The 144,179-nt window shown below is 42.6% G+C and overlaps 1 protein-coding gene and 1 long non-coding RNA gene across 6 annotated transcripts; one reads left to right on the top strand and one right to left on the bottom strand.

Moving 5' to 3' along the window:
• Positions 1 to 9,316: 9,316 nt before the first annotated feature.
• Positions 9,317 to 46,096, top strand: LOC125630981 (uncharacterized). Its single transcript, XR_007354846.2, has 5 exons — positions 9,317 to 9,536; positions 12,448 to 12,596; positions 12,695 to 12,806; positions 26,010 to 26,082; positions 45,143 to 46,096. It is a non-coding gene; the product is annotated as an uncharacterized LOC125630981 (long non-coding RNA).
• Positions 46,097 to 64,365: 18,269 nt separating this feature from the next.
• Positions 64,366 to 134,251, bottom strand: LOC125632406 (opsin-5-like). Of its 5 annotated transcripts, none has more exons than XM_075125252.1 (6): positions 133,931 to 134,251; positions 104,437 to 104,524; positions 100,641 to 100,803; positions 98,103 to 98,230; positions 95,458 to 95,792; positions 64,366 to 67,825 (listed from the first exon to the last, which is right to left on the bottom strand). In XM_075125252.1, exons 2-6 carry the CDS (start codon positions 104,522 to 104,524, stop codon positions 67,208 to 67,210), a joined length of 1,332 nt encoding a protein of 443 aa, XP_074981353.1. In that variant the 5' UTR covers positions 133,931 to 134,251; the 3' UTR covers positions 64,366 to 67,207. The 5 variants fall into 5 exon arrangements, with proteins under 5 accessions (XP_074981353.1, XP_048696487.1, XP_074981354.1 ...); XM_048840530.2 differs by lacking the exon at positions 133,931 to 134,251 and adding an exon at positions 133,567 to 133,894; XM_075125253.1 differs by lacking the exon at positions 133,931 to 134,251 and adding an exon at positions 102,737 to 102,876 and having other exon boundaries at positions 104,437 to 104,525.
• Between the last annotated feature and the right edge of the window lie 9,928 nt (positions 134,252 to 144,179).

The raw sequence follows: 144,179 nt of genomic DNA, 5'->3' as shown, positions 1-144,179 counted from the left end.
CCACAGTACTCCCTGCCTCTGAGGGTCAAGAACTCCAGTTATATTTAATAGATTTTAAGATCCCAGAGGTCTCGAACGCTCACCTCATCTGACCATCTTAACTGTCAAGGCTGATTCCCCACTCTGGCCCTTTGAGTGCAGGAGGTGGGAGCCCACAAGGATTCTAAAAATTAATACTGACTACTCCAGGCTTGTATTAAACTCCCAAGGTTACAGCTTCTCTCTGACCTTGGATGGGTAGATGCTTCCACCACCCAAGTGCAAAAACCCCTTTTGGAACCCAGGAAGGCGCACTTGGGAATTCCTTCCTGTGGGGTAACCTCAAGCTCTTTCACACACACCCACCCCTGGGGTAAGAGCAGAGAAAGAAAACAAAGGAAGTCAGCTGTTGCCACCAGCTCATTAAACAACATATGCACAAACCTCTTAGGACACAAAAATCCAATCCTGTTCTTTAAAAAAAAGGTACATTAAAAACAAAAAAGAAAGAAAGAATACATTTGGAACTTAGGCTTTTTGCTAGATTTAAAAAAAAAACACACACACAATTACAAGGATTAAGCATCAAGATAGCTTCTTGAGGTCCAGCTTAAAGCAAAACAAAAGCACCTGAGGTTAGGACAGAGGAGTCCACAAGCCATAAAGAAATAAAAGAGATAAACCTAATCGCGCCTTCCTAGACATTTCCTGATCTACTTACATATCTGGGGTTTCAAATTAGTAGTTTCGAGGTATGATCTGGTGATTCAGACCTGGCCCACAACTTTTTACAGCATAGCTCCAGTCCTGTCTCTGCTCTGTCCCCTCTCTCCAGAGAACAGAGACAAAGGGGAAACCTCCCCCCATTTTAAGAAATTCTAGCCTTCCCGTTGGCTCTTCTGGTCAGGTGACCACTCCGTTCCTTTTACCTGTGGACTTTAACCATTTACAGGTAAAGCAAGTAGAGAACAGCTACTAACAGGGATTTTATAGCTAACTGGCTGGCTGGGTGTCCATAAAAGAGAGACACCCCCCCCTTCGCCCACCACACACACACCTCATTTATCACAATAACACAGACCAAATAATTTCACTTGGTGACTCCTGCATCAAACCCAACAACTTGGGCTTGAACTAGAGCATCTTTTTCAGAAAAGCAGCCAATCTTTACTTAGGGTAGGTCTACACTTTTGCCATTGTGTAGGGTACATAGGCTGGAAGCCCAGCTAGCACAGGCATAAACAGCAGTGTAGATGGTGAGGCGCTGCTTAGGTGAGTAGAGTGCCCTGCATGGCTGAACACTAGGAACACAGCTCTCTATGCGTCCCAGCAGTACCTCCAACATCTACACTGTTATTTTTAGCAGCCTAGTGTCCCATTACCTCCCCGTTGCTGGATCCTTTCCCCACTGCACATGGCAGAGATCGGGTCTGGCAGCTAAACACCATAACAAGCGTAGACGCATTTGCTTTTCCGCTATGGCATGTAGCTACACATACCCTATACGCTGACGCAAGTGTAGACAAGGTCACAGACTCCAGGCCCTGGAGAATGTACCGCATTCCTTCATTATCATTCCAATAGTTAATTGCCCTTACTGTTAAAAACTGCATCTTATTTTCAGCTTGAACTTGGCTGACAAATTTCTAGCCACTGGACATTGTTTGCCTTTGTACTGGCCTAAGAACGTTCTGATAGAGGGTCCTTAAATCTAGCACACAAAGGCAGTCAGCAAGCTCCAGATCCTGAAAGGATGTTAGGCACCTAACTCCCATTGATTTCAATAGGCAGTAGGCACCTAAATACCTTTGAGAATTTGGGCCCAAGTGACCAGCATGATCCTGGTGTTATTAGCACCACACTAACCAACAGAGGAGTTCTTTGGCCCACTATTTGCCACCAGGATTTTCTAAAACAAAATCATGTAATTTTATCACATCTTTGGGGTATGGAGTTGTCACAGTTCTCAGGTTACTGACGGTTGCCTCCGCTGTCTAGGTGCTGTGAAACCCATAAGGCACCTTTATCACTATACTAAATTGAGTGGAATAGTCTGACTGTGTTTGAAGGCGATGGATCTCCTGGCTCCCCAAATCCTTTTAATATAGTCCCAGGTTCCCTCATTCCAGAAGGGATTGTAGACCACAGTACTGACTGCTTGAGGCTTGTTTGGGGGCATGCTGAATCTATTCTGCCCAGCTGGTATATCCAACTCTGCTGACTCCTTGTTGGATCAGCATAGGACCTTCCTGAGGGCAGTTTCCCTAAAACTTTCCAGGAGTCCCACCTGGGAGCTGTTGTCTGTTCTCTCCCAGAACTGCCCAGAAACTGGTCAGAACTTCCTGCTTTTAAACCCTTACCCCATCCCTGACATGACGGACAGGGCCGGGGGCGTGCCAGCCCTGCCCACAGCAGCTCTTTAACCCCTTGGTTACCGGTATGGGTTTATACACTCCATCAGAGGGGGAAATAAAAACAAAATAAAAAGTTAATCCCACCTTATACAGAGAGTAACTGCAAGTAAGCCAGTTGGCTCTTCTGAAGCACTGATTTGTCAGGGAGGAGACTCCCCTGAAAGGAAGAACATGCCTTAAATGACAATAAAAGCTGCAAGAGATCGAAACCCATGAAAATGGACACAAATTGAGTTGGATAGCAAATTAAAACATGCCGGGGCAACAAAAACGGTGTCATATTGTATGAAAGTGTCATGTTCTCTAATGTTTATGGACACTCCCCTCCCCCCCCCCACACACACACCTCCTATTGGTTGGGTGCATTGCCAGTGCAGAATGGGAAGAAATGTTGCCATTATTTCAGCTTCTGCTCCTTGTTCTTTCCCATTTACAAAGGAAGCCCTGAGTGTTGATGGGATACTGTTTCTTCTTCATCTTCTCCACCTTCCCATGTTTGTTAGTCTCCATGGACCTTCTGTTCTCAGACAAGTTTTTGTGTTTTGTTGAAAGTGGAATTCCAGTCTCTCTTCAAAGTCCACATGAAAGGGTTTTGTGCAGGGAGCCAATATGAGGGCAGAAGGGATGGAATCTTTCCTCAAAACGTGGAGGCAGTGGAGGGGGGCAATAGTAACAGCCATGATGTGGCTGTTACTACACATTGTAACAGCAGCAGCATGGCCTAATACAATGCTCTGTATAGGTGATTTATTCAGAAGACCTGCTCAAGTCATGGACCCACTTGCCACTTTGCCACCATTCCCCTGGCGTTCCCACAGCCTTGTTTGAGGAACACAAATATGATGATAAACCATCATCTCCATGCTGATGACTCAAAGATTTCTCTCTCCACTCCTGATCGGTCCCCCTTCCGTCCAAACTAAAATGTCAGCCTGTCTCTGATATCTCCTTATGGACTTCCAGCTGTCAGCTTAAGCTCAATATGGCTAAAAACAGACCTCTCAATCTACTTTTCCTTCTTTTCACAGTCACAGTTCAGTGTGAACAAAACCTCCATCCTCCCCATCACTCAAGCCCATAACTTGTGGGTGGTCTTTGACTTGGCCCTCTCTCCAAGTCCTTATGTTAAAGTAGGTATTTGACTAAAGAGAAGGTGTCTGTTTGGTATACAAGAAAAGGGAGACTGCTCCAAGCATATTGTTCTGGATCTGGTGGTGTTTAACATCTTTATTAGTTACCTGGGTGTAGGAATAGAGAGCACACTGATCAAATTTGCAGATGACACAAACCTAGGGGGAGTTGTGAACACTTTGGAGGATAGAGCTAAAATTCAGAGAGATCTTGATAAATTGGACAACTGGGCTACAGAAAACAAAATGAAATTCAATGAAGACAAATGTAAGGTGCTACACTTAGGGAAGAAAAACCAAATGCACAAATACAGAATGGGGGATAACTGGCTTGGCAGCCACACTGCTGAGAAGGATCTGGGAGTTGTGGTGAATCACAACCTCAACATGAGACAGCGATGCGATGCTGTTGGAAAAAAAAAAGAAAAAAAGCAAATACAATTTTGGGTTGCATTAACAGAGGCACAGCATGCAAGACACGGGAGGTTATAATACCACTCTACTTGGCACTGGTTAGGCCTCAGCTGGAGTACTGTGCCAGTTTTGGTCACCAATGTATAGAAAGGATGTAGAGAAACTGGAGAGGATCCAGAGGTGAGCGACAAAGATGATCAAAGGGATGAAATGCAAGCCACATGAGCAAAGGGTGAAGGAATCGGGTAGGTTTAGTTTGGAAAAGAGGAGATTAAGGGGGACCATGATAGCAGTCTTCAAATACTTCAAAGGCTGCCTTAAAAAATAAAAAGATGCAGAAAAGTTGTTCTCTCTTGCAACAGAGAGCAGGACAAGCAGCAGTGGGTTCAAACTACAGCATAGCAGATTTTGATTAAATCAAGAAAAATTTCCTGACTGTAAGAACAATAGGACAATGGAACAGACTGCCTAGGGAGGTTGTGGAAGCTCCTTCACTGGAGGTTTTCGAAAGGAGGCTGTATAGCCACCTGTCTTGGATGGTTTAGACACAACAAATCCTGCATCTTGGCAGAAGGTTGATTAGATGACCCTTGCGGGCCCTTCTAACCCTATGATTCTATTGGACAACATGGAAGAAAGCATAAAGCTAAATAACTGAGCAATAGATGGAAAGCAGTTAGTCAGAGCAAAGGGAATGAGATAAAAAGGGATGAGCAAATGAGTGCAATGATACAAAATAAGATTTTTTAAAAATGAAGATACCAGGAGCTATCTAGGCAATAATAATGTTTATCTTGACAGTGACTGTATCTCAATACACTGCTATTAAGTACCATGATCACTGTTGTAAAGAACTGGAAGTTGGGCAATATCTATAGATTCATATTCACAGATTTTAAAACCAGCTGGGATTATTAGATAATCTGTATATCATTGGGCCCTATATCATAAGCCCTTAAAATTCACCAGGTTACCCCGGTATTGAGGCCAATAACTTGTGCCTGACTAAAGCATCACTTGTGATCGCTAAAACATATCTTTCAGAAAGCCATCCAGTCTTGATTTGACTATATCAACAGATGGAAAATCCACCCTTTTCCCCTGATTCTCTACTCCAATGAGTACTCTAACTTCACTATTAAAGTGTGCCTTATTTTCTAATTTGAATTTGTCTGGCTTATACATCCAAGGCTCACATTAGCTCTTTTTGCCTCAGCATCACACTGGGAGCTGGTGTTGAATTGCTCGTCTCTTATAACCCATACAGTAGAACCTCAGAGTTATGAACACCTCAAGAATGGAGATTGTTCATAACTCTGAAATGTTCGTAACTCTCAAAACATTATGGTTTTTCTTTCAAAAATTTACAGCTGAACATTAACTTAATACAGCTTTGAAGCTTTACTATGCAGAAGAAAAATGCCGCTTTCCCTTCATTTTTTTTAGTAGTTCACATTTAACACAGTACAATATTTGCTCCCCCCCTTGCAATCTCTGCTGCTGCCTGATTGTGTACTTCCTGTTCCAAATGAGGTGTGTGGTTGACAGGTCATTTCATAACTCTGAGGTTCTACTGTACATCCTTTTCAGAATCACTGCTTTCCAGGATATAGGCCCTCATTCTGTAGGTATGGTAATGTATTCCTAGGTGTATAACGTCTCATTTATCTGTATTTTTTGAGTGGCCCAGCTTACCAAGCAATCCAGATCACTCTGTATGACTGCCCTGACCTCATCATTATTTACCATTCCACAAACAGTAAGTCATCCACAATTTTTATCACCAATTTTATATTTATTTTCAGATCAGTGATGAAAGTGTTGAATAGTATCAGGCCTACTATCATTCCCTGGGGAACACCCCCATTCAGTGAAGGTTTCCAACTTACAACGACTTTGTTATCTGTTTCTTAATCCATTTAACATGTGCTGTATTGATATTGTATAGTGCTATATTTTTTAAATCAGAATGTCATGCACTACTAAACCAAACCTCTTACAAAAGTCTAAGTATGTTACATCTATGCAGTTACTTTATCAACCAAATTTGTAATCTCAAAGAATGAAAATTAGGTTTGACAAGATTTATATTCCATAAACCATGCTGACTGGCATTATATTCCTATCCTTTATCAAGTAAATCCTGTATCAGCTTCTCAATTATTTCCCCTGGGGTTGTCAGGGTAACTTGTCTATAATTACTTGGGTCATCCCACTTGCCAATTTGAATATTGGCAGATTAGCAATCTTCCAGTCCTCTGGAATTTCCTTAATATTCCAAAAATTATTAAAAATTAGTATCAGTGGGCCAGGGATCTCCTCAGCCAACTCTTTTAGGACCTTTGGGTGCAAGTTATCCAGACCTACTCATTTAAAAAATGTTTATCCATAGCAGACATTGTCTAACATCCTTCTCAGTTACTAACATACTGGAAAAATATTTCATCCTCATAAGATACGAGTGCATTATCCTACTTCTTTCCAATACAAAGCCAGAAATACATACTGAACACTTCTGCCCTTTCTGCATCATTAACCATTTTACCTTCTCCATGTTGTAATGTGCCTATACCATTGCTAGGTTCTCTTTTCTTCCCAATGTACTTTAAAAAGCTCCTCATTGTCTGTAGCCCTGCCAGCCACAGATTTTTCCTCTTTCCTTTTATATTGATTGCTATCTAGCTCCCCTTTTTCCATTTCATAGATATTGCTTTTTGTTTCTAATTGATGCCTTCACTTTGCCACTGAACGAGGATGGGCTTTTAGCCAAAATTGTCCTTTCTTGATAGCGTAATAATGGCGTTTTGGCCATCTAATAATCCTTAAAGAACTCCCAAATTACATTTTTCTGTCTAAATGTTTCCTCCTAATCAATATGACTCAAAACTTTCTTCAGCTTTAGAAAGTTAACCCTTTTGAAGCACCAAATATATACACATGTTGCTGGCTGGGATTGTCCTCCGTTTGCCCATAGTGAATGTTATCAGGCCAGGATCACAGGTCCTTAGGCAACCACCAGCTTCCAGTCCATTGATTAATCACTTTTATATATCATAATGAGATTAAAAATAGAGTTACCTCATGTTGGGTGCTTATTACCTTTTGTGTTAGAAAAGAGGAGCATATCTCAAAACATATGGAAAAGCTGTACAAGGTAGATATGTTTGTCTGAGCTCATCCATCCACTTGCAGTGTCCTATGGGAAACCAGTTAGTGCGTTTTATGGAACAAGTTGTTTTCTACTGAATGATGCAATATGTTTTCTACCTTTGTAATAGATCCAGGTCTGAAGTGGGAACTGCAAGTAACAAGACATTTGCTAGCTGGCCTAATTCTTACCATAGGCTTGCATAGCTGGAGCTAGGGACAACTTAAGGAAATCCTCATCCGGTTCAGAGCCAGTTCTACACCACCTGGTTCTGGCCACAAATACCCTGACACAGGAGATGTCAGGGCAGGAAGGGGGGCATTACCAGCAGTGAGGCTGCTCTAAGTTCTCCAGGAGCTGAAGTGGCCCCAGTTCCCCAAGTGTACATCAGCCAGACCTAATTATCTTACCCTCTAAATCCATTTAAACACCTGTGATTGAATGGATGGCGGCAGGATGAAGGAGTAAATGTATGAGGGCCTGCTATAGCAAATGTAAAGGGCCCTTAATATAATCGGGCCTGGGTGTTTGGAATTCAGCAGGCTGCAGGAAGGGGTTCCCAGGAAGATACTAAGTGACTTTCAAAAACTGGATAAAGCCCTTGTTGGTAGGGTCAAGTGTATTTTGCGAACTGCTTGAAAAACATAGGGCCAAAGTCTCTCAGTTACACTGGTGTAAATCCAGAGTAACTATTCAAATCAGTGAAGTTTTTCTAGATTTATACCACTGTAAATAAGGAAAGAATTTGGCCCCTTGCCCAGGATACTAATGCCTTCCATTCCCACGCTACTTATGTCGTAACAGGCTAGTCTACTAACCAACAGGCTATTAATGTCTACACCTCAAAGAAAGCAGCAGGACAGAAATCTATTCTAAGTATCTCTCTCAAGAAATGTTTTTATTCTGAACATCCCTCTCCCCTTTCAGCAGCACACGAGCTCTGCATTTGGATTGCAACAGTCAGTCCCTAGTTGATTCTTTTTTTGGCAACCAAAACAAAGAAGAGGAACTAGTCCTAAAGCACTCCAAGTCGTCTAATTTTCTCCATGAGCTGACACATCTCTGAACGCTCACAACAGCAGCAGTAATTGCCTGCACGTGAGATGGAACTGGGGTAAAAATAACTTCTCTCCTAGGAACACTTGTTAATTATCTGTGGCAGAGAAAGCAGGTCAAGTATGCAACTCGATATTATGACGTTCATTCAGCTACCACTGTCTGAAGCAAGTGACAAGTGGCTGCACATGCCTTCCTCAAATGCTCCTCCAGTACAGTACAAGTTGTGAATGAATAATGTCCATGTAAAAGGCTTCCTGAAGTTTCATGGGGGGGGGGGAGGAGGGGAAGGGGGAGAAAAACTTTCCCTAGCTAGACAGAGAGAGGTGAGGCTCTCTCTCTGCTGCATTTCAGACTATTTGTATTACAATACTGTTTGTCTTAATAGGAAACACACACAAAAAAGAAAAACCCACCACCACTTTAAGAAATTAACTGCTATAAGTGAAGGGATCTTTCCAATGCAGAAGCAGGCAGCACCCTTTTGAATAACAAGAGCACTTTAGTTTTGGCAGCTAATGGCCCAGACCCTCAGCTATGAACAAGGATTTCAAAATGCAGCTTGGCATGGGCATGTGCAAAGGCTTCTTTAACACACTTTTGCACTCCCCTGAGCCTGGACTGGCTGTGCCCACAGCATTAGCTAGAGTGCTGGAAGGTTATTCTAACTTGCCCTGGCTGCCACCAACCCCAAGGAGTCAGTAAAGCAGCGAGGGATCCATAGAGCACATAGACTACCATTTACATCAGCTATGCCCTCTCTGCCAGATCGAGCAAGGGGATGTGGTGTAGGAGCTGCTATGTTCTGTGCCCCTGGAGGCATTCCCTACACTGGGGTGAGCCTCCTGTGACCAGTTATGGTGGCTTTCAGGCTCATCTGAGTCTGTAGCCTGAAGAAGCTACACCATAGCCCAAAATCTCTAGCATTAGGTCACAATATTGAGAGGAAGGATATAGGTTGAGTACCCATGTATTTTTTCGATCTGGACATATTTAACCTTCATCCATTTCTGTACAGAACTGCAAAAAGTGGGGGCGGGGGGAGAGAGAAGGTCATACAGGAACATGTAACCCCAACCCCTCCCACTCACATTTACTTTCACTGCTGAAAATCTCAGGTTTCCCCTTCACCCTCATCATTATTCTAATATCTTGTTGCTGAGAGACTGGTGGCACAAGCAGAGATGCTAAATGAAAATGTGAGTCAGCCACAAGATTTTGCAAAGATGTGGGTTTCTAAAATCAGAGCGGAAGAAACAAACACTTTCCAAGGAAAGGGGGTGACAGCAGAACGTTATGGCAGGGCAGTTGCAGTGCTAACGGTGGAAACCTCACTCCATGGCCAAGCAATAGCAGCAGAGTTTTTAAGGCTCTATTCGGTGTCGGTGGTGGAAGGTAAGAACGCTATTTCCTTGCACTATGTAGTAAATTCAAAATCCAGAGTGGAGCAATATCCTGCAGGCTTCGACACTGTGCTGAATCTGTTCTGCCTCTGCTCCGAGACAGAGTTAAATATTTCTCTTTAGAAGAAGGGTTCTAGCTACCAGTATTTCGTAGACAAGTCTGATCACATCCAAGTCAGGTTGATAACTTACATGATGGCAGATGTCCCTGGAAAGGACAAATGAAACCTCTCCTCTGGTTGAGTTTCAGTCGGCTTCACTCACTGAGGCTTTTAAAGTACTGAGGGAGCTTGGATCTGCTCACTGGAAGCTGGATCCATGCCCACCTTATAGTTCGTAAACTTAGTGGAGTGAATGTTGGGTCAATTGGGCAGATCAGGATGCCAAAGTAGTAATGTTTATGACCATGGTTATCAACTCTTCTGCCCCTCTACCTTATCTAGATTTATACTGCTCTCATACCATTGCGCTTGGACACTATGATTATCTCTTGATGCCAGTGACCCTGTTGATGAAAGTTATTGAAAAATTAATGGTGACAGTAACACCAGCATCACCTGACATCCTCAGATTTCTTTGATCCTGGTCATTCTGGCTTTTTGGGGTTGCAGAAGGCTGGGAAGTTTGGCTAGTTTAGTGTGGTAAAGATATTTCCGGCAAAGGAGAGAGGATAGGTATTGTCACTGATTCTCTTAGATACTTCCACCTTTAATGCCTTTGACTTCAAGGTTTTGTTGCCTGGTCTGAATATTGCTTGGAAGAGAAGGATTTCATTATTTTCATCTCCGGTCTTGGCTACAGAAGGGACTTTCAGTGGAAAAATTCCTATCATTGATAACACCAGTTCAGTTGAACCAGTGCTAGCCTCAGTAGGACCCCTATTGTAGACAAAAGTCTATCAAATTCTAGCATTTTTGCCAGTCAATTGAAACTCCTCTTCAGCTGAGCCAAGGAAAGCAACAGTGGGATTTAAGTGTAAAATTCCATAGCATAGGCACAGCCTTTGAGAGATACTGGAGGATGGTGAGCAATTTCTGATGTGCTCTGAGGGCATGTATGTTGCCGTCTGTTGGTTTCTCTTCTACCACTGCTTTTATTCAAGGTTTTTATGCAAGGTTCTTGAGCAACACAGCAAGATGTGTGGGCTGTGAGGCTATCACTATGTGGATTATTTGCAGCTTTATGGCAGTGTTTTAAAATTGAACTTGGACAATGCTTTGCTCTCTCAGTGTCTGGCTAAAAGAAGAAGATTTGGCCAACATTGAATTGGTTGGTGTTCAATCCATAAAACAGAGGTGGAGCTAGAAGGTTGGGAAAAGTCATTTAGGGAAAATGAAGAGGAAGGTGTCCACTTATTATTGAGGGAGCCTGTCCAATTTTGTCTGACAGATCTAGAAATTGGGAGTGCTGTCAGTTCTCTGGATTCCAAGGTATCAAGAGATCTTTTTTCACATGCAAATATCACAGTAGTCGACTCCAGTGATTACAAAGAAGAGAACTACCGTAATGTACTCTGCATAGGGCACCTTTGGAAGGCCACTCAGAAATAGTACAGAATGCAGCTGCTGCAGCATGGTGCAATCTGCCTTCTTGATAAGATTAGCTGCAGGAAAATTATACATACAAATCATTCAAAGACTGCCCGGGCTTCTTATTTCCTTCTAAGTGCTTTTCAATGTTTTGACATTAATCTTAGAAACTAACTAGCTAGCTCTCCATGTGCCATGGCAGCTGTGTCTAGCTGAGGAACTGTGGCTATCAGTCTCTCTAGTCTTGAATATCTTTGTCCTGGGACCATAGCCCCACGGGCATTGGTTGAGGACCCTCAACCATGGAATTCAGTGCTCATGGTGGTCCTCCACAGGCCAAGGTTGTTGACCTTCTGGAGCGTTGCTGTGCTCTCAGAATCTGTAGCTGGAATAACAGTCCCTTAGGGGTACATACCAGTCAGGATTACTTTAAGAAGTCTTGAGTCCGCATTGATTTTGCTGGGAACCTAACTGGTCCATGGATCAGAGATGTGCAAATGGTAAGAAAGCAACCTGTACCTCTCCCTCTCGGGTCCTGCACAAAGCCAAATTCAGCCACACTGAGGAGGCTGAGCGCTGAATTGAACCTCAAAGATTTTTATAATTTTCATTTCTTGTGAATTGATGACAATGCTTCAAAAATATGTTAAGTCATCTGCAAGAGATGGCAGAATTTTTCCTGAAAGGATCTCGAGTTTCCTTACTGCTATTATATTGCTTCTATGCCCCCTGCACAAACTTCATGTTCAGAACGAAAGGATTTTCAACTCAAATTAGCTGCTTTCCAGCTTTGTGAAATGATAACATGTGCCAAACAACTCCAGAGGGCAATAGCTAGTAAGAGCTCAGAATAGCTTTCCTCCCTTTTGAAAAAAAAAATACAAGAACGTTAAGCTTCCAAAATAGCCATCCAGGAAAGGATTTCAGAGCAGGTTGCACAGAGGCATGTGGCTGTCTTACTCTGTCATAGTCTAATGCATGAGAGCAGGCAAACTCTATTTATAAAAACTATAGATGTCAGTGGAGTGCAAAGACTGAGGCAGAAAAACAAATGGAGAGGAGAAACAATTCTGCACTACAGCAAAAGTTGCCCTTTGTATTTCCCTGCAGAAAATATCAACCTAGATCATGAATTGTGCTGTGTTTAAATTACAGATAACTAGCACATTTTTAAATGAACTAGCTGTAGGATTATGCAGTGAATATCCCCAATCACATAGGTATAAGAGAGGCATTTTGCATCTGCTGTCAATTATGTTAAGCATTCATCTTTTTCTTCATTTAAGTTACAGTAAATGCTGAAACCTCCTCATACCCGGGATTTTGGGTGTTTAGTGCATAGACTTAATACTATGTCATTACAAATACATGCAGATCACCTTCCAGGCAAGATACCAACAGATTTGACCGATTTGAGCTCAAGAGGCAAGAGTATTGTATGACTTCAGAAGAACACAGGAGTTGCTATGCGAGATGAAACCAGTGGTCCATCTTGTTCAGAAGGGCTGGTCTACACTACTGCAGTAAGTGGACCTAAGTTACGCTACTTCAGTTACATGAATAATGTAGCTCGAGTTGACGTAGCTTAGGTCGACTTACCGCAGTGTGTTACTCTTCTCAGCAGCTGGAGTGCAGGAGTCGACGGGGGAGCAATCTGCCATTGATGTAGCAGGTCTTCACCAGATCCACTAAACTGACACCACTGCATCAATTGCAGCAATGCTGATCTACCGGTAAGTGTAGACATGGCCACTGGTCTTGGAAGCAGCTAGTATTGACCACTGTTGGAGGAAGGTACAGGAAAACTTGTGGTAGACAGCTATGTGATAATCTGCCCAAAGGAAAAATTTCCTCCTAAAACCCCTGAAAAAGCCCTGGAGTATGAGGATTTGTAGCCCTACCACAAACTCTTGGTGTTTTACAGTTTGCTGTTGTAATTCTGGATCTTTTTGTTTTCCATATTAGTGTCCAATTTTTTTGAGTCCAGCTAAACTCTTGGCCTCACTGATATCTTGTTGGGCAGGGGAAGTGCAGTCCACAAGTGGAATAAGTATTTTACTTACTATTCATGCTACCACCTGCCTTCTATGCTTTTGTAGTCACTGTTAGAAGTTATTGTTGTATGAATTTCCTTGGTTGACATTAATTGTAGCTAATTATCACATGTAATTATGGTACATCTTGTTAAGTACCAATAAGGCAAACAATTGTAATGAGCAATTATGTAATTACACAATTATTTAAATGGAGTGATTATGCAAAAGTTCTTATTAAGCTTTCAAGAAAGAAAGAAAGCAGTGGGATTGGCTGCTACAGAGTCAATTTCACAGCATATATGTTGTGTGGAAGTCTGACATTGGAGGAGTGTTTAATAATGTTACAAATTTTAAAAAGCTTCCTTTTTTTCTTGCTGATTCTTATGAATGAAGTTATTGCCATTTCAGATTAGATCAGTGACCCTTATATAGGTTCAACTCAACTGTATCTAGTACCTTGAAGCATTGGGAAGGTGCAAGAATTCCCATAGTGGACAGATTATGAAATAATCTGCACAGAAAGTTTTATACTAACCCTTTCCATTAGTGGTTGGTTTAGCCCTAACTTTTCAAATCTTATCTGATGTTACTGCTTCTCAGTGAGATCTTGTGACAATGGGATTTCCACAGGTTAACTGTGTGCTGTGTAAAAATAGTACTTCCTCCTTTTGTCAGTTTAAAAGTTAGCTTTCCATTCCATTTACAGTCACCTTCCTATATTGACAGAGCAAATAGAAGCATCTTATTTACCTTCTGTACACCATTTGTTATTGCACATACATCAAGCATGCTGCTTACTATTAATCTCCTCTTTAAACTGCATGTTCCCAGTCTTTTGCTATCTTGATTCCAGCTTTTGAACGCCATTAAAAAAAACTACTAAATCTCTAGTATTATTAATGTGTGTCTTGGCCTCATTCTGGTAGGATTATATACTCTCTCTGCTGAGATTGTGGTCCATCAATTGTCCCTGCCTGGGAGATATCTGTGGTGGGAATGGGTATAAAATAAATTCACACCCACTTATCAGAACACTAGAAGTATCTAAGTCAGTCTAAGAGAGAGTGAAGACTGAGTCAAAATTGGTGCCACTTACATATTTGCAGGTAGGCAAAAGAAGATTTGAGTAGCAAATTGTTTTGCCTCCCCCAAATATATTTAAATTCCACCAGCTTAGACTCCCCTTTGAACTTGGTCTTTTGTCTCAATACACGATTGTATTTAGCAAAGTACATGTTATATAATTTTTTTAACATTCGCTTTAATAAAATTATCAAATACACAGGTTAAGAAAAGAGTGTCTGTACATCTGGGTATAGTGCTTAGATTATCCAAAAATACAAAAAAGTTTTAAAAGTCATAACCTACATAATCAGCAGTAACCCAAACTGAGATGAATAAATTTAACAATACAGTTTAGATATTAGTACTACATTAACAACCCTCCCTTAAGAAAATGTTTACTTTGAATTCCTCCTGTGGTTAGATTGGCTGCATGTGTGTGTTCTCCCTGTGTGCTGCCCCAGCTCTGTGCAGACAGCTGGCACAGCAGACCTCGAGTGAACCACCCAATGACCAAAAGATCAATAAGGTCTGAAGGCGCCAGGCCAGGTTTATTGTCGACAAAGCACGGTAATAGCACCTAACTAACACACGTATGCCCGGGACAATGGATGCAGCTCAGTGAATGGCGGGACTTTCCATTCCCCCCTTGGCTGGGCAAAGATACTCCCTCTGAGATACATCTTTATACCCTGATACAAACAAGTTACATATTGCCTCCGATATAGTTAGTTACCACCACCTGACATGGCTACTTATCACCTTGTACTTGTTGGTTTGATCAAAATATCTCTATTACATACTGTCTTCCTAACCTTACCTTTTAGGAGAGGTCAGTGTGTTCCTGCTGTTCTTGGGGGAATGTTTTTATACCATCCTTGATATCAGGATGTTCTGGTGACACTTGATATCAGGATGTATTTGCATAAGTACTCTGTGCTTAGCACTTCTTAGGAATGTGTATTTCTGGAACATAAGCCCTGTTCTTGCCAGATTCTGTGAGCAGGTCCAGCCTCATACCAGGCCTCTGATACAAAGGCTTAAGTCTCAGGCTCTCCTCCTGCTACACCTCCATCTCAAATCCACATACAAATCCAGACTGCTGAACGATGAACAAGTCATGTTAAAACACCATAGAAACTTAGACAAAAGCAAATTGTTTAAAAAGGTGCTACCGTTTGCCTCATTATACAGTGATGCATCAAAGCCATATGCGTAGAGACAAGAGCCTCTCAGAAATATGAATGCCAGATCCTTAGCTGACCTAAAGCAACCCAGAACCAAGAATTTACCCAGAAACCCGGCTAAGGAGGTACAATCTATACATGACAGATTTAACAGGTCACTTATAAGAAACATGATTCTTGGAATTTGAGAATGTTAATTCTATTTCTTTGGCACATTTCTGGGAACACAGGGTACATCTAGACTGCAATCATAGGACGGGAATGCAGCTTGTGTATACATATCTGAGCTAGCTTTAATCTGGCTAGTTCAGGTCCTGGAGTAGTGAAGCTGTGGCAGTGTGTGCTTCACTGTGGTCTGTACAAGCCTGCCCCGAACACTGGGAAATTACTCTCGAGGCTAACCTGAGTTGAAGTTCATGCTGCTGTGGCCGTACTGCTCGAGGACCGGAGTTTGCTAGATTAATGCTAGTTTGCTCGGGTGTGTGTCTACATGAGCTGCAGGCACACCCTGTGATTGCAGTATAGACAGTCTTTGTCACAGTGAATGACTCCCAAATTGTTGAAGAACATGAGCTAATGCTTTGTAGTGCCAAGCTTTCATAACCAGCTAGCACTCTGGCATACTCTCGTGCTCTCTCTCTCGCTCGCTCGCCTCCTTATGACAAATAAGCAAGCTTTTTTGGAACCTTTTCTCACTAGACCATCCAGTTGTCTTTAATACAAAAGTTCCAATCCAGGCTTATTGAGGTAACATTTTGTAACAAAGACACTCCCTCAAAGATGATGAAGAGAAAGATAAAATGAGAGAGAGAGAGAGAGGTTGGAAATTATGTATCCATGCACCACTTGAACGTATTTTGCCTGATCTATCTTGTCCTTTACTGAAAGCAAACAATTAGGCCGACCTGAGGAAAAAAAAAAAAAGCTTCCATAAGAATAAAGGAGGCTCATAAGACTTTTCGGATTGAAAGCCTATGAGAAATGTTTTTTGTTCATTATGGACTTGGTTCAAAGCCCATTGAAATCAATGGCCGGGGGGGGGGGAAGACAGTCATTGACCTCTATGGGCTTCCGACTAGGTCCTATTTGAAAACTTTACATGGCTTTGTTCATTTTTAAATAGATGTGACCAGGTAGCCAAAGTATTGGAGGCAATGATCCCAAGCTTTGGTGAAATTCTGATCCTCAATTTAGCTTCACAGTGGGCCAGTCTCCATAGCTGTCTGAACCCTGACTGTAAAAGTTTGGATCCAAATCCTAATTTTAAAAGTGTGTGGTTTAGACCCATTTCCAATTTATGTATTTGTTGTTCAATAGTGAACAAGAATAAGTGGTTTAATTAATTATCATTATTGACTCTTATGTAGGTGTGACATGGTTTGCTTTTCGTCTTTGAAGAGTGTGTAACAAGCTGGTTTGTTCCCCCTGCCTCCCCAGTGCACAGATACAAATTTATCTAAGGGGTTGAGTATAAAAAGCCAGATCCTCCTCACCTTACTCTAGTGAATAGTTCTGTTATCTTCAATTCTCTCATTCATCTTTCACCAGGAACTCCAAATCCACTTTTGGTGATTTTGATTTAAGCCCCAATCCTGCCTCATAGAAATCTATGGGAATTTTGCCATTGATTTTAACTGGAGGACAACTCAGGACTGATAATATAATAGCAGGACCTTATGGGGAGCCACTGAAATCTATCCCTCATCTTACTAATAAATACAAAAACAACCACCACAAAACACATGCACACACAGGAGCGTACAGTCCCTTCCCTAGATAACATCTATACAGGCCTTTGAAAAATGAAATTCAGAGTTGAAGTTAGAATTTTGGATAGCTTCATTTCAGTGGCCCTCTGTCTGGAAGCCTCAGAACCTTACTATTTTGCACATAGAAATAGAAAATGAGACAAGGACAAAGTTTGAGCCTTAATGAATTGCCTGGTGTCGATTTGCATACAAGGTGTCCTGAATCCTCTTGTGTAAATTGAGCCATCAATGAAGTAGTGCTTAATTTAACTTGACTTAACCTAATGTGGCATATCACATTATAGTGCAACAGATGAAACTTTGTGAGGGAAAAGTTTCCAGTGTTAGAACAAGCAGCTCACTACCTACCCACAGATACCAATAAAACACAGTTCTGGGGTTCACACTAGCAAAATCCTGCATTTTGCTCTGGGTCCCTGGTGCAGCACACAGATACACAGGGCACCGATTTGGTAATTTTTAGCTGAAACCTGAGAGAAACCATGAAAGCGCTCAAGGTTTTCCCATACAGGTGTCAAATACACTTACAGTTAGAAGTAATGGGGAGAGAAGTAATGGGGAGAAAAGAACACATACACAAGAATTACATGGTTGGGAAAATGGCAAATGCTGGAATTAAGAAATATGCAGTGACAAATTCAACTAGGAGAAAGACCAGTATGTTTCAAAGATTAATTATTGTCATTGTAACAGAAGAAGTGAAGCAAGTATTGTGAAAGATTCAGTAGTAGCAACCAAATGTGAACAATAGATGTTAAGACAAATTCTAGTATTACTGTGAATTCAGCAAATGCTCTAGACGGAACATAAATTGGGAAGAAGTCATTTAATACCAAGTAGTAGTTGGTAAAACTAATTCAGCCAGGGACCACTGAAAGATATTTTTAAGTTCTAAAATCTCTTTTGTACAGGAAGCACTCATCTTAGAATACAGATTTCCTTACTGTTCCTGAAGAATTTCCCCAAAAATCACTTTTGTGCAGGCTTTTCAGCAGAAAAAAAAATAGAGGGATAAGAAACCTACCTGAAAGAAGACAGAACCCTGTTTTGGTCCTTTACGCAATATATAAATAGAAGCAGAAGTACTGTGTAGTCGAAGAGACTACATAGTTATTAGGTGCAAGTTTACGTATTAATGAATGGTTAACTATTTATTTAACATAAACAGCACAGTAGTAAGGATTGAACCCAGAAGGACTTATGGAGCTAAGGGAATGAGCCTCTGAGTGCCTAAGCTCAAAGACACAGTTCAGTTAACTCAACTTCTAACTGGTCCACAGACAAGTGTGAGTTATATACAGCACTGGCTTCCAATATTCAGATGTCACTATGCCTCCTAGAAACGGTTTTACCCCAGTCTCAATAGTCCATCAGCAGCCCTCTCCCAGACTCAATAGTACTTCTAGTAGTGCCAGGGTACCCTCCCCACCTCTCGGAGGGGGAGCCCACCCTGGGACCCAATCTACCTTAAATCCAAGGTTTCCCTTCTCCACTATTTTCTTGCACCACTTCATACAGTTTCTATTGCTGGTCAGACTTTATCTGGCTTCCCCCTCCACCACATACCACAGTAGACAAACCCTTCCTTCAGAGTCCATCACTAGGCCTCCTCTCTGGCCCTTACCTAGTTTCTTCTACACATCCTTTCTGGACTACTTCAGTATACAGCCATTGCTAATCCTTCCCCCAGTTCCTGGAGAACTTCATAATACCAAAGCTCCCACCAACTTCCTCTCTCCTACTGAAAGCAAAGCTTCCTTTTATAGTTCCCAGCAGGCCTAGCGCTCATTCACCAGATCTGTCACATGACTTGGTGGGGTTGAGAAAAACTAGGTGCAGATTTTTGTTAGGACCTGAATCCCTTAAAAGCTCAGCTCATCCTGTGACAAATACTGTAGCTGTTGACAATGCTTTCCAAGCAAAAAAGGCCCATGGATCTTACAGCCTACATACATACACACACACACACAAAAATACTAAGATAAAAAACATTAAGGTTGCAAAGTCTGTATCCTCCTCCTCCTCCATCATAAGCTCTATCAGATGCCTTGAGTAGGTCTGAAAAGGCTACAAAAATTCCATCAGTGTCTCACAGGAGCTCTGCCTTGTTCCTGACACAGGAGTGAAAGTGCAAGCAAGAGAAGCTCTTTAAAAGGTACCTCCATCCATGTTGCTGGCTCTGGTCGCTGGGAGCACACAGACCAGAATGGCTGCTCCGTAGGAAGTATTGGTGGCTTCTGGCCATTCTGTGTCTGCTGCAAATTCTGTAGTGGGCTGTTCCTCAGGGAGGACATCAAACAGCTCCTCTGAGTACACCTCCCAAGATCTGCTCCTGCTACTGCGTCAAAGTCTTTAGTGGGACCAATTTCAGCAATAGAGTCACTTAGCTGTCCACACTTGGCCCCTGCTCCTGGCTTCCATCAGTCTCCATACTGGATTCTGGGGCCATCCCGGCTGACCAGATCATCATGCACCCCTGTTGACTGTGTGCTTGTCCCAGTGCTCAGCACCCAGTCAAATGCCTCATAAAATGGGCACAATGTCAGCAAGTTGCCCGGGGTGTGGTGCTGGTCCCCGGATTTCCTATACTCAATCTTGAGCTGCTTAACCAGTCTGATAAATTTGCAGCATTGCCAGCTTCTTCACTATGTTGGTATGCATGGTCATTCCTGGTCCTCTTACTGAAGTCCACAGTTTTGCTGGACTTGCATCAGAGATTTACCAAAATCTGGCTGCGTTCCTGTGACCATGAAGCAACACTTTGCCAAAGGCTTGTTCTGTTCAGTCTCACTGCAAACACAGAAGGCTCTCTGACGGTATGTTTGCAATTCGGTAGTCAGAAGACAGTGAAAGGGTTAAACGCTGACTCACTAAGCTGCTGCACTACACCAAGGAGCATGGTAGGCGGGCATTGCTTCAGTTTTCACTGGAGTTGATTGGAAATTCTTGGGACAAAGAAAGTTGGCCCATGGGATACTTTTGGCAGATTCCCAGAATCCAAGTTGAGGGGCTGCATCTACACTTCAAAAGCAAAAGGGCTTGAACCCTAGACCCTGGGTTGACTCAGGACTTGGACCCTCCACCCCTGTAGGATCCTAGGACCCTAAGTGAGCCATTTGTGTGTAAACAGAAAGGGGGGTTGGGCTAAAACTTGAGTATGAGCCAGGGCTTACATTGCAGTGTAGACATACCCAGTGCTGTCTCTGGGTAGTAAAATAAAATCAATCAATCTCAGAGCATATTTTATGCACAACAGAAACAGCAGAGAGAAAACGTTACCCACTGGCATATCAGTCCAAAAAATCATCAACAAAATCCCAGTGAAATTCAGAGTTCTAAACCCACAGTTATAAAAATCCCTTAATTTTAACATAGCAACCCATCAACAGTAGAGCTGGTGAATGGCTTGTAATGAATAATTCATTTGATGAATCTTTGCCAATTTTTATATTCTGCAATTGTCTGCTGTCAGACTGGGATGACGTCAAAAACGTTCAAATAATTTCTGCAATTAATGTTTAGGCTGTAGCTTATTTGGGATAGTCTGTATTTTCAATTTGAAAGTGATGCTCTTTTGACTGGACACACAAATCAGATGGTATATTTCCTGCTCCCCAATTGTGTGAGTGTGACTCTTAGCTTCAGGTTTTCTGTGAAAGTATATATGATCAGAAATTCAAAGTTTACTGTTACCTCTTCTGTAACATCCACTTACAACTTGTTTAAAGAAGCTTCCTGCCACTAAATTCATTCATTAGACTAGTCTTCAAGACCTAAATGGTCTTGAACAAAGCCACATTTAAAAATTTGAAAAAGTATTTGTGGAAAAATGTTTGTGGTATTCACCCAGCTCTACTCCACACTCACATCTCACTCAGATCAGCTGAATATTTTCAGCAGGCAGGTAGCAATGAGACAAAACTTCACCATTCCTGTGAGATTTGCCACATCCTTTGCAATTTCTTGCTGTGTCCTTACCACTTCAAACTATTCCCTCTCTGACCTCCTGTATCTGGCATGGAAGAATACTGCAAAATTTAAAATCTAGATTCCCAGCTAGCTCCATGAACAGCAGCTCAAAAAGTCGTCTTGTGATGCTAAAGCTGTATTTTCCACAGTAAGCAAGCAGGATTTAGGTCTTAGATTAAAACATTTCATCAATACAAAGTTTTAAACTGTGCAGTTGAATCTGTATTCTCAACTAAGTGAATGTTTTTCCACACAAAAAACCCACAAGAAGTCAGCAGTGGAAATGGCAGCCTAATTATGGTAGAACAGAATTGCTCCATTCAGATTCGTGTTCTATTTTATCTCTTCTGAACATCTTATAAAAATACATGCTAGTATGACATGTACAGCACATATTTATATGGTCTGTCATCTCTAGAACCATTTCTGAGCAAAATCAAGCCCAGATCCGGAAAAGCATTTAAGCACCTAACATAACTAAGTAGGTGAGGGACTTCATTGAAACTATTCCTGTGCATAAAGAATGCTCATATATCTTAAGTGCTTTGCGGAATCAGGGTTTTAAATAAAATGCACATACATTTGCAACAGCGATGTTGGATCATCTTTATGATTGCAGAACTACAATAATGCATGTTTTATTAAATCTACACACTTTGGAGATGGCAGATTCAGCTAGGGTTTCACGCACTTTGTCAGGACAGAACTTCCAAAGAGATCTAATTTAGTTTGCTATTAGCATTTGACACTGAGTTTTGCTGACAATCTAATCTTCTATTTATTTTAAATTGACAGAAAACTTGAGTTTTGCAGCAGCACAATTGTGATTTCAAAAATGTTAGGCTCCGAGGTATTGGACTAATTCTGACATTATTTAATATCAAGATTTGAGACAAACATTTTGCATTTTTGTTCAGGTGTCTTAAAAATAATAATCAGATATTCTATTGTCTAGATTCCTATGTATTGGAGGTGCATTCCCACAAAATAACTGCAGTCACTCTGTATTAGGGTTGATGCTATGGCATAATGCAAAATACCAAATACTAAATTTCTACATTGTATCAATATAAACAGATTTTACAACATTCATAATAAATTTGGCACACTTGTGAGTTGTTTGTTCTTATTAGCAATGGCAGATTTGATTACAAAAGACATTGTCTGTGTGATTTGAACTGAAGGAGACAGGGCAATATACATTTCTTCTTACTGATTTCTGATCATTCTTGTGCTGTTGGAGGAACAGATTATTAAAAAGTATGAAGAATATAACAAAATTTAGATGATCAAAACAATCTGAAGGAGTTAATATTGTCAAAAATGTCATTAATATAAAGTCTCAAACTTTACATACACACACCATAACAATACATAGAGATGTAGTTATAGAAATATATTGAGAAAATACATAATGGTGTGTTGTGGTATAAAGATTCTATTGGCATGCATTTGGTGTGGAGGAATATTGCAAATCATTCCAGACAAATCAACCAAAGATAGGATTTCTGTTCCTATTCCTTCCAAGTTTACACCAGTCCAAGGTCAGGTACAGGCAAAGTTCAGATCTGAACTAGTGACAAATTTAAGATCTAAAGTCTGTGGGGATAGAAATGGGGAGTAAAGGTTTTCAAAAATGGGACCCTAAAGTTAGACCTACTCATTCTTCCACCCCTCCTCCTTCCATTTATGTTTATTATTAATTGTCATCTAGTCTTATGTTGTCTGTAAGGTCTTTGGGGGAGGACTGTCTTACTACATTTGCAAAGCGTGTGGCATCGCACAGCTTTGATCCTGCCTGGGGGCTTGTGAGTGTTACTGTAGTACAAATGACAATCATAACAACAAGTCAAATATCTAAGAACAAAGTGACATATGCAAAAAGACTCCAGTGAAGGGTACAATAAAAGGAATATATATATTTAAAAGCCCATCTATGGAAAATTTCAGGAAGGGAGGACAGCAAAAACAAAAAACAACCAACCAACACACCAAGTCTAGAGCATTTGGGCCAAAACAAAAAAGTCTAGACAAGGAATCCAGCTCTCTTTATTGTGAAGATTTTATTTCTGCACTGATAAAGTGATAGTGCTCAGTTTTAGGATTTTTTTCTTTTTTACTTGTTCTGAAAGCGTGATGGATGTCAAAGAGCATTCTCAAAGAGGAATAAGTGCAACAAGAGAGAAAATCCAACACCATGGCATTGCAATAATTACTGCTAGATAAGTCATTTCCTGAAGATGAAAAGGAAAGTCTCTTTTTAACGTTAATGGCTTCCAAAACAATATCATTTCTTAGCGTTTTTGCCTTCAGCCCTTAAAGCTGTTTAATTACATGTTAAAAACAAGACACAAAGCAAATTATGAGTGTGAAAAACACGTTTGTCCATTACCCATTAAATAAAGCACATTTGTGTCACTGGATCTTTGGGGAATTGAAATGTTTATTTGTATCAATTCATCTGATTGAAATGAGGCAGAGGTTTGTGTAGTGTAAATAAACTCAGAATTAAGGAGTTAGGCTCCTAACTACAATTTAAACTTTTAGGAGTTTGGAGCTAAAGGTACCAAGACTTGATGTACAATCCCTTAGTAGAACTATACACGTGATACTAAGTGGATCATGAGACTGATCCAAAGCCCAGTGAAATCCACTGCAGTCTTTTCTATTGATTTCAGTGGCTTTGGATCACATCCAGGTCTTTTGACAAAATTAGCTGTGATGCCTAAACAAAATGAGTTTGGCAAGGAACAAAGGTGCCCATGATTGCACTTAAAGCAGGGTGGAGAATTAATTGCATTTTAGAGCAGTTTGGGCTTTGGTTTGTTGGTTTTTTTATATAAAACTTGGACACTACAGATTTAAACACATTAGCGTGTCCATAGATTAGAAAGAGCAAGAAAGGCAGAATGCCAAAATAAATAAATAAAAAGATCAATCACTTGAGGAGTTATGTATGGATCTTACTGATCCCAATCATCTATTGAAATGTTAGTAAAAAGACTACTTACCATCTGGAAGATGAATTTCATAATCAGTTTTAAATATTGGAGGCCAAGGAGAAATGGAACATGATTCAGAGACATGGTGATTCAGGGCCTTTCACCTCTGCTTCAGAGCCACTCCAGAGTCAACAGTGACTGGAAGTTACCATCTGATGGCTATTTGGATCACATGCAATACTTTGTTGCTTGCAGTGTCATTCCCAGTGTACAGGTTAAAAAACAAAAAACACGACCCACCCACTCCTTTTTGCAGTCTCAGTGGAGAGCGTAAAGACTGAATAGTAAAAATGGGGAAGCTCATATTGCCTAAATTTGAATCCACTCAAATGTCATGAGTTCACGATTAAGCAGTGGATGAGCTTACTAGCGTTGACGTTCCATCCCAGGCTGAACCAGTTGCTTAAGAATGTATCTGCATAGAGACAGTGTTGTCTAGTGGCCAGAGCAGGGTAGTGGGAGTCAGGAAAATTCGTTTCGGTTTGCACTGTTCCCACTGCTTGCTGTGTGACTTCAAATCGCTTCCCTTCTTATTCCCTCATTCCCTCCCCTCTCCACCACCCCCCTGCAAAAGACAGATAACATTTGCCCACCTTCTTGGATGAAAAGCACTAGAAGAGTCCAAAATAATATCATTGGGGGGGGTCACCAGGCAGGGACTCCAATCCTCAGGGAAACATATAACTTGGAGAGGAAGAAGGTTCTGCTGTCCCCCAGGCCCCAGAATCTGGACCTTGATAGCTAGGCTAAAGCTCAGGTCCTGAGAGAATCAGGCCCCAATGGGTGGGATTTCTCAGTACTTAGGGGAAGCCCTGCAATATGGACTTTGGGAAAAGGAGCATATCATTTGATGTGGGAATCATCCTTTTTCACCATACGCAGGAAGGGGCTCACTTGACAGGAGATTTCTCTGCTCTCCACTCCGATCCCTGCCAAGATATTAAGCTCTCCAGTTGGAGTCTCTCTTCTCCCATTAGCAATCCCTTTTTTCCTGCCTGGGGAAATTTTCTACCCCTTTATCCCAACACCCACCCACCTCCAGTCCCCAATGGAAGGCAAGAGTCAGTGATTGTCACATGCCTCCTTCCCAGGCAGGTCACCAAGCTATTTCTCTTTCTTTCCCTCCCTCCCCCCAAACATTTTGAAATATTTTGCATAGGTCTACAAAACCTTCAACTTTATAAGGTTCATCCACTCCTACTGCACAGAAGACTCATCTGCCAGTTCATCCCATAAAGATGATCCCTCCATGATGTAGGCATATCAGTGGGACAACATGGTCAAGGTTCTGCTCCTGCTTCCTTGTTCTGTAGACATATAAAATACTTCAATTTGCAGAGTAGTCAGTCCTGCTCTGAAAGTTTGCTAGCACTAAACTCACATGGGGGGAGGGGGGAAGAACTGAAATGGAGCAAGAAATTGTCACAGTCCTTATAGACTTGAAAGAGGCTTGTTGTGAAAGCACAAGAACCATCAAATGGTGTACAGTTTTACTGGAGATATTTTTAGTGACTGATGACTGTGGTAAACAATGTCTAATTATTCCATCATCACAGATAAGACTAGTTTTAAATTAAGAGTAAAGACATGCAAAGCTGGATTTTAGAAATTTTATGTTGTACGCTGCATGTTCTTCAGAAACTTGTTAATCCATGGACATAAGAACCTCAGGAAGGCAATAAGCATATTTTAATCAACTTACCCCTTCCACATTAGTATTTGAAAGGCATTATATCGTATGGTAAGAATAATCTTAGTGGGGTAGATCTGTTTTTAATCATGACTTTAAAATTGTAAATGAAAATTGTGAGGTATTTCTATTATGCTCATGTAGACTTAAATCATGTAACTACTGTAAAAAGCTAATGAAACAAAATTGATCTATATTACATATTTTCTCTATTGTATTAGGAAGTAGGACTGAAATAAGGATGGGGGGCAGGAAGATAGTAGCTGAGGACTGTTTAAAGATTCATACAACGTGGTAAGACTATATATAATCAATGCCTATTCACTCTGGGCTGGAACCTAACACCCCACATTGTCTTGTATCTTACACCATAAGATATTCTACTGACTTCAGTTGAACTTCTTGTGGAATAAGTGACTAGGTGAGTAAGGGTATCAGAATTTTATCCTCTATATTGCAAGATTGACTTCTTTGCTATAAAAAAGTGTTTGTGTGTGGTGGATCATTCTTCCCTAAATGCAATATCAGGGGCCAATCCTGCAAACCCTCTCTCACACAAGTCCCTGGGACTTCTCACATGTGCAAGAATTCTCAAGATCAGCTCCTTAATTTGCATATGCTTATGGTATTACTCAGATTTTTGGAGCTTTTCAAAGAGCTTTCAGGGTTCTTGTCTTTCGTGAATTCTCTTGTGTAACCTCTTTCATGACTTCAGAAATTTCTCTAAAACCTGGCTTAAGGACCTTTTGCTTCTTTAAAAGACCTCCTATCTCACAGTGAGAATGCAGAAAGCTCAGCAAAATGGATCACTTTTGGATCAGACATAAAAGCTATCTCAGATGTGTAGTCCTTAGACAAGTATGTGATGTCACACCCCATATTCTTTATGGAAATATACTTATGATATGGATATGGCATAACATTTTATGCAAGCTGGGTCTTGTACAGTATCATCAGAAAGGTTATAATTTACTGAAAGTGATTATCCAGTTTGTATGCATGATCATTTCTATATCTAAAGTTAGGAATATTGACCATGTAACAATTACAACTGAGTGTATTTGGAAAGACACCCACCAGACAACAGGCCATCAGCCTTGGTGGGTCATTAGGAAGAAACAATAAGACTTTGAAGATACTAATCTCTCCCCTTCCTGAGGCATGTCCTGGGATGTAGCTGTGACACTACTAGGTTAGGTGGTCCTGTCATCTGGTACTAAACACCATCAGGGACTTCTAGTAATTTTCCACTAAAAGGAGTGGGAGGTCAAGACTGGGAAACAAAAGATTCTCACCTTATGGAAATCTTATTTAAGGTTGGAGAGTAAGGCGAACAGGACTCTTCTCCATTGCCTTTCTGCCCAAAAAGAAAAAGACTGCTGAAAGTACCTGAAGAGAGAAAGGAACTGAGCTGAGGGAAAGGCAAGGGCCAAGTCCAGACTGAGACAGAGGAGTCTAGTCTGTAAAGAGAAATACCTAGAACTCTAAGCTACAGAAACTCTGCAACTTGCCTAAAAACAAAAAAATTTAGGGTGTGAAATTACTTCTTGAAACCAGTCTCTTTAAGATCTTAAGCTTAGTATGCATGTTTTGTTTTATTTGCTTGGTAATCTGCTTTGTTCTGTTTGCTGTCCCTTATACTCTACCTTTTATAGTTAATAAAGTTGTTTTTGTTTATTATTAAACCCAGTTTGTGCAATTTATAATTAGAGGGGACAAAAAGTTGTGCATATCTTTCTCCACATTGAGGGAGGGAGCAAATTTATGAGCTTAAGTTGTATAGATTTCTCTACAACGCAAGACAACATTATTTTTGGTGTACTTTCCAGAGGGCATTTGCACTTGAGTGATGGTCAATTTCCTAACGGAGTCTTCTCAGAGAGCTGTTTGCAGACTCCGTGTGTTTCTACAGCTGGTGTGTCCCTACCTGTGTGTTGTGTGCTGCCCGAGGCTGGAGAGCCTAATTCAGCAAAACAGAGAGAGGGAGCCCAGACTAGTGGAGCAGGCAGGCTCAGTGAAATCCCAATACATCAGGTGGCATCTCAGAAGGGGGATCCAACCCATCACAAAGTCACTCCAGTGAAATCAGTTGATGGGATTGTCTGTATGAGGACTACTCACATAAGGAAGGGTTTGGAGATTCAGAGTACATGTTTGGATTTTATTGATAGCTCCCCCTCACTAGCAACATACATTACTGAGCCTGTGTAATGCACAGTGGCCAAGGCAAGCTAGGGGAGAGTCCAGAGCAGTAACCAAGTGGGTGTGGGTGGTCAGATAGTGCCAGGGAGGTCGATTGGTAGCAGAGGAAGCTCAAAACAATGAGCAGAGTTCTTGCAGGGGTCAGTAACCAGAAGATTCAATCCCAAGAGCCAGACCAGTGGGCTAGGGAGGCCAGGGAAGGCAACAGGTCAACAAGGAAGCCTCAGGCAGGCAGGGTCAGGGCAAGAGCAAGGTGGTCTAGGCAGCAACCAGCAGGCAATGGTCTGTTCTCAGACAACTTCCTCATCCTGTACCCAATGAGAGTGCTGCCTCTCCATCCAATCAGGGGCTTGAGATGTGGCTGCTGTGGGTCTTCAGCACTAAGGCTGTTGGTCAGGAGCAGTGGTTCAGAGCACCACTGTGGTGCATTGGCTAAGGATTCCACCACAGGACTTGGTAGAGCTGGGTTCCATACCAGGGTCCTGACAGCAGTTACTCACAAGAGTACTTCAGTCAGCCCATTGGAACCCAGGACATGCTGCCTCCCTTGGACAGGGCAGTGGAGCTGGAATCAGAACTAGAGACCTTGGATGATTTATTTTCACAAAATGACACTCCATTCACAGCTATCCAGAAGCAGACTGAGATGTAGCAAGTCCTTGGTATTTTACCACAAGGTAAAAAATGTTTCTGTGTCCACCAAACCACCATCTGTGCTTCTCAGGATCCCCAGACTAGCCAGTTATTCAAGTAAGCTATAAATTGTTACAGTCAACTTCCATAGCTGGACTGCTACTGTCACCATCAGCTTGCTTGGAAACTCAGGAAGTTGATTTTAAGGTGAATATGAGAGCACGAGACTTTGGGTGTAAGTCTCACATCAGAATCTCAGATATAGTTCTGGTGTTGAACTGCAATTTCTCTGGGGTAGATTATATTGGAGTCCCAGATAGTTGCCAAGGTTTACCATTTGACCTGTCCAGGGCAACGTTTTATCGTTCCAATTTCAGGATGCACAGTCACTCTCTTTTACAACTGACTTTTCAGGAGCTATAGGACACCTTTGATTCTCTGACATTTCACCTGAAACACTTCCACAATAAAAAGGGAACCAGGAGTCATTTAAATAAAGATTTTAGAAAATGCTTGTTCTAAAAATGGTCTCCTATTTTTCTCTCAAACTGCAATCTCTTTTGGTTCTGTCTCTATCAGATGTATAGCAAATTCAAAGAAACCCACTTCAGTGCAAACATTTTAAAAATGAATTGTATGTATTTTGCCAGAAGGGCTAAGTTGTCATAACAACAATATTTCTCATTAAACAAGAGCACACATTGCATGTCTATAGGAAGACCTTCAAAGCATCCAGTAAGACAAAACATGCCGATGAACTGAAAAAACTAAAGCCACAAAAGTACCAATTTTGCATGGACCAATTTTGTGCATTTCACACATGGCAACATAATGCAATTTTCTTAGGCAAGTCCAATTAGAATTTCACATTCAGTTGAAAGATAGGGGACAGTCTCCCTGCTCCACTGAAAACAGTAATATAGCTGGGGAAGCACAGGCAGCAGCTTGGCCTAGCCACCCCAATATGTAGCCAGCACAGATCTCCCGACAGTCCCTGATTTTGCAGGACTGTCCTGCTTTGACCCCCAAAACCTGATGTGCTGATTGAAGGGCAGCTTGACTGGGTGACCCATTTGAGAGGGCCCCCAGACCAAGTGGTGTTGCAACCTGGCATAGTGTCACTCAAGTTTGGCCCATACACCCCTCTATGGATAGAGATGGAGGAGTGGACCAGCCAAATTTGATCGGTGTTGTGACCGAGTGCACAGGGTTGCAAAGCCACTCAGGTTTGGCCCATCTGCCTTCCCTCTCCATCTGCAAACCTGAGTGACCCTGTCTCATGCTTGAGCCACCCAAAATCTTGGGAGATATGACCCAGGGGGTCCAGGTGGGTACAACCTTGGGGTGGCTAGCCCTGACCAACCGCCCATGCTACCCTGATGCTTTTAGCTCCACACAAGCTAACTTTGGTATGTCCATGTGAGCTTGGAATCACACCCCTAGCTCCAAATGTAGGCATAGCACAAGGGTGAAAAGACTGACCGGGGGGGAGGAGGGGGGACTAGCTGGCAGGGAATGCTGAAATTTGGACTCCGAGAACTTTGTTTCAATTGATAATAAACTAGGGTATTACTGGAAGATAAAAGCCTGTGTAGGGTTTATTTAAAAAAAAAAGTCCAAGAAGGGAAACTGAGGCAGGGTGCTGTTGAGCCACACTTCACCAATTCAGCAATGGGAATAGGCAAGACGAACATAGTGGCACCACCACCAAAAGCATGAGATGGATTCCTGGTATTCCTCATGAGTAAGTGCCAGGTCAGGTGGGACATATGCATCTAGATGCTGGGTGATCAGTCGATTAACAGACTCTAAGGATATTTGTGCTCTTGCAGACTCCCTTACAGAACAGTCACTGGACAGGAAGCAGTGTGCCCTGCCTGGCACTTCCTGCAGGAGCAGGTTAACCTGGTGCTGCAGATGTAGTTCTGAACAGGAAGAGATTCTTGGTAGAAGTCTCTATGCTTATGAATGCTATGGGCAGATGTTGGGGTCACCTGAAGAGGACAGTAGCCTGGTCTCATTTCCCACCCTCACAGTCAGGATGGGGACTGGCTCCAGCAGAAGGCTTTCAGATATTCCATCCCTCATTCCAAAGTCATCTCCCATTGATTCCTCCACAAGGGCTAGGGATGGTGCAGCTGCTGATTAACTTGTCAAATTGTGATGTTGGTTAGGTCACAATTTAACCAATAAGCAATCTGCTCCCACAAGGCAAAACTCAAAGGACAGAGTTGGAGAGAAACAAGTGAACTGCAGGAGAGCCAGAGGGCTGGAGGTAGGGACTTAAAGCTGCTTAACTTGATCCAGTGATGACTTTATTGGACTTATCCTCACTAAAATGGTCTTGTGGCTACTGGTAGTCAGAAGGTGTATACGTGCTGCTAAATGGAGAGGGGAAGAACCCCCAAGTTTAGAATAACAGGTATGAAGAATGTGAGAGGCAATGCTGATGGCGCATTCTTCTGGAAGCTATTAAGCTGAGAGGGTGTCATTTTATTTGTATAAGGGGAAAGCCTTAGTTATAAAAACTGTTAAAGTTGACATTTTCCTGAATCAGCATAATGGGCCTTATTATCTGTTCTAGACAAACCACTCTCTGTTTCTTAATCAACACGGTTAAGGACCAGACTGCAAAATAATAAAGAAATATTGATTTCCATTGAGGTGAACTTCAAGATATATTAGGCTGTGAAGTAAAATATTGACTAAGGGTCTTCATGTAAATAAAGGTTGCTTTTGGAGCATATTTCCTGCTAGAAAGTGTTTATTTGGTTGTAGAGCTCAATTGGGTCTGGCTGTGCACAAAGGTAGGAATAGAGGGAATTACAAGCCTCCCCCCACCCAATTCACTCACAATTCCCAAGCTGTCAGGGGGCAAGCCCAAAACCAGCCCATTTATTCTTCTGCAGTGCCTGCACTAGAGGTTGTAACCCATAGATCCCTGCATTCCAGGAAGAAGCATGCCTACCTGAAGTATGAGTCTCCCAGGGGGCTCTTGTACATGGTGCTGGTGCTAGTCATCATAACCTCTTTCCACAGTGCTATAACATAGCACGTGTGTGTATATGTATATACACATTTCGTGTCCTGTTTCTTGGGAAACCTTCATTAGAACAGAGTTTAAGAACAATAATGTCAGCTAAGACAGAATAGGTACACAGAGCCAAATTCTCAGCTGGTGGAAATTGGTGCATCAATTTACACAGACCAACTGCTACTTGATAGTGAAAAATAATTATTATTAATTTGTACTGTAGAAGCACCTAGGAACCCCAGTCATGAACCAAGATCCCACTGTGCTAGGTTCAATAAAAACTGAGAATAGGAGGTCCTTGCCCCCCGAGGAATTTACAAATACTGCTTGTTTAAGAAAACTTTTATAATGAAAAATAAGTTAAATATTTTCTCATTTATCTTCCCTAGAAAAATAGAGTTTAACTTAAATTATAAAATATTGAGAACTATGCTCCAAGGGTACTTCAAGAAAGGTATAAAGCAAGCTGCTGACTGTCAAAGATGCTCATGAATTTTTAGTATTGCTTTATAAAGGGAACATATTGTGGGACCATGAAAACAAACATCACACTTAACGGATACAGTTGAGACAATGAATAAAATTGGTTATACAACTTGTATCCTTTGACTTGCTTCACTTAACAAAGGATTCATTAGTTCCCATCATTCTAAAACTATTTCCTGAGTAGCAACAAACCATCACTTGAATTTCTTGGAGCTTATTTAGTCACTTCATGACAGTGGGAGTTTCTTCAGGTTGTTATTGGATGATTATGTATATTAAAGCTTCTGTTAGTATTCTAGTGATATATTTTGCTTTCAGGTCATTCAGTTCAATCGCAATACCTTCCACTATGTAATACAGAAGCTTTTAAAATTCAGTTATACATGATATACATTTTGTATTTTTTATACAGATGGTTCCAGTATAAAACTAATAACTCCCATAAACTTGCGTAAGGAGATTTGATAGTTGGCTATACCTGGCAAATTTAGGACTCGATTCTTTAGACCTTATTCAGTTTTCACTAAAGCAAATTCCCTTTGTCTTGTACTTATTTATCTTACACTGATGTGACTACATACAATTGTACAGTAACAATGATAATACATAGAAGAGCTATCACGGAGCCAGCAGAAGACATTTTTGTTTTGCAATAAAATTCAGATGAGCAGGGCTGGTTCTGCTGAATTGGAGTCAGTATGAACATGGCCTTTGACTTCCATGGGATCAGAAATGGGTTCCATTCTAGATTATGAGGGCTAGCAATCAAATATTAGGGATTGTATTATTCATTCAGAAAACAGTCACTCTGACATGAGACTTAGAATCTGACAGCATGTTTAACAAGGTTACCACAACTTCAATTACCCTCATATTTGCCTCCGTTTCATAAAGTTCACTTAATGTCTTTTCAGCAAGTTCCACCATCTTTGCTCTTTGGTAAGTTTATTTGGGAACCAAAGGGACATTTCAGATCACTACTTTGCCCATAGCTATAACATTAAACTGACAAGCAGATGTTTGGGGGTTAGGGAAAGAGAAGTAAAAACTATGTTTGTACGCAACTTCCTGTGACCTATACTAGCATGAATTTAGTCTTTTCTAAGAACTGTTTCTCACTGCAGGGCGTATGACATCACAAATGGGAATTGTCAAATAAAAATGTCTCAGTAAGGAGAGCATCAGCACCAATAACAGACATCTAAATATAACAATAAAATGAATGGTTTCGTGAGTAACATCCGATGTAGCTCACGAAAGCTTATGCTCAAATAAATTGGTTAGTCTCTAAGGTGCCACAAGTACTCCTTTTCTTTTTGCTAATAAAATGAATCTACAACTTAAGTAATGTCCACAAACAAAAAGCAATTGGTTAGCAGATTGTTTAGCTACATGCTCTTGCTGTTATGGTCAGAGGAAGCTACCGGGGTCTCCATTCAAAAGTGACTTATCCCACTGTAATATCTGATGTACTGCAGTACCTCTATCTGTAAGTGTCACAGGGTGTACCGGCCCTTGCCAAGCGCTGTAGATGCTCCCTGCCTCAGTGTCCCCTAATGTCAGTGATAAGTTCACCAAGGCTAGGAAACAGTGCTCCTTCTGTGGGGTCTCATTTGTTAAGCAAAGGCCCAATAAAAATACAAGCAAATCTTCATACTGGCATCTTAGCTTGGAGACAGAGTCAGTCAATGTTTCTGTTCCCACCTGGATCTACCACTCCGTTCCAGCAGGGTTCACTCACCTCCCCTGGAGCCAGGAGTCTGCAGAAATCTGTCCATTGAAGCTCTCCTCTTGGACTACATGCAGTTCCTACCAGACTGGGCTTTCTGCCACTCTCTTGGGAGCTCCTCTCCTCAGGAGCTTCCCATTGCTGGGAAAATCCCTCAGCTGAGCCCTGGTAACCCTTTGTAAAGCGAATTAGCTGTCAACTACCCCTAGGAATTTAATTACTTCCAGGTTTTCTGAGTTGTCTCCTTCTCCCTTACAGCAGCCTGTCACAGGTAGGCTGGTCCCTTCAAGGGCCAGCCTGTGTGACAGGAAGGAATACATATGGTTCTCCAAGTACCATGCTGTAGTAACTTAGGTAAGTTTTGACTTTTTCAGAGTGACCAGCTCATTTCTTCTCAATATGTTGGGGGGGAGTTAGTAAAAGACTATTCAAAATAAAATATGAATGAATGTAATTGATTCTAGAAAACGGTGGAATATTTTCTCCCAAATTGAATGGGGGGAAAAACCTCACCCACTATCTTAAATAATAAAGACAACAGCTGAAGTCCCTGGACTTGCACATCTGGCAGATGACAACTATATATATTTCATAATCACACAAACAAAAAACCAAGTGATAACCTGTCATTCTTTAAGTTTCATTTATATGCAAGTACATGCAGAATGTGTTTAAAACAAAGGCATCAGTGGAACCCCATCCTGCAGCCCTTACTCATGTGAGTAGAATCTGCAAGATCAAGCCTTATGGCAATATTATTAGTGTATTTTAAAAAAAGAAATCTTGACCCTAGCAAAATCAAGCAATATGGATTGTTTTTTAAAAAATGGAAAATAAAGATGAGTAGTTAATCACTTAATCTGATAGTGTTTTGTGTGAATTCAGATATCAACAAGACAAGCCAGATGACAAAAATTACCTTTGACGTGGCTGGGCAAAGTCTCAGCAGCATTAACGGCCACATATTTAGTCAGTCATCAAATGATGCCATTCCTATTGAATGATTCTGGTATTAATTGCCTAAATATTTTACCAACTTGGGCTTTGATCCAGCTACCATTCACTTAGGTGGGATTCTCAGTGTATAAAGTTGAGCATGTACGTACAACTGCAGGATTGGGGGCTTATACTTTAGACTGAGGATTTTAAATGGTGCAGAAGTTTTGTGTTGGCCTAGTGAGCTATCTATTGGTTAACTTCCACCTTGGAGTCAATGGGCAGGGAGAAGCTGAGCTTTGATGTACTCCTCCACGCACTCAGGTGGTACAGAATGCTATAGGACAGCAGTAAATTACTACCCCCATACAAGCAAGGAGGAAAGGCAACAAGACTCAGATGTGCATCTCTGAGCCACAATGCCTCCAGGAGCTACCTCTGGGTTTGGTTCAGCCTACATACCACCCCCTGCTCGGGTTTGTGCTTAAGGTTAAAGTCTAGTCCTAACTGGATGTTCAAGTTTATATTCGTGGGAAATTGTTTGGTACATGTAGTAATCATACTTTTAGATAGGATTATTAGTTGAGATATTGATTGAGATATTTTAGTTTCGTTATTTAGTTTTATTTTAATTATATTTTAGTTGAGATATTCATATTAGTTCCAATATATTATTTGAGATATTCATAAGACTGGGACTTTTCAGCTTGGAAAAGACGTGACTAAGGAGGGATATGAATGAGGTCTATAGAATCATGACTGGTGTGGAGAAAGTAAGTAAGGAAGTGTTATTTACTCCTTCTCATAACACAAGAACTAGGGCCACCAAATGAAGTTGTTAGGCAGCAGGTTTAAAACAAAAGGAAGTATTTCTTCACATAACGCACAGTCAACCTGTGGAATTCTTGGCCCTCACAACATCCTCTGGCAGAGTCTATAACAGGGTTCAAAAAAGAACTAGATAAATTCATGGAGGATAGGTCCATCAGTGGCTATGAGCCAGGATGGACAGGAATGGTGTTCCTAGCCTCCGTTTGCCAGAAGCTGGGAATAAGCGACAGGGGATGGATCACCTGATGGTTACCTGTTCAGTTCAGTTAATTCCCTCTGGGGCACCTGGCATTGGCCACTGTTGGAAGAGAGGATACTGGGCTAAATGGACCTTTGGTATGACTCACTATGTCCATTCTTATGTTATGTTCTCTTTCTGTTTATGTACTCAGAGGCAACATAGGAGAGGGTCAGAATTGGGATATGCATCCTATATATTGCCCCCACCACAGTTAGGGAAGTTCACTAGTCAGCTTCATTCACTCTTATCTTCCATTCATCCTCCCTAGGTGTCCGACGCTGTGGTTCTACAAATACAAAAGAATCCTATGTCCTGTTCTTAAATGGCCAAGATGGTGCCACTAACCAGTAGAGTATCCAAGTTTCTGCCAATGAGAAGGAAAAATGGTGCACGCACCCCAAAGAGGAGATTGTTCCATCCTAAAAAGGGATTTGTGGAAATTTGATCTCAAACTCCCCCAGTTCTCTGGGAGAAGTGATGGTATTTCTCAGTACACAGAGACAGCCCCATAATACACTTGGAAAGTTCCCCACAATATGGTATACCAGATGATGGCATAAGGGATGCCTATCCACAGTCCCACGCAGCTTTTGCTGTAAGGACAAGCTGCACTGACAGAAGCCTATATTAGTAAACAATTGATATGAATATCTCAACTAAAATTGATTGAGATATTTGCTACATTGTCTGAATGTCCCATTGTGATTAACCCTTTGTAAAGGTTATTTTAAATGCACTAGGTACAATATCCCAGAGATTTTTTTATAGGTGATAATCCTTTTTAATTTTCAAAATGTATAGTTCTCATTGGCCATTAATTATCTTCCAGACTGTGGGCTTCCAGCTGAGCCTTATTTTGTCAGTCTCTACTGTTCCACACCTAAACATGAACACAGGTGTCAGATAAGTCAAATTAGTGAGTCATAATCACTCATCCAGTGCTGGACCCTGGCAATACCATACTTTTCTCTCCAGGCCAGAGTAGTGAACAGTCAGAGTTTGTCAATCAAAAATAAATAAGTTGGGATGAGAAAGCATCCCTAGAATAGACTTCTCAATAAAAATATCAGCTAACACATCTGGTTTCTTTGCTTTTGTTTGGTCTTTTTCCTGTTGGGATAATGAGGGATGGGATAGGGAAATGGGGTACCAAAGAGAGAGGCTATTTAATAATTGGTCCATGAATGTGTCTCTGGGGGTGTTAAACTAAAGATTCTTGTGCTTACAGAGGGACACACCAAGATTTTTTTCACAAGCAAATATTATTGACAAATGGAGGTAGGGAGCTCTTTGTGTCAGTGGTTGGATCAGTTGGTTTGTTCTACTTAAGGAGCAGGAAAAAGTGATGAAACTGAGTTTGTTGTTTGCTAATGCTTAATGAGATTTTTATTCACCTCAGCAAAATGTCTTAGCCGAAAGATAAGCAGGACACCATGTTTTCTGTCACTGAGTCACTGCACAGACATAATGGTCAGCACTAGCACGTCTGTTGGAAGAGTTGGAGCCTGGTGTTTAAGAGCAATCACTGTATCCTTCTCATTCTTGTGGTGTTCCTTTGCTGGCTAATAAGTATGCAACGCCACTTGTTTACAGAGGACAACTCTAGTAAACCATTAAGACAACTCCACATTCAGTAACCCCCCATCAATCCAAAAGTTGTCTATGTTACCTTTAAAACATCAGCAGTACAATTGGAAAAAAAATCATATTGCTCCAAAATATGCTGATACTAGCAACATTAGAGTTATTTCCAGTCAATGCCATCATAGGACTGGAAGGGACCACGAGAGGTCATCTAGTCCTGTCCCCTGCACTCATGGCAGGACTAAGTATTATCTAGAGCATTCCTGACAGGTGTTTGTCTAACCTGCCCTTAAAAATCTCCAGTGATGGAGATTCCACAACCCACCTAGGCAATTTATTCCAGTGCTTAACTACACTGAGAGTTAGGAAGTTTTTCCCCAAGGTCCAACCTAAACCACCCTTGCTGCAATTTAAGCCCACTGCTTCTAGTCCTATCCTCAGAGGTTAAGAACAACAATTTTTTCTCCCTCCTCCTTGTAACAACCTTTTATGTACTTAAAAGCTGCTATGTCCCCCTCAGTCTTCTCTTTTCCAGACTAAGCAAACCCAGTTTTTTCAATCTTCCCTCATAGGTCATGTTTTCTAGACCTTTAATCATTTTTGTTACTCTTCTCTGGACTTTCTCCAATTTGTCCACATCTTTTCTGAAATGTGGCGCTCAGAACTGGACACGCTACTCCAGTTGAGGTCTCATCAGTGCAGAGTACAGTAGAGAATTACTTCTCGTGTCTTGCTTACAACACGCCCGCTAATACATCCCAGACTGATGTTTGCTTTTTTTTGCAACCACGTTACACTGTTGACTCACTTAGCTTATGGTCCACTATGACCCCATATCCCTTTCCTCAGTACTTCTTTCTAGGCAGACATTTCCCCTTTTGTACGTGTACAACTGATCATAACTTCTATAACCCATTCAATGTACTGCAGATAAAATAGACTTAGCTTGAATTTATAATAATAAATATGTTATTGTGAAGGGCAAGCCTGTCAATATATTTTTATAGCTCTGCCTCAGGTATGTGTATGAGTATTAGAGCTGTTTTGAAAAGTTTCCAACGTGTTTTTCCACTGGAAAATGCTGACTTATCACAATTGAAGTGTTCTACAGGAGCATGTTTTAGATGTTGGATTTTCCTGCAAAACAGAAATTGTGAGTTATGGCGAGCACTAGTGAGGATGTGTTCAGCAAGACACTTATGTGCTTAAGTCATTTGCTGAAGCAGGTCCTTTAAGATACATATATACCCTCAGTGTTTAGAAGGCTTGTGCTGTTGTGTAAATTGTATGTATATATTACCAGGTTGCTACTTGAATGGAGACAACGAGGTTAATTACATATTGCATCATTTTTTAAAGTGTACAAATCCTCTTTACAATTCTGAAAGCTGTTCAAACAAATCTAGGAAAACCTGTGAATATTATTGACAGATGGATCCAGTTTACAAGAGCTGCAGAAGAAAACCATGAGTGAAGGAGACAATTTTTTTTGGCTGGAACAATTAAAGATCCATTGATTGCTGAGCATAATTGCTGAGCGGCCTTTAGTGTTCTGGGAGGTACTGCAGTGATTCTGTGGCTCCATAGACTTTATGGAAAAATTCACATAGGCCCAGATCCTCAAAGATATTTAGGTGGCTAACTTCCATTGAACTCAATGGCAGTTAGATGCCTAAATATCTTTGATGATCTGGGCTATAAACTTCACAGTTACCAGAACAAACAACTCAGGACTTTCTGCTCCAGAAACTGCTTACAGCTAGAATTGTTCATTTAGCTCCAATACTTGTATTAGGGCTTACATCCTGTGCGCAGGTTTCAGAGTAGCAGCCGTGTTAGTCTGTATCCGCAAAAAAAAAAGGAGTACTTGTGGCACCTTAGAGACGAGCAAATTTATTTGAGCATAAGCTTTCCTGAGCTACAGCTCACTTCATTGGATGCATGCAGTAGAAAATACAGTGGGGAGATTTTATATTCACAGAGAACATGAAACAGTGGGTGTTACCATACACACTGTAAGGAGAGTGATCAGGTAAAGTGAGCTATTACCAGCAGGAACAAACAAACAAACAAAAAAAACCTTTTGTAGTGATAATCAAGGTGTGCCATTTCCAGCAGTTGACAAGAACGTGTGAGGAACGAGGGGAGGGGGGGGGCAGGAAATAAACATGGGGAAATAGTTTTACTTTGTGTAATGACACATCCACTCCCAGTCTTTAGTCAAGCCTAAATTAATTGAGTCCTATTTGCAAATTAATTCCAATTCAGCAGTCTCTTGCTGGAGTCTGTTTTTGAAGTTTTTTTGTTGAAGAATTGCCACTTTTAGGTCTGTAATCGAGTGACCAAAGAGATTGAAGTGTTCTCCAACTGGTTTTTGAATGTTATAATTCTTGACGTCTGATTTGTGTCCATTTATTCTTTTATGTAGTGACTGTCCAGTTTACCAATGTGCATGGCAGAGGGGCATTGCTGGCACATGATGGCATATATCACATTGGTAGATGTGCAGGTGAACGAGCCTCTGATAGTGTGGCTGATGTGATTAGGCCCTAAGATGGTGTCCCCTGAATAGATCTGTGGACACAGTTGGCAACGGGCTTTGTTGCAAGGATAGGTTCCTGGGTTAGTGGTTCTGTTGTGTGGTGTGTGGTTGCTGGTGAGTATTTGCTTCAGGTTCGGGGGTCCTGGACTCTATCTTGCAATACCAGTGTTTTTCCACTGTTTGCATTGGAACCAAGCTTTGAAACAAAGAGTTCCTGCATATGCAAAAGCTATTTAAGGCAGGGAAGTGACATCATCGTGGTTATTAACTAACTCCCTGCCCCAAAGAGTCTTCTAAGGAGTCCAGGATCCTGCCTCTCCCGCACATGGCTTCTCCTTTAGAACATGAAGTCTCTCTGACCTACAGTCAGCATTCTTCACCTTTGGCTAGTCTGGCAGTCAACAAGCCTCCATAAATTTGTCTTTTTGTTCCTCTCTGAGTCCCTCTCTGAGTCTTCCCTCCCTCTCTTTCCCCTCTTCTCCCCCCGCAATTTCTCAGCCTTTGTGTTTTTAAAGGGCTGCATCAACCTTTGGGTTCTTTGTTCTGCTTCAAAACCCCATCCCCACAGATCACCTGGAATATAACTGGATTCTTCCAGCTCAGGCACCCTGTTTAACAAACCCATTGTCCTGATAGAGCAGGGTCATTACAATTTTAATGGTTCCTTTTGTTTGTTCTGTAGCTTTTTCCAGGTAGGGTGTATGATACATGACAGGGGACTTGTCTGACTATGATTGATTTACTATGCATTGGAAGTGGAGTTATACAAAGAGTTCATAAAATAACCAATTCATAAATTGTACATAGGCAGGTCTTCCAGATGGTCACATCTGGCTTTTGTACTACTTGGAACACTGCTAAAATCAAGCCTTGGCTCTTTATTTTTATGCCTACACAGATAGTGCTGTATAAAAACACTCAAACAGTGTGTTGAATAGTTGGGATTAAGTGGCCAAATCCAGCAGCCAATGAAATTAATCAAATGAGTGATATATGTAAAATCCACCCCGAGGTTTTGATCATTAGTTTATTTATAATTTCTATATTTAACAGTTATTAAGGAAAGCATGCTTGGGGCAAGGAATTGATATCTCTGTTTCTCATGTGTGAACTGGGGATATTTGCCATCTCTTTACAGAGGGAGAGAAGCTCCTTGTGCCCATTCTCCACTCCACCACCACAATGCACAGGAGTCAATCACAATTTTATTCAAATTCCCTAAACTAAACATGATATAATACAATACTGTACATTGTATTTCACTTTGCAGCTTGTCTGTTATAAATGTGTAAGCCACATGCTCCATTTGCAATGCTTGAAGAAAGCAACATTTCCAAAAGTTTATGTATTATACATTTTATTTGTATAGCTGAACATCTGTTGAATCAAACATTTTCCTGAAAGATTAACATGGACAGATTTTTTTAAGGTTCGTTCAGGAATAAGAACTGTTTATGGTTAGATAAGCTCTGGAAATGATTGTACTTGCAACTGAATAAGAATCTGTGGTTTATAATTCAGGAGACTCAACTTCTTTACATGAGTATAAAGAATTATAGAAATATACATCATCTCCTGACTTCAAGAACATCATCGTACACCGTATAGCCAGTTGCAAGCTTTTTTGCTGATTAAAAGAAGACTGGCATTTTCTACCCTATTTTTAATCCTCCACAATGGATACTTCTAAATTCTCACTCTCCAAAGTTCTATGAGTGGAGTTTAACTACAATTCCTACAGTAAAAAAATTAATTGGACCAAAGTCTTTTGCTTATTCAACTCCATGGCTCTAGAATTCTCTTCTGGATAATCAGACGTAAAGAACATGGCCTAAGTCATTCAAAGTGAGCATATTTTGTTATTAGAGTGCACCACATACAGTAGGTAGATTAGATTTGTGTGACAACAGTGCATTATTGTTGTAAGGGAGGGATATAAGAGTCCTGTTAAGATTGTCTTTCTTCCATCACCTTCTCCTTCCCCACAATTCGATTCACACAGACTCACACACTCAGTACATCTGCTCTGTGATCTATCCTACCCTTACATCCTTCAGCCAAAGATCCTTTTGAATAGAAAGTGATTGGTTTTATATGCCTTTGTTTCTTGATACACAAATGTTCCCATATTCTGCACCCACATCACCGCAAATTATGATCACAATATTTCATCATAGTCAGATGCTCAATAGTTTACACACACACACCAATGCAAACAAAATGTAATCAAGCTATTTCTCCTTCACACTGGGAAGAGAGAGTGAAACAGATTGGGTTTTTTCCCCCTATTTTTTTAAATACTTGGGAGATTCAGATACTATGGCAATGAGGGCCATATAAATAGGAAGGATGGATAACTACTAAGGAAAAACAAGGTGCTGTAGAAAGTGGGAATAGCTAAGCACTTTTTCTTCTGAGTCAGTACTGAACCAAAGCTCCAGCATAGTGATAGGGGGCACCAAGCTGTTGGAGTTGACACCTTCTCTACTGAGGATGTTAAACCAAACTCATGACTATAGCTGGACAAAAAAATGTTGACAGAAGAATATTCTATCATTTTCACTGAAATGAAAACATTTTATTAGAATGTGCCAATTTTAATGAAAACTTTGACACAAAAATATTGAAACAATAAAAAATTGAAATGGACTGTTTTCTTTCAGCTTTTGTTTACACGACAAAATTGTTGACCTAAGTTATATCAGTTACAAGGCACCACAGTAATTAAATGGTTTTTGCGTGTCCACATTACACTTCTTGTGTCAGTAGTGCACATCCTTACGACTAGTACTTGCATCAATGCAGAGAGCAGTGCACTTGTGGGTAGCTATCCCACTGAGCAACTCACCACCATCTAGTGCAGGATGTTCTGGGAAGGTTTTGCAATGTCTCATGGGGCCAAATGAGTTGTGCGGGGGTGACGGGTAGAATGATTTCAACATCCCCTAATGCAGCGTTCCACGTTCTGTAATTTCATCTGCATGCCATCATATTTCATGCCTGTTTTCAAAATCCCCACAAACCCGCACATCTCTTCTCACTGTCCACCATCTGTGTCAGAAGCTTAAATCCTGCACAGCTCTGCACTATTGTGATGACCACTGTGAGAATGGCGTGCCTGATCCTGCAGTAGTTGCAGAGCTGCCAGAGGAGAACATGGTGATTCCTTGGAGGCTAGACTGCTGTGGGATATAGAAGCAAAAGTTGTTGGTGCATTCATGGAGATGATGGCGCACCAGTTCTGGGCCTGAGAAACAAGCATTGATTGCATCATAATGCAGCTTTGCGATAATGAGCCGTGGGTGCAGAACTTCCAGATATGCAAGGCTACATTTCTGGATCCTCACGCAGAACTTGCCCCAGCCCTCCAGTGCAGCGACACCAAAATGAGATCTGCACTGACAGTCGTGAAGTGAGTGATCACTCTGTGGAAACTTGCAATTCCCAATTGCTACCACTCAGTCAGGAATCCATTTGGAGTTGGGAAACCCACCATGGGGGTGGTTGTGCTGAAAGTGTGCAGGGCCATTAATCGCATCCTGGTCTGAAGGACTGTGACCCTGGGCAACGTGCAGGACATAGAGGATGGTTTTGCAGCAATGGGGTTGCCAAACTGCAGTGGGCCAGTAGATGGCATGCATATCCCTATTTTGGCACCAAACCACCTTTCCAGAAAGGGCTACTTTTCTATGGTATTGCAAGCACTGGTGGATCACCGGGCCACTTTACTGACATCAGTGTGGGCTGGTCAGGGAAGGTGCATGACACACACATCTTTAAAAACACAGGACTGTTCAGAAAGCAAGCAGGAACTTTCTTTCCAGACTGATGGATTACCACTGGGAATATTGAAATGCCAATAGCGATCCTGGGAGACCCAGCCTACCCTTCGCTCCATGGCTTATGAAGCTGTACACTGGATACCTCGACAGCATCTAAGAGTGCTTCTACTACAGGCTGGGCAGATACAGAATGACAGTTTAATGTGCCTTTGGTGGTTTGAAAGGTCGCTGGTGCTGCCTTCTCTCAAAATTGAAAAAAATATCTCAATGGTTATAGCTTCCTGCTGTGTTCTGCATAATATCTATGAAGCAAAAGTTTCCACTGGGGTGGAAGTGGGATGGCTGTCTGCTGATTTTGAGCAGCCAGATATCAGGACTATAAGAAGAGCTCAGTGTGGAGCTATTAGGCTCCGGGAAGCTTTGGAAGACCATTTCAATAGTGAACCACAGTAATGTGTGTTGCTGCACTGTGCTGTACCTGGCACTTCCCTTTTGCATCCCAATATGAACCTTATAATGAGTGCTGTGTTTGAAGTAATATAACATTGCAAAGGCACTTATTACTGTTATCTGTGAATGATGTCAGCCCCAGCCAGCATATGTTGTGAATTAATAAAGATGAATTAAGTTTCCGTAAATACTTTTACTCCATAGTCATGCAGACAGACACATTTGTAATGGATTGGACTTAATCAAAAAGGGAAAAGAACTTTTGAAGGGGACATAACACTCATTTCCATTTCACAAACACATACACTGACTGGTGGAAGACACAGTTGGTGTATGTGCAGCTGTGATTGCCAGTATTCTCCCCTGGGGTGGAGTAGGGGTAATGCAGCAGCAGTGGACTGTGGGAGAGGGGGTGGAGGGAGGGCCTGGAATGCAGTTCTCTATGGGCTTCAGATGAAGGCAAGCACGGGACAGTGGAAGCTAAAGGTCAACAAGGGTCCACAGCATGTCTGTTAGCGAGTAGCACTAATATCTCCTGCTGCATGTCCCTCTCCTTTTCCTGCACCAATCTCCTCTCCATTCTATCCCTGGCCATTGTGTCCAGGAGGGTGATCCTCCAAGCTCTGTGCTCGGTATTCAAAGCAGCAGAGGCTTGCAGGATCTCTTGGAACATGTCATCCAATGTCCTCTTCAATCTCCTTTGCAAATCACCCTTTGTCCCTTCTTGCCCTTTTCTCCTTGTCTACCCTTCCCTTCTCCGCAAAACTCACCATAACTGGGACTCACCCTGACCTGTGTGCCAGCCCAGGGACAGTGAGAAAGAGGTGTGTGTAACTTTTGTGATTCATGCCTGTGAGTGCACTCATAATACCATCTCTGTTCTTTCTTTCTTTCCCTTTTGTAGATGTGCCCTTGAGAACACACTCCTCCACATGGACAGAGTGTTACCTAGCAGCTCTGTGTTCTTGGGGAACCAGGGCACAGTACCCAGCCTGTCTGACTCAGAAAAGACCTCGCCAATCCCAGCCTCTGCTTGAACCAAATCTGCATCAGAAGAAAGATTTACAAAAAGCAATGAAAAGGCAGTGGGAGACACACCTAAATCCCTGGGATAAGGATGACAGGATTAAGGAAACTCCCCTAGCCTCATTTGCATCAAAGATGGGACAAAGAGGCATCTCCATTAGCATACAGAATGGAGAACAGAGATTCCAATGCAAGAACCACATGGAACTCTGGGACCAGAAAAGCAGGGAAGCACTGCATGATGGGGATCTCTGCTTCAGATGTCAATGAACCCATGCCCGCACACACCCAGCTCAGTAGTTATCAGACCAATTCTAGTAATAAATCCTTTATTGGTAACCAAAATAGTGAAGCTCCCTAATTGCATTGTGAGCTCCCTCCAAGAAACACCGCCCATAGCCAGAAATGATCAGCTCCCATTGTCTAGCCTGAACAAAACAACTTTGGTATACTCCCATGAGCCATCAATTTACACATAAACAAATCTAGTGTTCTCCCTTGAACCATTGTTGTTTCTCTACAAAAACCCCTATCCATGCTCAAGTAAGTGTTCAAGCCTGGATCCAAAATCTGCATCAGTTCCATTGGGACTTAATCTTCTCCTGACTGATTATGCTGGGGGCTCTGCCTATCTCCAGCACTCTGGACCCTCAGCTTCCACCACCTGGGAACCCCAATTGACTCAAGAGCTCTCTCTCTCTTGCTCCAGGTATAGCCTTCTGACCCTGACTTGTGTGATCAGTTATAGTTTTCTAAACCTGACTTTTATAATCAAATTTAAGTTAGATTTAATATTATAACTGTTTTGTTTGTTTGGCTCCCCTATGGTTATTACCTGGCAATAAAGAACTTTCATGATTAAGCTGGTTGCTTCTCTCTCTCATGGGTGTTTTTTGGTTTCCTCATTCGCTCTGCAGCAACACTCCTCGTACCTGAGCTAAAAGATCCCTGCAGCACCAAAAAATCCTGTGGGGTTTGCTCAGCAAGTGGGTTACTACCAGCACAATTGTAACATGAAAGTAGGGATAGGGACGTGCTGAACCTGGGGCATATGAGGGAGGCAGCTTGGAAGTGCTTCTCGACCCAGTCTGCTCAGGCATATTCTATTCTGGTGCAGTGCCCATGGCATACGAGGGTGACAGCTTTGAGGTGCTGTTCGACTCAGCCTGGTGAATCCAAGGGCCTATGAGGGTGACAGCTTGGAAGTGCTGCTAGAACCAGCCTACTGAGTCCAGGGACATATAAGGGGTCAATTTGGGAGTGCTGATTAACCCGGTCCCCTCAGACGCGCTCTGTTAATGTGTGTGTGTGTGCTCATCTGATTCTGGGGCTGGAAGAACCCAGCCCTGGGGAACCTAGGTCCCGCAGAATAGCTGCAAGGGAACTTGCAGCAGGGAGAAGTAGAGCTCCATATGAGAACACAAGTGACACAAGCAGTTCATTGATAGAAGTACAAACCTCCTCACCCCCCCGAAGAGTAACCCTAATAAGTGAGCATATCCCAAACTAACAGGCAAAGCTGGTAACAGGAGTGCCTCCATCAGATAAGGCGGTGACCCAAGAGAAGTAAGGAGGATATGTTTCATGAGGTGCCGCCGTCAACAGAAGCAAAACAAGACCGTGGAGGGAGACAGTTAATGAAAGACTGAGGCTGGATAGCCAGGAAAGGACACAGAGGCAGAAGCAGATGGTAAAGCTCCTCAAGGACCAGACAGAGATATTGAAGTCCTTCATTAGCCTGCAATCACAACAACTCTGTGTCCGACTCCCTCTCCAACCACTACAGAACTCCAGTCCATGCCCTCCCCGCACTCCTCCACCACGTTCATCGCGTGTTCTCAGTCCCTCACAGTATCCTGTGCACTCCATTCCTGGGGACTTGTTTCCCAATGAAAGCTGGAGTTACACTCAGCTGTGAGAGCCCTAACCGAAAGACTGGTCTTCTTGGTCATGTCCCCTGTTTGACCAAAAGTTTATGTTTGACCCTGGTTATTAAACTTGAGTCTTTGAAATGAGATGAGTCTTTATTTGTGAAATACATACATTGCTCAGTGCTAACACTGAAACACATTGGCTATGGGTAGGAACATTTGCTCTTTGCAATTAACACTCAAGAAGCATGCACTACAGGGGTAATTCATGGTGGCAAGTAAACATTGCCTGGCCGAATGCATCACATACAGACACATTAGTGTGAATCACTGTCAAAATGCTCCTTCAAAGCCTCCCTGATTCAAATAGCCTCCTGCTGCACCCCTCTAACTGCCCTTGTATCTGGATGCTCAAAATCAGCAGCCAGTTGATCAGCCTCAGTGCCCACCCTTGGGGAAAACTTTTCCCCCTTCGATTCATAAATATTATGGAGAGTACAGAGGCTGCAATGACCACTGACTAACCAGCCAAAAAGACAGCACCAATGACCTTTAAACAGCCAAGGCACATTCAACGGTCATTTGTAGGGCCCTACCAAATTCATGACCATGAAAAATGCATCACAGACAGTGAAATCTAGTCTCCTCCTGTGAAATCTGGCCTTGTGTGTGCTTTTACCCTATACTGTACAGATTTCAAGGGAGAAACCAGTAATTCTCAAATTGGAGGTCCAGACCCAAAAAGGAGTTGCGGGGGGGGGGGGGAGCGGGGGACCACAAGGTTATTTTAGGGGGCTTGTGGTATTGCCAATCTTACTTCCTTGCTGACTTCAGAGCTGGACGGCCGGACAGTGACAGCTGCTGACTGGGGGCCCAGCTCTGCAGGCAGCAGCGCAGAAGTAAAGGTGGCAATACCATACCATGCCACCCTTACTTCTGCACTGCTGGTGGTGGTGTGGGTAGATACTGAGATTGTAACAGCAACTTTTGTACATGGTTTCTGGAATGGAGGGATCATAAAACAAATTGCCCCGGTGTTTTTATTATTTTTTCCTATCTGAGATCTTATACCTCTGTTACATCATTGATTTATACTGGTTTTATGAAGGCACTGACAAACTGCAGCAGTACACACACAGAAAGCCTTCTTAATTTTCCCACCGAGAATTCAAAAACAGCAAGACTATCCTTGATGAAAATTCCCAGCCCATTAACTGAAATTCCATTAGCCAAATCAGGATGCATTTTACAAGACAGCTCCCTTCTAATATGGGTAAGCTATTCTTGGCATGCTGCTTTTCATTTAATTTAGGGATTAATGCAAAGATATGTCATTTTATAAGTCTGAGTCTTTATTAGGGTCATAAGTAGTTCAGGATGCATTAGCAGCTGGACACTAATGGTGCATAAAATGAAAGCCAGGATAAAATTAAGTTGTTTTGTTAAAATTAGTGAGAAGTAGAAGTATAATGGAAAGTGACAGTTAGTGCTGTAGGTGGAACTAATATATTACATATGGCTTGAACGCACCAGTAATCATTTACTGAAAATAAACCACTCTCCAAAGGTGACAGAGCCTAAACAATCTTTGCCCAAGACAGAATTCTACGGCCAGGGCCCCATCTTGTGAAAAGCTTTGTGATTTATTTATTTGTTAATTATTACTATTATTGTTTGTGTTTTTCGGGATTTATTTTGGGGTATTCAATAGGCTGCATTTAATCTTTAGTGCCATTTTAAAAACTCCTGCTCATGAATTTAATCAAGTTTTACAGTGCATTACATTTTTTAGGACCAAATCCTGCCTTCGCATGCTTGTTTGCAGCCCCTATTAACCACAATAGAAACCCTGCATGTGTCCCCTCAGTGGCAACTTTAGCCTTGGTAGGCAAAACTCAAACCGGTTTAATAGCTTTATGTGTCCTCGGTATGCAAGTGCTAGTGAATATGTAGAGTTAGTAAAAAGACCCCCATGTCTCCAAGCCAAGTGAGATTCCTAAAGCCTTTTCCTGCCCTCTGGTTCTCAGTGTCATGTCCCGTCCCCCCCTCCCCAAGGGATCAGTACTGCTGGGTGGTTGTCTTTAGAGTTAGCTTTCCCTTTTCTTTTCTGGGCAACATTGGCCAACGAGTAGAACTAGGTTTAAGCGGTAAAATTTGATTCTGGATCCAGATCTCAAAAACACCTCATCCCCTGAACCTGCTCTAATTTGCACCATTGGCTGAAACAGTCTTCCCAGTCAGCTCCAGAATTTGAGGGAGGGGAAAAGAAATGTATAAGTAGCACAAAGCTTTCCCCCTCAGGCCCTGAACTGAGTGCAAATCACTGGACCCAAGGATTAGCCCTGCATTGTGTTCATATGTGTGTGTGTGTGTACATACATATACACAGCCATCCACCTACCTATATATTTATACACACAAGTCATAATTCTGCTCTAAGTAGAGAAGAGTCGCTGTAGATCAGTGGTTCTCAAAGCCGGTCCACAGCTTGTTCAGGGAAAGCCCCAGGCGGGCCGGACTGGTTTGTTTACCTGCCACGTCCACAGATTCAGCTGATCGTGGCTCCCACTGGCCGCCGCTCCAGGCCAATGGGGGCTGCAGGAAGCGGCGCGGGCCAAGGGATGTGCTGGCCGCCCTTCCTGCAGCCCCCATTGGCCTGGAGCGGCGACCCGCGGCCAGTGGGAGCCACGATCAGCTGAACCTGTGGACGTGGCAGGTAAACAAACCAGTCCGGCCCGCCTGCGGCTTTCCCTGAACAAGCAGCGGACCGGCTTTGAGAACCACTGATGTAGATGGTTTAAATACGATTAACAAAGTTGTTATTGAAACCATAACTTTCACAATTCATGACATTTTTAAAAACAATTGTGTAACCTTCAGTGCTCCATTAATGTGGGTTTTGCATTTAATATTTAAGTAAGGGGTATATGGAAGTAGGAGGGAATGCGATAACATTGTGCTAGGTAAGAGGAAAATCATGTCATTCTGCAAGAAAACCACCAGAACTGAAACTAATCCGAGCTGAACTAGTCAAGTACAATTTGTCTCAAAATCTGATGTAGGCCTCAAATGAACCAAGATGATGCCCTCATCTGGTGTATGACATACAACTGTGAAGTTAAATAGAACAAGAGGGGAAATAAGTCCCTATTCTGGAGATGCTGACAGTTTTGAGGAGACTTATATGTTGCTGATTTATGAACTGACTGAACAGCTTCAAACAGTTTAGTTTTGTAAGATGAGAAGCCATCTGGTATGCAACTAAACAACTGAGTGTTACCAAAGCAAACAGATTTGATGTGTATATTTCACCAGGGGCTAGCAAAGATCACTGTAGAGATTCATGGACTCCAAGGCCATTGTGATCTTCTAGCCTGATCTCCTCTATGGAAGAAGACATAGAACTTCCCCAAAATAATTCCTAAAGTGTATCTTTTAGAAAAACATCCTATCTTGATGAAAAAATTGGCAGTGATTTAGAGTCCACCACAACCCTTTGAAAATTGTTCCAATGGTTAATTACTTTCACCATCAAAAAATGTGCAACTTATTTCCAGTCTGAAAAGCATCAACTTTTAGCCATTGGATCCTGCTCTACCTTTCTCGCTAGACTGAAGAGCCCATTATTAAATATTTGTTCCCCATGTAGATATTTAGAGACTGTAATCAAGTCACCCCTTAACCTTCTCTTTGTTAAGCTGAATACACTGAGCTATCTGAGTCTATCACTGTAAGGCCTGTTTTCGAATCATTCTCCTGGCTCTTCTCTGAACATGCTCCAATCTAGCAACATTCTTTTTGAACTGTGGACACTAGAGCTGGACACAGTATTCCAGCAGCAGTCGCATCACTGCCAAACACAGAGGTAAAATAACCTCTCTACTTCTGAAGTGTAGGCTTTTGAGGGGGAGGGGTCAACTAGAACAATGGCCAGATATATATTTGACTCTCTTTAGTACAAAAGTATTCCCAAGGTTGTAGCTGGAGTGTATTACCAATGTTTATCCAAGTCGACTCCTACAGAAATTAATTCCAGGCCCATAGTTAAAAGCTGCCTGTCTCCATCACATCATAGCTCTAACTGAGGTTTCAAACTTTCTCCTCACCCATCCAAATCAGTGGAACTGAATACCACAGTTGTCTAAATGTTATATCAAGAACATGGTCGAGGCTGGTATACTGTGGGAAGTGGGACACCTCTGCATGAGGCCTGGGAGAAGCCAATGTGGTGCCAATTAAAAAACAAAGATTTGCAAAACATCTGTACATTTTTCTACTAGGGAAATCCTATTACTGTCCCTGCAAACTAGAAAAGGGAATAAGTTGTTGGGAATGACCTGATGTGTCAGCTGGAGGTGGAATTTTTAGGCATTCCTGAGCATTAGTGCCTAAGAGAACTGAGCAGTTTTTTGGAAGTGTGATAATAAATGAGGGTGAAGGCAGGACAGTGATTATGATTTTCCTGCAGGCCTCTGATTAGGACTGATGACACCAGCGATTGGTGAACAAGTAATAGAGAAATCTGTTTGCAAAGCAGCAGACAATGATCTTTTCAAACTGCACTATTACAGGGATGGAATTAAAGATTACTAGCCATAACAAATGCTAGGAAATGCTGTGGTGTTTTTATGATATAGACCAATGGCCAATAGGGCTTAATTGAGACTCAGTTCACTTGTAACTTTAATGGGAACCTGCATCTTTAGAGAGGAAAAGGTGGAAATCAAAGCAGAAGAGGATAAGTAGGGATGAAAAGGGAAAAATATAAAAGAGAACTGTTGAGATCTGGTAAACAACTGACGGTAAGTGAAGAAGCACGAAGAGAACAGTGCTCGAAAGACAAAGGAAGATAAAAAGAAAAGATGGAAAAAGAAGAAGGAAAAGGTAAAAAAAAATAGAAGGCGCAAGAGACTGAGAAATAAATTAAATGAACAGAGCGTGGTCCTGCAAACATAATTCAGGTGACTAAATGAGACTGACACAGGTAAAGGTACTCCTGTATGTACAGAGGGCACTTCCATGCACAAAGCTACACTCAGGCTTGAGGCCATACAGACTGGATAGGAAAAGTGAAAGGGAGAGGAAATGAAAAGAGGAGTTATGAATTTTCTGGGAAAAAAAAAAAGAAGGAAGTTTAGCTTGAGCATCGGAAACCTTAAGGTTCTGCCATTCCTGGCTATAATGAAAGCATTGGAAGGCAATACCCATGCTCTGCAAGTCTCCAGCTGTTCTTTCTGGGCAGCCAAGAGCTATGCCAGGAGTTTCCATGTTGGTGAGTACTAAACTTCAATAATCCTATTCCTGTTATTAGCTACTCCTGGATCCATTATGCATCTCCTGCTTCCAGAAATTATTGCTCATGACTAAGGTAACCATTTCTGAAAATGCAATGCTGGAACAGATCACCAGTTTCTCCCTCACTCCCTGCTCTGGGCACATTTACCCTGTTCTATATCCGCCCCTCACTCCTCTCTCATTGTTCTCTGGTTTTATTTTCTCCAACTTCTTTTTCTCACTTCCCCTCACCTTCTCTTTCTCTTCAACCTAAGCATTGAGTTGAAAGGGGCTGGAAAGTTTCTTCCAGTTCTCATTACCTTTCTCATTCCCTAACCAATTTTCTTTGCCCCCCGTTTTCTGCATTACAGTTCTCCTCAACCTACCCCTCTTTAATTCTCTTTACTTCGCTCTTTTTCCAGGCTCTTTTCCTTTTCCCCAATTCTCCTTGCCATTCCCTGGTTCTCCTTTATGGCACAAGATGTAGTCAATACCGATTATTTATAATTTGTATTGTGGTAGAACCTAGGGGACCCACTGTTCTAGGGCCTGAACAAACCCACAACAAAAGTCAGTCCCTCGAGTTTACTATCTGAGTAATACCATCCTAAATAACTCTCCCTTCAGCTTAACTACAGAACTATTCAACCAGAAACTGTAGCCTCCATCTACGCTAGGAATTTGAATGATTGCTCAATAGTTTTCAGCAGTGATCCCTCTGGCTGCTTACATAAACAGGAGAAAACTAGTTGCGGTACAATTTCAGAATAAATACTGCGGCTTGGTGATGTCTTAGTGAAGTTGTCAGTATTGGCTCTGCTGGTCCCTCTGCTGAGTAACCTTGACAGCAGCAGTTCAATTTCTTAATGCAGACAGGGATTATAACTGCCAATTAACTGCCTTGAGTGCTTCTTTTTGCTTGAGACTGAGCCACTCCTCTGAGATGCATGTAGCTGTTTTACTCAGAACTGGAAATGATGGCTACTGTGCAAACTATTTCTACAAAATAGGAATCCTTTCAATCACTTCCAACAGGATATTTCATTATATTAGTTTGCAGAGAATAAGAATAAGCGCTCATCAGATGCTTTTCCTGAAGCATCTGTTGAGAAGAAAGGGAAATCCAACTGCTGATGTTGAATAACTTGTGATCCATTTGAGAAATCACATAAGAATATGCTGTTTTTTCTTCCTCACCTCTCCTTTACCTGTGTTTGTGGCATGCAGGAGAGATTACAATCAATCAGTTTAGCTACACCTGTAAGCAGTATACAAGCACAAAATGCAGGGCCAATTCTCTATCGTACTTGATGCAGGAATGGAGAGTAGAAATGACGGGGCTGTAAATCAGTTTTTCATTCCCATATTTGTCTGGCTGTCCAAGAGCCTACTCGGCCCTGGGCACAAGTTAGCGCAACCTTGGAGATTATGTTCTGGCTGCAATAGCCCCTATTGGTTTCATACAGATCAGAATAGCTGGAGCACAGAGTAATTTGCTCACATGCCCTTCCTTGCCATCCACATCACCTAGCCTTGAGCAGGAGACCTCGGCTGGTGCAGTCAGAGCTTCCCTGCCTCAAGCTGCTTTCACCAGTGGCCAGGAGGCTGGGTGTGTGGGGGCAGGGAAGGGATCTTGTAGCAGCACCACACCATGTACTAGGATTACACTCTGGAGATCATGTCTGCCTTTACACTGCCAGAGAGGCATGAATGGGCCAGGGCAAAAGTGGAAAATTGCCTCTGCTACGAGGTCCTGACCATAAACTCACACTAATTTCAGTCCAGTGAAACTCTACTGACTTCACTGGCATTTCCCCACTATAAAGCTGACAGGTATCAGGCCCAATGGCTATTTTAGACCATGGTGGCCAGGTAGCCAAAATAAGCACTGCCGCTGGGGCTTGTAATCAGATACTATTTCTTCCTCTCCTTGGCCCCCTCCGAAAAATTACTTCTGCCCTCACCTTCCCTCCACACACTCCCATAATCATTCCTGATCTCCCCAAATAAGCTCAACCAGCTAAACACTCTTCCCTCTCCCCCAATAAACACATTCTCCCCTCCCACCTAATAGCTTCCCAGCTCCTCCTGCAATAAATAGGCAGGTCCACTCTGCTCTGCTCCCTTTTATTCCCCCACCCTGCAGGCTACAGGTTCCTTTGCTCCCCTCTTTCAACCTCCAGCCACACTGCTGGATCACAGGCCTGCCTGCTTCCTTTTCATCCCTCGTCCAGGATTGCCAACCCCAAGCATTCAAAATAATTAGTCAGGCCTCCAAAAATCAAGAGATTCTACTATTAATACAGTGTAGGTTCTTTTTAGGCATGTTCTTATTTTAGATCCTAGAGGGGTCACATTTCCAAGATTTTCTCCTCTGCCATGAGGGCTAGAAACTTGCTTTATTTTTAAAAAGCTGAGATTCTTGCAATCACCTGACTCCAGGAGAAAGAGCTTTAGGGGAAAAAACACCCCAGAAATTCTGAGATTTAGCAATACTGTGGGTCACAGGCCCACTATTCCCTTTCACCCGCTCCCTGGTGGCAGGCTCTCCCTTTCACCCCTTCTCCCCAATCACAGGCCCCCTATCTGCTGCCTTCTTGAAATCACTGACTGTCCAGCTCCTCATTCCTTCAGCCTCTGCTTTCTCCAACTTGGGCTCTTCCAGTTGCTCCAGAGATGAGGGTGTAGTTCTGCACTGAGGCTACCTTGATTGATTCTGCCCAAAGAGCAGGGCTCTGGTCTGAGCTCTGTTCCATAGTTTCAGTGATGGGAGGAACTCTCTTAGGGGCTAGACCCTCCCTCCAGCTCCATCTGCTAGTCCCTTTCCTGGCTGCACTCTATGGTGCTGAACTGAAGAGGCTAAATATCTGTTAGTCCCTCCCACGCAACCCCTGCTGCACAGGGTTGCTGGAGAGAAGGCAGAAGAGGAAGGCATGGAATCATAGAATCATAGAATATCAGGGTTGGAAGGGACCTCAGGAGGTCATCTAGTCCAACCCCCTGTTCAAAGCAGGACCAATCCCCAATTAAATCATCCCAGCCAGGGCTTTGTCAAGCCTGACCTTAAAAACTTCTAAGGAAGGAGATTCTACCACCTCCCTAGGTAACGCATTCCAGTGTTTCACCACCCTCCTAGTGAAAAAGTTTTTCCTAATATCCAACCTAAACCTCCCCCACTGCAACTTGAGACCATTACTCCTTGTCCTGTCCTCTTCTACCACTGAGAATAGTCTAGAACCATCCTCTCTGGAACCACCTCTCAGGTAGTTGAAAGCAGCTATCAAATCCCCCCTCATTCTTCTCTTCTGCAGGCTAAACAATCCCAGCTCCCTCAGCCTCTCCTCATAACTCATGTGTTCCAGACCCCTAATCATTTTTGTTGCCCTTCGCTGGACTCTCTCCAATTTATCCACATCCTTCTTGAAGTGTGGGGCCCAAAACTGGACACAGTACTCCAGATGAGGCCTCACCAATGTCGAATAGAGGGGGACGATCACGTCCCTCGATCTGCTCACTATGCCCCTACTTATACATCCCAAAATGCCATTGGCCTTCTTGGCAACAAGGGCACACTGCTGACTCATATCCAGCTTCTCGTCCACTGTCACCCCTAGGTCCTTTTCCACAGAACTGCTGCCTAGACATTCGGTCCCTAGTCTGTAGCTGTGCATTGGGTTCTTCCGTCCTAAGTGCAGGACCCTGCACTTATCCTTATTGAACCTCATCAGATTTCTTTTGGCCCAATCCTCCAATTTGTCTAGGTCCTTCTGTATCCTACCCCTCCCCTCCAGCGTATCTACCACTCCTCCCAGTTTAGTATCATCCGCAAATTTGCTGAGAGTGCAATCCACACCATCCTCCAGATCATTTATGAAGATATTGAACAAAACCGGCCCCAGGACCGACCCCTGGGGCACTCCACTTGACACCGGCTGCCAACTAGACATGGAGCCATTGATCACTACCCGTTGAGCCCGACAATCTAGCCAACTTTCTACCCACCTTATAGTGCATTCATCCAGCCCATACTTCTTTAACTTGCTGACAAGAATACTGTGGGAGACCATGTCAAAAGCTTTGCTAAAGTCAAGAAACAATACATCCACTGCTTTCCCTTCATCCAGAGAACCAGTAATCTCATCATAGAAGGCGATTAGATTAGTCAGGCATGACCTTCCCTTGGTGAATCCATGCTTACTGTTCCTGATCACTTTCCTCTCATGTAAGTGCTTCAGGATTGATTCTTTGAGGACCTGCTCCATGATTTTTCCGGGGACTGAGGTGACTGAGGTGAGGCTGACTGGCCTGTAGTTCCCAGGATCCTCCTTCTTCCCTTTTTTAAAGATTGGCACTACATTAGCCTTTTTCCGGTCATCCGGGACTTCCCCCGTTCGCCACGAGTTTTCAAAGATAATGGCCAATGGCTCTGCAATCACAGCCGCCAATTCCTTTAGCACTCTCGGATGCATGGGTCCCATTGAGTGTTTGTGTATTTAAAGAAATAAAGGAGAAGGGATTTAATTGCTGGTCTCTTACCAGCCATTGTGGTTTTGGGGATTTGAATGGCATATTTAAGGCTCATTGTGGATTTGAGGATTTGTATGGCATATTTAAGGCTCAGGCCCTTCAATTCTTTACTTTTAAAAAGATGAAGGGACAAAATGGAAGGACTTTTTTTTGTAAACATATACAAAAAATTAGTTAAGCTGAGTCCTTAAAAAAACCACACACATGCTGAGCTGTCTGGCTCTCCTGTCCCTGAGCTGGCTACTTTGTGCTGCCCTTCGTCATTCTAAGGACATGGGCTTCTGAGCACAAGAGTGACATCGAATATATGGAAATAGCGGAAGTACGCTTAGAACATCATGGGGTTCCTATGGTACAAGGTTAGGGCCAGTCCTATAGTCATTCCACATGCAAAGCTCTCCCAGATAGCATGATCAGGCCCTTAGTGACCAGTGCAGGTAGATTTTGCCATGCAGCTTCCAATGATTGCAAGGGCTTTAATCACCAGGCTGAAAATATACCTCTTATTTGATTTGTCTTATTTTTTTATTTATTTGTCTTATTTTTTCCATCATATAAGTGCCACCATGCTAGAAGCCTATACATATTAGACCATTTCTGGTGAGATTCTCATCCCTACATATGCTGGGCAAAAGGGCCAGAGAGATGTAAAGGAGCTCTAAAAGCCACAGTTCCAGCTGGGGGAGAATTCATAAACCAGTCTTTCAAGGACGCCCTTGCAAGCCCTGGCACAGGGCTGTAACCAGGGTGGGGCGCATGGGGCAGCTGCTCAAGGCACAAAGTTGTGGGGGAGGGGGAAATGGGGTAGAAAAGTGACAAAAAATGACAAGGGGTACAAATATGCTTACTCATCCTGGATGCTAGAATGCTCTGCCCTGGCAGAAGGGAATATGTTGGGGGGGGGGGGTCTAAGAAATGAGGATGTTGGACACAGTTCCATTTCATGTAGTGCTGCTGAAATTCTGGGTAATACTGCTGTTTGTAGGGTAGCCTGGGGAGGCGCTCATGACTTAGGCAGCCCTTCTGGGCTGTCTACATTAGGCTGAAGGCTACTCTGACTCTTGGGCAGCAGGCGGGCCTCAGGCTATCAACCCCAGCCCCACGGGCCTCAGACCAGCTCTGTGCAGTGTCCCATTTTTGCTTTGAGAAATACTGTCACCTTACTAATGTGGACGAAGAATATTTTAACCTGGATTTGTTACAGCAGTTTTTTTTACAAGCCAGTTGCATTTTCATTGATATTGGGATTGGAATGTTACTGAAGGGGGTAGGGGGAGGGGAATAGTTGACTTGTCCATGCTACCAGAGTAGAAATTTCATTGACTGGATCCTTCAGTTTTATAAAGGTAGCTGGTAAGAGTTTAGAAAGCATCTCTATGGAAAATTACCACGTATGATGCTGTTGGAACACTCTCATGGAATTCCTGTGACAATATTTGAAACAAACTGACAACAAGCCCTCTGTAGCAGGGTATGCACACCCTGTCCTCTTTTGGGACAGGACGGGGCTGTTCAGCTAATGGCCAGAGTCTATACAGCTGCCCTTGGGGTCAGGGCTGTTCGACCCGATGGCCAGAGTCAGAGGCCACTACCCTGGGGGTGGTGACAGTCAGGGTAGGGGGACACAAGCCCTCTCTGCTCCACTAGGTCCTGGCCCAGGGCCCTGTCAATGGTGAGTGTGATCACCACCCAGTCAGCGGGGAATCATGCTACAACACACTGACTTTCCTCAGGTGGGAGATACCACTCACCCCACCTCACTGGACCGCTTCCTACCACGTGTCCTGAAGCTGTGGTCCATTCGTCATCAGGCGTACTGAACTCCTCGGCGCAGGTAGCTTGCTGGGATTCAGACCCCAGTCGACCGGCTGTAGGCAACAGGTCTCCAGTCTGGGCCTCGGGATCTCTGGTTCCTGCAATCAGGGGCTGAAGTGGCTCCTAGGCTGGAGCCGCCATCAAGCGTCCTTCCTCCTTAGCAGTCAGCCTAGAATGAGTTGGGCTGCTCCCTTCTATAGAGAGGCAGCAGTTGGAGCATACCCAGCATGGCCTGAGGGGCGGGACTTCTGCTGCCTATTATGTGGGATTAATCCTATCTTGTCCAGTGCGGGGTATGCACACCCCGTCATACCCTCCAAATATTTTCTGCTATAGCATGAACAGTAGAATGAAAAGTTTGAGTAACTAGATTTTGATGTGTAAATCTAGCATTTCTTGAAAACTTCCTGTTTGAAACTTTTTCTTTTATTGACAAAGTTCTTGCAAAGGGCTTACTGATACTACTAGGAAGATAAGACCTGGGAAAGTCATTTCTCAGAAGTTGAAGACGATGATGATAATAATGCACACTTATACAATGCTTTTCAAACCAGATGAACTAAAGATACAAAGAGTAAGTCTACAGTTTGAGCTTGGGATGTGATTCCCAGCTTGAAGAGACATACCTGGGCTAGCTCTGACTGAACTAGCACATTAAAAATAGAGGGTAGTCACAGCAGTGTGAGGGGAGCTAGCCACCCCAAGACTGTCAGAGATGTTAGGTACATATTTGGGACGTCTAGTACCTTTCATCATTCGTGCTGTGGCAGCTACCTTCTTTTTTAGCATGCTAGTTTGATTGAGAAAAGGGGAGGAAAACTGAAAAAAAAAAAGTGAGGCTTTTAGTTTTATCGAAAAAAGGGAATTTTTATGATAATGTCCATTTTTTGCAGAAAACCAATTTTTCAATCAATAATCATTTTAATTTGAAATTTTAAACCAGATCTTGCCTACTTGCAAATGGCATGCAGTCCCTTGGGAACCATAGCCAACTGGTATAAATAAGAACAGCTGCTCTAAATTACCCCAGGTCTGGTGTCAAGGCAACCTGACAGTCACCACAATCTTTCCTAAGCAGCCCTTGGTGCAGGCTGAAATCTGGGCTGTTGTTTTTAACATGAAGTCCTATGTACTGTGCCAAAACAATTTACTGGGTCAATGAATGCTGTTTTACTTCAGAAATGATTTAATTAATGCCATAAGAATCAAGAATTTATATGGCCTAATCCTCCACTGTGTTATACTGGTTTATGCCAGTGGAATTACATCAGCAGAAAGCCAGTGTAACAGAATTGTGAATCAGGCCTTGTCTCTCCTTCCAGCTCTTAAACATCAACTTGTCCTCTGCAGCTCAGTAGAAACATATGCAGTCATTGCTAATGATTTATCACAACCCAGTCATTCTGGATTCCCAATTAAAAATTGGAATAGGTGGTACTATGTGCAAAATATGGTTAAATTGCATAAAAAGTTCATATCTCTGTATAATCTCAAATGGGCATATGGTAACCTTCAAAAATGTGCAAGGTTAATTCAGCTTCCCCAAAGACCATTTTTCATATATCTAATAATTGTAAACTGGATTCTCACTTAATATACTACTCTACAATATTTGCTCCCCCTGTATTAACTGCTTCTGTAACATCTCAACTCCAGAGCAAAGACACCCCATTGAGAATCAAATAAACAAACAGAACAACAGCACAATCCTTGTTAGGATTCCATAAAATACGGAAAGTGAACGAAGACAAATCCCCGTCTCTTACATACTGGAGCAATATATGAGGTAGTATACAAAAGATACAGAGTATCCTCTACTGTTCATGCTTCTCATTCCTTTTCTCATGCTTGGGAGGAGCCCCTGAGAACATCTGCAAAGCCACCTCTTTATTGACCTTCTAATCCCTCCTCAGAACTCTCCAGTCCCATGAGGACTATTAGAAAACTTGACAACAGTTAGACTGCTGGTGTGCAGAGACTATTGGCTATCATGCTGATCAACAGTGTTTCACTGTTTCCTTGTACTCCTATCTGCCTGTATCTATCTGTTGTCTTTTGTCTCATATTTAGACTATAAATTCCTTGGGGGAAGGGACTGTCTTTTTGTTCTGTGTTTTTATACTGCCTAGTACAGTAGGGATTGGTCCAGGACTGGAGCTCCTAGATGCTGTGGTAATAACAAACAATATATACAGCAGGGAACAACAGTAAAGACACTTAAAATTCCAATTCTGGTTGGGCATCCGATACATCACTGGAGAAAGGAACAGCAGTGGGTAGGAGAATGGAGTTTAAGAGGAAGGATAGTGCTGATACTAGTCAGATAGGTGATAATTAGCACAAGAATGACTGTACCCAATCAGGGGAGGAATGTGAGCGAAGCCAAGCAGCAACAATTAAGATGCTTGTACACCAAAGCAAGGAGCCTGGGTAACAAAATGGAGGAACTAGAACTACTGCTGCAGGAAGTGAAACCAGATATAGGGATAACAGAAACATGGTGGAATAGTAGTCATGACAGAAGTACAGGTATTGAAGGGCATGTGCTGTTCAGGAAAGACAGAAATAAAGGCAAAGGTGGCAGAGTAGCATTGTATATTAATGATAAAGTACACTGTAAAGAAATTAGAAGAGATGGAATGTATAAGACAGTCTGTTTGGGTCAAAATCACTTTGGGGAAGAAAGCGATTAAAGGTTCCTCTGATACAGTGGTTGGGGTGTGCTACAGACCACCAGGATCTGATTTGGATATGGATAGAGACCTCTTTAATGTTTTTAATTAAATAAATCCTTCTGGGAATTTTGCAATTATGGGAGATTTTAACTTCCCAGATAAGGAGGATAAGTGCTAATAAAATAAAATAATAAATAATAATAATAATAATCCAGATTATCCTGGATATGACAGCTGAAAGATTTCTTCACCGAAGAGTTGCTGAACCAACGAGAGGTGATGCCATTTTACATTTGGTATTGGTGAGTAGTGAGGACCTCCATGGAAGAACTGGTTATAGAGGACAACCTTGGTTCGAGTGATCATGAGCTAATTCAGTTTAAACTAAATGAAAGGATAAACAAAAATAGATCTGCAACAAGGGTCCTTGATTTTCAAAAAAGAAAACTTTAAAAAAATTAAGGGAATTTGTTAGGGAAGTGGACTGGAGTGAAGAACTCAAGGATCTGAATGTGAAGGAGGCTTGGAATTACTTTAAGTCAAAGTTGTAGAAGCTATCTGAAGCCTGTATCCTAAGCGAGGAGAAAAAATTAATAGGGAAGGGTTTCAGACCAAGATAGATGAGCAAGAATCTCAAACAGATGATTAAGAGACAGCAGAAAGCCTACAGGGAATGGAAGATGGGGAGGGATCAGCAAAGAAAGCTGCCTCTTGGAGGTCAGAAAGTGTGGGAACAAAGTGAGAACTGCTAAAAGCCAAGCAGAATTGGAACTTGGAAAGGGAATTAAAACCAAAGGATTCTATAGCCATATAAATAAAAAGAAAGCAAGGAAGTGTGGGACCACTGAGCACTGAGGATGGGGCAGAGATTAAAAAGCTTAGGGTCACTAATAGCAACAAGGATATGGAGGCAGAAAGTACCACATCTGAGGTGGAAGTCAAACTCAAACAGCTGATAAAAGGTATTATCTGCACTCTCTCCATATTTTAAGCATTAAAAACAAATATTATTAAGCATAGATATAGTAGTTAGATAGCCCAAATTGGCCTGCACCTTTATTATAATCCTGTTCACTTATGCTACATATCCCATAACACCTTCCATTAGCTGAAGTAAACTTTGGCTTAAGTAGATGGGAAAAGTGTCAGTATCAAAACATATGGTTATTTCTTCATAGCAACAGAAAGGAAGTTACCCTCACAAGTCTGTTTACCCTGGTACAGGCCTAGGAGGTACCTTCACATTCCTTAGTACCTGGAATGTACAGAGATGAAGGTACATCATGACTTGGAATGCATGCTTTCAAAACAATGATAAGGTGTACACCAGGGTACCAGAAGAACAAGGTAAAAAGCTGATGGGTTGAATCCAGTTTCAAATGACATATATAGTACCTTTTACTGGTAAAACAAGTGGGGTATAAAAAGATGGCTTATGGGGTGTAACTTTGTGTCAGGTGAATATAACATCACCACACAGGATAGCTCTTCGGACACAGGTATCGTATAGAACCTTTTGCCTGTACCACATTAGCAAACCTGACTGACATCAGTTATTTGGGCTCTTGAGTATATTTCATAATGTATCAGTGTGTGATCAAGCAATTGACTATACAACTTAAGCACCTCACCATCTACACTGCTATTTATATCCATGCTAACAGGGCATACAGTGTCTGTACTCTATATGCCACCATAAGTGTAGACCTACCCTGAGTCTCTATGCTCTTTCAGTCCTTGACCTTGACACGATCATTATTTATTATTCTTATTATAACAGGGTCCAGAGACTCTGAGGCAGGATTGGAGATCCATTGTAAAAACACATACCAAGAGACAGTCCCTGCCCAAAGAATGTACAACCTATCTTAACACAAAGACATAACAAGTAAATGTACCAAATAAATGGAAGGTCTGGGAGAGGGAGGATGAGGGTAATAGTTTCATGTGGTTACATAGACTAGCTGTCATAGAATCACAGAAACATAGGGCTGGAAGGGATGTCAAGAAGTCATCTAGTCCAGCCTCTGCCCCCTCACTGAGGCAGGACTAAATATATCTAGACCATCCCTGACAGGTGTTTGTCTTAGCTGTTGTTAAAAACCTCCAGTGATGGGGTTCCACAACTTATCTAGATAACCTGTTCCAGTGCTTAACTATCCATATAGTCAGAAAGTTTTTCCTAATATCTAGCCTACATTGTCTGTGCTAGAAACTAAGTTGCTTATTTTGTCCTGCTTTCAGTGGACATGGAGAAAAACTGATTACTGTCCTCTTTATAACAATTATAATCTTGTGCATAATCATCAGCTTGTTTCAAATCAAAGGTGTTTGTTTTTAAAGATCTAAACTAACCAGTAATGTTAACATCAATCATTCCTATTAGCCACCTGCCTGACAACAAAAGTGCCATTTCATGGCAGTTGTGATAGCATCTGTGTGTGTGATGAGGTTAGCCATCTGTTAGGATCTGAGATCACCCATTTGTATCACCAAACCTTCCAAACAGCCACCAGATGGTAATGACTTTCAATCTCTTCTGATTGGGTCAGATTTGAACTGGTGACCTTGAGAGCCAAAGGCTTCATATTCCATTACAAATATCCCGAGCAACCATATTCTCTTACAAAATGTTAAAAAAAAACTTTGAGAAGTGTGGTATTTCACAGTGTTGTTGTAACCATATTGAGCCCAGGACATTAGTGAGGTAATATCCTTTACTCTACCAACTTCTGTAGATAGGCATGACATTTTACACTAGTTTCTTCGTGTTGGGCATGAAAAACTACCACCTGCCCAGAAATCCCCTTCCTTTTACTACTACTGCTGTTACTACTGACATTTATTCTGAAACCTGTCCTTGAAAGTTGATTTTACTCAATGTGTTTAAAAATCGCACCAGACCATCAGCAACAATAAGTATGAATTCACTCCCCATATATGATGATATCACTCCTTTTATTGTTTCACTTGGAAAAACAGAAGTTTTTTTCTTCCAATAATTGACACCAGAGTTTTTCATAAGGTTATAATAAATAATGACAAGACGACCCTGTAATCAGCAGCATCATGATTTGCAAATACATTTATTTGCAAGTAACTCATAAAAATAGTCTAACTCCGGAAAATGATGGATGGACCAATCCAAAGGCAGACAGGTTGGGGAGAATTTTGTGTGACTGATCACACCAGTAAAAGCATTTAACATAAGAAGAAAAACTTTTTTCAAACAACAAACAGAATTCTGAATTGGACTGTCAGTCTGATTGCTTGTGGACACTGGGCATTGCTTCATAATTCTCTTCAAAGGCACAATCCTGCTCCTATTAACTCCAAAAAGAAATAAGCCGAGGGTTCAACGTTCATTGTAAAACAAAAAATGTTCTACCTGTCATCTGAAATCTGAACTGTAGAGAAAAGAAAAGTTGAAAGTGACATGTTGATTTTTAAGCAAATGTTTTACTCCACACTCAAAACTTATGATTAGTTCAGGCACTCCAAAGCAGACTTGGAGGGAAGAAACAGTGATACATTAACTTGATTTCTTTACATTATATAATAACCATTGTATAAATACTCATGAATTTTCCAGAGAACATAGACACTGTATAGTGCAAACTACTCTTATTTTCTCCCCCAACATGTGTTTTCAGTTGAAGGCGTGGGTTAACGGAGTTGTTTTTTCCTGTTTTATCTAGTCCTGCATTCTTATCATATTCCAGTTAATCACAACATACAGGTATTTCATCTCATTGAAGCGAGCCAATCACCTAAGGCCCCAGTCCTATAGAGACTTGTGTGCATGCAGTAAGAAATCTCATTGAAACCAGTAGGGCTACTCATAGGGTATATCTACACAGTGCTGCTGTGTGCAGTGTGGCTGCAACAGCACAGGGGGCAGCTCAGGCTAGCTGAGTATCCCCCGGGGGAGTCCGCTGGCATTGTATTAGGGTGCCTAGCCCAAACTGCCACCATGCTGCCGTGGCCACACTGCTATTTTTGGCGTGCCAGCTCGAGCAGAGCTAGCCTGGGTCTACCGAGGCTGAGAAGTACCCTCCCAGATGCTATGTCGACACCCACAGGCATAGAGTCTTCTTCTTAGCATGTATGCGCAACATGCATCAGGTGACATGTGACCAGGATCCATAAGCCTGGGCTGGGTTCTGACTGGGAGTGTGACATGAACGCTGATCCAGTGCATAGAGTTATGCAGAAACATGAACCTTTGCAGTATTGAGTCCTTAGGGCCTCATCCTATTCCACTTGAAGTCAATGGCAGAACTTCCTTTAACCTCAGTGATGCGGGACTGGGCCCTTGATTTGCTCCGATCACTGACAACATGCCTTGAGAGACTTTGGAGAAAATGCTAATCGAAACTTCAGTTTTAATTTGCACATCCTTCAAAAAACAAAACAAAACAAAACAGCTTGTTTATAGGGTTCATGGCTCTTAAAGAGGCGTGGTGTTTTAGCCACACGGGAGCTTTTTCTCTAATACATGCTAAATGTTTTGTACTCTGCAACAAACAGCTGCTCATGTCATTTTAAACAAACACTCTGCAACTATGGGAAACTAACAAAAACATCAAAAGCATCATGCACATGGGAATAGATGGAGGGTGAAGGGGGAGACAGTTTAAGCAGAGGATGAGAAGCCACACTATAGGTCCCAAGTCAACAAGCTATATCCTATCTGTTGCAACAACATCCATTTAAATAGCGGTTTACTCAGAATTTCAGGGGGGAATACAGTCTGGAAACCATCAAAATACAACACCAAAACCAAACTCAAGATTTATCAGAGCTGTGTATTTTCAACATTACTTTACAGTGCAGAATACTAGGAAATGAGAAAGTATGACATGTCCAAATTCTCTTCATTCCATAGAACCCGCCTCAGAAAAATCTTCTGTATCTTTTGGCCCAGAACAATCTCAAACCAAGATCTATTGACACAGTGCAGCCAAGAGGATCTGAGCACCATCATTGCCAGGAGACGTTGGAGATGGATTGGCCATGTTCTTCAGATGGAAACTGATTCCATCACTAGAGTAGCAATAACATGGACACCTGAAGGCAAGCGAAAACGAGGCCACCTGAAAGTAACATGGTGAAGAGCTGTGGAAGACGAGCTGAAAAACCTGGGGCACAGCTGGGGAACCATTGAAAGACTTGCCAGAAACAGACACGAGTGGAGGAGCTTCGTCACTGCCCTAAACGCCAGAGGCGTAATGGGAACATGATGATGATGATGATTCAGAATCACTGCTAGAGTTTAAATGGTTAGGACACTGGCATTCAAGTACTTTCCCTATGAACCACCATAGAAACTTCACCAAAATGTGCTGGTGCCACATGATTATTTATATAACTAAACATATGCAGTTTATTTCACTGATGGTTTGGGTGGTGTCTCTTGAGGAACGTAAGACTAACTACTTGGATTTCAAGTTCTTTGGGACAGAGACTGCAGCTTTGTGTAGGTTTATACAGAACCTAGCACAATTCAACCCCAATCCTGATAGAGGCCTCTGAGCACCACTGCAATATAAATATTAAGTAAGTATTGTTTGAATACAGTTAGCACAAGATACTTACTGAAGTCTGCATTGTGAGAGTCAAACGTTCTTTTTAACAAGTTCATGCTCCATTAGGTATTCTATCAAAGGACAGGTGAGGGAACCAGGAAAACTGTATAGAAAGTGGCAGTGGATGGGCTGTTTAGAAAAGGTTACATCAAGAAGTCTGGTACCATTACATTATTGTTTCTTAAATGAAACTCTAAAGATTTGCAAATCTGCTGTGTGCAGGTATTGTTTCCAAGGTGATTTCAAAGTTATCATTTTGAGTGCTTTCTTCTCCTTGAACAACTACCTTTACAGATTTCTTGGCACCCTGCTTCTGTTTTGCTTGGAGACTACTCTCCAAAGACACACTTTCTCGAGGAGTGCATTCCATAGTGCTTAACCTCTCCTGGCAGCATTTTGGATAGTTCTTAAAGCATTCAAAAGTATCATTGCACTTTTCACAAGGGAAGTAAGAACATCCTTCCACAGTCTGCACCGAGTTACAGCTGGACTCATTTCTCCCTTTAAATGAATTCAGGCGGACTTCCAGAACTGACCTATAACTGCAGCTCTGTAAGGCCTTGAGGCAAAAACAGGTCCTGATGCATAATTTCTGGAGAACTCCAAAATCTTTGGCAAGGGTGCTTCGGAAATTGGGCTTCAGAAGAAGATAGGTAACTGGGTTGTAGAGTGTTGAGGACTTTGCAAAGACAGCTGGCACAGCAAAGGCTAGGGGAGGAATCCCTTCCATGGATCCAAAGGCTGTCCACATGGCTATGATGGCATATGGGCTCCAGGCAGCAAAAAATCCAATGCATACAGCAATGCTCATCTGAAAGGAAAGAGGAAAGAAGTGGTGTTAGATAAAACAGCATATGTGAGAAACATACTTCCAAACTAGTGTGGACATAAGACATTATCATGACTAATGCATCTGCTGAAGTCTCTCTCTATGCCTTCCTCACTTTTCATCTTGTCTACTCAGTACACAGCTATTCTGAACTTGGATAATTGTTTCAGATAAGAAGCATACCAGGCTCCATTGTATATGGAACTTTTTGAGGACAGCTCTAGCATCTTAAACCTATCCGTTTCTCATGTCAGAGAAGGGCAACCATTGCCCTTGTAAACACCTGAGGAAAAATGTAAAATCAGAGGAAATTCTCTTCTGACCATCAACAATAGATTTTTCTATTTCCTAGCCCAAATAATCAGCTTATATGGACTTTACTGTGTGTAGCATTCCTTTAGAGATAGAGTTAAAAGGAAAGAAGTTAAACTAAAGTCTAATAAATCTATAAAACTTAATCTGTTGTGGCTCATCTCATCACCAGTATCCAGAATAAAGAATTCTATGGGAGTTGTACACAAGTAACTGATGGCTTAGTCAGGCCACTGGCTCTTAAAAACAGGTTTTAAAAATACATTTAATATTTTTTAAAAAGCAGTTAAAAATATTTAAACCAGCAGCTGACTCAAATGAATGAATTCATATGAACTGCTGTTGCACAGCTGATTGATGAAGTTTTGATAGCAGCTTTTAAAAACTATTGGGGGAAAACCCACCATTTTAAAAGTATATATGTATAAAGCAATAATATGAGAGTAAATACCAGAATTGGAATACAAACACCAAAAATCCCAGATATATTATAAACTTTCATTCACACAGAGAGACCATAATCGACTCTGAACCATTCTGAGCATCATTCAGAAATAAACTGTACTGAATACTTAAAAGTTATATACAGACAAGAATACTCAGATAAGTGTCAGATTTCTGAATGAGCTTCATGAGCTCTGAATTGGCCAAGAGTTGCAATTTCAAAATGAGAAATGATGGAGAAAATCCATTTCACCTAAAGCAGTGTCAGGTCTAAGCAGGTCAAGGTGTGTTTTGGCAATGAATGCCCTCATGTTTCCAAAAGCCTATTGTGCTCTGTGCCTGTATTTCAGAACTACAGAGAGCTGGTAACTAGCTCATCTGCCTTTAAAACTCAACCATTCCCCCAGGCAGGCTCAGGCTACAAACTCTCAGCTGCCAAAAGCATGTTTATTTTCACAAGGTCCATTGGTTTATGTACAGGTTTCAGAGTAACAGCCGTGTTAGTCTGTATTCGCAAAAAGAAAAGGAGTACTTGTGGCACCTGAGAGACTAACCAATTTGAGCATAAGCTTTATAAGGTTTATGTAAGGGTGGTACTGAGAAAGGCCTTCTGAGGCCAGAATAAAACCAGCACACGTACAAGCTGTGCAGTACAATCTATTTTAAAACATGCGGCTCTCTCCCAAGATCTTAATTAGTCTCGCCCTAAATTTGCAAATTTCAGGAACTTTTTAATTTTACAAGAACTGCCTTGTGCTTGCCAAGGAGGTGTTGCAGGCTATCACAGCTATAGTCATTATGCCTGATGCTGTATCAGAGTACACAATGCATTTTTCATGAGACATCGCAACCGAACTTAACCGTTGTCACTGTTAGTCTAGTGGCTGTCTGGTGAGAGTCTGTGTCTCTTTGGAGTGCAAAACCAGCAAATGTTGCAGTAATGTTACCAGAGCAATCTCCCAACCCCTCACTAGATCCAGTAACCGATTTACTGTTGTTAGTGCCCCACTGCAATCCATAGTTTAATTAAAGTTAAAGCTGATTTAGCAGAACGGCAACACAAGATATTTTGGAACATTGAGGCCAGTTAAGGGAAAATGAAGAGGCAAATCCTTAACCAGTATAAAATGATATGGCTCCATTTGTTTCAATGGGGCTTTACACCAGCTGATGATCTGGCCCTAAATTTGGAAAGGCTGGCTTTATGTAAATGGCCTCTGAAATCTTGCAGTGTCCCCTGCCAACGTCCAAGACAAGTCAGGCTAATATAGTAACATTCCTGGCCAACAATATGACCCAAATGTTTATAAACCACACAGATAGAATTGGTACATGAGATTATCACAATTGCACTTGCAACAGCCATATACATGTGGACACAAATTTTGAATATTTGGGCTTGTAAATTATTTCTGCAAAAAGATATTTCATGATTCCCACAACTAGCCTCCAGACCTCGGCCTACATGTTTTTCACGTGCAGTGTTTGAGCGTATAAACCCTACACATACGTAGGTAAACAGACATTTGTTAGTATTTGTACTGTGCTTACCTCTAGGAGCCCTATTCAGGGATCAGGGCCCTGTTGTGTTAGGCTCCACACAAACTCAAAAACAAGAGTTCATAATCTAGGTATCAGACAAAAGAGGATTCAAATTGACATGGAAGAACTAGGCACCCATGAGATGACTATGACAGTGTGATAAGCCACGCTCACAGCCCATCAGCTACCTAGCCAATGTCAAGTTTTTTGTAGGCATCAGGAGAGAAGTGTTTTAAGAAGGGATTTGAAGGTGGACAATGAGGTGACTGCAGCTTCTTCAAGTACATACATAGTAATTCACAGTTACCTTTTTGTAAGAACAGCTGTAGGATTTTGTGGGGGCAACGAGTGGAGATACATTTTCCCCAAAGCATCGACTGCAACTGTGTATGAAAGTGTATCCCTTAATGTGGAGGCCTATAAACAGGTGTGGTATACGCTAATATACCCTATTAAAGCTGAAATGCTGCACCACCTACTTGCAATGCTCAGTTGCCATAAAAGCATATCCCTGGGTTACAGCAATAAACCAAACTAGCAGTCTGAAAGTTTGTATTTCAGATTATCCCAGACCACACAGCAGCAGCAGCAACTTCTTCATCTTTAATATCTTATTATGTCAAGGCATCTCAAGCTTTTAGACTTATGCTGGGAAAGGTGGGGACATTCCTGATGTCAGCAGGCGATTTACTCCTCACAGCTGCTGATGCCCAACGTCTAAGGCAGTGGTTCCCAAACTTGTTCCATCGCTTGTGCAGGGAAAGCCCCTGGCGAGCCGGGCTGGTTTGTCTACCTGCCGTGTCCACAGGTTCGGCTGATCGCAGCTCCCACTGGCCGCGGTATGCTGCTTCAGGCCAATGGGAGCTGCTGGAAGCAGCAGCCAGTATGTCCCTTGGCCTGTGCCTCTTCCAACAGCTCCCTTTGGCCTCGAGCAGCGAACCGCAGCCACTGGGAGCCACGATTGGCCGAACCTGCGGACGTGGCAGGTAAACAAACCAGCCCGGCCTGGCAGGGGCTTTCCCTGCACAAGCAGCAGAACAAGTTTGGGAACCAATGGTCTAAAGGTATTATATTACTGGCTTCCTGATCAGGAAAAAGTTACATTGCACACTGCCGGGGAGGCCAAAGAAGCAACTAAATATAATGAAAAAGCCATAACAGATGACTTGAACTATTTTCATACAAACAGGTTAAATACCAAAATGCGACAAGGTTTTGAGAAACAATTTTATCTTCATCTTCACCCACAAGGTGGTCATTCAGTGTAAGAGAGGAGTACATTTGATTGTGTATTCCTTCTACTCAACAGGTTCATATTTCTGCTTAAATGATGGGGTCTTGAAACAACTATTTCTAGAGCTCACATGAGGAGAAATTATCATCATAGTCTTAGGCAACACAAAAGCGCTGGTTTAAGAAGTGATCATGGTTGAGAAACTGAGTAGCAATGACTGCAGGATAATTAAGTACAACATCCTTGGAGAAAAATCAGTGCAAAAGACACTACACATTAGAAATGTGGATGTAACACAAAAACTGAGGAAGCTAGTTGAAACAATCTCCTTTAAGTCAAAGAGGAAATTAAAAGCCTGAAAAACTCAGCATGGAAGCTAAGCACAGGATAACAGAACCACAAGAGGCGTGCATCCTAACAGTAAAGAACTTAGAAAAGCAGAGGAAAATACTACAGTTAAATTGCACAGTTTAACAGCAATTAACACACTACTGGAAGGCTGTCAGCTCCTACAGTGATAAGAGTAATACAAGATTCTGAATAGGTTATTCCAGCCAACCCAGTATTCTTCAAAAAATGGAAATCCAACCCAGTGAAACTAATAAAGGAGCATACATTATGGAGGTTGTAGCCTTTCCTTAAATTGAATGGATAGTTCTGTGTTAAATCAGTGTCCCTGGTGAATATTAGGTATATAAGCAAGGTAAGGCTGTAATGCAAGGCCTACAGGCTAAGGCCTGTAAGATTTTGGCTTAGCCATACGAGGCCTCAGGGCTAAAGAGGGTGCTATTGTTTAACACAGTGCTATTCATTTAATTTAAGGAAAGGCTACAATGTTAAAATGTAATTAGGACTAAGAGAAATTTTGAAGAGCAAATAGCCAAAGCCAAAAACAAATAGCAAGAACTTATTTAAGTATATCAGGACCAGGGTTTATAGGGTGCAATGAAGGCGAATAAGGACATTCAGCTTCTCTGCATTATTTGATTGCATCAGTCCTCACAGCAGAGAATGCTGGAGACATACCTGCCTTAGACCTGCTCTTCTCGGGCAATAGAGGATGTGCTGTCAAAAATTGAGGTGTCAAAAGAGTTGGTCCTGGAGCAAATTCATAAATTTAGAGATTCATAGATTCCATAGCCAGAAGGAACAATTGTAATCATCTAGTCTGACCTCATGTATAACACAGGCCATAGAACTTCTCCAAAATAATTCCTAGAGTATATCTTTTAGCAAAACATCCAATTTTGATTTTAAAATGGTCAGTGTTGGCGAATCCACCACGACCCTTGCTAAATTGTTCCAAAAAATTGAAGCACAATGAGTCATGAGGACTAGATGGAACTCATCCAAGCATTCTGAAGGATTTTCAGAATGAATAAAAATATGCAATCTTTCATTAAAATCAGCCACTACTGGATGATTGTGCAGTATCAAATGTCACACCCATATCTATTTTTTTTTTTAAATGGTAGCATGCATGATCCTGAGAATTACAGATCAATGAGTCTTTAAACTGGTTGAAAAGATAACTAACCACAGAATTATAAAACATGTAGATGAACGTGATTCATAGACTCAAACTTCAAGGCCAGAAGAGACCATCATGATCAGCTAGTCTGGCCACATCGCAGGCCACATAAGCTCACCCATCCACTCCTGTAATAGACCCATAGCCTCTGGCTGAGTTACTGAAGTCCTCCAATTTAAAGACTTCAAGTTATTACTAAAAATCCACCAAATTACACTAGTTTAAACCCGCAAGTGACCCATGCCCCATGCTGCAGAGGAAGGTGAAAAAACCCCAAGGTCTCTGCCAATCTGATCTGAGGGAAATTCCTTCTTGACCCCAAATATGGCATTTAGTTAGACCCTGAGCATATGGGCAAGACCCACCAGCCAGACACCTGGGAAAGAATTATTTGTAGTGACTCAGAGCCCTTCCCATCTAGTGTCCCATCACCAGCTGTTGAAAGTGATTGACAATGAGAAAAGAAAAAAATGTTTTGTAACAGAAAATCATACATCACTAATTACTCAAATTCTTTGATCAAGTCAAAAAAATTGTGAAAGCTGGATGTCAGGGATCTGTTCCCTCATTGGATGCTACATGAAAAGTGCAGACACGAGTCCAATCCTTCCATCAGAAGCATTTGATGTCAACCTAGCAATGACTGGCTCTCAGCCCGCCAGCCAAGACTATTTCTCCCCATTTCAGAGTCCCAAGTGAAACAGACACATAATCCAAAATTAGCAAGAGAGTAAACAAAAGGGTGAAGAAGAAGAAAGCCTATAGTCAATTGTAGCCAAGATATTTGGCCTCTCTTTCTTTAGAGGGGCCCTGGATGGGCTATAGTCCACTCCAAATTTCTTCGGGTCTCCAGCACAAGTATTAGGATACAATCTCTTCCCCCTTTTTAGCACAGGGGATCTGTCTTCACTTTCTGTGAGGGCAGAGTCTCTGCTAGCTCCCAGGCCTCTCCCGGCTGCTTTCCCAGGGCTCCCTTCAACAACCTGCTCTCTTTCCAGGACTGCCCACTACTGAATGGAGTTTCCGCCTTTTAAACGCCTTCTCCATTCCTGACATGACATGCAGGTGCAACAGGGTTGAGCTACTCCAGCCCAAAGTATATCCTGCACCCCTTCCATGTCAATGCAGGGTTTATATACCCCATCGCAAAGGGGAACTGGGTGACATATGGACTTTTCAAAAGAGACTTTGACAAAGAAACGATTGAAAAAAGGTAATTATGGGGTGAGATTGGATTGTAATGGATTAGAAGCTGGCAGAGACAACACAAAGAGCAGGATGGTCACGGTGAAGGGTTAACAGTGGACTGTTCACATTTCCATACCAGAATTGGTGATGTTTAGAACATTCATAAATGATCTGAAAAAATGGAATTACACAATGAAGTGGCAACAGGTGCACGTGGTACAATACTAACTAGGTTAATCAAGACTCAGCAGGATGCAACTGGATTAGACGAATTAGCATCAAGGTGGCAGATGTGAATTATTTTACATTTGTAAAAAATGAATTACGTTTGGAGAAATAATCTGAACTACTCATACGGAAAAATAAATATTGCAATGTTTTCAATCAGCTGTAACCATTCAGAGGAAAGATCTAAGTGTCATTGGGGACAGCTCAATGTAATGCACTGTTTGCACTGGTGCAAAATAGGACTAGCCTCAATGTGACCTAGGTAAATGGCACCAGTGCAAGCCCCATCTAAGTGCAGTGTATGTACACTCAAGGGTTGCACTGGTGTAGCTCCACTGGTGAAAATACACCGATATAACCCCCCACCCCACCCCAAAAAAAACAAAACAAAAAAAAAACAACTTACCCCTCACCACCACCACATTCCAGTATAGACAGGATCAAAAAGTTGATTTGGAAGGTTACAAAAGCATGGTGGAAACCATTTACAAGATCAAATTGTGCAAATGTTTCTTGAGTGGCAGAGGCTGATTTCACCAAAATATAGTGTGTAAAGCAAGCACCCTGATCATTTATTACACAAAACAGCTATATATAAAGTGCCCCTAAAAGAATGAGGAGAGATGTTAAATTGGATTAAGCCATAGTTAATCAAGTCTTTATGCATTTAATTTTTATTGAGTAGAGTTTTGGATTCTAGGTGTTTGTGTCCTAAAGACATATTGATCAAATGTAGAATTGTAGGAACAATTATGACTACTCTTCAAATCAATCTGAACAGTAGGGATGGATACTCTCAGCTTTATGGGCTTATCTTTTAAAGCCAGCTGTACTTGACTGGTGTGTTTGTTAGCATTCACAATTTTATCAGATCCCCAATATTATATTTGGTGTATAACCTTTTCTCAACCAAAAACATGCTGAATAGGATACAGGATTCTGGACTTTCACATTTGGGTTACAAAGAAACATTTTAGGTAGTGAAAGGATAAAGCATTTGTCCTTGACTAGAAAGATAGCATTTGACCAGCATATTATGCTGGTCATTTAGAAATCTATGTTTCTCTTTATCCAAAAATCATCATTCAGCCTAAGTGATTTGTTAATATTTTTGTATATTCCTTTTACTCACATATCAGCTATATACACAACAGAGAAGTGATTGTAAATGGATATAACTTTCACACCAATACAGGGAGATCTGATGGGTCATCTAACCCATCCCCCTCCATGATGTGATTAATTTAATTATTGTTAAACCATTCTTGATAGATGGATGTCATTTCTGGCCTTGAATGTCTTCTGGTGAAGGTAATACCATCTCCCTTGGCAAACTGTGCACACATCTATCTAATGAAAGCCCAGGCAAGACATTAAAATCAAGCAGGAACAGACTTTGTGACCTTCTGATAATCTAACTGTGGGCTTCGGGCCAACTGTTCCACACACTAAAATGAGAAAGGTAATGATTTCTCTAACTTTAGACTCAGGCTGTAATTCAGCATTACTGAAACTGCAGTAGCAACAACTATGAGGACACTAATCCAGAATGGATCACAGAGAAATAAGACTCTGGATGAGGGACAGTTTGAAGAGGTGACTTTGACGAACATTCAAAAGCCTAACAAAAAGGGTATAAATAATTTTTTAGATCGCTAAGATGTCCTATCTAAGTAATGAAATCATTCCATAAGGCAACAAATAACTCCCTGAGGTTTGTAAAGAGTATCAAGAACCTAAGGCCTGATCCAAAGCCCACTGGAGTCAATGAAAGGGGGCTTCTACTGACTCCAGCGGCCTTTGGTTCAAACCGCTATTTACTATGGGCCCACTACTGAAGAACAAAGATTAAAAATCAAACATTAACAATCTTATTTCCCAATGACTGCAAGCATTTGTGGGAAATTATCATTAATTGTTATTAAATTAAGATCTATCAAATCAGTGTCCCACTCTCATAGGTGTTCTACAGACAAAGTAAAGAAAACCCCTGTCTGCGAAAGCTTAAAAGTAGTTAAAAACAAGACATAACAAGTAGATGAAAAACAAAATGTAAAACTATATATAGTGCAGAATTATTTTATGTATTTGTACTGAGGCAGTGACTTGAGGCCCCATTGTTCTAGCTACCATACACAGACATGATGAAATGTCAGCCCCTGCACTAAATAATTAAAACTCTAAGTGGTATAGTAGCAAGTGTGGCAGAGCTCCAATCTTGTCCCCGTGGGTCCCGTGCTTCCAGGCAGTTTATGGTAGCCTCAGAGGCTCACTGCAACCCTCCATGTAGCCCTTCTCTCTCTAGGGCCAGGGTTACAGTCTACTCAGCCCTTTTCATCATAAACCAGCAAGGAGGTCAGTGAGAGAACTCCCAGTCTCTGTTGTCCCTATGGGCTTATTCCCGAACAGTTTAGCCTCCTGCCCTGACAGGGACCTGTCTTCCCCTCCCGAGGTGTTTCTGTAGTGTCGGGTTGGGGGGAACCCAGGCCCACCCTCTACTCCGGGTTCCGGCCCAGGGACCATAATGGCAGCAGTTGTTGGCAGCCGACCTTTCACTGCCAGAGTTGCTACATTTCCCTGGGCCACTTCCCCGCAGCTCTCCCGCTTCTCTCTCTTAACACCTTCTTCACCCTTACCTTAGGGATCCCTTTGCAGTGGCTTGAGGGTGTCATTACCCAGCCCTTCAGCCGCACTTCCTCTCCTCTGGCTCCCTGGCTCTCCTCGGCCTGATCGGCGTGAGCCCTTTTATAGTATCAGAGGGGCCTTAATTAGAGTCAGGCGTTCGCATTGGCCCAATAGCTTCAGCTGACTCTTTGCAGGCTAATTGGAGTCACGTGTCCACCCTACCCTGGACAAGCCCCTGCTCTGGTCAGTCAGGGAACAGAAAACTGCTTATCCAGTGGCCAGTATATCTGCCTTCTACTACACTGTTGTACCCAACTGGCCAGGGTCTATTACACAAGCTATACATATATTTATATTTCCAAATGGGGTATTTCTAAACATCTAGTGCTCGCCCAGATTTAGCTAGTTATTCCTCAGTCAATGATGCAGTTTGTAAACTATAAAGAAAAGGAGTACTTGTGGCACCTTAGAGACTAACCAATTTATTTGAGCATGAGTATCACATGGCATGTTGTTAGGACTCAAAAGAATGCACGAATGTATTCTAAAACTCAAAATAGGGTGAATCCAAGGACACTTCAGAAGAACCCCACCCTTTTGTGCAGGGCTTGTCTTCATGCATCCAGTCCTTTGATCAGTCTCCGGGGGCTTAGTTGTTCCATCCACCAGGAGGTTGGTCCAGGCAGCAAGTGGTCTCAGACGCTTGGCTGAAACCAGGCTTCTCTCACCAAGGGAGAAGCGGAGTTCCGTTCTCCATCCTGGTCAGCCCCAAATGGAGCAGGGCCTTCTCCATAACTCCCCTCTCCACATCCAACATCTGTTACCAGGGTAGCAGGACAGGGCCAGTTGGGTCCACAGGCCCTCATTAACCTCCTCCCCACCAGTGTGGGGCCTGTACACACATCACAGAGTCATAGATAACTGCCTGAACATCAGCTCTCCGTGAAATGCTGCAACAAAGAGAGGCCAGCGTGATCCTTGGTTGTAATAAAAAGGGAATATCAAGTTGGGAAGCGGTCTTGACTCTGTACGCAGCACTGGTAAGGCCACTCCCAGAATACTCATGGCCAGTGATGTCTCCACTTCAAGAAGTATGTGGAAATACTGGAGAGAATTCAAAGGAGGGGCTGGAAATAAAGCCTAACTATATGAGGCTTAAAGAGTTCAGTCTATTCAGCTTATCTAAGAGCAAGTTGAGAGGTATGTGGAGATACTTACCAGGGTCGTCACTAGACATATGCAGCATATGCACCAAATTGCCCCAAATTTCATGGTGCCCTAGGCAGCTGCATGCTGCATACATGTCAGCACCAGCACCAGCCCCGGCGACCAGCCCTATCCCTCAGCTGGCCCGCGCGTGGGCTGCGCTCACTGCAAGGGGCAGGGCCATCCCTAAGGGGGTGTGGGGCCCCAGGGAGGGGGCCCACCTCTTAGCCTTCTTCCCTCCTCCACCCCCAGCCCGCCCCCATTCCACCTCTTCTCCCCACAACCCCACACTCACCGGCAGCAGCGGGAAGCGGAGCAACCCAGCCCCAGCCCGCTCCAGTCCACCAGCTCCCAGCCACGGCACTCTGCTTCCTGCCGCTGGTGAGTGCGAGGAGGTTGGGGAAAGGATGCTCCCAACACTCACCGGCAGCGAGAAGCGGAGCAACATGGCCCCAGCCCGCTCTGCTTCCCTTGTCCCAGCCCCAGCCATGTCACTTGGATTGGGGAAAGGACTGCCGGTGAGTGTGGGGGAATCCCTCCCCCGCAAGCCCCGTCCTGCGAGAGACACAGCTGGGGCCGGGGCAAGGGAAGAGGAGCAGGCTGCTCCCAGCCCCCTGCTAATCCCCCGGGCCACTCTGGGCCTGTGGGGCACCCAAAAGTGCTCCCCCCCACACAGCTCCTGCCTCCCAGACCCTGGTGGGAGGAGAAGGGGAGGCCTGGGGCTGCGTAGGGCACTCAAATGGCTAGGAACAGCCCTGATAATTACACATGGAAAAGATGTCTGAGGCTTTTCCATCTTGCAGGCACAGACATAAACAAGATCCAACAGCTGGAAGTTGAGGTTAGATAAATTCAACCTTGAAATAAGAATTTCCTAGCCATGAGTGTAATTAAACACAGGAGCAGCTTGCCAGGGGAGGTGATTGATTCACCGTCACTTGGAGTCTTTAGATACCTTTCTAAAGAATATGCTTTAATCTGGTTTCTGGGGAAAATTCTACAGTTTGCAGAGACAGGAGATCAGACTACATGATCATAGTGGTCCCTTCTGGCCTTTTGTGTCTGTGAATAAGACTTAAGTTTTAAAGAGGTAATTGAAGGAAAACTTTAACAGACTGCAATGAAAGCTTTGAAGAAAGAAGTATGGACTGCAGGACTAAGATGTTATGTCTCTCTAGAGAAAAAAAAAGGAGAGATTGTTTTTCCAGCTGCACTATTAAAGTTACCTGCACATGGAAGCCCAGATCCTCAGAGGTTATAAATCGGTGTAGTTCCTCAAGAGGTGTAGGACCTCAAGAGATCTATACTTATTTACATCATCTGAGGGTCTATTCCAAAATGGTTCAAATGATGAGTGTATTCCAAGCATATAATGCATTTAATGTGTTTGGATTAGACCTTTAAATAAATGGTGCATTATTAAATCTTTTTAAATGCGAACACTTCCGCATTTTAATTTGCCCACTCAGTCACAATATTCCTGGCTAGTGCTTTTACAACAAAGGAAAGGAAATGTTATTGCACACAGAGCAAAGTCAACCTGTAGTAATCATTGCCACATGAGACTGTCACATCAGCAGGGGTGACTGGATAATTTTAGGACTAAAAACATTTACACAGTCTTAGAACAGTAAAATTTCACCTGTCCTGCAGGATGGAGCATCTGTTTTTACAAGATATCAAAATGATTCGATAGATTTCATAGTTTGGACCAGGAAAGCCTCTGCATGACAGAAGGAATTTTAAGGTTCCAGAACTGTAGTTACATATGTTAAGATAAAGGTAATCAAAATCTCATGCTCCAGGATGTACTCAAGATAAAAGAGATGCGTATTCTCTGAAATAGGAGACAGTTTCTCACACAGATCATAATGAAACATTAAATAAGAGAGAAAGCCAGTAAGAGGTCTGTATCATTGATAACCTCTCTGTGGCATTACATTCAGCAAATTAATCTATTACCAAGAGGGAGAAATAAACTGACCTCAGTCCTGTTAGAAAATAAGCATTATTAGCTGCCTTTGAGTAATAAATGCAAACTACACAAAACATACAATTGATTCACAACTTCAACTTTTAGGATTATTGTGGACATCTGTAGTATGAAAACACAGTCCTTGCAAAGCATATTTTGTTCATAAAATATATAACTGGTTCCACACATCTATGATAGATAGATACTAAATTATTTCAAAGCATCAGACTATTATATTAATGTTTTACATTGAGTTTTAAAAGGTAAGTCCTTCAACTTTTCAAAATCTAATATTCAATACAAATAATTTGAATATTTGTTGCTAATTTTTGGAAGGACATTTTGAGCCAAATTTTCAACGGAAAATGCCTCACTTTCCCATGCAAAAGTGTGTATGCATTTGTGCATGCACATACTAGATTGTGTATCCAAAATGCAAATTGGTATTTAAACACATAAAAACCCATGTGTATGTGCAGTTGTAATCATGCACGCAAGTGAGCATGTATTTTTGTATATGGCCCTTAGGATTCCATCTCTGTCAATTTAGCCATCGTATTTGTAAAAAGGATCATCAAATATAAGCTCATTGGTATGTTTTATGGATCAAAATATAAAATAAAATGTTTTGTCTTTCTCCTTTAAAAATAGCATAGGTCTTTCAAACAACCCATTCTTCCTTCATGGACAACTAGCAAGACCTGGAAACAAAGCCCTAGACCCTTTGTTGCAGGTGGGAAGCAACGGTGCTGTACAAATATAGCCTTCCCACCCATTCCCCCCTCCTGAGTAACAGTCCTTCCTCCACCCTCAACCCCATCACTACCACCTGTGCACACATATACAACAGGATAATTTGTAATAAACTCTACATGTTGAAATTCACTACTGCTATTAATGATAATTAATGAGGAACTAGATGAAATACAAAAGAAGAGCAAGCAAGCATGAGCATTAGGAAAAGCCAACCCATATATATAATTATACATTCTAATGGCATGGTGCATCATTTCAGAGTTCTATTCCAAGAAGTGTTCTAGCCATTCATCCTGACTAAAATGATTTTTAAAGCACTGTAAGCAGATCTAGCTTGAACTAGCTATACACGTTCAGGAAAGTCTGACTTATTATACACTCCAGCAATATTTTGTGACCGTGAACCAAATGCAAGCATTTCGTTCTAACTACTGAAGGTTCTGAATCACTGTTTGTCTTTGAGCAAAAAGCTCCCATAGATGGCTGAAAAGTCCTCCATTTCGTTTTGTCCAATAAGGACAGATGCAAAGCAGAGGAAAAATGATAAAAGGATATTGTAGGGAGGGTTGTGGTACTGCGACCCTTACTTCTGCTGCGGCAGCGCTGCCTTCAGAGCTGGGCAGCTGGAGAGCAGCGGCTGCTGGCTGGGAGCCCAGTTCTGAAGGCAGAGCTGCCACCAGCAGCAGCAGAGAAGTAAGGATGGCCTGGTCTGGTATTGCCACTCTTATTTCTGCACTGCTGCCTGGAGAGTTGGGCCCTCAGTCAGCAGCCACCATTCTCCAGCCACCCAGCTCTGAAGGCAGTGCAGAAGTAAGGGTGGCAATACCATGACCCCCCCCCCAAAAATAACCTTGCGGCCCCCCTGCAACTCCCTTTTGGGTCAGGACCCCAGTTTGAGAAACACTGGTCTCCCCCATGACATCTGTACAATATAGGGTAAAATCACACAAAAGACCAGATTTCACAGGGGGAGACCAGATTTCATGGTCTGTGACACGTTTTTCATGGCCATGAATTTGGTAGGGCCCTACATATAAGCTTTCAGATCTTACTAACCTGTCTAATTCCAATACAACAGCATGACAGAAGCCCTGACTTAGGTGAAGAATTTCAAAATGTTCGGCACTGAGTGAGGCATCCTCTAATCTAAATGAGCTGCTTTCAGAATTTCCAGCCAGTTAAGCGATTGATTGGTTGTACATTCCTAAGTGCTTTATGATGAGCTATTTTTCAAGGAACAAGGACAGCAAAATGGGGGAGAAGCGGGCACAGGGAGGGGAATTTAGAATTGCAAGATATATTTTTGTTAGACCAAACAATTAAACCTAAGAGCCCCTATTATGTCCTTGGGTACATGGATGCAATCCCCACTGGCTTCAATGGGAGTTGCATACACATATCAGAAGGCAGAATTTAACCTAAGACATTAAGGCAAGATCAGAAAAGTAGAAAGTGTTTGGCAAGAAATGCATACAGCAAAAAGGGTGCCTTTCTTAAAAGCCACCAGATACATTAAGGCTAAAATCTTCAAACCTGGATTTCTCCTACATCTCTATTTAGGCACCGAAATACAACTGGACCCATTTTTGGAAGCACTAACCACTTGCAAATTCTGTTGAAGTCCGCCTGCGGGACTGTCCTGATGGGCCTCAGAGATCCTGGCCAAAAAAGCTAGCCTCCAACCCCTCCCCCGCAGCCTCAGCTCGCCGCGCAGGCAGTGCGTCTTGCACCCACCCACCTCCCAGGCTTTCCAATAAGCCTGTCCTGCCGCTCTGACCTGCATGGTAAGGGGGCAGCGGGTGGTCAGGAGACAGGGAGCAGGGGGGGGGGGTTGGGGGATCCCGGGAGGGGGCAGTCAGGGGACTACGAGTGTGGGGGGTTGGATGGGTCAGGGTCCTGGGGGGCATGTCAGGGGGCGGGGTGTGGATAGGGGTCAGGGCAGTCAGGGGACAGGGAGCAGGGGGGTTGGATAGGGGGTGGGGTTCCAGGAGGGGGCAGTCAGGGGAGGGTAGTCCCAGGAGGGGGCGGGAATAGGAGCTGAAAGTGTTCAGCCCAACTGAAAGCTTGTATTTAGGAGCCTAAATATAAAGATAGGAGTAACTTTAGCCATCCAAGTGTGAAAATATTATGGCCATAGAAAATAAAATCATCCAGGTAATTATTATATTATGTTTTGGAATTTTATATACATTTTAAAGTGACTTTCTTTTCACTACTATTACTTCAGGAAGATAAGAGAAACAATTAGGATTACACTCCACCTCTGGGTGGAGGGAAGGTATTTCCTTTTTAGAACTCAATCCAATCTCTCACTTTTCTTCTCTCTCTCTCTCACCCACTCAGGTTCTTGCTTCACAATAAAACAGGTATATTCTCTGTAAGCAAGGGTAACAAGCATTGTGGGGGTTACATATTATATTTGCTTTGATTGGTTTTGGTGGGCAGGTTATCATTCTAGCAACACACACACACACACATAGATTTATATGCAGCAGTACTGAGAAATGGTCTGTTTTTCTCATTGGAGGAAATGCTTTTAACAGAGATAAGCCAAACATGCAGGAGTTTAAGAAAGTATAATACTTAGGCTTAGAAGGACATGATTTTTACTGGTAAATGTTGATAAACATCAATTTCACCGTACACACACAAATGGACAAAAAATATTTCCAATTATAATTATTAGAATTTACCGATTGGCAAAGTAAGAAAAATGCTGCTTGAGAACTTATTAGAGTTGGATTTAAGGATATTCACTTTTGCTGACAATTTGTATTTTGCCAGTTATAAAGCTTTAACTTTTTGAATCTCAATGTCGACTGTCATTAAATTGTTGTCTGACTCCTCCCATTGTCTGATCCCCAGATTTCCTGCAACTGTGAAAATTTAAATCAATAAAAATCAAAAAAGAAATGCTTAAACTCATAATTTTTCCACAGCTGTGAAAATTTAAATTGATAAAAATAAAAAAGAACAAACTGATATCAGTTGAAATTATAAAAAATATAAATTGAATTCTACTAAACTTAATAACTCTAACAACAAATCACTTAGGAACATCATGGTTGTCACTATGCTGCACACCATGGCAATCAAACGACTAGACAGATAAGGTAGAGGGCTATTTGTACATTCCATGTTCCCCGCACATAGTAGTTTAAGGAAGAGGAAGTCCATTTAGAATTACATCAGGAACTACGCAAACGTATCCAATGATGAAACGGCTATTTTGAGTTAGTAGATCAAACTTGCTACCTTCTCGTTTTCCATTTTAAAGGGCTGCTCTCACAGTCTTAACAATTTTTGATTATGAAAGTTGGAAGTTAGCAAACCCCCAGTTGTTTTTGCTAGCTGCAGGAGCTACCATGGCCATTCTTTGCTCCCTAGACCTCATGCCTGAACTCCCTCCCACACTTCCTGTTCCTCAAGTTGTTCTTGGGGACTTGGTGGGGAGGTGGTAGTTCTTACCACTATCTTTGGGTTTGGGAGTGGAGTCTCCCAGCTCCCTTCCCCTTCTCTCTCTCCTTAGGTTCAGGAAGGACACGACTAAATTATGCTAGAAAGCTGGATGGAAATCCTGTCCCTCTACAGACCTTACAGGAAGGGTCTGAATATTGGATTGGGAGTGCGTGTCTACACAGAGGGAGTGGTAGGGGACTGGAACCACAGACTGGGGGAGCGAGCACTTTCATTGCTGCTCTCATTGAGCATGGCAGAATTCCATGCTAGCCATAGGCAAGGCACAAGTCTTCTCCTGCATCCAGCCTCCTCCATGTTCATACTGTATGCGCTCCTATGTAAACCAGGAATCACTTCATCTACCACTGAAGTGCAGCTGCCTCTTAATAATAGTACATTGCAAGGCTAAAAGGTACTTTCTGATTTCTACTCAATATTTTGCAAGAGCTTCTGAGCAAAGACCTTAGCACCAGCCATAAGCAGTTGGAAGAATCAGGCCGTCTGAAGTTTTAAGTCTCATTAACATGCACTTCATGCTGTGGTTTACATAAATCATATGGCTCATTATCATTTCTCTGTGGTACAGTGCATTTCACTCTGGTTGGCAACTGAATTAATTCCTGTTTGCAGAAAAAAACGAATATTTACAATAGGTATTTTAGTTTTCTCACTATATTTCTATAACACATTTGTTCCTGCAGAGTTTAAAAGGCCTCCAGATTCCTGATTGGTAGGGGAAAAAGTCTTTTACATTTTCTGATGCTAACACAGGTAGCAGACTTTGAAAACGTAAGTGGAAAAGGCTATATTGGAGGTAATAAATTTTATGTTCCTCTTCTCTGTCACATAATTGCTGTTACCCCAAAACCCTTCTGGCATTTTGCTGGGAACAGAAAGTACAAAAACAGTTCCTTCCTACAACTTGTGAAGTTCTGCTCCCAACTGGTTAAGGGCAACTACCTTCAGCATCTAGGATACTTGGTCCAAATGCATGAGAACAGAGGCCAAAACAGTTTTGTTTGATTTTAAGACCAGAAGAGACCAGAAAGATCATCTAGTCTGATCCCTTGCATAGCACAGGACAAAGAACCAATATATTGTTCAACTATAGGGAGGAGGAAAAAAGATAGTGAGCAAAAGAAATTAGCAACCTGTTTGGAAAATAAAACCCACATATTCCCTCCACTTCGCCCACTCCCAGAGCACAAAGCTCTAATGAGAGTTATACAGTTTGTAAAATTGCCTTGTGATTTCAACAACACTACTGAGTCTCATTTGGGGTCTGAGTCAGTCAAAGCCGACTGAAGTCAATGGGAATATTTCCAATGGATTTCACCAGCCCTTGGATTGGGCCTTTGGAGCAACGCAATACTTTCAGGTGGCTTGGTAGTATTTTGTTCACCAGCTCCTTTGAGAGTGCTTGGAGAGACACACTGAACAGGATTCAAAGACTGGCAAAAAGCTTACTGCGGCTGAATTATGCAGAAAACAAGGTATTTTTTCTGCAATTGCCATGTACTAAAAATATCTCAAAAGTCTTTTTATTAATCAAAGCCAACAGCTAGCAGTCATGTCTGCTTTGTTAATCACTGATTGCTGGCTGAGGGACAATTTTTTTTTTTTTTGAAGTGGACCCATAACAGAGCACACACTTTACCAAAATAACAATCTGTCTTCCATCCTAGCCTCTCATTTATAGGGGCACTTAAGAATATTGCCTGTAACTCTAAATAGAAAGGGTGATGTGTAGTATAAACGTTATCTTTGATCTGCATAAATTAGTGATAAATCTTTCTTTGTGCCAGCAGCCTCTCCGCCCAGACTCTTGATGTGATATTCTCCGTGGTTAATCATGCTAATATGCAGCCTAAGAGCTAAAGTACATTTCATTTCAACATCCACTTGAGGATACAGGTCTCCACTTAGGACTATAGCCTGTCTTCTGTACCTCCTCCTCAGCCCTTCCGTTGCTCCTGGTCTGTACAGTACCTGTAGTTCTTAGGAAGAGGAATTCTAGCGCACTCAGTGGGGTGGGGGCACAGCCATGGTCACATATTCATCTCACCCTCTTTTAGGCACCTAGCACCCACTGGGACATTACGGTCAGGTGCACAATAATACAAGATGATGGGGAGCCCTTTGTGCCTTTCCTCACCTTGTGCACCCACTCAAGGGCTGACTAAAAACTCAACTTGGATTTTAAAACCAAAGAGGTTTATACCTACCTTGCGCACTCCCTGCAAATCAAAATGATCTGACCAATACTAGGTCTTCTTCTCTCTGCTACCCCTAAGCTTGTGTGAGGCTATCACTTCCAGTTTAGCATCCAGATTTTGAAGACCGAGAATGAATTAAAGGCTTTCAGACCTTTGCAGAGCCACAGCCAAGGTCAGATACTCAGCACCAACCAAAGAATAAAACTCTTTGAAAGAGCTGCCGCATTGAAAGACCACTTCTTCCCCAGTGATTATGCCATCCTGACTTCTAATCATAAGGACCCGTACGTTTCAAATACAATTATCAAGGAAACACGTTTAGAGCCAAATTCTTACCTCTGTTGTACCCATGCAACCACTACTTCTGTGTCAATTCTGTTTTGTGATCATAAGTGCAGCCAGATGTAGCTCCTATTCTACATCTAAAAGGCAATTTGATAATCTAGCACTCACACATTAGGCAAAGCTCCAACAATCTGAAACTGATCTGTGCAAGCCATCCTATTCTCAGACTAGAGAGTATCCACTCTCATGAACCTAAGTGTTTCAGTGGGTTGCTAGGTTCCACTAAAAAGAAAAGGAGGACTTGTGGCATTTCAATTTCCTGTTTGGCCAGCATGGCAAGCTGCAGGTGAGTGCAGAGCTCATCAGCAGAGGTGACCAGGATGGAGTCCCAGAATCGCAAAAGAGCTCCAGCATGGACTGAAGGGGAGGTACGGGATCTGATCGCTGTATGGGGAGAGGAATCTGTGCTATCAGAACTCCATTCCAGTTTTTGAAATGCAAAAAACATTTGTCAAAATGTCCCAGGGCATGAAGGACAGAGGCCATAATAGGGACCCGAAGCAGTGCCGCGTTAAACTTAAGAAGCTGAGGCAAGCCTACCAGAAAACCAGAGAGGCAAACGGCTGCTCCGGGTCAGAGCCCCAAACATGCCACTTCTATGATGAGTTGCATGCCATTTTAGGGGGTTCAGCCACCACTACCCCAGCCGTGTTGTTTGACTCCTTCAGTAGAGATGGAGGCAACACGAAAGCAGGTTTTGGGGACGAGGAAGATGATTATGATGAGGTTGTAGATAGCTCACAGCAAGCAAGCAGAGAAACCAGTTTTCCCGACAGCCAGGAACTGTTTCTCACCCTGGACCTGGAGCCAGTACCCCCCGAACCCACCCAAGGCTGCCTCCCGGACCCGCCAGGTGGAGAAGGGACCTCTGGTGAGTGTACTTTTAAAATAGTATACATGGTTTAAAAGCAAGCATGTTTAATGATTAATTTGCCCTGGCATTCGTGGCTCTCCTGGATGTACTCCTAAAGCCTTTGCAAAAGGTTTCTGGGGACGGCAGCCTTATTCTGTCCACCATGGTAGGACACTTTACCACTCCAGGCCAGTAGCACATACTTGGGAATCATTGTAGAACAAAGCATTGCAGTGTATGTTTGCTGGCATTCAAACAACATCCGTTCTTTCTCTCTCTGTGTTATCCTCAGGAGAATGATATCATTCATGGTCACCTGGTTGAAATAGGGTGCTTTTCTTAAGGGGACATTCAGAGGTGCCCGTTCCTGCTGGGCTGTTTGCCTGTGGCTGAACAGAAATGTTCCCTGCTGTTAGCCACAGGGAGGGGGGAAGGGCTAGCCACGTGGTAGGGGGAGGCAAAATGCAACCTTGGAAGGAAAGCAGATGTGCTATGTATGTAATGTTAGCAGCAAGGTTTACCGTGACAGAGCGTACCCATTGTTCTATAAAATGTGTCTTTTTAAATACCACTGTCCCTTTTTTTTCCTCCACCAGCTGCACATGTTTCAAGGATAACAGGAGCTTCTCCTTCCCAGAGACTAGTGAAGATTAGAAGGCAAAAAAAACCACACTTGTGATGAAATGTTCTCTGAGTTCATGCTGTCCTCCCACACTGACAGAGCACAGATGAATGCATGGAGGCAGACAATGTCAAAGTGCAGGAAAGCACAAAATGACCGGGAGGAGAGGTGGCGGGCTGAAGAGAGGGCTGAAGCTGAAAGGTGGCAGCAGCATGATGAGAGGAGGCAGGATTCAATGCTGAGGCTGCTGGAGGATCAAACTAATATTTTCCAGCATATGGTTGAGCTGCAGGAAAGGCAACTGGAGCACAGATCGCCGCTGCAGCCCGTGTAACCAACCACCCTCCTCCCCAAGTTCCATAGCCTCCTCACCCAGATGCCCAAGAATGCGGTGGGGGGGCCCCCAGCCACCCAGCCACTCTACCCCAGAGGATTGCCCAAGCAACAGAAGGCTGGCATTCAATAAGTTTTAAACTTTTAAAGTGCTGTGTGGCCTTGTCTTTCCCTCCTCCACCATCCCTCCCCATGCTTCTCTCTTCCACCACCCCTCCCGGGCGACCTTGGCAGTTATCCCCCTATTTTTGTGATGAATTAATAAAGAATGCATGAATGTGAAGCAACAATGACTTGATTGCCTCTGCAAGCGGTGATCGAAGGGAGGAGGGGAGGGTGGTTAGCTTACAGGGAAGTAGAGTGAACCAAGGGGTGGGGGTTTTCATCAAGGAGAAACAAACAGAACTGTCACACCATAGCCTGGCCAGTTATGAAACTGGTTTTCAAAGCTTCTCTGATGCCCACCGCGCCCTCCTATGCTCTTCTAGCCGCCCTGGTGTCTGGCTGCGCGTAACCAGCGGCCAGGCGATTAGCCTCAACCTCCCACCCCGCCATAAACGTCTCCCCCTTCCTCTCACAGATATTGTGGAGTGCACAGCAAGCAGTAATAACAATGGGAATATTGGTTTCGCTGAGGTCTGAGTCAGTAAACTGCGCCAGCGCGCTTTTAAACATCCAAATGCACATTCTACCACCATTCTGCACTTGCTCAGCCTGTAGTTGAACACCTCCTGACTGCTGTCCAGGCTGCCTGTGTATGGCTTCATGAGCCATGGCATTAAGGGGTAGGATGGGTCCCCAAGGATAAGGCTAAAGGCATTTCAACATCCCCAAATGGTTATTTTCTGGTCTGGGAATAAAGTCCCTTCCTGCAGCTTTTGAAACAGACCAGAGTTCCTGAAGATGCGAGCGTCATGTACCTTTCCCGACCATCCCACATTGATGTTGGTGAAATGTCCCTTGTGATCCACCAGTGCTTGCAGCACTATTGAAAAGTACCCCTTGCGGTTTATGTACTTGCCGGCTTGGTGCTCCGGTGCCAAAATAGGGATATGGGTTCCGTCTATGGCCCCACCACAGTTAGGGAATCCCATTGCAGCAAAGCCATCCACTATGACCTGCACATTTCCCAGGGTCACTACCCTTGATATCAGCAGATCTTTGATTGCGTGGGCTACTTGCATCACAGCAGCTCCCACGGTAGATTTGTCCACTCCGAATTGATTCCCAACTAACCAGTAGCTGTCTGGCGTTGCAAGCTATTGCCACTCACTTCTCAACTGTGAGGGCTGCTCTCATCTTGGTATTCATGTGCTTCAGGGCAGGGGAAAGCAAGTCACAAAGTGCCCTTACGCATGCGAAAGTTTTGCAGCCACTGGGAATTGTCCCAGATCTGCAACACTATGCAGTCTCATCAGTCTGTGCTTGTTTCCCGAGCCAAGAATCGGCATTCCACCATATGAACCTGCCCTATTAGCACCATGATGTCCACATTGCCAGGGCCCGTGATTTGAGAGAAGTCTGTGTCCATGTCCTCATCACTCTCATCACCACGCTGACGTCACCTACTCGCCAGGTTTCGCTTTGCCAGGTTCTGGTGCTGTATATACCGCTGGATAATGCGTGTGATGTTTAATGTGCTCCTAATTGCCAAAGTGATCTGAGCAGGCTCCATGCTTGCCGTGGTATGGAGTCTGCACAGAAAAAAGGCGCGGAACAATTGTCTGCCGTTGCTCTGATGGGGGGGGGAGGGGCAACTGACGACATGGCTTACAGGGTTGGCTTACAGGGAATTAAAATCAACAAAGGGAGTGGCTTTATTGTCAAGGAGAAACACACACAACTGTCACACAGAATGGCCCGCTCAAGGATTGAACTCAAAACCCTGGGTTTAGCAGGCCAATGCTCAACCCACTAAGCTATCCCTCCCTCTGGTATTTCAGGCAGGACTGAATCTCCATTAAAGTTTTCAAGGTGACCCTGACAGACCTCACCAAAACAATTGTCGGCCATTGATTTCACGGAGGGAGGGAGGGAGGGAGGGAGGGGGAGCAAATGAATACCAAACAAATGTGGTCTGTTTCTTGTTTTGATCCACTCCATCTATCTTTTAGATCTTTGGCTGGCAGCAGACGATGCAGTAGGACTGCAAGCCATCCATATCTCCTGCCTGCTCACCATAAGATGGTACAATAGGACTGCCTGCAGGACTAAAGAGAATGACCTGGTCGAGTCACTCCTAATTTAGTCCCTGCGCTCATGTCTGCCCAGGCGCTCCTGACCGACCTTACTGAGGCGGCCAGGAGCACCTCGGACACCATGAAGATGGTTTTCAGGCCTATTGCACCATCTGCTGCCACAAGGCAATGGGTTGCTGCTGCTGTGTAGCAATGCATCTGCCAGCACCCAGGAGACATACGGTGACAGTGAGCTGAGCGGGCTCCATGCTTGCCGTGGTATGGCGTCTGCACAGGTAACTCAGGAAAAAAGGCGCGCAACGATTGTCTACCGTTGCTTTCACAGAGGGAGGGAGGGCGGGCCTGACGACATGTACCCAGAACCACCCGCGACAATGTTTTTTGCCGCATCAGGCATTGGGATCTCAACCCAGAATTCCAATGGGCAGCGGAGACTGCAGGAACTATGGGATAGCTACCTGCAGTGCAACACTCCGGAAGTCGATGCTAGCCTCGGTACTGTGGAAGCACTCCGCTGAGTTAATGCACTTAGAGCATTTTTTGTGAGGACACACACAATCAACTATATAAAAACGATTTCTAAAAAAATGACTTCTATAAATTCGACCTAATTTCGTAGTGTAGACATACCCATAGATTCCAAGTCCAGTAGAGACCACTGTGATAATCTAGTCTGACTTCCTGTATGACACTGGCCATACAACTTCCCCAAAATAATTCCTAGATCGATCTTTTAGAAAAGCATCCAATCTTGATGTAAAAATTGTCAGTAATGAAGACTCCACCACTACCCTTGGTAAACTGTTCCAGTGGTTAATTACTCTCATTGTTAAAAATATACACTTTATTTCCCATCTTAACTTGTCTAGCTTCAACTTCCATCCATTGGATCATGTCATATCTTTCTCTGTGAGACTGAAGAGCCATTATTATATATTTTCCCCCAGATAGGTACATATGGACTATGATCAAGTCACCCCTTAAACTCAAGGAACTCAATCTATTTAATTTAAGAAAAAAGAAGGTTATCACTCTCTTAAGGCCTGTTGTCTAATCCTTTAATTATTCTTGTGGCTCTTGTCTGAGCCCTCTCCAATTTATCAACATCCTTCAGAACTAGACACAGTATTCTTAGCAGTGGTTGCAGCAGTGTCAAAGATAGGGGTCAAATAAGCTCTCTTCTCCTACTCAGCATTCACCTGTTCATGCATCCAAGGCTTGCATTAGCCCTTTTGGACACAGTTTTGTTCTAGGAGCTCATGTTCAGCTGAAAGAAAAGGCGTACTTGTGGCACCTTAAAGACTAACAAATGTATTTGAGCATAAGCTTTCGTGAGCTACAGCTCACTTCATTGGATGCATTCAGCTGGTTACTCACAACCACCCACAATCTTTTTCAGAACCACTGCTTCCCAGGATAGAGTCCCCCATCATGTAAGCCTATATTTTTTGCTTGCAGACAGCTTACAAAGTAATTCAGATTACTTTGAATCAGTGACCTGTCCTGTTAATTATTTACCACTCCCCCAATTTTTGTGTCCACTGCAATATTTGTCAACTATTTTTTCATATTTCCTTCTAGATCATTGATAAAAATGTTAAATAGTGTAGGGCTAAGACCAATCCCTGAAGGGCCCTACTAGAAACATACTTGATTGATGATGATTCCCCACTTAAATTACATTTTGAGACCTATCAGTTAGCCAGTTTTTAATCCATTTAACGTGTGCCATGTTAATTTTATATCATTCTAGTTGTTTTAATCAAAATGTTATGTGGTACTAAGAACACCTTACAGAACTCTAAAAGGTAATAGTGTTGATGTAATATATTATCAACCAAACCTGTGATCTCACTTAAAAAAAAAAAAAAGTTAGTTTGACAGGATCTACTGCCCAGAAACCCATGTTGATTTGCGTTAGTTATATTACCCCCCTTTAGTTCTTTATGGAGTCCTGTATCAGCTGCTCCATTATCTTGCCTGGGATCAATGTCAGACTGACAGGTCTGTGATTACTGGGGTCATCCCATCTATCCTTTTTTAATTTTGGTACATTAGATTTCTTCCAGTCTTTTGAAACATCCCCAGAGTCCCAAGAGTTACTGAAAATCAACACTAACTGTTCAGCTCTTTTAAAACTCTTGGATGCAAGTTATCTGGACCCACGGATTTAAAAATGTCTAACTTTAGTACCTGATGTTTAACATCCTCTGAGATTCTAGAGGAATAGAAAGAGTTATCATCTGAGGTGACTATATAATCTGTTTTTCCTCCAAATACAGAACAAGTATTTATTGAACAATTCTGCCTTTTCTGCATTATTATAGCATTTCCATCTAGTAATGGATTAATAGCATTGCTAAGATTCTTTTTGTTCTTAAAAACTCCTCCTTATTGTGGGAGAAGGAGAAAAGGACCCATTAAAGAAACAGGGAGTAAAGCAGAGGACACTGAAGATGGGAGTGGGCAGAAACAAGAGGTAAAATATATGCCCAAGCAAAGCTCCAAACTAGATCTGAACAGAGGATGGAAGTTCCATTTTGCAAAGGATATTGAGATTTTGAAATCTGGCTTTGTTCTGAAGAAGAAAATTCTGAGGTTTACTTTTTCCTCACGTCCTTCAAAATGTTTCATTTCAACAAAACTGTTTTGTTTCAGTTTCCACTTAAAATTTGTGTGTTATATTAAATATTCTAACCTAAAATTAAAAATTGCAGAACAAAAAGTCATTTTAAACCAAAAACATTGAACAAAAACACTGAAATGTTTCATTCTGAAACTGTCAAAATGGGATGTTCTGACTGTTGGATTTGGCTAGTTTGCTTTCTGAAAGAAACACAAGTGAAACTGACCAGATTTCACAAAGTGTTTCAATTTTGGCAGAACTGCATATTCCATAAGAATATGATTCCACTGAAGTTGCTCCAACCAGCTCTATTCCAAACAATGCACAAAGCTAACAGAGTCCATCACCTTCCCAATGCAAGCTTGTTCCCAGCACTGTATTCTCCTGTTTAGTTTAAATGACTCACACTGAGGTTCCACCACATTAATTGAGAGAGACGGATCTTTGTTTTATGTATTGTTTTTTTCAGATTTATCCAAAAGTCAAAGTTACTCTGGAGAATTCCAGTGATTTATCTTCAGGTTTCAAACTTAACAGACCATGGAGAGGAACGGATCAGTTCACATCTCTTATTATTTCAGGAAGACATGATTGTGTTTGTTTACACTCAGGCTATGTTTTCAGATATATTTGTAAATGAAAGCTTCTTTTCTGTTTAAATTCAGATACACAATTTGGTGGCAAAGAGCAAATTCCATGGTCATGCATTAAATGGAGCCCTATTTTTAACATATGGGACAGTGAGATGTGTGGCTTAAAATATCTCACTTCAAAACCTTTTTCCAAATATATAAAAGTTTATCAGATTTGGTCTACGTTTCTTTTTAATAGACACAATTGCATCCAATATGCAAGAATCTTTCAAAATATGTTTTACTAGTATAAATGAATTCCTTAACCTTGTATTCTCTCAGGATATTGCAGGAGCATAAACATTTATCAGCTCATTTGTTTAGCCCTGTTCATGCTCAGTAATTCTCTATTGTTAAAACACAATCCTCTTCCTTTAGTACCGATTTCTGAGCACATAGCATAAGTCTCAATATTTAGCTATTTCTCACTTCTTTAATGTGATCTGATTTTCTTTTTGATCTAGATAATGCTACCAGGCTGTTACGAGTAATACTGCAAGCTTAAAATGAAACTATATGCTACAAAGAACACTGCAATGCAATGTTACTGCACATCCATCACTACAAAACAGCTCATTTCTTTGCCTATCTGGGACAATATCCATAAAATATCATAGTAGGAATGACAGGGTTTCAAACTTTCTGAAAATAGAAAGATACGTGTTCCCCAGAACTCTAAAGGCAAACAGACGTGGGGGTGAAAGTGAGGTATGCAACCCTGAAAACAAGGGGAAAGACAGATGGACCTGGGAGCCGAAAGAAAGAGGACCTGAACACAGAAGGCCAAAATGTAACTGTAAGAGTTCCTTCCAAATAACTGGTAACTGTATGTTTAGGTACAGAATTTGCTTGCATGCTACAAGTAGTACATTTTTCTATCGCAAGTTTCAAAGTTTTATTGCATTCAGCATACATTTTTCCCTTTTAAAGCCAGGTTTTCCAAAGAAATCCTACAGTCTTCCAAAATAGTTTGTAAAATATCGAGAACTTTAAAGAAAAAAAAGGTCTGAAATTTTCACAAAATTCTAATAAAACTTCTGCCATACCTTTGTTACCAGAGCCTAAAGAAAAGACTACAGAAACCTCATAGCTATCACTTGAGGGGTTTTGCAGGAACAATTCACTTGCACGTGGTGAATCTGCACAAGGTAACATTGCATGCTTGTTTCAGAAACAAGTGGGACTGGTCTTCTTTCCTTTCTCATTCCTCTCTCGGGATCCCTCTAGCACTCTAAATGGTGCTGCCTGTGCATGCAGAATGCAGCTTAAGAACACAAATTTTCAAATACCTTGACTGTAATAGCCTGCACGTTGCTCATTCTGGTGGGACCTGAGACATGCTGTTCCACTGCTTTTCTGGATTCCTTGACAGTTATCAGAATGAGGGTATAGGAAGTAACAATTACCCCACAGGGGATGATAAAGCAGAAGACAAAGAGAGCTACAGTGTAAGACATTGCCACCGTGTTTACACTTGATGAATGCCAGTCAATGCAGCAAGCTGTACCATAGGGCTCTGGTCCATACTCTCCCCAGTGAGCTAGGGGCGAACAGGCAAAAATTGCTGCATAGGCCCATCCGCAGGCTATCAAGATTCGTCCATGTTCTCGCCTAAATCTGTTCCCTGGAAGACATGAAACAATCAGTGAAGAACTGCTTGCAGCAGCATGATGGATTTGAATTATGCAAGCCAGAAAACAATGCATAGGCCCTTTTTATTGGCTACTGGGTATTACAATTGTTTACCCACACACACCCAAGCTTGGGAGGAGCCCCCCATAAACATCCACAAAGCTATCTCATGGTCCTCCTTCAAATCCCCTATTAAACTCTCCCTTTGTTGTGATGCCTTAACAGGTAAGCAGCGGATGTGCCGAGATCACTGCCTATCATGCTGGCCAATATTAGCTCATTGTTTCCTTGTGCTCCCAGTCTGTCGCCCCCTGTTTTCATTTGTCTTAAGTTTAAGACTATAAATTCTTTGGGAGCAGGGATTGTCTTAGTTTTCTGTATAGCACCTAGTGAAATGGGGTTCTGGTCCAACAAGACTGGGTCTTCCCTGCACAAATAAAGAATATTCACAATGTAAATAAACAGTAAAAAATCTCCTTGTTATTCAAACTAAAGGCACCATAAAATGAGTTTGCAATATTCTGAACCCTAAATAACTGCAAGTTGGGTGAGCTGCAGACACAAGATGTTTCAGGTCCCACCTTGTTCACCTTTGTCTAAGCTTCTGGCCAGGAGGTTGAAGAGACAGCTTATTCTCAAGAAACGCTGCATCAGGAAATCCAGGGAAACAGAATAGAGCAAATACAACACACACACACACAGTACTTCAGAAACCACTCATCTCAGATACTCAAACTGTAACTCTTATTTCCTGATTTCAGTTTGAGATGATTTCTCTTATGCTGTTATGAGGTGCCACGAATGGTATTTTTGCATACAGTGAATATACTGTACATCTGAGAGAGACTCAAGCTGATTTTGTACTAAATCAAGCTTTCAGTTCATATGTCTAGTAAGTGCAGGGATCTTTGATCATGCTATTTGCAAATCCTCCCTCATATCATAAAATAAATAAGCGATCTTCACTGAAATTCAATTGATGTTTTGTGTGGAAACATAAAAGATGTAAGGAAATATTCAAGGGAACTTAAAAGAAATCAGATTACCTTAAAATGAAAGCTGGCACCCTCAGGCTGCTCGGAGTTATGCTGGGAAACCAGTCCAGCACAAATTAACACAGAACTGGAGGAGCGAGGGGTGATTGCAAAGGGAAGTTTCATGGTCATCTTACATCCCCTGTCACTGCAATTTGTGTTATGTGTTCCTTGGTCATAGCCAAGGACCCGGCTCCCTGCAGCTTCAAAATGTGCTCCATTTTAGAATGGTTCATAGTATGACTTTCAAACACAATGTTAACACTAATGAATCTAAAGAATGATCACCCTGATTTCAAACTAAAGGGCTGTCACCTAGAGAGATTCTACTAAATGTTTTGCCCCACACAAGTAGGGCCAAGTACTTGTAGGTCAGAGCTCATGATCCATGCCTAAAATGTTTATATCTGCCATTTTTCAGTTAATATGATAAGAAGATATTATATGATAAAGAAGACATTAAATGTACTTAACAGGGATGTTGCATCTTCAACACACTTTCACATTAATTAAATATTTAACCCTCACAATTATAATGTCTTTAAACAATCCAACACCAGGCATAGACAAGAAAAGAAACAAGATACTGTTAGTTGACATGTGTCTTGATTCAAGAGAAGGTCATCTTTGTTCTGGAAAATTTATCTCACTAAAAATAGGTAGTTCTGTTGGCACTGAATATGAAAGAGAGGGGCACCATTTGCATGGCTACACTTACTACAGTCATGCACATTTTTCTTGCAACACTACATCTTCAGGGATTTTAAAGCTGTTCTTTGAATAGTAGTAAAATGTGATGCTACATTTGTCTTTCCTATGTTACGTTGACTGGCATTCCTCTGATCCTAAGACGTGAGTGAGGTAATAAAGAAAGAACTTGAGTGGATGAACAAAAGAAAACATCTGAAAAGGTCAAAAGAATATAGTATGCATCTCTACCATTTACAAAAAATTAAGGTACTGAAATGCTGCTCATACCTGTACCAAGTCAAAGATAATTGTACAAAATGAATCTTAAAGGGTATCAACTTAACCCAACCTTGCTTTCATTTTAACAGTTATTTCATGGCCCTCTTCTGAGTCATTTACCTCAGCGTAAGTGGGTTTGGATATAATAAACTAGGTTTATATAGCACCACACTCAATTATTGGGGAGAACAGATATATAAATCATTTGGCCCCCATGTAACACACCTTGACTAGCCAATGGCTGTCTTTGTCCAAGAAACAAATACTGAACAATCTGAGAGAGAAGGAAGTTAATTTACCATAAGCTGGGAAACAAATTTTGAGGCAGCACACAGTACTCAGTAATGTTAGTGTTGACAGACTGCAGATCCCAAAAAGTATACCGCAGAATGCATAGAACAAGCAAACTTGTTTACCATACAACCATCTGAAAATAAAACAAAAACAAGAGAGAGTCAACATTTAAATGCCGCATTCTTCCTGTAATTCAAAGGCAGATGGTAGAAAGTCCCTTGTAGTGGTCATTATTACAATGCTGACATTTACTATTCGAAAGTAGTGAGCATCATTGTGGTGTTAATGCTTGGTCGGCAGGTAACTGAAGGAGAACATTCTTACTGGAATATCCTAGTGCCATTAAAAAATTGTTGCCTGCCTTCATTTTTGAGGGGAGGTGAGAAGAAGAAAGAAGAAGAAAAAAAAAACAGAGTCTGTTCAATTCAGCCACTTTCTGCCAAACTGTTCACTCTTTTTTCTCTGACACTAGCTGCTAAGAATTCAGTTCTCCTCATTCCTCTGCAACACTTTTAGGCACTGTCTACATGGAGCGTTGCAGCAGTTTAACTAAAGATATGAATTTAAACTGATATAGTTAAACGAATGCAGTCCCCTGTGTGGGCACGTATTTCTGTATAAGAGTAGCTAATTCCAGTTTAAATTTAAGTTAGATTAGAAACTGGTTTAAGATAAACCAAATTAAGCTACCCAAATCAAAATCAGAGAGTGTCCACAAGTTTGTGTGTGGACAAGGCCCTAGTGGAGGATAAGAGAAGCATTCCGAAAGCAGCACTAATTAGAACAGTCCTGCAGTAAGGAGATGGAATCTCATAAATCCCTCTCTCCCTTCTCCCCCTCCCCCAAGTCATAGGGAAGAGTTAATAGAGGTGATTTTATACTGTAGCACTTGGAAGTAAATTGCTCAGGGGGTGATACAGTCATGAAAGTAAACAGTCAATAGCACTGATTTGAGCTAGGCAGTGTGTGGGCAGCTTTTGCGCATGCTCTCCCACAAGGATCAGTTTGGCATGAAAGACTTCCGCTTGAACCTTGCCATTTAGCCATGCTAGATTGCGTCTTACCTTGTTGCTTCCTAGAGCTGCTCTGCAGGAAATGCCAACATTCGGCGGGGGTGAGGGGGGGTGGGGGGGTTCCATTCTGAATCTGAGCGAAAAATATTGGAAATTTCCTGCGAGACGAAGTTTTCAAAATAGTTTGTTCTGATAAAATTCATCCCAATTTGGGGTTTTTAAAAATTATATTCTAATTTTATATTTTAAAGTACAATACCTTTCAGAACAAAGTCATTTCAAAACAAAACATTTGCAGTGTTCCATCCCCCTGAGGTCAGGTTCTGTTTGATCTTTATCAAACCTCCCCCCCCCCCCCCATTTTTTTTTAAACAAATATTTCATCCAAAAAAAATCAACACTTTCCCCAGGAAGTGCCCCCTCACCCTCCAGCCATTTTGTGTGAATTTCAACATGCTCCGAGCACACCTCCTGGATGGGGCCCAAAAGGGGAATGCCTAACTCGTGAATCCCGCTGGGGCGTAGATGGGAGTTAGGCACAGAGCTGATGGGCAGGTCAAGACTTGGCTATGAGCATGTTCAGCCACTAAAATGTAGGCACAGAGCTGATGGGCAGGTCAAGACTTGGCTATGAGCATGTTCAGCCACTAAAATGTAGGCACAGAGCTGATGGGCAGGTCAAGACTTGGCTATGAGCATGTTCAGCCACTAAAATGTAGGCATCTAAAGTCTCTAAGGTACCTACAGGGCTCGGCAGCAGCAGCTGAGCTGATATTTTGCAAATGCCATTTGCTCTTAAATGTTGGACTTCAGCATCCAAAGTGGCAGGTAGGTGTCTAAATCCCTTTGATCTGAATAAATTAGACTCTGGGCTAGATTCACATTCTCCTCTGTCCCACAAGCACCCTCTTTTTCCTCTCCACAATCCCAAAGAGCTTCCACGGGAAAACTCCACAGCATACCAGAGACTGCCTAGGGTCCAGCAAGGGAATTTATTAGAGGTTCTGAGCCCCATGTAAAGATCACAAAAGCCAGATATTATGGAATACTATTCAGTTAAACTGGCAAGGATGAGGGAGGTAGAGGCAAGAGAAAGAAGAGCTAATTTGGAAAGAAGACCAAATTGTGAATTGGACATTAACCATAACTTTAATCCCCAGGAGTCATACACAGCATCAGATTTCTCTGCATATTAGATTTGTATTTTTTTTTTTAAAACAGCTATGTTCCAATAGTTCTTACAATTCCTGCCACGGAAGATTTCAGCCAGCAGGTAGCGTGACTGTAGGGAAGAAATACCCCCATGCTCCTTTCCCAAGAGGGATACAAATTGCAATGGCCTCAGCCTAGAAAACTAAATGCAGCCAGCAGCTCAGAAAGCTGCTCTTATGTAACAAACTTCTCTCAATCTCCGTAATTAATCTTCCCTGTACTTTCTACAGAAGTGGCAGAATAATTCAGTCCTCTCTGCTGGCAGAGGCCTCCAGTCTGTGCAGTGGATGTTAAATACTATTTGCATATTGAACAAACCTGTGAGAAAGGCTGGATGTAACAGCTAGAGGGTACAAGGTCAGAGTCATACCAAGGTCACTGATGGCAAGGTTGATCATGAAGTATTCTGCTGGTTTTAGCAAATTCTTTTTCTTGTAGGAAACATACAAAAGAACACTGTTTCCACACAAGGAGCATATTCCTATAGGGGAATATAAAATAAAAAGAGGAATTCATTACTGGCTTTTCGTTTTTAATACTCTTTGCAAGGAGTAGTGCATTGCCAACCTATTCAGTGTTTATGGGATGATCTTTTTTCTATGATGAAATTAATTCAACTCAAATTTTTTTGAACACTTAATACCCCTTATTTGGTACATCTTCCCAGAAATGCCTTATTTAAGATTCATTTGCGATAATGATTAAAGGATACAAAGTAAATCATGGAGAAATTAACTTCAATGATCTATTATCTCCAGATAAAAAGTTCATTTGATTAGGATTTGATATAATTCTAATAGAAGATATACTACTTCTAACATTCCAACATGACTAACGGAGAAAGAATATTAATTTGCTCGCTAGCTCTGAACAAGTAGGATAAAACTTAGCTATTATAGGTGTGGAGAAAAGTATGGCTTACCTAGTAGCATGCTGATTTCTAGGTTAGAAAGTCATGTATTCAAATCCCAATGCCAAAACCCAGCACTGACCTTTCAGCACAGCAGTAAGAGGCTTTACTTCACTTCATACACCCTTATATTTACCAGTCCAGTAGGATTTTATTTCCACCACCCCCATCCTTTAAGTATTTTTTCAAATGTTCTCCACAAATTATCTTGCTTTCACTTGAAGGACTATGCTAGCTGGATTCATTGTTATTTTGATTAACAAGGAATTGTAGTAAGCAGTAACAAACTGTTTTCTACTTTATTAAACCTATCCCAGGTGTCTGAGGGTGGAGACTTTCTTGAAAAGGAAGAGGAGAAGCAGGATTAAACTTCCCCAGATCTAGTCCAATTGTAATAATATTACAGCTGGTCAAAACATTTTGTTCAAAAGTTTGCAGTGGCAAAAGGAATTTTTTTTATATGGAAAAGTCAATATGTATTAAGCAACTCAGGATATTGTTCATTCTGTGCTTTCAGTGATGGTGGGGAGGAAGCAGGTGGTGCATGTGGGAAATCCAACATTTAGTTCAAATGGCCTTTTTTCTAAACTGAAAACTTTTCAAAAACTGCTTTAAACATTTTCCTTATTTTTCACCAAACCCAAAAACGTTAAAATTTTGAAACGTCGGATTTCCCGCATGCACACACCTGCTTCCTCCCCACCCCCACTGAAAGCACAGAATGAACAATATCCTGAGTTGCTTAATATATATTGACTTTTCCATTTAAAAAAAAATACCTTTTGCCACTGCAATTTTTGAAAAATTCTTTAACTTTTGAAAACTTAGAGTGGAAAAAGGAAACAAAAAAGAGAAATGAAAAAACAAAACAAAACTGGGTATTGTTCATTTAGTGACAAAAAGGGGGGAGCTAAAATTCAAAATATCAACATTTTAAAATATATTTTGCCAATAATTTTGATTCGAACCTTACAGAACGGCAACACCTTTGAAATGGTAAGCTTTTTGTGTAATAGCTTTTCCATTTTTCCACCAGCTCTACCAAATATTTCATGACAAATATCTCTACAGGAGACATGATCTAAGAGATCACATGTGGCCATTGAAGGTGTGGGAACTTAAACATTAAAATTACTTTCACTTATCAAAATGGATTGCAACTAGCACATGAAAATTCCATCCACTTTAGTAATACTTGAATGTTCTCAGTAGCTGGTCTAAGATCATCACTTGGCTCCATAACAACAACTCACCTTTTCTGTTTGCTTTCAAGGTCCCACAGCACCCAGCCCCGTTTGGATTACCAGCTCAAGCTCTGATAGGATGTCCCAGCATGCACCATGTGGATGTCACAGCTGCTTTAGGACTCTGCTGGAGCATGGATATTGGGGAAGGTCAGCTTTGTTGTTAGTTTTTTAGTTATTAAATTGTGGAGGAAGAGGGGAAGTTACAACATTATATCTAACATGAAAGTTGCACAGTACCTCTTTTAAACGCAACTTACCTGACACCCCCGTGCCCCAACAGGCCAGCTCCTTTCTCTGACAAGGTCCTGCAGCAGATGTGACACCACTAACATAGTGCATGCTGGGAAGTCACACTGAAGCAAGCCAGTGATCTGAGCAGGGTTGGCTATCATGGGATCTGAAAGGGAAAATAAAAAAAAGCTAGTTAGTTGGCAACAAACCTTGCTGAATGCCTCTTTAGCAAAAGGCGGGAGAGGGGGGCATAACATGTACTGCTGAAGTAGATGGAATTTTCACCATTTCATGTGCAGTTCACTTTCCAGTGAGAGCAAGTTTTCACCCTGCTTTGTTGACGATGATCTGCATGCAGAATATCAGAAACAGAATGAAAGCATCACCAGAAAATTCTAGTTTTCACCTGCAGTGAGCAATGAGCAAGACTCATGTGTTTGTATATATATATGTACCAGTTCCTGCAAAGTTACAGAGTTATCTTTCCAATTACAATTCATTGGCCAGTCATGCCACAATTCTCCTCTCGGATTCTTTATTTGCTTTTCCAGACATGAAGAAGGACTGATGTACTGCATTGGTGCTCCTAGACTTGGGGGGTAATGTTGTTTAGAAGGAGATGTTCTTTACAGACAACCCTCAGTTTTCGCATTTGAAACACTTGACTTGGTTCACCAAAAGCAGAGACTAGGGATCAAATTCTCCCATCTGGATTTGCATCACACAGATCAAAATCCAGCATCCATCGCTGGGAAGACCATACTAGTGCAAAGGAGGTCCTCCAGTTGTATACAATGAATGTAGAGATGTCTACACAATTCTCTGCTGACAATGTAGCAGGGGAAAAGGAGAAAGGGATCCTTCTACATCATACTAATCCCCAGCTGTCAGTAGTCATAAATTAAAGCAGTTACCAGGTGGACTGGCACTCCACACAATATGAGTAGTATCAGGTATTGAAACAGTGATTTTAAGGTACTTTCTCCCCATCTCCCTGCAATTTGTGCTGTATGCAGTTCAGCTACAGCCAAGGATCTAGCCTTTTCTCAGCTAGAATATGCATTTTGTTTCTCGCCCATAAAGAATTCATAAGACCATATTCACCAATGGTATAAGTGGGCTCAAACCTAGTGAAGTCAATGATTGACATTTTAGATGCAAAGAAATTCAGTGTTACAGTTCCAGGAGTAACTTTGCTTCATTGCTCATGTATAAGGCTCTAAACCTGCATCTCGATCTACTTTCATGGGCCACTGTGCCCATGAGGAGTCTCAATGACTTTCCTGGGACTCCTCATGCGTACAGGGGTTTGCACTACTAGATTTTGATGCTGGACTGGGATTTAAGGATTCAATGTTAACACCATAACCAGAAATACAAAATAGTGCTGACCAGAACCTCGGGTGGTATAAGTTGAACCAACCACATAATATTTTGCAGTAAATCATTCTTTAAAATGTTTAATGACTTCCAAAGTTAAACACTGTTATTATTGTCAAACTATTATAGTAGATTAAAATTGAATAGGTACTGTACTTGCTTTTTGATGAAAAATGTGTCACTAATTAACGTTATAGAAGTTGTAATTAGGTCAATCTATTCTTTTATTTTATTGTTATGAAAACTTTGAAGTAATCCGTGTCAGTAATTAACTCCATTTCCAAACCCCCTACATTCTCATCAAACCTTTGGAATGTGAAATAATCATGAAACAAACCATACTTACCAAACACTGTATAAATCAGTCCAACAATAATATCTGCCTCTTCTGTTATTTTGGACTGGAATGTTGCATTAACAAGATAGGAACCCATCTGAAAAACAAGAAAATGGGAATTCAGCACCTGAGAATCTCTGTTGGCTTTCTGCAAGACCAGCAATAAGCTGGTTGTTGGGGGGAGTTGGTTTGATTTTTCCAGTGTTCGCAATGACAAGTTTGAAGATGAGAGATGTGGCATCGGGTTGTTGCTGAGGAATTTAGTTTGTCACCCTTGAGTGGTGTCCCTTTGACTCATTAGAACATGAGTACATCAAGATTTTCCAAAAAATGTCTTGTGACCAGTGTTCCCTCTAATTTTTGACAGGCCATGTGCACAAAAATTTCTTCTGTGCAAATTGTTGTGCTTCTGTGCAAATTTTTGTGAGTGCGGTGTTTCGCCATGTGCGCGGGGTTTAGGATCTGTGTGCATGCGCACACGCATACAGCTTAGAGGGAACAGTGTTTGTGACTCTGTATGCCTCGATTTTTGGAGGCTCAGCTTGAGACACATTAAAGGGGGGCTGAATTTCACAGAGTGACTGTTCAGCACTTTTCAAAGATAGGAGGCACAAAAGGCCAAGAACTATGGAAGAAAATCTAAAATTCAATGGGAGCTGGATCAGGCCCTAAGTAGTCTATGAAAATATAGAAGTCTAATGGGTATAATTTACACTTTTTCCCCACCCCTTCAACATCTATGTTACATCAGTATACTCTCTGAAGTTATTCGTTACATGCTTTGACTCACTTAAGTTCACACCCTCTTACCAACATGTAAGTCATTCTACCCATCTTGCACAATCACTCTCATTTCTGAATTTGTCCCACTGAGTCTGTGGAAGTCTAATTGCTCTAATCCTCTCTTCTGGCCCCTAACAGGATAGCATTAGAAGATGAAAATTAAAGCAGGACATGCCTACTTTATTTACACTTTCTTCTGGCTGGTTGGTTCTTAAATTACACCAACTTGGATTCCCTCACGTTTCAGAGAGGGCGCTTAAGTAAATCTAAGGGACTCTGACTGTAAGAGATTCCGTAGAACGCCTCTGAATTTGCCCTCAAGAAATTCTTCAGCAAATGACATTCAACAACAAATAAATTAGAGAAACTAGTGAACTGCCTGCAAAGCACAAGAAGAATTTGGAATCATGTTCTAATGGGTGAACTTCAGTCACTTGTATCCTGCCAGTGGTTCTCTAGCTACTATGTTAGGGACTACAGAGCACTTCTGCCCCTGCCCAGAGTCTGGCTAGCTAGCAGTGCATCCACTAGTGTTTTCCCAGCTCCCACTACCCTATTTAGAATGCATCTTTCCCCCAAGAACAACTTTATAGCTAGGCTTGGCAGAATTTGATTTTTTTTAATATAATTTCAATGGATATTAGTTTATTTTAACCATTTTTTCCAGTTTTATTGATGTAAAATTTCATGATTGTGGGAAATTATTGGGGGGGGGAGGGTGTCAGACCACTGTTTAAAGACAAACATTGAGATTTAAAAAGAGAAAGCATTATAACCATTAAACTACAAATTATCAACATCACATGTCAAATATATACTAAGTAAATATCCTTAAATCAAACTCTAGTAAATTCTCCAAAAAGTAGTTTTCTTACTTTGCCTATCTGTAAATTTCTATCATCAATAGAAATATTACCAATAAAAATAGAATCCTTCCAAGTCTATTTATAGCATGTGAGTACTGAAGCCCACAACTAGGAAGCCCTAGAAGGGCATGCTAGAGCCAGCAATCACCGAATGCTGCCAGGAAACCTGGGGAGAAGGTCAACAAGGGCCACATCAAAGGTATTTAGGCTCTTAACTTTCATTGGTCTCAGTGCAGCTGGAGAAACTGCTGAGCCTTCCTTAGCCTTCAGTGGGGAGGGGAGTGGCTAAGGGCTACAAGGCCCTTGGAGCAAATGAGCTGCAGTGCATTGCATTTGGCAGTGAAGCATCTCTTCACGTTCAATCTGTTGTGTAGATCCTGCAGTTCAATTCACATCTCTAAGAGATACTATATAGACCTGTAAGAAATATATTATTGAGGTCTCAAGAAAGTTATGTCCCTTCCTATTTTCATGGCCTATGGAGGCTACTGCAATGTGGATGATGGGGCTGGTAAGGTTTAGCTAGAGCTTTGCCTCAGTAGATGAGACAAATTACAGTTCCTATACACAGACTAACAAAAGTAAAGCAACACTCCCTAAGCCTGGCCATGAAATGTTAAGTACAGACCCTTAACACTTCATGGCCAGTAGGAATTATATCTACCATTACCTATGGCAATCAATATTGCCACAGGTAATGGTAGATATAATTGCTACTGGCAGCCTTTTCCCCTTCTCAAGTTTCTCTGATTATGCTTCTTGATAAAAAATAAAGGTCCATTGCTCTCCCTGTTCTGTAACTGTCATATGATTAAGTGCCCTAATGGCAATTTCACCCCATATCCATAAGCATAATAGCAAGAAATGATGTAATTCATGCAATTTTGCACATTGGATCTTAGCGCAGCATGTGAAATGTCAGAAAAAACAAGGTACAAAAGTAATCTTAGCACATGGCCCAAATGGTCTAAGTAGGGTCTGTACTTAACACTCTGGATCTGAGCCAACCACTGTATACACACAGTTAGTAATAAGGTCACAGCCTGCTTCATTCCTGCAATGCTGTAGGTAGACGTAATCTACATTCAGTTGGTCTGTCTTCACTTCAGCTTTTCTCACCTGAATTTGAATTAAGTCTATTCTTAAATTTCACTCTCACTATTCCATGAATTCTTTTTAAACAAACTGTTAGATCCTCAGCTGATATAAACAAGTGTAGTTTCACTAAAAATCAATGTAGTTACAATAATTCAGACCACCTAAGGGTCTGGATCTTTACTTCCAATGGCAATCATGCTTCTTAGTTGTCTATTTTCCTTAGCTTTATTAGCAAATACATTTACTGGTAGGAATGTTCTCTGAAACAGAACTAAGTCAACAGAAAGTGAAATTTGAATTTTATTCAGTTTATTTTTTATAAATCACTCATTAGCCGTCAGCTGCAGCAGTGACTATTCACAGCAGAAGCCTGATTCTAAGATTTACTAATGACCATTACTGTAGCATGCGAGTGTCCTCAAAAGAAGGGGAACAAAGAGGACTAGGGTAATTATAGGCCAGTCAGCCTAACTTTGGTACCTGGAAAGATACTGAACAAATTAAACAATTGGTTTGTAAGCACCTAGAGGATAATAGGGTTATAAGTAATAACCAGTATGGCTTTGTCAAGAACTAATCATGCCAAACCAATCTAACCTCCTTCTTTGACAGGGTTCCTGGCCTAGTGGATAGGGGCAAGGAGTAGACATGATATATCTTGATTTTAGCAAGGCTCTTGACACAGTCTCATGACATTCTCATAAGCAAACTAGGGAAATAAGTTCTAGATGGAATTACTATAAGATGGGTGCACAACTGGTTGAATGACCATGCCCAAAATGTAGCAATCAGTGATTTACTGTCAAACTGGGAGGGTGCATCTAGTGGGTCCCACAGTGGTCAGTCCTGGGCCCAATACTATTCAATATTTTAATTAAAATCACTTGGATAATGGAGTGGAGAGTATGCTTATAAAATATGCAGATGACACCAAGCTGGGAGGGGTTGCAAGCACTTTGGAGGACAGGATTAGAATTCAAAACAACCTTATATTAGAGAATTGGTCTGAACTCAACAAGATGAAATTCAATACACAGAAGTGCAAAGTACTTCACTTAGGAAAGAAAAATTAAATGTATAACTACACACTGGGGAATAGGTGGTAGTAGTGCTGAAAAGGATCTGGGGGTTATAATGGATCACAGATTGAATATGAGTCAACAATGTGAAGCAGTTGCAAAGAAGGTTAATAGTCTGGGATTTGTTTACAGGAGTATCGTATGTAAGATACTGGAGGTTATTGTCCAGCTCTATTTAGTACTGGGGAGGCCTCCACTGGAGTACTGTGTCCAGTTCTGAGCACCAGACTTTGGGAAAGATGTGGACAAAATAGAGAAAGTCCAGAGAAGAACAATAAAAATGATTTAAAAAAATTTAGAAGACTTGACCTATGACCTTAACCTATGGCAACAACAAGAAAGAAACTAAGAGATGACTTAGGGCTAGTTTACAGTGGGAAGGCTTTGCCGCTACCGTTATACTGGTATAGCTATACCTGAAGACCCCCCCCCAGTGAAGAAGTAACTTATATGGACACAAGGAGATCTTCTGTGCCAACATAGCTACATTGGTCAGGGATGTGGATTTTTTTACATCCCTGACCAACATAGCTATGCCAACAAAATTTTGTAGTGCAGACCCAGCCTTCAGTGGTGTTCTACATTACTCTAGTTTTGGGAGTGTAAATCAGTGTCATTTATATGCTAACTAATGTCTCAAGTGCGGACTATGTGGCTCTAGGAAGAAGGATAAAGGAGTTGGAGGTGCAAGTGGTGTTCTCGTCCATCCTCCCCGTGGAAGGAAAAGGCCTAGGTAGGGAGCGTCGAATCGTGGAAGTCAACGAATGGCTACGCAGGTGGTGTCGGAGAGAAGGCTTTGGATTCTTCGACCATGGGATGGTGTTCCAAGAAGGAGTGCTAGGCAGAGACGGGCTCCACTTAACGAAGAGAGGGAAGAGCATCTTCGCGAGCAGGCTGGCTAACCTAGTGAGGAGGGCTTTAAACTAGGTTCACCGGGGGAAGGAGACCAAAGCCCTGAGGTAAGTGGGAAAGCGGGATACCGGGAGGAAGCACAGGCAGGAATGTCTGTGAGGGGAGGGCTCCTGCCTCATACTGAGAATGAGGGGCGATCAGCAGGTTATCTCAAGTGCTTATATACGAATGCACAAAGCCTTGGAAACAAGCAGGGAGAACTGGAGGTCCTGGTGATGTCAAGGAATTATGATGTGATTGGAATAACAGAGACTTGGTGGGATAACTCACATGACTGGAGTACTGTCATGGATGGTTATAAACTGTTCAGGAAGGACAGGCAGGGCAGAAAAGGTGGGGGAGTAGCACTGTATGTAAGGGAGCAGTATGACTGCTCAGAGCTCCGGTACGAAACTGCAGAAAAACCTGAGTGTCTCTGGATTAAGTTTAGAAGTGTGTGCAACAAGAGTGATGTAGTGGTGGGAGTCTGCTATAGACCACCAGACCAGGGGGATGAGGTAGATGAGGCTTTCTTCTGGCAGCTCACGGAAGCTACTGGATCGCATGCCCTGATTCTCATGGGTGACTTTAATTTTCCTGATATCTGCTGGGAGAGCAATACAGCGGTGCATAGACAATCCAGGAAGTTTTTGGAAAGCGTAGGGGACAATTTCCTGGCGCAAGTGCTCGAGGAGCCAACTAGGGGGGGCGCTTTTCTTGACCTGCTGCTCACAAACCGGGTAGAATTAGTGGGGGAAGCAAAAGTGGATGGGAATCTGGGGGGCAGTGACCATGAGTTGGTTGAGTTCAGGATCCTGACACAGGGAAGAAAGGTAAGCAGCACGATACGGACCCTGGACTTCAGGAAAGCAGACTTCGACTCCCTCAGGGAACGGATGGCCAGGATCCCCTGGGGGACTAACTTGAAGGGGAAAGGAGTCCAGGAGAGCTGGCTGTATTTCAAGGAATCCCTGTTGAGGTTACAGGGACAAACCATCCCGATGAGTCGAAAGAATAGTAAATATGGCAGGCGACCAGCTTGGCTTAATGGTGAAATCTTAGCGGATCTTAAACATAAAAAAGAAGCTTACAAGAAGTGGAAGGTTGGACACATGACCAGGGAAGAGTATAAAAATATTGCTAGGGCATGTAGGAATGTTATCAGGAGGGCCAAATCGCACCTGGAGCTGCAGCTAGCCAGAGATGTCAAGAGTAACAAGAAGGGTTTCTTCAGGTATGTTGGCAACAAGAAGAAAGCCAAGGAATGTGTGGGCCCCTTACTGAATGAGGGAGGCAAACTAGTAACAGAGGATGTGGAAAAAGCTAATGTACTCAATGCTTTTTTTGCCTCTGTTTTCACTAACAAGGTCAGCTCCCAGACTGCTACGCTGGGCATCACAAAATGGGGAAGAGATGGCCAGCCCTCTGTGGAGATAGAGGTGGTTAGGGACTTTTTAGAAAAGCTGGACGTGCACAAGTCCATGGGGCCGGACGAGTTGCATCCGAGAGTGCTGAAGGAACTGGCGGCTGTGATTGCAGAGCCATTGGCCATTATCTTTGAAAACTCGTGGCGAACCGGGGAAGTCCGGATGACTGGAAAAAGGCTAATGTAGTGCCAATCTTTAAAAAAGGGAAGAAGGAGGATCCTGGGAACTACAGGCCAGTCAGCCTCACTTCAGTCCCTGGAAAAATCATGGAGCAGGTCCTCAAAGAATCAATCCTGAAGCACTTACATGAGAGGAAAGTGATCAGGAACAGCCAGCATGGATTCACCAAGGGAAGGTCATGCCTGACTAATCTAATCGCCTTCTATGATGAGATTACTGGTTCTGTGGATGAAGGGAAAGCAGTGGATGTATTGTTTCTTGACTTTAGCAAAGCTTTTGACACGGTCTCCCACAGTATTCTTGTCAGCAAGTTAAGGAAGTATGGGCTGGATGAATGCACTACAAGGTGGGTAGAAAGCTGGCTAGATTGTCGGGCTCAACGGGTAGTGATCAATGGCTCCATGTCTAGTTGGCAGCCGGTATCAAGTGGTGTGCCCCAAGGGTCGGTCCTGGGGCCGGTTTTGTTCAATATCTTCATAAATGATCTGGAGGATGGTGTGGATTGCACTCTCAGCAAATTTGCGGATGATACTAAACTGGGAGGAGTGGTAGATACGCTGGAGGGGAGGGATAGGATACAGAAGGACCTAGACAAATTGGAGGATTGGGCCAAAAGAAATCTGATGAGGTTCAATAAGGATAAGTGCAGGGTCCTGCACTTAGGACGGAAGAACCCAATGCACAGCTACAGACTAGGGACCGAATGTCTAGGCAGCAGTTCTGCGGAAAAGGACCTAGGGGTGACAGTGGACGAGAAGCTGGATATGAGTCAGCAGTGTGCCCTTGTTGCCAAGAAGGCCAATGGCATTTTGGGATGTATAAGTAGGGGCATAGCGAGCAGATCGAAGGACGTGATCGTTCCCCTCTATTCGACATTGGTGAGGCCTCATCTGGAGTACTGTGTCCAGTTTTGGGCCCCACACTTCAAGAAGGATGTGGATAAATTGGAGAGAGTCCAGCGAAGGGCAACAAAAATGATTAGGGGTCTGGAACACATGAGTTATGAGGAGAGGCTGAGGGAGCTGGGATTGTTTAGCCTGCAGAAGAGAAGAATGAGGGGGGATTTGATAGCTGTTTTCAACTACCTGAAAGGGGGTTCCAAAGAGGATGGCTCTAGACTGTTCTCAATGGTATCAGATGACAGAACGAGGAGTAATGGTCTCAAGTTACAGTGGGGGAGGTTTAGATTGGATATTAGGAAAAACTTTTTCACTAAGAGGGTGGTGAAACACTGGAATGCGTTACCTAGGGAGGTGGTAGAATCTCCTTCCTTAGAGGTTTTTAAGGTCAGGCTTGACAAAGCCCTGGCTGGGATGATTTAACTGGGAATTGGTCCTGCTTTGAGCAGGGGGTTGGACTAGATGACCTTCTGGGGTCCCTTCCAACCCTTATATTCTATGATTCTATGATTCTATGATTCTAAGTCTGCCCTCAAATATGCATGTTCAATTCCCATTAACTTCAAAGGGAGTAACACAGGTGAAAATGAGGGCAGAATTGGGTCCTCTGTACTGATAAAACTTCATAGTACACCACATTATTTGTACACCATAAACCTACTGCAAAACATAGAAATAATTTCACTTGCTATTAAAATCCAGCTACCTATCAAGTGGTAGTTGTTAAATGGAGCATATCAACAGTGCACCCCGGTTTGGGTCAAAAATAAATGAAGAATGCAGTATCCAGTTGAAAAGGTAGGCAAATTTTATGGGCGTAAAATACAATTACTAGCAATGGGCAGTTAGTAAAGCCAAGAAAATGGGAAGATATTTTTCTACAAATGTTTGATTAAGAAAGTAAATTTTGCTTTGACTGTATTAATAACTCAAGATAGGCACATTTTTTGGTCTAAGCATTTTTCAAGCAAAAAAAATGCAGATTTGGGACAACTGATACATTTCACAAATTTATGTCAATTTCAGCAAATTATTTCAGATGCAAAACCAAAAAATTTCAGAAATGCCAAAATGAAATGTTTTGATATTTTTGGGCTAATTTCACAAGGAAACTTAGGCATCATTCGCAGAACCAAGGAGGTGGCCTACTCATCTGCCATAGCCATAGGCCAGTGCATTCATTTCAGATTTGTAAGACCTGGGTTCAAGCCCCCACTCCAGGGGAGGCATCTGGAGCAGGGACTTGAACCCAAGTCTTCCCCCCTCTAATGTAATGCACTAGCCACCAAGCTATTGGGTATTCTAGGGTGAGTCTCCCTCAATATCTCCTGTTGAAGCTGCTCCATTTTGTATTAAAACACCAGACTAGAGAGTCACACACTCTCTCCCTCTCTGCCCCAACGAATGTTTATTTATACAAAGCTTTCATACTTTCAGTTTTGGGTTGACCTGATTGTTGCGGGGGGGCGGAACAACAGGGACAGAGGGGTAAGGGACTGTGAGTAAATCAAAAATATCAGTTATCCACACAGCTCTATTCATAACCCATTTGTGTTTGATATTAGGGAGCATTCTGGAGCTTGAGCTTCATCAATGTGAACACAAGCAAAAAGAACATTTTTAGCTTCAACGCTAAAATAGTCACTGAAATTGAATATCTAAATGTATATTTGGTTGGAAATTTTGCATCAGTTAGTTGCATATTTCAGGTGATTTTGTTTCTCGCCCCAAACGGATGACTTATGTAATTAATCAACCAACAAAGAGAAAATTAGAAATGTTTAATACACAATTCAAATTTTTCTCTGTGCTCCTGCCCAAGGGGAGATCCTATAGTTTATGAGAGGTCAGATGTGATGGCACAGCAACAGACCAGAATGACGACAATCCAAATGATAAATTACAGTAATATCTTAATTGTTCCATCACACAACCGTTAATACAGGAGAACAGAATTTGCAGTGTCATCACGTATTTGATCCATTGGAACATCCTTTCTGGGGTTTTAAAAGTGGCTACCACCAACCTGGACAAATACAGAGAGAATGCTGTTGGCTACAAAGGGAATTGGCAAGACTGAGGGAGTCTAACAATCAACATGATGACACAGATTCGTAGTGTCGGAGCCTCTAGAGCAGAATTTCTCAAAGTGTGGCCATTAGGGGCTTTTCTTGCGGCCACAGCCTCCTGGACTATGATTTGGGGGAGCGAGCAAAGCAGCAGCCCTTCCCCCTCCCTTGTGCTCCTGGATGCACCGCCTTGGTGTTGATTGCTCTATCCCCTCGCTGTCTCCCCTGACCCACCCATCCAGAGTTTAATTTGTCCCCAGGCTTGTCAGGGCTGAATAAGCCTGCTGTGAATAGTGATACTTGTATGTTTGTTAATATCAATTTTCATAACAGACTTACTAGCTAGCAATAAATAAATTACAATGATTTGGACGTGTATATGTGCATATTTATTTGTTTTCACAAATTACATATTTTAGGAAAAAGTATGAGAGCGGCCACTAGCAAGAGTTGGTGGCCGCACTGTGAGGCGATCAAATAATTTGTCCCGAGAACCCATGCTCTAGAGCCTGAGTAGTACCTAGATGTTCAGAGAGCAGCTGTGGCCAACAGATTTTGTTTTCATCCATGCTTGGGGAGATGTCTGTGACCATTTATTTCAGAAATGGAACCTCGCCACAGTTGTTTGTTTTGTCATATCTAAATTATATTGCTGTAGTGCACGGAGCTACATCTGAAGATCAGTCAGAAGATGAAGCTAGAACAGAATGTGCCACCGCTACATTAGACACAGTATCTCCCTGGAATCTTTAGTGTCAGTGCTCTATGATCCACTGTCCGTTATCTTCCAGATGGAATTCAAGACATTGGTTTTAACGTATAAATCCATAGGTGTTCTAGGATGTGGTTACTTTAGAAGCCACCTCCCTCTCTGTGCGGTAACTGTGCAGCAGCCGCCAATGGAAATGCCGAAGCTAGAGTTCATCCCTTCCATAAGGATAGAAACAGGACTACAAAGGAGCTAATCAGAACCTGAAGTAATAGAGGCAGTGGGTAAGCAATTTCTCCTGGAACAAGCCTTTGGAGCTACTTGGAAGGAAACAGGACTGGGATTAGAGCCCTGCCAAATTCACAATCCATTTTGGTCAACTGGTGTTCTTTATCTCAAAAATCGTTACTCACAGTCCAGTTGGTAGTATCTGAAAGGTACCAAAGACAAGGTCATAGAATCATAGAATATAAGGGTTGGAAGGGACCCCAGAAGGTCATCTAGTCCAACCCCCTGCTCGAAGCAGGACCAATTCCCAGTTAAATCATCCCAGCCAGGGCTTTGTCAAGCCTGACCTTAAAAACCTCTAAGGAAGGAGATTCTACCACCTCCCTAGGTAACGCATTCCAGTGTTTCACCACCCTCTTAGTGAAAAAGTTTTTCCTAATATCCAATCTAAACCTCCCCCACTGCAACTTGAGACCATTACTCCTCGTTCTGTCATCTGCTACCATTGAGAACAGTCTAGAGCCATCCTCTTTGGAACCCCCTTTCAGGTAGTTGAAAGCAGCTATCAAATCCCCCCTCATTCTTCTCTTCTGCAGGCTAAACAATCCCAGCTCCCTCAGCCTCTCCTCATAACTCATGTGTTCCAGACCCCTAATCATTTTTGTTGCCCTTCGCTGGACTCTCTCCAATTTATCCACATCCTTCTTGAAGTGTGGGGCCCAAAACTGGACACAGTACTCCAGATGAGGCCTCACCAATGTCGAATAGAGGGGAACGATCACGTCCCTCGATCTGCTCGCTATGCCCCTACTTATACATCCCAAAATGCCATTGGCCTTCTTGGCAACAAGGGCACACTGCTGACTCATATCCAGCTTCTCGTCCACTGTCACCCCTAGGTCCTTTTCCGCAGAACTGCTGCCTAGCCATTCGGTCCCTAGTCTGTAGCTGTGCATTGGGTTCTTCCGTCCTAAGTGCAGGACCCTGCACTTATCCTTATTGAACCTCATCAGATTTCTTTTGGCCCAATCCTCCAATTTGTCTAGGTCCTTCTGTATCCTACCCCTCCCCTCCAGCGTATCTACCACTCCTCCCAGTTTAGTATCATCCGCAAATTTGCTGAGAGTGCAATCCACACCATCCTCCAGATCATTTATGAAGATATTGAACAAAACCGGCCCCAGGACCGACCCTTGGGGCACTCCACTTGATACCGGCTGCCAACTAGACATGGAGCCATTGATAACTACCCGTTGAGCCCGACAATCTAGCCAGCTTTCTACCCACCTTATAGTGCATTCTTCCAGCCCATACTGCCTTAACTTGCTGACAAGAATACTGTGGGAGACCGTGTCAAAAGCTTTGCTAAAGTCAAGAAACAATACATCCACTGCTTTCCCTTCATCCACAGAACCAGTAATCTCATCATAAAAGGCAATTAGATTAGTCAGGCATGACCTTCCCTTGGTGAATCCATGCTGGCTGTTCCTGATCACTTTCCTCTCATGCAAGTGCTTCAGGATTGATTCTTTGAGGACCTGCTCCATGATTTTTCCAGGGACTGAGGTGAGGCTGACTGGCCTGTAGTTCCCAGGATCCTCCTTCTTCCCTTTTTTAAAGATTGGCACTACATTAGCCTTTTTCCAGTCATCCGGGACTTCCCCCGTTCGCCACGAGTTTTCAAAGATAATGGCCAATGGCTCTGCAATCACAGCCGCCAATTCCTTCAGCACTCTCGGATGCAACTCGTCCGGCCCCATGGACTTGTGCACGTCCAGCTTTTCTAAATAGTCCCTAACCACCTCCATCTCCACAGAGGGCTGGCCATCTATGGTCCTATGCAGAGTTACAGAAAAACATGGGTCACCTTCTTGCCGAGTTATTAACATCGCTAGAAACCATTTTTACTGGCACCATATGAAGGAGGATATTCAGCACTATGTAACTCAGGCTTGTCACTTCTTGAAACAGAGGAGACTGCGCCAATATACCAGAGCTCTTTTACATCCTATTAGTAACACAGAACCATTTGAACTAGTCTCAGCTGACTTTCTTCATTTTGAGAAAAGCAGCAGGTATGAGTATATCCTGGTCATTATGGACCACTTTACCAGGTTTGCACAGACTTATAGAATCACAGGACTGGAAGAGACTTCGAGAGGTCATCAAGTCCAGTCCCCTACACTCATGGAAGGACTAAGTATTATCTAGACCATCCCTGACAGATCTTTGTCTAACCTACTCTTAAAAAATCTCCAATGATAGAGATTCCACAACCTCCCTAGGCAATTTATTCCAGTACTTAACCACCCTGACAATTAGGAAGTTTTTCCTAATGTCCAAACTAAACTTCCCTTGCTGCAATTTAAGCCCATTGCTTCTTGTCCTATCCTCAGGAGGTTAAGAAGAACAATTTTTCTCCCTCCTCCTTGTAACATGCTTTTAGGTACTTGAACACTGTTATGTCTCTTCTCGGCCTTCTCTTCTCCAGACTAAACAACCCAATTTTTTCAGTCTTCCCTCATAGGTCATGTGTTCTAGACCTTTAATCATTTTTGTTGCTCTTCTCTGGATTTTCTCCAATTTGTCCACATCTTTCCTGAAATGTGGCACCCAGAACTGGACACAATACTCCAGTTGAGGCCTAATCAGCGTGGAGTAAAGTGAAGAATTACTTCTTGTGTCTTGCTTACAACACTCCTACTAATACATCCCAGAATGATGTTTGCTTTTTTTGGCAACAGTATGACATTTTGTTAACTCATATTTAGCTTGTGGTCCACTATGATCCCCAGATCCCTTTCCTCAGTACTCCTTCCTAGACAATCATTTCCCATTTTGCAACTGATGGTTCCTTCGTAAGTGGAGTACTTTGCATTTGTCCTTATTGAATTTTATCCTATTTACTTCAGACCATTTCTTCAGTTTGTTCAGATCATTTTGAATTATAATCCTATCCTCCAAAGCACTTACAACCCCTCCCAGCTTGGTAACATCAGCAAACTTTATAAGTGTACTCTCTATGCCATTATCTGAATCACTGATGAAGATACTGAACAGAACCAGACCCAGAACTGATCCCTGCGGGACCCCACTCGTTATGCTTTTACAGCATGACCGTGAATCACTGATAACTACTCTCTGGGAATGGCTTTCCAACCAGTTATGCACCCATCTTATAGTAGCTCCATCTAGGTTGCATTTCCCTAGTTTGTTTATGAGAAGGTCATGCGAGACAGCATCAAAAGCTTTACTAAAGTCAAGATATACTACACCTACCACTTTCCTCTTATGTTGATTAGTTACACCCAATCAGAGACAGACATAGTGCAGATTGCAAATATGTAAACAATATACAAACCAGGAATTATTCACTGAAGACATTTACAAACAATTTCAAATAATGAATCATTTCATTATTTCTCAGTCTGTTCACTAACGGGGGCGGGTAAGAATGTCTCAAAATGATTTGCTCCTTTCTATTGCCAACAATGTTCAGATTAGTAGCAACTCTAATGTCCTGATTAGTCCCTTTATGTTTCTTAGGGGTGGTAGCAGATTATGTTTGAAGCTGTTCAACTGAACATTGTACTAATGTCAAAAAACAATTAATTTGACTCTGGGCCTAAAAATCTGATTTAGTTTGGGGAAATTAGATTCTGTTTGGCACTAGGGGAAAGAGTAATAATATAAACATAGTTACATTGTCAAACAAATTATGCTAATCTTTGTTGAACAAGAAAAGGAGTACTTGTGGCACCTTAGAGACTAACCAATTTATTTGAGCATGAGCTTTCGTGAGCCACAGCAGTTTTAATTCCAACTAGCAAGAGGTTTTCCACAAATAACTGAATAATTAGCAGTAATTGCAAGTCAAACAAATACAGAGTTGCTCTGCTTGATCACTGAAGCATCTCTGCCTGAAGAAAAGCAACTCCCAGGAGTTTTATATGCAGTATTCTCTAGCCTATATCAGACACAAAAGATTTGAAGCCCTAATGTATGGAGGCAATGCCTATCTGTATTTTCTTTATCATCCTCACCATCTCCAGAAAGTAACACTAGAGTTCACGCCATGGATCTCTGTCTTTCAAAGATCTGTAGTCCTAGGAGACAGAATGTGTTTCAACTATGAAAAGACTACATGTACAGCTAAAACAAACTGATTGATCCGTCTTCAGTTTCAGAAGTGGGTGAGATGGAGGCAAGAGATAAGTAAATAAAAATCTAGGCTCTAGTGAGAGCTAGCAGACAGCTATGGTATAGACATCTCCCATATGCTCACTGAGCAAAGATTTTTAAACTGCAAATGTGCAGTTATAATATTGATGGAATTTTAAACGTGTTAGAAAAATATCAAATTTTATATACATGTTTTTCATTATGGCAGTATCGTAGTGTTATGCTGCAAAGTATTAATGTCAGCCATCAATCACAGACCTAGTAAAAGTCGATAGTTGTACTAAGCGCCCTTCATTCAGGCTAAATGAAGGAACAATTAAATGCTCCCTTTGTTTGGTGACGGCTGAAACAAAAGAAGCCACCACTAAAGGCAGGGGCCAGCTTGGCAAGGACCTGAGCATAACCTAAGCCATGAGGCCTAAGGGATTTTCCTAGAGACTGATTGCAAATGTAGGGGCTGCTACCTTGACTGGTTGCAGGAGCATGTGAGTCAAAGACAGAGAAAAACCAGAAAGCAAGGAAAAAGCCAGCAGATAGTGGGAGCAGCACTGGTGTCTGGCCCCGGGGAGGAAGTCAACAGACAGAGCTTCTTTGGGGGAAAAGTCAGGGGTGCCGGAACAAGGGGGACAAAGGGGCCATGGCCCTCCCACTTTTCATTGGCCATAAGGGTGAGCAATGGAGGACAGAGGGTGGGGCCTCAGAGGGAAGGGGCAGCGTGAAGGGGTGGGACCACAGTTCGGGCACCAGTGCCCCCTCCCCACTTTTAGGGACCTTCTGCCGCTCCTAGTCAGAGTACTCCTTGAAAAGGCATACATGGATTTCTGAACAAGGAAAGTTTCCTTTCATTCGTTCCCACTGTGTTCAGGGAAACAGAACTTAGTGTACATTCTTTGTAAATAAACAGGATTGCACCTAAGAAATACCTGATTCTCATAATCAATTTCTCCTCCAAATGGAAACAATCTGGCAATGTCCCAAATTTTGGATAATTACCCAAGACAAGGGGTTAAGAATTAGACCACAAGAATGGAACATAACATCAGAGCTCCCTTGGGAAACAACAGACAGATCATAAATGCACAGGAGTGATCTCAGTGGCTAAGGTCCTGATCGAGCAAAGCACTTAACTTTATGCATGCAAGTAGTCCCATCAATTTCAGTTTTTTTGCTGGATTTGGGGCCTAAGCCACTAAAATTACAGTGCAAGTTGGTTTCATAATGTTGACCATACATAATTTGGACATTCTGAATGTATTAAACAGTCTACTGAGAACAGCTCTTTTTAAGCATCTGAAATGCGTGTCTTTCTATTCAAAGGGGAATTTTCCCCAGATTTGCAATGAAGTCTTTGATTTGAACTCAATGTCACAGGATATTAATAATTTCTAGACAGGTAATATACCATACAAAAAAACCTTCTGACTTTCTATAGATACCTTAGAATGTATCCAGTAGACCAACGCCCCAACACAGGAACTGGCAGTTTAATTACAAAAATATATTAAATAATGTATGCTGCCAGCAAAATAGCCTCCTTTTCATCTATAGGAATTGCTCAGGACTAAGAATTGTTTCCATGATCTCTCTGTATTGCCAAACTAGGTATACAGGAGAGCCATGTTAGTCGGATTCCCTTCCTCCAGAAATGACGTTTTACCTATAGAAAGCTTGGACTAGAGTGAAGAAAAGTTAAAAAGTAGAGCTAGTTGAAAATTCCAAGTTTTCATCCCATTGGAAATCCAATATTTCAAAAATTATTTTGATCCAAAACTGGGAGAAAAGTTGAAATATCAAAAAATTGAGAAACAGGAAGTTCAGAAAAATTTCAGTTTAAAAGTATCACAATGTTTTGTTTCAACAGTTTAGATATTCCCACACCTACATGTTTTATTTAGGTTTATTGAACTAGATTGCTTTTCATTTTCAAAAACTAGATTGCTTTTCATTTTCAAAAACATTTCATTTCAGCTTAGTTTGACTAATCTGCGTTCCCCTGAGCTGCCTCAGTGACTTGAGGTTTGTTGTCCAGGTGTCTCATGCCCCCATTATCCTCTATGGGGAAAACGCCCTGGGCAGATTACATCTCCCATGATGTACTGCAGCAGTTCAATCGGATGGGAGACAAAAATCAAGCCAGGGAGCCATGACTTCTCAAAAGAGGTTTACAAAACAGGAAGCAGTGGAACACCTTCTTCACTCAGTTTGAGCTTGTTAATGGATTTCAACCACCTAAAACACCACTAAATAAGAATTCCAGTGCAGTCCATGGGCACCCAAATTCTCACTCTAGCACTAATGAAAACTGATCTATTATACCTTAACCACTAAACTCATTGTACTTTCTGAGTGAACAGTTTGAAACACTGTATATAAATCCACTACCAACAAAATGACTAACAAGGATTATAGAATAAGAACCATTAGGCTGTTGTGGACACCTGCAGAGAGTCTCTCCCTTTGTCCATAACCTTCAGGTTATCAACAGACTCAGGAAGACAATATGTACTTACATTTTTTCCACCTTTGGAGGATAGCAGGCGTCCATTTATCCGGGCACATACATTAAACATAAACCAACAGCATTTTTCCAAAGAAAATCCTAACATAATGGTGCCTATAAGCCTAAATGCCTGACTGTATGAAAATAAAAATGATTTTCTGTTTTGTGTATTGTTATGTTACACAGGAAAGTAGGTACATCCCATGCTCCACATCTCCTACTACATAATCAGCAAGTGCACCGAGCTCTGCAAGTGTGGTCAGGGGTGCTTATGGGTGGGACTAGCTGTTGGAGTTGACCCCAGGATACGATCCACAATAGATCAAATTGCAAATGCCATTGTTTACACTTGAAGCCTTGCTGTATAAAGCGCAGCCAGAGGAAACACAGCTACTTACTGCATGAGGCAAGTGGCCATGGATTAGAAGGCTACATCCAAGTACTCAACACATAAGCAGTGGTCACATGGGGGAAAATCCAGAGGTGTAAATGGGAGCAAGTCCGTCTGACTTGACCAGAGCTGCACACTTAGGTGACCAGACATCCCGATAAAATTGGGACTGTCCCGATTTTTAGTTCTTTGTCCCGTGTCCCAACTGATGCACAGTCAGGATGCCATTTGTCCTGATATTTCTGCTTTGGCTGTTCCAGCAAGGTTTTTATGTTTTGTGTTGTTGGTTTTGGGTTTTTTTTGGGGGGGTGGTCCCTTCGGCAATTCGGATCCAGCCGCTTTTTTTTTTGCGCTTCCCCCATGTGTCCCGATATTTTGTCTGTTTCATCTGGTCACCCTATGAACACTAGAGCAATGCAAATAACTGTTTTTTTGGCTTGCTGGCCATTCCGAAAAAGTTTATTTTGTGTCAACACAAAATAGAATTTTTTGGTAAACTGAAAAGTGGCAAAATATTAATTTCAGGTCAAAGCGTTTTGTTTCGATTGAGCTTTTTAAAAACAATTTTTAATAAAATGGAAGGAAATGTTTAAATGAAAAGGTTAAATGAAAGATTTGATTTTTTCAGAATTTATGGAGTTTTTCAACCGAAACTATTTGGCAAAAACCGATACATGTTCATGGTATGTTTCAGCCAACCCAAATCTGCATTTTTTGCCAAAAAAAATTCAGCCAAAAATGTCACCCAGCTCTACTGTGCACATTTATACCAACTCTGAATTTGAGAGTCTAAAAGACAACATGCAGCACAGATTGTTGCGATGCAATTCCACCACCTTCTCACTTCTCTTCCCAGAGCACTCCCGCCCTGATGGTGGCCGAGACTTACCACATCCATACAGGGCACCTGTCTTAGGTATTGAGCTACATGCTCTTTGCACAGAGTCAGGTGAACCTTTTTAGGAACAAAGTCCAGTTTTCATGTAAATATATTTCCATAGAACCAGGGATACAAAAATACAGAAAAGCTTATACAGGTTATAGCCAAAATGGCTTTACAAAGTATGCTATGAAGCAGTAGCAAGTATTTAAGGTAATACTTCATAGCTAAAAACTAGCAGACAGCTTCAAAGTGCATCATCCTGTATAGTATGCTGCCATAATGAAATATTTTCAATGATCTTCCCCTTTCAGCTGGGCAATTTGTTCCATGATGATTGATTAAATTCTTCACAACCATGCAGCACAACCATGCAGCACCAGTAAACGCCATGCTCCATAATAAAAGTGAAATGTTAAGAAAGCAAAGAAAAGCTGAACATTCATACTCCAAGCGTGTCAGATACAGGTCTGTCACTCTTAAGACTGTCAGAAGTTCTCACTCAGGCATCCCCAGGCAACAAAAGTATCATTTAACCCTAAACAAATTTCACTTTAATCCAAAACACAGGTGTGTGCCCTAATGAAAAAAATATTTAGCAAAACAGAAGAGGATAACAACAAACTAAAACGAAGAAATTTGATGTGGAAGGTGATGCCAGCTTTCAAAAGCTAGATGCCATGATGAAGCTTTTAATGAGGTAATGGAACTTGGTTTGCACAAAATCAATGCTGAAGTGTGCATCCCATCTTGGTTATGCTTTGAAAAAGAAAGATGTTTTACTTTCCATGTAACTGAGGGGGTGATGTTCCTATTCTGCAAATGGGATTGATTAATCCCTCAGCAAGGAAATCAGCAACTCTACCAGAAAGATTCTGTCAGCTGCTACAGAATCCATTGACCTTCGTAATGAAATGTGAAGGTTTAGAGCCTAAACAAACATACAGTGCTGACAAGAGAGGGTCTTACAGGAGTCTGCTGCCAGAAAAAGCACATTGGCATCAAATGAGAAAAAGTATTCCAGCATTTAGAAATCTAAGAGTGCCTCTCATTATTTGCATATGCTAATAGGATATGGCCTCTCATGCTCAAGGTGCCATTCCTTTTCTGAAGAGTGACTCTGAAAATAGCACTGGGAGGTTCCATGTTTATTGTCTTCAAAGATCTCCTACATATCAAGGTTGATTCTCTGTTGCTTTGCACCTGGGGATGTCATTAGCATCCGTGTAGAGTAAGACAGAAGTGGGTGTAAAATGCTACCAAATAAGCATGGGAGCATTTTATGTCTACTTTACACAGGTGGGAATGACAACGAAAGATAGAGGCACCATGAGGCAGACACCCTGGACTGGAAAATGTTAGCCCAAATGGCTGTAAGCAACTGAAAATAAAGGTCTTGGAGTGGAAAGAGTTTGACAGCCTTAACCGCATCTCACTACCTGCACCACCTAAAACTAAGTTAAAAAATGTACTGTTCTCAACTCAAACCACTGTGGGTGGTCAGTTTTTTATTCCCTGCCCATCCCCCTTTAAAAAGTGATCAGGTGACTTATGCTCCTAGATCTATATTTAAGCATTTAACTTAGACTTCTATTTTTGGCCCAGCTCTTCCCTGCATGAGTTTAGACCTTAATCTAATCAGGATGTTTTCAGATGTTCCCAGAACATTTTGGATAATGTCTATCTAACCTGTCTTTTTGTTTTAGATTCATCACTGTGGTGATCATGTTCCTACCTTTGCAGGAAAGGCAGAAATGGACTTTGACAGACCGCTGTGCAACACAGTGTGAGCCACAAACCTGTGAAATAAGTGCAAAGACACATCTATCTCTGGGTGCTTTGTCTAAGTTACAGCACTCTCCTGGTGCTGCCCAGAATCTCTGCAATGCTGCACACTATGGCCTTGCTGCTGAAACACCACTCCCATCCCTGCTCACAGCTAGGGTTGCCAACTTTCTAATCGCACAAAACCAAACATCCCGCCCTGCCACTTCCCCAAGCCCCACCCCGCTCGCTCCATCCCCTCTCCCGCCATCGCTTGCTCTCCTCCAACCCTCACTCACTTTCTCCAGGCTGGGTCAGGGGTGCAGGAAGGGGGGGGATGAGGGCTCTGGCTGGGGGTGAGGGCTCTGGGGTGAGGCCGGGATGAGGGGCTTGGGGTACAGGAGAGGGTTCCGGGCTGAGACAGGGGGTTGGGGTGCAGGGGGGGTGAAGGCTCCAGCTGGGGGTGTAGGCTCTGGGGTGGGGCCAGAGATGAAGGGCTTGGGGTCAGGAGGGGGCTCCAGGCTGGTTTTGGAAGGAGTTTGGGTGCATGAGGGGACTCCGGGCTGGGGCAGGGTGTTGGGGTGCAGGGTCCCGGCAGCGCTTATCACGGCTCCCAGGAAGCGGCCACTCGGCACATGGGCAGCCAGGGAGGCTTCGTGCACTTCCCTCGCATCTGCAGGCACTGCCCCGCAGCTCCTATTGATCGCAGTTCCTGGCCAGTAGGAGCTGGGAAGCCGGCACTCAGGGCGGAGGCAGCACGCATAGCCTCCCTGGCCGCTCATGTGCCTAGGGGCCACAGCGGCTGCCTCTGGGAGCCGCACTGAGCTAGGGCAGGCAGGGAGCCTGCCTTAGCTCTGGGCCCCCAGTTGGCAGTGCTGACTGGAGCCACCGGGGTCTGTTTTCAACCAGGCACTCCAGTCAAAAACCGGAAGCCTGGCAACACTACCCACAGCAAGCCCCTTACCCTCACAAAGCTTGGTGTGTCCACAGAAGGCAATGTGACGGCTATCTGCTTGAGGGCCTGCACTGTTTTATCTGCCGGATGGATATAGAACTCCAGCCCTTTTATCCAGTGTAAAGGGGCCACAGATGGGGTGAGGAGCTCACCAAAAAATGGTAACTGAGTGAACTCGCTATCAAGAGCTCTAAAAAAGCATAATCCTGACCTTCACTGTCCCAGATGTATGTTAAATTGTAAATAAAGGAATTCTCTACTGTGCTAAGTAATTAGTGTAGATACGGAAGTGCTCAAATTCAATGGTTATGCCATGCTTCCACTTCCCACTACCTCTAACTGAGAGAAAAGCAGAGAAGACTACTGTGAAACATTTATGGCAGACTTTCATGTCTGGAGGAGTACCATTGTGTGTGTGTGTGTGTGTCTGTGTCTGGGTTACCTCCACTTTTCTTTCAGTTCCAGCTCTGGTTTGCAGTTCACTTGGCATTTTTTTTGTTAACTTTGTGATGAACAACAGATCCATGACTAAAAGGATAGAACTATGAAATGCCATGGTACACTTTCGGTTTGCAAGTATTACACATACAAAAACATTCAGAAGTGAGTGGCGTTGGCTTTGGTAGCATATGTACTGCCCATGAACGACTCATGCTATTCAAATTCGTAACATCAGTCTTATTTGCATGAGGAAACAAAAATCATGCAATGTCCCCCAACCCACTCCCTCCACTTTTACTGGATATCAAATAGTTATTTATCAGCAGAGAGATTACTCACCACTGCAAGCCTGCGCATTCAACAGCGATGTGGGGAGATAACAAGGACATTCATAAAAGCTAACAAAGCAGTTTGGGCTCAAGCGACAACATATTGAATTAACCTTACCTTGCAAAAAATTTGAATGTTTGCCATTTAGCTACTGTTGCGAATGTAGCCACAACTGCCCTTATAAAGCAATGCCTCTGCTGGACTGCTAGCGTGAGAGCATCTCTCCAGTTACAGCAGAGTTTTTCCATGTGCACAAATCTATTTTCTCCAAAATAGTTTCTGTCTGCCCTGCATTTAAGGTTAATCAGTGGGTAAAAAACAAGCTAACACCATATCTACTTTCTCTGCTCTCTATAGGGTACTGTAATAGGCAAAAACATGTTTTCCTACTCATCAGAATAATTTTGGGTAGTTTCTTGCTCCACTTTTCTTTCATTTACATTTCACTGTGGTCACTGCAGAGGAGAAAAGAGCTTTGCTGTGCTTCATTATACAGCTGGAGTTTGCATTTATGGTACCACCTTAGAGAGACAAACCTAAACATGCCCTTGTTCCAAAATGGGTCCTTTTTCTTCATGCCATACATGTGTGTCTGTTGTTGTCTGGCAGTGAAGCAAGTTTTGCAACCACCCTTTTTTTGAATAAAGATTACACACACTAGGGTCCAGCAGTGAGGCTGCATTAGGGCACCTATGTGCCATTCCTGAAGTGCAAGGCCAGTTTAACCGACCAGAGAAAGATCATGGCAGGAGAGAGAGATGTTCAGGTATACAAAGAATTGGGGGGAGGGGGAGAAAAGGAGGAAGAGGGTGGGGCCAGGGCTCCAGTATACTCCTGTGATCATTGGCAACCAGGGTGGCCCCTTCAAGCAAAAAAAAAAAAAAAAAAAAAGCTGCACCATTCAGAGGAGCCTGAAGACCACTCTTAGTTGTGTGGGAGATCAGGTTGGTGAGGATTGGCCCAGGACTGGGAAACCACTGAAGCAACCTACAGTCACCCTTGCTCACATATACCTGCCCTCCCCCACCCCACCCACCCACAAGCAAGCTGCAACAAGAGCTCTTCAGCTGCAGCTGACTCTGAGTCTAGAGAGGAGCCTGACCTGTCACAACGGATCCCAACCCCTCCCTCCCTCTGTCCTTACAAGCTGAACTCTGATAGAGTTAAAACCTGGACAGGCTTACCGGTGTCTTATCCCTTAAAGGGCATGGTGTTGTGGTTAAGACACTGGATTGTCATTCAGGAGAACTGAGCTCAACTCCCAACTCTGCCACAGATCTTAGGCAAGTCACCTAAACTTTGTGCCTCAGTTTCCCCCCCTCAATCAGGAAAATGGGGATAACAGTAGTAACCTTCTCCCACCCTTTGTCTCTCTTGTCTATTTAGGTTGCACACTCTTTGGGCATGGCTACACTGGAAACTTCAAAGCACTGTTGCTGCACTTCCCGCCACTGGCAAGTGCTGGCGGGTGGTTCCCCCCCAGTCCTCCAAGCCAGCCCCCCCCCCGCCCCAGGAGGCCTGGGACCCCACACACACACACACACAGTGCAGGGGCTGCATAGGGCCCCAGAATAGCTAGGGACAGCCCTAGACACAACCCAAAACTTTGACTAGCCATTCAGGTCAAAAAGAGGTAACAGATACATATCGCCAAGAGTGGTGCCCAAAGACATCTGGGAAGGCAAGGAAAGAGACAGGATAATCAGTAGCTTAGGCCCTGATCCTACAGACATTTAATCTGGTCTAGATCACAGAAAGTATTTTCAAAAGGCACCTAAGTGACTTAGGCCCCCAAGGGGGAGGGGGAGGGGCGGACACCACACATCTACTTTGAATCTGTACTGTACACAATTTACTCAAAACATCACTCCAGTAATCTTCTCTTCACCACAGTGTTGGCATTAGTGACATGAATAATTTGCTTGTTGCCTAGTTTACCCTCCTTTCCTGCTCACAGAGTAACCACAGGAGATGATCACTTTCCTGGAAATTGTTATTCACATTTATTTGGTGAATATCTTTTCAATGACCTACTCTATGAGCTGACTGCAAATGGTCACAATATGTTGTTTTCTGCAACCCTCAAGGAACCTTATATTATGTTACACATGAACCAGCCCATTTGAAATAGCTTTCTGTTGCCACTAGGGCATTCCCATCCACTCACGTGCTGTAGGAATACCCTGAAGAGAAGCACTTTACTTCTGTATGCCCATCATCCTACAGCATGGATATGGTCAAGATTAAGTCCCATATGGGAATGATTAGGTTTTGTTCTTCATTAGACTTTTTAATGGTGCATTGTTAGAGCTCCATTATCTACACCGATTGTATTACAGCCTGTAGTGGAAGGTCTGATGACCAGCTGTCCTAATGGTCAGCTCACGGCCTTATGTTTTCTGCCTGTCTAGTCATCCCAGAGGGCCCCCAATGGTGACCTCAATCACCCCCTCATGCTCTGATTGCCCCCCCCCCAGAGTTCAGTCACTACAGAGAAGCAGGACAGGCAAGGTAGGGGGAACCCAGACCCTCACACTCCACCAGGTCCCAACCCAGGGCCCTAGTGGTTCATCAAAGTGTCCAGCCCAGTTATTGAGCTACCCCAAATTATGTTTCCCCTGGTCACTTCCTACCAATCTAAAGCTCCTTAGCTGGGGGCATGGTTGCTGGCTTGGCAGACTCTCCTCAGTCTTAGTATCCAGTTCAGGTCAGTCACTCTCTCTTTGGGCTTTCAACTCCCAAAGAAGGGGGTGGAATCCAAATGTCTGCTGCTCGATCTGCCTTCACAAAACAGTCCCAACTCCTGGCAGAGCTCTCAGCATCAGCCTTGCTTCCTGGTGTCCCAAGCAGCTCATTCACATTTCTTGTGGGCTACACCAGTGTCCTTTAAAACTGTTCCTCCACTGGGAATATACCTTGCACCTGTTGGGGGCAGGACCACCTTAGCCCAGTATTGCTCTGCTCCCCACCCTGGTTCAGTGTGGGGCTCTTACACCCCATCACACAGCCCAATCCTGGTTGCTGAACATCCCACTCCATTGACTTACAGAGAAATTACAGGTGTTCAGGCCTTAAATCACACCACTTATTTTGCTGCCTAGCTTTAGACACCTACTTTTGCAAACTTTACCGAGAGACCATATTGTGTATCATGGCATATCTCCTTATTAAAAGCTACAAGAGCAGGAGGAGATGACAGCAAATCATCAATTCAGCTGTTTCACATTGCTAACTATACTCCTGTACACTCCTATACACATTGTTTTATTTCTCAAGTTAGTTTGTGAAATACAACATTCAGTAAACTCTATCTGGACTCACATCTAACATACCCCTACAGCAGGCAGTTTATAAGGATACCTTTTCCTTCTTTTTGTAAAATACAGCCTTCAAAATTAAGCATAAAAACATCAATTCTTCACAGCCACAAAGGATTGTGGGACTTGAGTCACAGAAAGAAAACATGAATGTTTGTCTGCTAGGGCCTAGAGAATTTACTAATGGTCTTGGCTTGGGATATTTTTGGGTGTGCCCGTGCTGTAGCTGAGTTGGCAATGGAGCAGATGCAGCAGAAGCACAAAGTAGGGTGAAGGTAGCAAGCTGCTCCTTCTCTCTTCTGCCCTAATTCTCACTGAGTTCTAGTAACCAGGGGGTATTTTCTAAACTCAGTTAGCAGAGCATGAGCCCTTATGGCCACTTCATGGCCCAAGACTGAAGTTGACGGGGCCTAAATTCTCCAGCTTTGACTTTGTTTCTATCATACCTTATGAGGGTTTTATTTAGTGTGTTTGTAGTAGGAATCTACCTCATCTGGCTTCAGGCCCAGCCACTGCCTTAAATTCCCTTCTCAGTCCATCTCCTCAGTTATCCTGTCTCCAACAGAGGACAGCCAGCATCCAGTGCTTTAGGTGGCTCAGGTAACTCAACCCTGTGGCCAAATTCAAGAGTGCCTCCCTTCTGGGGTATAAGCCAGAGAGTCCAAAACACACATTTTCCACTCTGGTCTCACCAGACACAGCCATTCCTCCCCAAGGGTCTGTCTTCTCTGACAAAAGATACATTTCGAACACTGCCCTCTTCCTGGGCTCCAGTCAATCCTTTCATCCTCCCCTTATTCTGAGGTCACTACATCACTTCATGAGGTGGCAGCATAAATTGACTCTCCAAGCACAGAGGTATACACATCACCTGGTTAGGTGGCAGTATAGAGGGAACCCACACACACCCTCTATAATGGAGTCCCAGCCCTGCAAACCCTAACAACTGTCGTCACTAACCACTTGTTGTGCCAAGCAGGTTCCACTGTCATGTTGTGTGGTGGCCTAAGTGACCATAAAGGGCATCTAAAAGACAGGTGAGCTGGCAGGTGGTTGAAGAGGTCTGCGTACAAAGGCAGGTCGCTATTCTCATGGATCTTAGCCAGCAGCAAGACAGAGGCGCTCTCACAGTGAATATGGAGCAGTGCTATGTTACTAAGTATCAAAGCCATGGCAATGGACTTGCACATGATGTCCCAGTAACAAAAAAATTGAAGGTTCTGATTCCACTATACAAAAAGCAAAGAGAAACAGAACATAAGGAAATTCATGGAGAGGGGTATTCAGGTGGATCTTCTGGCATTAAGTCATGTTGTTAAGTTAGGCCCAACCACCATCATAAAAACATTAGGGTTCATATCCTGCTGCTTCATTTGGTAGATAGTTGAGTAAGTGTGGATAAAGAGACTTATCATTACGTCTAGAACTTTAGATATTCTATTTTCCTTATGTCCACTAGATGGCATGACATTCATTAACAGACTATTGTTTGAAGCACGAATCGGTTTCTTTGAATATTTTAGCACCAAACATTTTAACACAGGGAAAATACATAAATAAAAGCCATCCCAAACCTTTGCCCATCCATTGAAATGAATTTTCTTTTATTAATTTTTGTTAGGGAAAAAAACAAGAAAAGACCCCTCACTTTCTGTGAAATGTGACATTTGACAAATATCTGATGGCCGTAGGCACCTACAGACAGGCAGTTCAACAAGAGGGGGTCATTCCTCACACAATTTTCTCTTCTTTCTTCATTGGCTGCAAGGACACCTCACACTGATGTACAGAGAGGTTTTGTAAAAACAAACAATAGGACACATGGGCTCTGACATTTCTTTAGCATCTCTTCTAATATGATAATTCTCTCTAGCCCTTGCATAGTCCTCTCCAGGTAAAAAGCCTGCAGAAGGGAAAAGCATACTTGAACTCTGGTGCTTTCTTTCTTCCAAATAACCATCACATCACGCCCTGGAGCTCATGAGACAAGCTGGAGTGTTACCTCACATCTCCAGAGAATACTTTGCCATCCCAAAAGGACAAAGCTTAGCACTCTCTCCCCCCCAGCCCTGGCATCATGACTGCCTGGCTCAGTTGCTGTGCTGCTCTTTGCTCTCCAAAGACAGGTGCACTCGTGTGATCATTTGGTAAGGAATCACAGAGTGCAGAGTCAACTGGATACACAATTAATTGTAGGTTTCAGAGTAGCAGCCGTGTTAGTCTGTATCCACAAAAAGAAAAGGAGGACTTGTGGCACCTTAGAGACTAACACATTTATTACAATTAAATGTGTGTGTTTTTTGCCACACTGGAAGTGAAAAAAATGCCACACAGAACAGATACTCCTCAATTCCTCTGACCAGCCAGCCGGTCATACTCTCCACTAAACACAGAGCTCCACTTGCATAATGACACCATTCCCTCCATGCTGGCAACTACATAGTAGTGATGGCAGGTTATCCCACCTAACCCTGTCGACTCTGTATGTACCACTCTTTGCTCCATTTCCTGAGATTTTAGAGCCTCTGTTCTCCAACATGTTGAATAATGGAAGGGAGCATTGGGCCTAACTATGATAATCTTTGGTTGTAATAAATCTATGTGTAACAGCCCCAGCTATATATATAAATCTCACACACAGTTTAGGAGCTAGGATTAAAACCTTGGTCCTTCAGTTCCAAAAGACAAGCTTCTACCACTTGAGCTACAAGATCTCTGAAACAAGTATTATAGCAAATTGTTTATCCTATCTCAAGGATGTCCACCACACATTACGTTAGGATATTGTTATTTTGGTAAATTCACCAATTGTGTTTTTGTGTAACTGTCTGTTGCAATTTTTTTAATCTGGCTCTACCATCTGCTTTAGTTTCCCCATTTGTAAAATGGAGATAATATTTAGCCTCAGGGTTGTCCTGAGAATTAAAGTGCTTGGAAGATGAAAAGTGTTTTGATATTACTATTGTAAAAAGTGTCAGTAAGGGGATAGGGATGACACTTTACTCAGTGTTTAGTCAGTAAAAACTGGTGGCAATGTCTGAATGGGGAAACCACAGACCACAAGATTCAGTGTTGGCATCTGTTACTGTACATAGCTCTTTTGCAATACTACATATGTATTATTCATATAGTACTATAGGTATTCCTTGTTCAAACCAGGAGTTTATAGGGTCAGGCAGTTAGTCTATAAACACTTAACTACTTGCAGCAGTAAAGTTAAAACATGGACATTTACAAAATTGAGCCCCAACCTGAGGATAACAAAAAAGATTGGAGAATTTGTGTGGTAATAACAAAAGCCCCAAATAAACACACACCTCTCTCCTTGCAAATGTAGATCATAAATGCTGAACGAAGTAATACAGATAACGTGTTAAAGAAATTAATGATCTCTCTCTTGAGATCTTCCTGGTCTCTCATGCGAGATCTCTGTCCTCAAGTGGGCCTGGGCAATTTGCAGGGGAGGAGGGGGAGAATCGAAAACTTTCTATTAGGACAAGCCAGACCTGTCGCGATTAAGGCGAGGAGGTGCTGTCCTTTGCTTCTGTAGTGTAAGCAAATAGCATCAGAGTGAAGCTCTCTCAAAACCTCACAAGCGGCAAACTAGGAGCAACCGCCAAGCTTGAGGTTAGAAATACACTATGTGATCTCGCAAGAAAGAGCGCTCCGTCCCGTGGTCCTTGGAGAAGTGCAAGAGGGACCAGGCACAACGCTCCTGATCTAGCCAATAGCCTTTGTGTGCCCTGCAGCCTCCGCCGTGCCCTTTAATCGCTGGATCCCACTTAACCCATCCACTCCCCAGAGCCTCTCCCCTGTCCCGCAAGTACCGTCACACCCATTGCAAGCCGCCGCTCACTTCTCCCCGAGGAGAAGCGTGTCTGGATAAGCAAGACTCGTGCTTGCAACCCTTTGTCTGCACCCTCCCCTGCCCGGCCGGGAGGAACCAGACCCCCTTCGCCCTGCCACGCTCCCAGATCCCCGCCAGGATCCCCGGACCTGCGGTAAATCTCACAGCCCCGCCGCTCTTAGCTACCCCCGCCCGGCCTATGCGGAACTCCCGCTCCTGTTTCCACCCGTTTCGCTGCACTTGCTCGGCGGCCCGCCGCTGTCCCGCCGCCCGCCAGGGGCTCTCCAGCCGCCGAGGACCTACCTTGGCCGGAGCCCGGGGGAAGCTGGCGAGAGGCGCCACCTCCTCGTCCGCGGGCGCGCACGCGGCGGGGCCTGTCCCAGCCCTGGCCCCCGGGCGCGGGGCTAAAGCAGCGGCCGCCGCGCGGGGACAGCGCCGGCAGCAGCGCAGAGAGCCAGGGCAGGACTTTCCGCTTCTGCTTCTCCTGCCTGGGCGGGAACTGCCATGGCCTCCTCTTATACTGGAGCGACGTGCGCAGGCTGGTGCGATCTGGGGGAGCTTTCCGGCCCGCCCCCACCCCGCAGCCCTGGGCGGACACTCAGAAGGCGGGTACCCAGATCTGGCACCTGTATCCCGGCACTTGGAGACTCCCAAAGCCAAATCGTACCGTTTAAGTAGGGAAGGAGGGTAGCCGCTCTTGCGCTGTTCCCTACTCAGGCCATGGAAGTTGGAGGGCGAGGACCAAATTGTTGGATGAAAACAGTAGGATCCATGCGCTAGCCAGAGCGGGGTTTTTGCAGCATGATGGGCCAGCATACGTCAGGGTCGGCTTTTAAGACGTGTTCTCAGTTGACGCACTAGTTTCTGCCGCCAAAATGGGGCTGGGTCTAGGTGCCAGATGCAAGTTTTTTGCGAGCGCTCATGCTCGGGCAGCTTCAGGGTCTGGCATTGTTTAGGGCAGTAGCAGCTAGGTTTGTGCTCTGTCTGATTAAACGGTTTGGGAAATGGGGACCAAAAATAGCCAGGAGCCAGGCCAGGTAGCCCCAACTTTATCCCTTTTCGCTGTTTTTGCAGGCCGTGCTGCCCGAGCTGGGGTTGGGGCTGCTGTCGGCGTTACAGACGGGCTGATGCCTGGAGGCCCTTTCCCTGCAAGTGGCTTTTGGCCACAAGCCCAGGATCTGTGCCAGGTAGACTTGAGAGGGGGGAGCCAGCGAGCGGTTGAGGGGAGGAGTGGATAAAAGGCAGAGTCAGACAAAGGGCAGGTCACATTTAACGTCCACCACGTTCCCCTGAGCTTCGCCAATAGCTGTGCCCAGCGGGGAGCTGCCGGGAAACGGCTTGCGTGAGAAGCAGACGCTGGCGGGGGCAAAGCGGGCAGGCACGTGACGTGTTAACAGGCCCGGGCCCAGACTCCGCCACGTGCGGAGCCGCACCGCTCCCTCCTCTCCCCCCCCTGGGAAACACCCCGCAGACCGCGGTTGTCTCCACGTGCCTCACCCGCCCCCGGGATGACGGCAGAGGGACCTCGCTGCTCACGAGCCGCTTCTTGCTAGCCTCACACACGCGCTCCGGGAACAGGGGCCGGTTTGAGAGCTGCACAAGGATGCAACCTGGTGGCTCTGGGCAGAACCACCTGCGGCTCGATGCCTGCCCGGCGGCCTAGCCTTCCTGGGCTAGGCGGGGCTGTGCCTCAGGGCCTGAAGGCTCAGCCTGTACCTGCCCCACCTCAGTTACCTTTCCAGATATTAGAGAGCCAAGGTGGGGGAGCAGGGGAGAGCTTTTCCTGGACCAACTTTGGGGGGGAGGGGGGAAGAGGAGAGAGAGAGACACAGACAGACTTTCCAGCTACAGAGCTCTTTTGCAGGGCTGGAAAACTCAGTGTCACTGCTAAATACAGGTTTCAGAGGAACAGCCGTGTTAGTCTGTATTCGCAAAAAGAAAAGGAGTACTTGTGGCACCTTAGAGACTAACCAATTTATTTGAGCATGAGCTTTCGTGAGCTACAGCTCACTTCATCAGATGTTTACCGTGGACATCTGATGAAGTGAGCTGTAGCTCACGAAAGCTCATGCTCAAATAAATTGGTTAGTCTCTAAGGTGCCACAAGTACTCCTTTTCTTACTGCTAAATACGAGGTTGGAACAGATTGTTTAGCTAAGTAGTCACATATTCCAAGGGACCATTCAAGGTGAAGTGGCCAGTTAACACCCTGCCAGCCATAGGGTGGAAAAGAAGGAGGAGGAGAAACAGGGGAGGCTAGTGGCAGTGGGTTACAGATTATTGAAATGACACCGCTATAACAATAGGTCCAGATATTAATACTGTGATTTCCTTATTCCAGCCAGAGCTCTTCATTCTACCAAAACTCTCCTCCCTAGCCTCTCACACCATGTTTCTTTCCTCTGCTCAGCTAGGCTTAAACACCAATGCCTCTTCCCATTCTATTGCTTGATCTGCCCTCAGATGACTGGCTGAATAGGATGTGAAGAGATACGAAAAGCTTACTTTTTTATTCCTTCTACTAAGCCATCTTTAAGTAGGCAACACTTAGAATTCAGAAACTGCTAGTCATTCAGGAAATTTTAAAGCTAGAATATTGGCATGTACAGTAAATTACTCCAAAGACTATGGACCATGCCTACTTTACCAAGGAGATCTGAACACAAAAGTTTGAGTGACAAACTAATGGACTATCAGTATACCTAAGTGTATTTAAATAAAAGCACGAAATACCAGAGTAATTGGATACTTGGTCCACTTGGTGCCCTAAAAATCTACTGGTTGAACAGTCAGATTATTTACAGATCCCTGGCTTTTGGAGTCTGAGAACTGTGGGCAGAACTCCCTCTCTTCTTAGGAGTTGTGGGGCCCAGTATTGGTCAGTTTGCCACCAGCTACATTATAGAGTTCTTGTGGCTCCCTTTGCAGTAGGGTCTGAGCAAATCTTTACTGTATTTATCCTCAACATCCTTGAGATGTAGGGAAGTGCTATTATTCCCATTTTACAGATGCGGGAAACTGACCAAGTGAATTGCCTAAAGTCACACAAGAAGCCTGGGGGACAGCAAAAAATATGTTTAAGGCTGTATCAAGGCATTAATCACCAGCAGAGGTGAAAAGAGGTTTTCGTCCAGACAGGCAATCAAAAACCTAGATTGCTATCAGCACATAAATTTAAGCATTGTAAAGTAACAATGGATGTCCATTTACACAAAGTCAGATGTTTGCAAAGAAATGTAGAGTCAACAGGGAAGCAGCACTCAAAAAAACCCAAGCCACGTGTGGTTATCCTGCCTGAAGGCAGACAATGAACTTTGAGAGGTATATAGAGGAGTCAGTGCTTAATTTGTACTGAAAGAAGTGCCAAGGCTCAAGCAATCTTTTTACATTCATAACTGATTCAGCAAGCCCAAAGGTGCTGTGGCTATGAACTGCCAAACCTAGAGGTGGCGGGGCTAAGCCCCGGCAAGCCCTGGCACAAATTAAGCACTGGTAGGAAGCTAAGAAGACACCCCCTCATCCTGCACATAGGAAGTAAAGTAACAATGTATTTACATTCATGAAGATGAGATCCCAGCCAACCTTGGTTGAAAATGCTGCAAAGGATTTTAAACAAGACGTTAACCCGTAAATTAAGTCCAGTCTCTGGAAAGCATGTTTTTAATTTGTTTTATACACAATCTTTTGTTTCCAATATTCTTACTCACTGTGACTTGAAGCTTGGATACTAGACTTATCCATGTTTTCACTATAAATATATATCAACGCAGTGGTATTATGCAAAGTGCTGGTCCTGAGCTGACTCTTACAACCTGGTGTGTACTGCTCCTTTGGGGAGAGCAGACCTGTTATTTCTGTGGGTGTTCAGTGGAGAAGGGGCTGGTCCCTACAAAGGAACAGTTCAAAGGGATTCAGGGATTGGGGTGTATCTATTGTTAGCTCGTGTGACGCATGGATAGAAAGGGTTAAACATTCTGCACAATAAATAACTCTCAAAAGACATGTAGGGCGAGAATGTTTGTTTGTGTATTTACATATGTATGAGTACAGTCCACAATGTAATCAACAGTCCCCCCTATACTGTATTCTGATATCACTTAAATGAATTGTAAACATGGGATATCTCAGTTTTCATCTCTCTCTAAAATATATTGTGAATGGTGGAGGAAAAGGCAAATGGCCTTATGTTAATTTGTATCGCTAAGTACCAGTGATGGACCTCCTTCAAAGTCATCCTAATTACCTTTTGTTCCCTGAGGAAATCCCAACTTGTCAAAGAGAACATGAAATTGTATAAAAGATCCTTGGGTCCGGATTCTGTCATCTCAGATCTGCTTACACTTCTTCAGGGGAAGTTTGAGTCGCAAGACTAAAGTCCCAGTTATTCTGGTACTCCCTGAATTAGAGATTTGGACATTGGACTACGACCTATAAACTGAATTATAAAGGAACTCTTTGCAACTACTAAGCTCACCATCTCTGCTGTGAATCTGCACCTCAATGAATTTCTTAATGTCTGTACATATATTGATCTTTTAACCATACTTTCTCTCTCTCGTTTTTTAAACAATTTTAGTTTAGTTAATTGGCTGTAGTGTGTATTTGGGTAAGATCAGAAACATTCATTAACCTGGGAGGTAATGTGTCCGATCCTTTGGGATTGGTAGAACCTTCTCTTTTATATGATGAAAAAAGATTTACAGAAATTCTCATCATATTTGATGTGGGTACTTGGATGGAGGCCTGAGGCTGAATCAATTTAAGGGAACTGTGTTGTTTGGACTTCTGAGTGAGCAGTAAGGTAATAAAGAAGCTGTTATATGCTGGCTTGGTGAATCTAGGTATTGGAATGTCCACCAGCTTTTGGGGGTTTGGCTTCCCCATTCTTTGCAGTTTACCCTAATTGAGTGACCACAGTTGGCTCCCCACTAGGACCCCGGTCACAGCCTGCAAGACAAAATAAGGGCTGGCAGAGGGCAGAGGCAAGTGCTTGAGTGGCTAATGGGCTGCTGGTGTCAGGGAGCAGACACCCAGCTAAGCACAAGCAAGACACTGCTCTGGTGACAAGGAAAGGAGAACTTGTGGCACCTTAGAGACTAATATTTATTTGACTCGGAGCCCTGGGTACCCTGAGACCATCACACCATCCTTCCTCTCTACTCTCTCCACACCAGCTACCTGCAGCTGAGCCAACTTCCTCAGCTGAGCAGCCAGAGGATCAGCTTGACTAGAGGTTACATTCTCATATCTAAATAGCTGAGGGGCACAGAGTGGACTAGATACAGGATTGAGAACGCTACGTCCTGCACTCTAACCCTGGCTTTGATACAGACACTTTTTATGGGATTAATCAAGTTATTTAACGTTCCTGTCCTCCTTTCCTCAGCTGTAAAATGGGGATAGTAGTGTTTACACACTTTACAGCACTATTCTAAAAAATCACTAGGATGCAGAGTCACCCCCAATCTAGTCACAAAGAAAATGCTGAGATGCTGGTGGCCCACAAATCCTCATCTTAATTGGATAACTGTCCTTTTCCAATTTTTTCTAAATGTGGGCAACTATGCACTGACTCCAGAGTAACTAGCCTGGTCTCCACATAGGAACTACCATACTGAATCAGATCTAGAGTCCATCTAGGTCAGTGTCCTGTTTCTGGCAATAACCAGTACCAGATGTTTCAGAGGAAGAAGTAAGAACCTCATGGTAGGCAGATGTGGGATAATCTGCCCTCCCACATTAAACCTCATCCTTATTTCTCAGATATGGAGATTAGCTTCAATGCTGAAGCACTACGTAGCTAGCAGGCCTATATAGGCCTATATAGACTACACACAAAAAAGTGTGGGTGTGAGTGTTAGTTAAGTTTGGGGAAGATCACAAGAATCAGCTCACTAACCCACATCAGAATCATCAGGCCATCCTTATGGACAGTAGCATGATCATGGTGGACAGGAGTGGACTACGATTTGGTTGAAGGCAGCAAAAAGAATTGTTTTACAAATGCAACCAAAAATTCTAAATTCCCCACCAGATCTGGCCTAAGGTAGGAAAACAGCAATTTTTGCCAGAGTGTGCCACACGTGATTTTATTTCCTTGTAGACAAAAGGGCATTTTTCTTGATGTCTGGGGATATTATGTACTTTTTTCTAATCGATGTAGCATAGGATTTCATTTTCTTACACATCTCAGTTCTACTTGGAGAGTACATGGGGAAGAAGTCAGACTACCCTATTCAGATGCTGTTCAGCATTCAGTAACGTGGTATATGCTAAAAATGAATTCTTGGCTCATGTGCTTTGGCACCTGTTTGTGTTTCCTATGTGAAATGCTATAAAGCCTTTAAAGAGAAACATTGCAGGTGCCTCATGGTGGTTTCTATTGTTAACCCTCGTGGTGTTACTCTCACTCACGTTTCCTGATGTCCCATGAAGATATTCTGGGGCACATCCTTCATTCACTCTAATGGAGCTGTGACAATTTACATCAGCTGAGGGCTCTGCCTCCTTGTCTCACGCAGTGGATCTAGCCTGGAGCAAAAAGGCTTTTAATATTTGTACCGCCATTGTTTCCATTATATTTGTGTGAGCTGGAAGGTGCCAAGCAATTCCATTACTCAAGATCAAGCAACATCGTTAATGTATATTCTTCCCTTTGAAGCATTTTGCCAATTCTGAAGTCACAGGGCGATGCAATAGCATCTCACTTTTCTTTTTAATTCCTCCCTTTCCCTGCCCCAGCAGGAGCATGAATACCAGGCAAGCAGCAGCAGCAGATTTCTCTTGGGCAGTTTAGGCAAGTAGTCTGAACCGCCCAGCTGGTCAGCAATAGACAGCTTATGTGCAAGAAGCAAAAGCCCGACTTAATCATAAATAAAGATCCACCTCCATGTTCACAGTGAGGACAAGAACCAAACTGAATTTCCACATGTATTCTTCGATTAAATCCTGGGAAGTAAACATTAAAAACAAAATGAGATATTGCTAGGAATACGCCAACAAAAAGAGCTTACATTTAATATACACATGTTTTGTGCCATACTTTATGGCTAATGCCAAAACCTCCATTACACTGCTCCTTTTTCAAGTCCTTTCTTTACCAAGATGTAAAACTATTAAAATGCAAACCTGAATATACACATCATAATTAGTCTTGAACTTAAAGGCTGCCATCAAGTAGGTGCTGGATCTATAGACAAGCAAAGGCCTTGTTAAAGCAGGTGTGCGTGCTAAGCACCCTTTGATCAGACTAAAAGGAGAGAGCAGTTAAATGCCACTATGTAGTGATGGCTTCTGTTGTTTCCAGCCACGTGCCACAGCAGTGGGATACATGGCAAGGTCTGGTCAGAAGCTAAGCTATGTGGACTGAGGGAATTAGCTGGGACTGGTGGCAAACACAGGGGCTAGGGGGTTATTTGGTAAGCTATGTGTGAGAAAGAAAAAGCTAGCAGAAAGTGAGAGGCAGTGCTGAGCACGATCCTGGGAGGAAGTCAGGAGACAGAGCTTCTTGGGCACAGAACTGACTGGAAAGGCAGGTTTGGTAATTCAAGCAAGGAAACACTTTGTTTGTTTCTACTGTATTCAGGGAAGCAGGATTCTGTGTACACTTTTTGTAAAAATTTGTTTCCCCTCCTAGCAAAAGGAAATCCTGCAAGGCCCCAAATACTGGCCAACCACTTGGACCCAAAAGGAGCATCAATATTGACCTTTAGAAATCAGTGTTCTCCTCTATCCTTCTTGCTTTTGCATCAAATATTTTAAATGAGGGAAGATTTAAAAAGGTATTCAGAATACTTGCAGAGTAGATAATTGGGAGTCAGACTGAGTAAGGGAGTTCCGTAAGCAAAAATTTCTTCCCCTTCCACAGATTCCAGGATACCCAATTATTTTATATGAGTACATTTTAAGACATTTTCCATAACCTCAATTTTTTGATGAACAGCAGTGTTATCCTCAATAAAACCCCTGCTAGAGATGAGTATGTTGTATTTGCAACTGGCCTTTCATTCATCTTCTCTTCTCAATCTCTCTTACTTTTCATCAGTTAAGTTACTTTGCGCCAGATCCAACCTGAATTCTAATTAATTAGATTGATTGGCCTCCTCACAGAGCAGAAAGGCAAAAGGCTGTTATCATTCTAAGTATTTAAAAGGAGAAAAAAAAAATCCCTCAGATACAGAAAGAAAATCTTAGAGAGGGATGCAGTGGAAAATCCACCCTCAAACATAAACAAGGAAAGAAGATTATGAATACACAATTAGTAATTAACAATCAAGATAAACAGCTGTGAACTGTTTTAAACGCATTGGTTAAGCTAAAGAGGTTATCAGAGAGCAAGAACATCTGTCATATCTATCTCTCATTTCTAGATTTCAAACCCATCCAGACATCAGTGATGCACAGAAATTTTATAATTAGAGATACCAGCTGTTCCAGACAAGTTTTAGCCCATGGGTAGAATAATTTGCTGTTTATCCTCTACCTATAAGTTTTTATAATTACCACTGTCACTTTTAAAAATACCACTTTTGAATCACCACCCTGAAGTAAGAGGATATAAGAAGAAATTATAATTGTCTGCTTCTGGGGTATCATGTGTGTAAGGCAACACTTCCACTAAAGATGTCACACTTTGCTGGATACAGGAGTGATTTGGAAGTGGGGCTGGGGGGGGGGGGTGATGTATAGCAGGTTTTTCTAGCCATCACAGGTTGAATTCTTTGTTGGTGTAAGTCCACTGAAGTCAATGGTGGTACAACCACAGAAAAATTTGTTCACACATCTTTAGAGTCACTTTTTCTTCCTATTCTAACCAATGCTAAATATACCAAATAGAGCCTTTGGCATGAGAAACCTGAATTTGTCTGGCATTGGACTGTGTCTAGATGGGATACTGCAGAACACTATATAAATGCATAGTAATTAAAGGTTACACAAGTGTCACAGGGTTCACTACTCACCACTGTGGCACTTCCTTGTGGCCTAGGGGACAGGATTAGTTCCTGACATTCTGACACCTTCAGTTTTTTACCCCTTCCTCTCTTTATGCCGAGCACAGCTTCTCCCCCAGCTGGGCTTCATCACCCATTAGGCCTTATCAGCCCTGATTCTCCTGCAGGTGCAGCCTGTCACAGGGTTAATTGGCCCTTTTGACATGTCCCTGAGCTCATCTACTTGTTGCATCTTTTTTCCCCCCCAAGTCCAAAATAATGTATCATTTTACTTTTAATCTTTTAATACTTGTTCTGATGAGGTGTCTATCCCACACAGACCCTGGACAGAGTAGACAAATCTTTCATGGTCATCAAGGAGGCCTTGTATTGTGCTGATGCACACTGTAAACACTTGACTGAAGAGCCTGCACTGGCCAAGTTACATGCCTTGTAAAGTCAGAGCCCATGTATAGATCAATGCTTGGGTTTAACATGGGTCTTCCACTGGCTAACCTACCACAGAGTCATTGATGTATGGACCCCTGTGCACAAAAGCCAGCATGAAAAAGTTATTATTAAGTGTATTACAAGTACTGTCAAAAGCTGGTTCACTCCTTGAGTGTTCCTGATGGTATTCTGGTATTATCATACTTATTGCAGTTATTACTTGACTATCATAAACTATCTTATTTTTTCTATTGTATTTTTAAAAATCAGGGTAAAGACAAGCAGGGATGAATGCATACGCTAATGTACAGAGCGACATTTCTCAAACTGCGGGTCCTGATCCAAAAAGGGGGGTCGCAAGACTATTGTCCGGAAGTCCGGGGGGGGAGTGTTGCAAGAGCAGTGACTGCTGACCAGGCAACCAGCTCTGAAAGCAGTGCTCCCACCAGCAGCAGCGCAGATGTAAGGGTGGCAAGGTATGTGGGGGGGGTCATCATAGCCTGAACTATTTTCAAAGGGGGTCCCACCAAAAAAAGTTAGAGAACCATTGGTATAGAGCTCCATGTATGGACAGATTCAAGTTATTTTATAAAAAGAACAGGAGTACCTGTGGCACCTTAGAGACTAACAAATTTATTTGAGCATAAGCTTTCGTGAGCTACAGCTCACCTTAGTCGCTAAGGTGCCACAAGTCCTCCTTTTCTTTTTGCGAATACAGACTAACACGGTTGCTCCTCTGAAACAAGTTATTTTATGTTGTTTATGTAGGCTTGGCAGAATATGATTTTTTTGTATAACTTCAGCAGATCTCAATGTTTCTTCGTAAACATTTTTTCAGTTTTTATCCATTTAAAATTTTGCAGTTGTGCAAAATTGTGAGGTTTAAGCATTTTTTCAACTTTGATTTTAATTTTCACAGTTGCAGGAAATTATGGTGGTATCAGACAAGGGGCGGGCATCAGACAGTATTAAATTTATGACAGTAGACACTGAGATTCAAAAGTTAAAGTTTATAATAATTAAAACACAAATCCATATCACATATACAAAATATACAAATAATCTTAAATCCAACTCTAATAAATGCTCAAGCATCATTTTTCTCACTTTGCCTGTCTGAAATGTCAAGTATCGATAGATACATTTTTTCTTCGGGTTGTGTGTGTGTGGTGAAATTGATGTTGACCAACACAAATAAAATCCGTTTAAGCATAGTATGTTCAGTTTAATATCGAGACATCTTACAATAGACCTGCAGAACTAATGACCATATTTCCTCAAACTCTTATGAGTATTATGATTTTCTCTTTCTTTTTTAAAGTTCTCACTTGTAACTTTGCAACTTCGTGCAGGTCATGGAGCAAAGCAGCACAGTCTCACCACACAGAGGCATTTTCAAGATTTTATTACATTGAATTTCATCTCAACCACCTTCCTCCTCAGCATATGTTTTGTACTGTGGATAAAAAAAATGCATATTCTTTTGGCACCCTTCTTTTGTGATCAAAGACTGAAACTGTAGGCTAATGGTGAATC

The sequence above is a fragment of the Caretta caretta genome, chromosome 2, assembly GCF_965140235.1.
Source record: "Caretta caretta isolate rCarCar2 chromosome 2, rCarCar1.hap1, whole genome shotgun sequence".
Taxonomy (NCBI): Eukaryota; Metazoa; Chordata; order Testudines; family Cheloniidae; genus Caretta; species Caretta caretta.
Note: the sequence above shows the minus strand (reverse complement) of the source record. Positions and strands in the feature narration are given on the sequence as shown.

What these genes read in the sequence shown, in the direction of transcription:
- LOC125632406 (XM_075125252.1), bottom strand. Translation starts at nt 104,524, where the DNA reads ATGGGTTCCTATCTTGTTAATGCAACATTCCAGTCCAAAATAACAGAA. An exon ending in ACATCCAGCCTTTCTCACAG is followed by an intron (nt 98,231 to 100,640) that starts GTTTGTTCAATA and finishes TTTTATTTTCAG; the next exon opens with ATGGTTGTATGGTAAACAAG. An exon ending in TGCAGGCTATTACAGTCAAG is followed by an intron (nt 67,826 to 95,457) that starts GTATTTGAAAAT and finishes CTTTCCTTTCAG; the next exon opens with ATGAGCATTGCTGTATGCAT.